Consider the following 144,179-nt stretch of genomic DNA (forward strand, 5'->3'; position numbering starts at 1 on the left):
ACAAAGAAATGGCATGCAAATAGGTGAATAAACCTCACTGTGCAAGATCGTTGTCATTGTTTTGGTGTGAAAATGGAATGGTGTATAAGATAGGACTGCAATAGTTTGTCCTGGAACTGTGTCTGTTCAGTGTTTTGCTGACAGCATTGTTGAAGAAACTAAGAGTATGCTTCTTAGGGGCATAAAAAAATAAAATGCAGAAGTATAGCACTAGCACAAATATATGTAAAGAAAAAAAAAAGGAAAACAGTCTTAAAAAAAAAAGATGAAATTCAGTAGGGACAAGCCCAAGAGGTCATACTGATGAAGAGTAAACAACGTCACAAATCCACAGTGAACAACAGCAAGGTAGACAGTAGATTTTCAGAACACCTAGGGATTATAGTGGAGCAGCACAAACCAATAATGTCACATAGAAGAGACAGAACAAACATGATGCAGAGATGAATAAGCAGGTATGAGACATATGGTAAGATCATGCAGTTATGTTCACCTCTGGTAATGCTTCAGCTGGTATTTTCTCTCCAGTTTTGTGCTTTGCATTTCAAGAAGGCTGTAGGCTGTTGTGGAAAGAGTTTGTTGGAGAGCAACAAGAGATAATACCTCTGAATGGGCTGGAAGATTTAGGATTAACTGATTTGAATTGCAGCAAGTAGTATTCAGGTCACTTATTGTGGAGAAAAAGTACTTCCTGATGGTAAGTGAAGCACAGGAATTTCCTAGAGAGGTCATGGAGACCTCATCATTAGAAATTGTCAAGAAGATAAACAAATATATTTTCAGAAATGAACTCAGCATAGTTAAGAGATGGACTAGATAACCTTTTTGAGATCTCTTTCAATTTCTTTTTTATAGTTCCACGATTAAATGTAATTATAAAGATGTTTCAGAAACCTCTCTGCTCTTACAGTTAGAAAAATTATCTTGGGAATTTCTATGGGTGGAAAAGTTTTTATAATAGCTGCGGAGAACCTCTTATTTATTTGCTGGTGTGCCTTAAGTACACAGTATGTTAGTACAGAGTAAGCCACTTGATATTATTCTGAGAAATTAAAGTTAATGGGGCCTGCTTGGAGAATATAGTACAACATAATGAAAGTGAAAATCTTACAGACTGTTACTCCTGCAAAGGAGATAATTGCCATAAATAAAGCATTTCAAAATGCCACTAACATTCATTTTCATCAGTAATAAACCTCTTCTAAATAACTGAAACCAAAGTTAGCATTCTCTCTAGAGAAGTATTTCTAGAAACCACAGTTGACTTATAAAGATTCTGTATGTCTCCTTCTCTTTTCCCACTCTCAGTTCACAGCTTGATGAGCTGGTTTTTTTTTGGTTTTTTTTTCTTTTTTTTTTTCTTTTTGGACATGGCTCCAACTTGGAAAAATACAGATAATGGCACTTTGCTATTAATAAATAGATTAACACATTAAATAAATTAAAGATTGCAAACTCTGGAATACTGTGCTGTACTGATACGTTACATTGTGTCACTCCTCCATTTGTAGATGACCTCTGCATCGCAGGCTTGCGAAGGACAGAGATAGCCAGCTGTCCACTTCATGCTTTGGCAGCAGCCCTAAGGCAGACCTGTAGCTTTGATTGGTGCTCTTTTCTTGGTGACTGTCACTTCTCTTCCTTTGCCATAGGAGAGGGCCTATGCAGCTCTAAATTTTGGAGTTCTATGCAGTCCCAAAAAGAAGTGATTTACGAGAGAATGCAACCTGATTCATCAACCTCCTTTAAATTCATATAAGCTATTCCACCCTGATGGATGTTATATGATAGACTTACTGTCAAGTGTGTGAGTAAAAAAACACTCTTCTATTCAGTTAGGCTTTTTCAGAGATTTGCAGATACTGTATGTATATGAGGTGAGGAAAAGAGACAAGGGTGAAAAAACTGGGAGAGAACACAGCAAAACAGGCATCCTACGCCAAAATGAGGAAAGTCCTTTTATTCTTTTCTTTGATCAAGCTACTGGCCACAGAAAAATGACCAACATATGTTATACATGCCAAAGTCAACTTCAGCTAATGTTCCTTCTAGCCATTTGATCTTTTATCTGCCAACTTCCTCCCATTTTCCCCAATTCTATCCACATTCCATATTGTTTTAGCCATTAGTGTGGTTTTCTACTTTTCTGTAACATTTTATTCTTCCTCTGCAGTATACTAGAGAAATAAAATGCCACCTTTGCAGCACAAATTGATACTCTCCTAAACGCATACTATCAATAAAAAAACTTCTATAACTAACACTGCCTCTTTTTTGACCATTAATATAGATTTTGATAGGTTTACTTTTCATTTTTGATCTAAAACCACACCACGGAAGGGTTATTTTCAATTCATGAAAACTAAACCATGTACATCATTATTTTTAAAGAGATGTTTGATTTACTATATTGTTTACATGGCTGCTGAAAAAATACTGCTGAGTTTGACCGTAGCTAATTTATGAGAAAGGATTCTGTGGCCAAGCTGCAGGAACTGATAAAATGCAAAGAAAGGGACCTCACACACTGAGAATCCCTGACTGTAAATCTCACTGCTTTATGAGTGGAAAATACCCAAGTAATTGTTCTGCTCAGAGGTGCTAAGCACCTGTAGCAGCTGTGGGTTGTAATTGGCCCTGTCGACACTCATAACTCGGGAACATTTGGATTGTGTAACTCACAGGTCCTGGCACCCAGAAGACAGACAAGTCCAGCTGGCGCCGATCAGGGGGAAGCAGCAGCTTTCTCTGGACTCCCAGTTGGTTTGATACGGACCATCTTCACTTTCCATCTGCAATAAAAATAGGGTTTTGATGACTAAATTTCTGAACCGGGAAGAAAAGCAGCAGTGTGCTTTCAGCCTCCCCTCAGCCCAGCCATTGTGCTACAAGCAGCAAACAGAGATCCACTCTTCTGAAGATCTGTATTCACATTGTGTTCTGTTGCTGTTGGATCCAGCTGCTCTATTTCCCATCACCATGAGAAGTACCAGGGGATGTTGCGAGCAGCATGCTGCCTGCAGGTCCCTGGCTGGGATCCATGGAGGCTGAGAACAGCAGGAGGAGTAACTGCTGTGGCTGAGCACAGGGAGCTTCAGTGAGAGTGCCTCCTGGTGTGCACCTCCTGGTTGGCAGAAGCACAACCACAGAGGTGTGGAAATCACACTCACAGCACAATGTGAGAAATTGTTAATGACGCAGTGAGCCAAAATGTCAACCTCTGTACATGTGACTGCATCTTGCAACAAGATCCATCTACCTGACATCGGCCCAGCTCCTGGTGACTTCTAACACAGCCCGCCAACCCGGTGTTAGCTCTGAGCTGGGTAAGCACCACTGGAGTCAGCTACCGCTGTCCTACTGCTTTCTGGCAGTGAACAGCAGCGCACTTTGGCCACCAGAATCCATACCGTAGAATCACAGAACCATTCAGGTTGGAAAAGAACTCTGAGATCACCCGGTCCTATCTGGCCCCACAGCCAATGCCACACTGTCCGAACACTCTCCCGCTACACCACTGCACGGTTTTGGACGTAGACTGATTGCAAAGCGATACAAACTACACTGTGGTAAAACCCAATGTTTAACTCAGACTGAATTCTGCTGGTAGGCCATCCTAAGACCTCCGTGTGTAAATTAATGTGGTTTTACCTCCAAGCTCAGGGCTCTGTAACACATCCTCATGTGAAGCACTTTGTGTTTCCAAGCTTCAGAACCAGAAAACCACGAGGGTGGAAGTTACTGTGGTGCGGAGATCTGCCGGCCACGCAGGACAGATGCTGCCTCCAATGCGTGCTCACAAACAAACGTTGTTGTGAACAGAACGAAGTTTGTTTCTTTTCGCTGCACATTCGATCAGCGTTGAGGGGAATCGTGGGTTGATTTTTTTTTTTTTTTTTTGGGGCGGGGGGGGGGGTGGGGAGGAGAGGAGAGGGCTGTTATTAAGCGTTTATTTTCCAGAACTAAGACCCTACGAGTCCATCGCTCTCCAGCACATCAGCCGGGGCCACACGGCCGCCGCCGGACCTCCCTCAGAGAGCGGCGGCGGGCGGCTGAGGGGACACGGGGGCCGCTCATCCCCCAGCGGGCCCTGCCCAAGCGGGGGCGGCCTCGGGGGAAAGAGGGCGGGCGGGGCGGCGCGACGCTCCCGGAGCCCCGCAGACAGAGACCGGTGCCGCGGGTCGGGGCCGCACCCCGCCCTGACAGCCGCCCGCCTCCGCGGCCGCTGGGGGCGGCCTCTCCCCTCCCCCTCCGCTCCCGCCTCCCGCCGCCCCCTCCTCCCGGGCCACGGCCGGGGATATCCCCGGCCCCTCCCCGGCGGCCCGACGGCGGCCCAATGGAGGCGGAGATGCTGTGCGGGCTGCGGGCGGGCTGGGGGCGCCGCCGAGCCGCGGACGCCGGCCCGGGGCCGCGCGCACTCGGTGGGGAGCCGGAGGCAGAGGCGGGCGGCGGCGGCGCCGGGGCCGGGACTCTGGCAGGCGGCGGCTGGGATGAGGCGGGGGGGCGGCTGTGGGGGCAAATAGCGTCCCGCGGGGAGGCGGCCGAGTGGGACTCGGAGCGGCGGCGGGGGCCGCCCGGCAGCGCCATGGCGGCTCAGTGCGACCCGCTGAGCGGGTACCTGCAGCAGCCGCTCTCCGACCCGGGCTCCAACAGCGAGCGCAGCACCGACTCTCCTGTGCCCGGCTCCGAGGAGGACTCGGCCGGCCCGCCGCGGCCCCTGCATAGCCCCGAGTGGGGCGAGGAGCGATTCCGGGTGGACAGGAAGAAACTGGAGGCCATGCTCCAAGGTGAGGGCGGGGAGCGGCGCCGGCGGTGCCCAGGGGGGCGCGGGGCGGCGGCGGTCCCGGCCGGGACGGAAGGAGGAGAGGGGGCCGTGTCCGGGCCCGCCCGGCCCTTCTGGTCCCCGCTCCCGGCACTCCTCCTGTCAGTGTCCCGGGGCGGCAGCGCGGCGTTCCCGTCCGGGGTTGTGCGGAGACGGCTGCGGCTCGCGGTCTCATATGGAGCTGAGTCCCCGGGACCGCCCCTGTCCCGGCCGCGCCGTGCTGCGGCTGCCCCGGGGACGCCTCGAGGCGCTCAGGTGCCGCGCCGGCCCCGGCGTTGCGAGCGGAGCCGCTCCCGAGAACCGCACCGGGGCGAGCGTGCGGCGGGGCCGCCGCTACGAAGGGCTCGGGCTCTCGAGAGGCGCTTCCGAGCGAACGTCGACCCTGGAAGCGTGCTCTGAGCTCGTCGCTTTCTAGGAATAGCTCCGAAGGCCGCGCCGTAGCGTAGTGGAACGGCGGCATCCCCCCGGCCGGGTGCTGTCCGGGAGGAGCCGCGCGCCCGGCCCTGCCGCTCCTCCCGGAGCCCGGCGGGACGAGAGCCGAGGGAACAGAGCCCGGAGCGCCGTCTGCGGGTCTTTCGTAACTAGGGAGCAAAGCGGTTCCGATGAGTCGCGAGGGGGCGGCGGGGCTTTGCAGCTGACAGCTGGCTGTGTGTGCCTTGGGCTTTTTTCCCCCGGGACTCCGTGCTTTGTCCCATTGTGCCTAGAATTATCTGACTGTTTCAGTGGGATCTGCGTGGATGGCTTTGGACAAATAGTATCACGAGCCTGGCTCTGTTTCTAAAAGGCATATGGATGGTTTTAAAGCCACTGGGGTTGGCACTCAGTGAGCAGTTGGTGCTGGGTGTTCCTGCTGCTGACCCCAGAACCCTGAGGATGAGGTGAGTTCAGGGCTTGTGCTGCCCTGAGGCAGCAGGATGTGTGGGGAGCAACCCAGGAGGATCAGGGTGCTTTGGAGAAGTGTGCTCTTAGCTTTGAGACTGATGTTTTGTAAACCGTGTTACACTCGCACCTTAATCTGTGTAAGTAAATTTTCCTAAACCCTAATCGATACGTTGCAATTGTTCATGAGGTGCGTGCCATTGAGAGCTGCAGCCAGCAGATAGGTAGCTGGCTCTCCTGTTCCAGCACCTGCCTGTCCCTCAGGTGAGAGCTGGCACAGAAACGTGGGTGAATTGGCTGCTGCAGAGCTGTGGTCTGACTCAGTGACTGCAATGATTGGAATTTTTTAAAATGAGATTCTGTCTCCTGGGGGTGGGTTAATCTTTAATCGGTTAATTCTTTTGTACCAGTAGAAAAATCTCTTTATGTCATGTGGTAAAGAGTAAGGAATTCTGATGAACAACTATCATAAGTAGAAACAACTGTGGCTGAAGATGTACTAATCGGAGTGACTTAGAACTAAAATCCGTGGGTATGGAAAAGAAAGCATTGGTAACTTTTCCCTGCTTCTTCATAGGCACCAAATGCTGTGAAAAGATTGACAGCTGCCTTGAACTTTTCCTGTGCTAATGAAATAAATTTCCATTATCTCATCCCACACAGTCTCTATTTCTGCTGCCTGAGGTAGTGAGTGTGTGAGAGTAAACAAAGCTCCTGAGAAGGATCCAAGTTTAATCTATTCTGTCATCCAGAAGTAGCCAGTGTCAAAGGAGTTGGATTCTAGGATGCTTATGGGTCCCTTTCAACTTGGGAACCTTCTGCAATGTGAAGTGTGGGGCTGCTTGCTTGCTCCTGTTTTCAGTTTCTTCTTATCCTTATAAGAGTTCAGTAGGAGGTCTGATAGGTAGCGCAGGCAGAATGCTGTGTGTTTCTGTGTTGCTTTATGTCCCTTCCAGTAGGTACGTACATACATGCTTCAGGTAGTGGTTTGGGGAGGTTTTTGACTCTGTTATTCTTTTTTATTCTTTTTTTGTGAAGAGCAGTGCATGTAAAACTCAGTATCAGGTGATTTTTGTTTGTTGTGAAAGCCTAAACTTTCTGGCTTGTTGGCTCTACAAGGAGCATACTATTTGGGAAATGTAGCAGAGGGAAGCGGAAAACAACCATGTATTAAATGTCAGCACTCTTGTACAAGTTCTAATCTTGTGTCTTGACTTTCCTACAAGGTAGGTCTAACTTGACCTATTTCATAGGAGGGTACATCAGGATACATTACTTGAGCAAGGTTACCAGGGTGTCACACATAGCATTGTGAAGCCAGAGCCATAGATGGTACCCGGAAGTTTCAAGTCAGTTATGTTGCAGATTGCAAAACAAAGTTGATTTTGGTAGATGGGTGTGGCCATCTTTTGTAAGTGTAAACTTTCCCTCACCCTGAGAGGAAAGAAATGATGGAAAAGTGCTATCTTCAGAAATTCACTACAGCTTCTCTTACAGTGAATTTCTGATTCTGAAAACATGACTCATAAGGTCACGTTTCCTATTGTTTTTAATCCCAGTGTTCTTCACTGGGGAAGTTCTTAAAACATGCAAAAATGACATTGTAGAAGGGAAGCATTTTTGTCATCTTCCCTTGGAGAAGTGATCATCAGATTCTGACTTCCAAGATTTACCCAACTTTTTAAATCTGGGCTGGGGTAAATATAGCTTCTTGCTTATATTAGATGGATTAGGACTCTTTTAGATTTTAGTCTAGCTAAGACTTATGGCTTGTTGAAGTGTTCTCAGTAGTTTTTTTAGGTTACCTAAATGCAAGAATGCAATACCTTGAGTTCAGTTGTCATTAAAGCCAAATTATAAACAGCATCTAGTTAAGAAACCTATCAGGAAATGTTGACATGTTCTCTTTCTTGCTCTGGGAACCTTTTCTATTTTTTTAATAGTCAGCATCTGCTGTTTGCTAATGAAGAAATGTAAGAAGCAATTGGTAGTAGAAAAAAGTTGAAGAAGCTAAGTGTTAGTATTAACTATTAGGCCTGGTGCTTCTGCTGCATGTTCTGTGTTCTAGGACAGTATTACTAAATCCTCTTTTCTGCCACAATTATTTCCCATCTTTTCTGCCACTGCTATGTTGTGCAGAATTTCTCAAGAGGCAGAGACTTCAGTGAGATTTAGCTGGCACTGCAAATGTGTTTTATAGTTCACTTATCTTGGGTGCCTTGATGTCACCTGCAGAATCCATAGAGGGAGGAAGTGGTGTGGTAAGATACACAAGGTTACTCTGTTCCAAGAAGCTGTTGATGTGGCCTGTTGGCTACCAGTCGCTTCTGAAGCAGAAATCAATTCTGAACTGAGATGGCAGAAAGCATTGACAGATGTGGGAGTGTTGCTTATTCTTTTTTTCCTCAGATCTTTTTGTGTTTTTGGTGTTTTGAAGGTGGATTCTTAATAGCCTTAAGAGAAATATTTTAATAAAAGTAGAGGGAGACTCTCAAATAGTTTTCCTTTTACTAGTATCTGCAAACATGAAAACTGGTGAACGTTTTTGAACATAAGTTTTTTTTTCCCCACATCTAACTGTCTTATATTACTGTTTTATTACTTAAAGATGAGTGGAATATTGTTCCATTAATCTGAATGGTTACTGTGGGATATATGTTGTCTTACGGTGCATCTCTTCATCAGTTTGTTGGTTGAGAGCTCTTTTTTCCAAGAAACAAACTTAAATAAAGCAGATCAGCTGTTGCTTTATTTTTTCAGCAGCAACGGACCATAGGATGGTATTTCATATTATTCCTCTTAATCATAGCTGCTGTGTACTGGGGAACAATCAGATGATTTAATGCTGAGGAATAATTCACTTTGATTATTTAAGTGCCTGTTACCATAGCAGCTGAGTATGATTATAAAAGTGAAAGCTATTAAACTTGAAAAAGCTGTCTGAGAAGGTGCATCCTAACAAGAAATGCAGCAACCATTGAAAGACTCAAAAGTTACCCATGCATCCATAACAAAGAGAAAAAGAAACACTCCAACACCTTTCTACTGCATTGCAACTTAACTGTGAAGTATTGTGCCAGTTTTATTTAAAATAATCCTTTCTTCTATGTCGTTCTTTAATGGACATAAGGGAGTTTTGGTGGGATGTATGTAGAGCGCATGCTTAAGTACTTGGATTTTATAATGCACTCTTGTACAGCAGTACTTCAGCCAAGAAAAGGAAAAAAGCAACACCACAAAACCACATTTCTTGTTTTAAGAGAAGCTTAACTGCAGCAGTGATGCAGATGCCACATGACCTATCTTTCCTTACAGAAAGAAGAATGCAATAACAGAAGAAAAAAAACCCTAAAACTGTGACAGTCTGTGCCTGTCAGAATTTGCTTTTTAAAACACATCTTTCAGTTTGGGGATGCCTTTAGGTAACCTTAGTTTTGTTATCTGGAACTGGAGGTAATTTGTTGTTTTCCTCAGTTACTGAAGCACCTTTCTGCTTCTGGGAGTGTGCTCTAGAGGAGGTTGCTATCAAGTGGGAATCTCATCCTGGGCTCATGTGGTACTGGCTGATGAGTTCTTTCATTTTTTAACTAAAGGAAGTCAACATCTGTAGGAATCGTGTCCATCTTCATGTACATAAGGTAGATTCATTTTTCTCTGGTGGATTTGGTGTTCCTTGCCAGTGATTTGGAGTTGGAAGAATGCTCAACTGTTATTTTTGACCCAAACAAGTCCTGCTGCTCTTTGATACATTTTCAGTTCATTTAGGCTAGGTGAACGTTGCCTATTTCCTGTAAGTCTATTGAAAATCAATTGTGAATTCCTTTGCCCAAAGCTCACCCTTGAGGCCATTGCCTGGTGCTAAGGCTGCACTTACGCAATGACCTACCTCTGGTGCCTGGGTGATAACTGATTTATTTTGTGTTTGCTGATCTCTCAGATGGAACTTGCTGCCTTTAAGCAAGTGTGTTTTTTCTACTTTACCTATAACTGTCAAGGCTAGTTGGTATCAGCTACAGAGAATGATAAATTAATGTCTGATTGGCCAGGCTTGTGTGGTGGGGGGAAGAAAACCACTTGAGCATATGGAGGGAACTGGAGATGTTCCAGGAGAGGTGGAGACATTGCTGCAAACAATAGTTTCATTAGAAGCTGGGTTCTGAAGATTTGAGCAAGCTAGTATCTTTAATAGGCTGTCTTTAATCTTTATTTTAATAGGGTTATCCTGACTAGTTTCTGTGTGGGGACAGTGACCTGCGTATTAAGTATGCTGACACTGATGTTTGAATGGCTGGACAGGGATGAATCCTTCCCTTCTGGATTTTCATGTGTGATAGTGGCAGAAATCTAAACAATAACACTAAATGTACAGTATTGATTTGAATAATCAGCATACTTTGCTTGCAGTTGAATTTACAGATGCATAATGCTGTTGATTTGTATTCTTGGTTAAAGGGTCCCTGTTGGAGCTATAAGAAGTGTGAAATACGTCTTCTCTTTGAGATTCTTACTGAAATAACTCCTCAAACTCTTATTTTCCTAGCCTGTAATCTCTTTATTTTCCTAGAGAAAGAAAATGTTTTTTTGTACTTAAGAATAAGATTTTAGTTCGTGGGTTTTTTTTTTTTTGTACCTTGCAATGTAGTAGCATAGCCTGGACAGAGAACATAGTTGTGGGGTAATGGGAGCCTTTTTAATAGCATTTACATTTGGTGTTTAACTTCCATGTAGCAGGAGAAAAACAGTTCAGTTTCTTGGTCACGCTTTCAGATCCCCAAAGTGCTGAGTAGTCTATTTCTACAAAAAATAAATATATGAAATGAATTTGTGTGACTTGTAGTTTAAAAATGTTCTTACATTCCGTTGTTAACAATTGTAATAATACCACTTTCTCAAGTTTCAGTGTTTTTAAGTAGTACAACGGACTATCATGGTTTGGCATGAGCTGCTGAATTAAGTATTGCTGGCTTGCACATTCCTGTTGGTTATATTGTAATCTTTACCTCCATTGGAAAATATGTCCTATTTTGAGTACTCATTGCAGGCTTTTGGCTTAATGCCTGTCAAACAATTAAACGTGTTAGCTTTTATTTAATTTCAGAACACTATGTTGAAAAACTAGCAGTGTTTTTAAATTAATTGTTTTTACACCACTATCCGGTACTGTGAAGGCTCAGTGGTTTTCTTGTGCTTCAAACATAAGAACTCGCTATGTGTGAGTTGGCCTTTGGAGAGCTCATGAATTGCATGTAATTCTTCTAGATCAAGGAGTGAGAAATTGATGGAAGGGTTTCTTGAAGATTCTACCTGTTAATCAGTGGTTGTTTTCCTAATGACTTTGAGCAACCAGAGGGGTTTTGTTCAGTATCTTAATGACTGTGCTTTCAGTTCAGATCAGGGTGACTGCCTTGCGTGGGGTAATGTAACTCTTCATGTCTCAGTGACTTTAACAGCTGATTTATGTCGAGACTTCTGTAATGATATCCTCTTTACTGGAATAGGAACATTATTTTTTTTAAGTTTCCTGTTCAAGTCGTGTTGATATTTTGAGGAAATGTTTTCTCAAAAGACCGAGGTAAGATAAGTGCATATTTGAACTCTAAGGCTGAGGAGATGTGTTTGTAGTATCAGCCACAGATAGGATCTGTCTTGTAACAGACGTGAGCAGAGCAAAATCTGCAAAGTGAAGGCGTTGGTTGGTGAGTGCTAGCAGCCGTCTGCCAGTTCACTCCGGTGCTGCTGGATTAACTGCAGTCTGTAGAAAAGAACCATGCCCTTTCTGCTGTTATTTCTAATAGGAATCAGGAATTGGGGTGCTCATCAAGTTTCCTCCATAATAATACATGACACTATAGTTTTTGGGTGGGAAAAACTCAACTTGTGTGGGAAAATTTGTGGAGTGGCAGCTAGGGGACTTAAAATGAATGTAAAATATAAATGCTAGATCCCCTGAATGGATAAGTCCCTTGTCCAGTTGTGCAACATTTAATTTTGTGCTGAAAACCTGACTTCATGTGGGTGCACACAATGTATGTATCCATAGTGGTTGGTCCCAGCCATTGTCATGGTGCGTAGCTCTGGTGCAGTGGAAAGCAGGGCACACAGCATGGAAGGGCACCCACCAGCACTGTGCCTGCAGAATGGCTGTGGGGAAAGCTCCTGTTCCTCTTCTGGGAAGTGTGTGCTCTGTTTGGAGCTGGGCTCCCAGCAGGTGACTTGGATCACTCGGATCAGCGAAGGGTCATAAACAGATAGAGGGACTGCAGCCTCTGGTATGAGAGGTGGGCTTGAGGTACCTGGGACTGCTCAGCTTTAAAATGTAGAAGGCACAAGGGAGATCTTGTTCATTGTGTATAGCGGGTGTGTAAAGAAAACAGACTTCCTCAGATCAGTGACTACTGATAGGGTACAAGGCTAAATTACTTTCTGTGCCTTTTTCTTTTCTTCAAAAATAAACTTTCATTTACTTTTACATTTTAGAGGTAGTTGAAAACTTGAGTAAATTGCCCAGAGAGGCTGTGGTGTTTCCATCCTTGAAGCTGTTGTTAACCTGACTGGGCATAACCCAAAGTAAATAGTTGTAGCTGATGCTTTTTTATGGAAGATAATTGGAAATGTATTTAATCCCTGCACTTCATTTTTGAGTTCATGAATTTGGTTGAGTTGTTTCACACTACAAAAACAGGAAAAATGGATTTGTATCAATAATATCTGTAGCACTTGGATTTTGTGGGTAGGAATGCATGGGACAGTGTCAATGGACTGGGTGGTGTGTGGAGGTCGTGCTTCATTGGTTCATTGTGGATGAAGGATGTAGATAGGGAATTAAGGCAATTGAAATGCTGCGCAATAGTCCGGAGGGTTTTTTTAATAGTATATAATTGAGCAAATGTCTTTGCACAAAAAGTCAAAGTTGTAAGGCTTGTGATCAAAAGAAAGAAAGTCTACCTGATTTTTTTTTTTTCCCCAAAGAGTTGTTGCGTGTTGGCATACAATTCAACCTGATAAAATGGGATCTATTCTAGAAAACATCCATAGAAATCTTCACTTGTCAATTTTGTAGTGTTCAGTTATGAACTGAGATTAGTTATGCTAATTTCTAGGTGCTCAATCAGTTACAAGTATTCCTAAAAAAAAAAGCCCTTTGGAGCACAAACTGTAGTCAAGGATTGATGGTGTGCCTGAATATTGTAATGGATTTGCCTTCCTCAGGAGTGTGAGAAGCATCTCCTAGGAAAAATATGGTCTGCACCCATCAAAGTCCTGGTACCATTTGGATGTTTATTTTAAGATTTTTTTATTCCCAATTCTTATTGCTTTATAATGTTATTTTAATGGAACTTCAAATAGTGATGGTACAGGCACAAGTTATGTAGGCTGCTTTTGCTCTTTTAAGCTGTCTATCTCCTGAACAAGTAGAAAATTGCTAATACTCTTTAATTTGTGTCCTTGCTCACTTTTTTTTATTTTTCTTTTTCCCCCCTCTTAGCATGGCTACTGCTGTTCTTTAGATACCATTGTATGATTTAAGAACTGACCCCCTCTCAAATGGCCAGTGGCCAGCAGCAGCTGCTTTAGAGTTTGGCATCTTGGTCAGCAGTTCCATAAGTACTGCGAAGTAAAGCTACTACTTGAATTACTTTCTTCAAAGTTGCTCAGTCTGCTATCACCTAGAAATGGGTTAAAATCAGATCTTTGTTGTAGAGGCTAAGCAGCATAGGAGCATCCTGCGGTCACTGAAGGAGGCTGTGTGCCAGGACACAAGCAGTCTGATCAGCTGGAGATCTTCCTGAGCACGTGCTTGGTGGTGTGTGTAGTCCATCTGTAAGCTGTTGCTGCATCTCTAGAGAGGTACAAATGCAACCTGCTGGACTGAGAGCAGTATGAGCATTGATCTGCCTTGAGAGATCCCATTTTATCAGGTTGAATTGTATGCCAACACGCAACAACTCTTTGGGGACTTCTTCAGTTGCTGCCCACATTTGTTTGGGCCTTGTGCCTTGTGCCTTTTCTAGGAGAGGGGGGCTGGTCAGAATGGTGCCAGCTCCAAGCTCCTGCTCCATGCAATTCCGGCACTCACCTGATGTGCAGGGGCTGCTGTAAGCCTTGTGAGAAATGCTGCTTCTGCAGAAAACCTGATAAACTCATATGGAGAATCGTGGGTTTTTTTTGTTTTTTTTTTTTTTTTTCTTCCAAATATTACTTTCAGAAAACAGCAACTCCCATTCTTCTTCTGGCTTTTTGCCTGTTAGGAACTTGTGTAGACGCAAGTGAAGCCTGAGCTTTCCATTTTCCATTTGCTAAACTCATGTCTGGGCCAGGCCCGGCAGGCTTTGCGGAGTCTCCTTTCAATTTTCCACTAAAGTGAGGTGATATGAGTAAGGTCTGTAGGAACAGTTTTCGAGGAAAAAATAAGCAGTTATCCTTCTGCTTATAGTCTTTCTATAAGGCTTGCAGTATATACGTATTCAGGAATTTCTTTTTAACACTGTAGCTTTTACAAGTATGTTTTTCCCTGATGCTACAAAAGACTCTTTAGTTTTGTTCAGTTTTGTCTACTCCCTCCCACTTAACTTTTTATTTAGCAAGCTATGGTGTTGTCATTGACTTAGGCCTTCCAGTTCTTCTCTGATGTTTTCCAGCTTTTGAAGTTAAGTTCTATTTTCAAGGATGTAATGCCACAGGATGCTTTGCTGTAGATACTGGAATGCTATACAGCATCTGGAAGCAAAAACCATAAATGAAAAGGTGTGCTAAGGGAGGAAAAAATAAACGTTCTCATTCAAGATCTTTCAAGTGAATAAGTAGGTAATGTAAAAATGGGTATTAGCATTATCCTGATATTATGGGTATCAGTATTAGCATTTTGCAGTGATTAGGTGTGAAGTAACTATTCACACCCCTTACTGGCAATGAGGCAGCTCCTTGCAGGGGAAAAAAAATCCTAATAGACTCTCTTACTACTTGTGGAGGAGGTCAGATCATGGGCTTTGTCTGGTAAGCTTCATTCCTGGAAAGGAATTATGCTGTACTTTCCTGTGAGAAAAATTTGCAACATTTTAATAATAAAATTCAGTTAAACAGTTTATAGTACAGCACGTCTGGAAATGAGCAGCAAAGACCAAGTACATCTGGCCTGAAAGAGACAATGTTAATAGATAATTGGAGTTAGAAATTGGTGATGCTAATGATTTATTAGAGTTCGAAAGAAGAAAAAAAACGGTGGTGTGTTTACAGTAAAGCAGCTTCATCTCTACCATTTCAGCCCTTCCAAACAGCATTATGGATACGTACTTGACTTGTTTTTAAGTCTAATAAGCACACACTCATGCAAACCCTCTGTTCTACCATCCAGCTGTCTTGTTAGTATCTTGCTGTATAAAGTTTCATCTTTAGAATTTCTGTTGATGTTCTGAAGTTTCATGGTGGGGTTACCAGCTATTCCAAAGTTTAAGTATATTATCACCACTTTATTAAAATTGTATTATTAAAATTGTAGTATTATTCTACATATGAGTGATGGCACTTTGTCCATTATAAGCAAGGTCTGCTTTTAGGAATCTGCACTGCCATTCTGGAGTAGTGGTTTAAGCTGACCTTTAATTCTGCCTTTTCCCTATTGCCAATAACTTGGTCTGAATGGAGGGCTTTGATTTTATCTATTTGTATTGGCTCTGTGCTGTTCAGAGCACGTCTGTGATAAATTTATGGCAGCTGAATATACGAGGCTGGTAACTTAAGACTAAGCATCTTGAGAAATGTAGAAAATGAAATCCGTAATTCCAAAATAAATATTAGGTCAATTAAGAGGTGCATTGAAGCATTTTTATGTTACTGAAAGCTTTAGCAGATTGCTTCTTCTGAAGGTATTCCCCGTGACCTTTACAGTAAGACAATTGAATTGCCTGAGGGAATACAAACCATGATTCTGTGAGCTGTTTGCTGGATAATTAAATCAAAATCTGTGTTGTGAGGTGGTTCCTGTGTGGAATGCTCTCCTGTACTGCAAACACCACGATGAGTGCAAGCTTAGTCACTTAATGATACAATCCAGGGTGTTCTGACCTGAACTGATGCATCTCCTGCTCTGGGGCCTGGCCAAAAGATTGGGTCTCACTTCTTCTGGAAGTGCAGTGCATCTGTGGGTGAGAAGTGCCATGAAATGGTGTATATTATATTACATCAATTGCCCCTTGGTTATATGCAGTTAGGGTGGTTAAAATAGTGCTGTCTCAAAAGATCTGGTCATGGAGTACAGTATTTATACATTCCTTAAATGGTGGAAAGGAGTCTCAGTACTTTTGTTAGTAGAACGAATAGAAGTGCTGTTTTTCCCTTAGTAAACCTGTGGAGTGTGTGTCAAGCAGCAGATAAGAATGTCTGGTTTTGATCTATTCCATGTGCAGAAACAGTGAATAAATGTGATCAAATCTTAGTACTTTAAAAGCAATTCCTTTCTGATATATGAACATATCCTGCAGAATTCTTTTCTCTCGATGCGGAAGACATTACCATCACTGGAGTCCAGAATCCATGGATTCCCCTATGTGTGAGATTGTTTTAATGCACTAAACAATTGAACATGTAGGGATGTTTTCTGGGTTGCTTAGTAACAGTCAGGTTCTTTATTTTAAATGGCCTTCAGTGACATTTTTAGATTTTTTTCTTCCCAGAGATTTGGCAGAAATAAAAGTCATTCTGATGCTTGAAACATGAGGAATTGTTTAAGCCATGAGAAATTGGGATTGGATTGTTGTAGTTTTGTTTGTGTTTATTTACAGGACTTGGTATTGTGTTATAGGTTTGGGAGTGTTGAATCCAAGAGAATCCTACTGAGCGTTTGATATGGTTGTAAGTGGTTCATCACCTGAAAGATGGAGCTTGGATTACAGAATGTTTAAAGCTGAATTAAACTTTTAAATCAATATTATGTTCAGTATGAAGCTGGGTGTGGTGGTGGTGTTCTGAGTTGAAAATATTATTCCAACTAAAACTTAGAATATGCAAGCTACTTCTTTGCGTATGGAGTACCAATTGCATGCAGACAAGGACCCTGTAACCTGGTCACTCCATTACTGCTGCAATGCTGGCACTGGGGTCATCTCCTGCTCTATTGAAGGAGCCAGTAGGAGTTAGAGACCAGCTTCAGTGTGTGCTGCAGGGTTGGCGCTGTCAGCTTCTGCTTGGGATGCTTTTGGTGTGTCTCTTCTGCATATATTATCTAAGCTTTGTTTTACCAATTGCTGCCACAAATTGAAAAATGGTTAAAAATAATCAGGAAGGCTTGCTTAATTTTAAGGTAGGCAGTTCCTGTCTGGTAACAAAGTAAGTGGTAAACTTCTGGATGGAGCTTCTTACTATGGAACGCTCAGTTCTTAGTATGTAGTGTTATCTTGTAACTTATCTTGTCTTACATTCTTTTAATAATCGACAGAATGAGTTCTTAATGATGCCCAATTTTATATCATGCAGGAGATTTCAGCTTCAGCAGAAATCGTAATAGCAATTCCTAATTAAAATAAAAAAGTCCTTCACTGTGGTCTCCTGTAATTCCCAAATGCTGTAGTCTGCTTTTACTTCTATCTCTTCTTCAGAAATACAGAGGCACTTTACCTCAATAATAGATCTTAAGATGAACTTTACTAAATTGACAGGGATAGTAGTACCACTTTTTTGGGGAGATGGAAGAGTTGTACAGAGTTGTTTAAGAGGACAATATCTTTTTAGGCAAATTGTTCTGTAACTTCAGTTAATTTTTGTATTTTTCAATTAAAGACTCTAGTATTTTCTGATATAAATGTGATTTTAGTTCTCCAGCTGGACCACAAGTCCCGACCCTGTTCGCAGCTTATTTTGCTTCAACACAGCATGTTCCTTACTTTGTGGAAGGAGCTATTGACTTGGTGCAAAGTAAAGCTTGGCAGCCAACTGATTATTCACAGGACTACATGAGGGACTGTGCTTTAGCTTGCACCCGCTGCTATTTCTTCAGTATTGCTTTCTTTTCTTCTATGGAGAAACTTTTCTCATTGGGCCTGAAGTAGATGGATGCGGGCACTGGAGGTTGTGAATGTTTCACAACAGATACAAATCTTCTTCTTCTGAAACAAAATGTTTCTTCTGAAGCACCTTAAGTTTGATTACATGTCAGCAAGTTACAGAGAAGATTTATCTCAGTCTCTGCAAATTGGCTTTGCCAAGACTGTGGCTTCATAGTAGCCAATCTGTCTCATGATTTCAGGGTAGGAACTTAAGCAGCTGACAAGTATTTTATGATTAGAGCCAGTTGAATTGAAACAGAAAACCTACATCCAACAAAAATCAAAATAATAAAAAAGCAAACAGGAAATGTTGCTTTTTTTTTTTTTTTTGGCAGTCTTAAGGGCTTGTGAATTCTAGAATGCAGTAGACTATGCAAACTTTACCTCTAATCTTTCTTGATTTTATTTTTGTTATTCACGATTGCGATTTGCAGATATCTGAATCTCCTGAGCCCTCTTGTCTTTCAGTCTGATCATTGCATTGTTATTCTGCGTCAAGACAGTTTTGGAAACTTTGCTGTGTGAATAGAAAAAAGTAATTGATAAACTTCCTTAGCTGTCCTTACAGAACAATCTACTGCTCTCCATACAGCTTAATTATTTCTAATTGTATGCAGTGCCTCATTATTTATTTATTTATTTATTTGGAAGATGCAGGAAAAACATGCCATAACAGCACAGCTACAATAATTGAAGTCACACTGCTATTGAAAAAAAAAAAAAAAAAGAGGTAGAAGGATAAGTGTAACTACCAATAAATTAATCAAATGATGAAATGGCTCTTCATGCATTGGAAAACTCAGCTCAGTCAGGTCTATCTGAAGAACTGATGATAGGAGAAATGACTTTGCTTGTTTACTGGGGCTCGGAAGCACAAAGAACAGGAGTGCCTCTGGTGCACTGAATGCATGCTATTGCATGCAAGTGATTGTAATACTCGTGTAATACCTGGTGTGCTAAAGAGTAACAAGTACTGATAAGCACTGTCTTTTGAATGCAGCCAAATTTAGTGTGTGCATTGTTATATATTATATGTATTGTGTAATTAGAATGTAACTTAATTTATAGACTATCCATCCGTATTAGGAGGTAGTGTGAATTCTAGTTCTCCATTTCTGTATGTGGGTGTGACATATTGGCAACTCTAAAATGAATATAAAATTGCTTGAATTCTCTTTTAACTGAGAAACTAGAGAAATTGCTGTGGATTAATTGCAACTATGGGAAGACTCAGTTAAATGAAGTTAATATTGGAAGATTTGGCTTGTGTGTGTGAGCAGGGCCATGTTTGCTGTTTTTTCCAGAGTTGTCATTAGATGGTTGTACCTGCTAAGCAGGTGTGCCTGTTTTAGAGGGACCTCTCTGAACTTGAACACTTGTTTTCTCTTGTGTCTGCTGCATCTGCACAGTGACAGCAGAGCTGGACACCTGCTCTGCTTTGCCTTGCACTCATCCTTCTGCAATGCCTGATGAAAGATAACAAATAAAGGCTCCTTTAAGGCTTCAGGTGCTACTTGTTATGCCAGTACCTCGTGTAGAAGTGGGAGTTTTCCGTATAATGCACTTGCAAGAAAATTGTACTCATAACTTACAGTTCTATTAATCTTTTTTTCTCCTCAAATGTAGTCTTCCGCAGCCTTGAGTTACTGTTTACTTGGCTTAAAAACGCCTGAAACATGAACTTTACAAAACATTCAACAGAGGAAATGGAACAGCAAGACCTAGCATTCTTTGTTCAATCTTCCCTTTCTGCTTAGTTGTAAGGCTAATTCATTTTAACTGTAAGAGCACACTTTTTCTGGTAGTTGGTTTGCACTGCTGTAAAGCTGCGGCTCATGTTGTGGAACGTCTTGAAGACCAAATTATTGTAATGAGTAAGGAATGTTAGGAATCTTTTGTGGACAGTTTATATTTTGCCACAGAACTTTGTGTATCCTTGCTTTGGATAGCTGAGCAAAGGCTGTAATCACTTGTTTAGCTTTTCTGTGCCTTAGTAGAAGGTATTCTCTGAGAAGGCTCCACATCCTATCTCTCTACTGCTGGGGGAGTAGGGGGTGGAATGTAAGGCTGCCAACTCTAGTGTAGATGAGTATTCTAAAATTTCACTTCTTCAGCTGATGGCCCCTTTGTGCCTTCTAGTTGTTGTTTCTGGATGATTTAGTGGGATTATTTAGCATCATTCTAGGCTTTGCTGAATTCTTACAAACCTGTGAGAATACTGATGGCTTTCTCTGGTCTGAGTCAGTCTGGATAGGGAAGGTGAAAGGGGGGGAGAAGGGCTCAATATGTTGAAAAGAACATCATTATTATTAAGGAAGGCTGTCAATTTTATTTTTTAATTGTAAAATACAAAAGCATTAGAAGGAAGATTTTTTTTTTTTTTTGTGAGGGCTTGTTAAAACTCAGAAGTAATAGAGGGCGTTAAGATTCTGGATGCTTCTGTGATTGTGATACTTAGCTTTATGCATTGCAGTTTGGTGTTGAAAGATCGTATGCGTTGAGTAGTCATCAGAGCGATTGATGGAAATTGTAAGCATTTTCATGGGGTTCTGATGTTACTGTTCTTTCTTGTTTATCACTTTCTTGTCTTTTCTTAATGCAGGGTTTGGTGAATGCAAGTGTGTATCGGTTTCTCATCAATATTCATAGAATCATCATAGAATGGCTTGGGTTGGAAGGGACCTCAAGGATCATCAAGCTCCAACCCCTGCCACAGTCAAGGCCACCAACCTCCATATCTAATGCTAGACCAGGCTGCCCAGGGCCCCATCCAGCATGGCCTTGAACATTTCCAGAGACGGGGCATCCACAGCCTCTCTGGGCAGCCTGTGCCAGCACCTCACCACTCTTGCTGTAAAGAAGTATTTTTTTATTAGATCTAATCAGCAAGGCATTGTTGCATTTTTTAACTTATTTTTGGTCAACTGCTAACTACTATTTAGTGAAGCAAAATAGCAGCAAATGCAGAATATTGTCCAATCAACATTTTTTTTGTTGAGGTATGAAAGAGGTGTACTTGGCTCATGAGTGACAAAGAGTCCGTTGCATTCTTATTCCTCAACAGATCTGACTACTCTAGTTTTTTATTTCAGTTTTCTGCTTTTATTTCAGTTGAATGTAAAATGCTGATGTCTTTTGCTTTGGGGTGAAGGAACTACTGACAGCTGTTGTTAACAGTTACTACTTCATTGATGAGAAACTGATCTCATTCACAGAAGCTTAATCCAGTGTTGAGTTTGAGCTACTTTGCTCTCTCTGCTTTTTTGAGCTTTGCAATTCAACTACTTTTGTCCATTTAAATCAAGTGTTCTGGGGTTCAAAATAGGATTCATATAATACTGTTTTCTAATGTATCAACCACAGATGTAATTAATCATTAAAAATCATATATTTTATTTGTATAATTAATGACTAGCATGAATACACTCATTTGTTTTACACCGTAGCAATTGAACGTGGTTAGGCACTTTTCAGGGGCAAACATGGCTCCCTAAGAGAACAGTACTTTGTCTTATTACTGGTCCTTCTGATTGCTACTTTGCATTATTTTCAAGAGCAGTCTCTTCTGATGTTCAGCTGCAGTTGTTGGCTGTGCTGTTTTTATCAATGCTTTTGGCTGATGTGTTGTCTTTTGTCAGGCTTATGTTGTTTAAGTTGGTGTTTCGGGCTACTTTATTTCTTGGCCTATTTTAAAGTAACTTTATCAATACTTATGCACCTGTTAAAAGCATGATTACTTGCAGTTAAGTCTGTGTTGTCTGTGTCACCGCCATCTAATCTTTACAAGTTCTTGGAGAACAGTTAATTGTTTACCCCACAGCTGTGAAGTTATTTCAGTTAATTATGACTCCTCCAAGGGGTGCAAATTGGCAGGTAACAGAGGGCAAATGACAAGGTTTTAAAACTAGTCTTGATTTTTTTTCTTTTTCTTGTTGGTTCACTGACATTCTTTCCAAATGAGTGCATTTTCCATGTCAGAAAGTGAGTGCTTTTGGCAAATGCTTTATGCAGGCATGAAACAGATGGAGAATATTTATAAAAACTGGTGTCTTTTGCAAGCGGTACATCATGTGAAGAGATGTGGCCTGAAGTGTTACACGATGTTTTGTACATATTGCTTTGTGCAGATAGCTGGTAATATCATTCTTTGTTTTGTGTTAACAAACTAGACTTTTGTTTTTGTCAGTGTCACTTCATCTGCTCCAGTTTGAAAGAGCTGTAAACTTTACCAGTTATTCCTCAAAGTTTTGCAAGCTGAGGCTTTTGTTTTTGGAGAAATAGGCTGGTACATCAGCTGGGTGAAGAGGCTTTTACCATTATACTTGAGACTCACTGAGGTGTTTTTTTTTTTTTAAGCTGTGAATAGGTGTACAAAAAAGAACTTGATAGAGACTTCAGAGATACTGTTAACACTGGTCGGTGCCATGTTAGCGTATGCTAAATGGCTTTGTAGATAGCAAGTTCAATGCTTATTATTTTGTGATTAACTGATATGTGTACCTTGCGGTGATCAGCAGAAACTTCAGAAAGTCAATTCTAAATATTATGTCATGCTCAAGGTCACTTATAGGCCTGCTTTATGATATATGAAAACTTTTTCGTACAGATCAGATTCTGATTAACTTCTTTGCTTTCTTCTATGTGTGTTACTTGACCACTGTGTAAGCACCAAGAGGAGTGCGTACTTAATATAAAACAGAAGAAAAAAAATGTGCATGAAGCTTTACTGATAGGATCTGAGTGTAATAATGCGGTGTACAAATGGGAGAAATTATTCCTGAAAACAACATTACGTTGTCAGCTGCACTAACATCTTGCTGCTTAATAGTGTTTGTGTTTGCAGAAATACGGTATTTCTTCAGCTAAAGCTCCCACACAGGAACTGGAGGCAGAAGAAGGCCAAATATTAGTTCCACGCTCTTTATCGTTTGTTTTTCTAGATTTTGGCAGAAATCGAACATTCTTCGTTTTAATTTTTCACTTAACCACAAATGACATTTTATAGCCTTTAAGTTTGTAAGTTTATTTTTAGTTTACTGTGCACAAAATCAAGTTTCTGGTATTATTTCTTCTTAGAATTGATAGTTCTTGAGTCGTAAGAATGTAGATGAAGAACTTTAAATTTCAGAATTGCTCAAGGTAACCAGATAAATGAGTTATGTAATTCAGAATGGATTGTCTAACCACAGTGCTTTCTTGTTTACCCGGGGTCATTAATTTAACTTCAGCGTTTCCTGCTCCGTATCACAGGTTCATGTAAACAGTTTTGTAGAATTTCTCTGGCTTCTACTTGTTTCCTGTAAACAACAGTGTCAGAAGTAGCTTTTTGTATTCATAAAATAGATATTAGCTAGCGGAGGGCTGAATACACCATCTCCTCCATGGTTTGCACAGATTGGCTTGTAGTAATGGGCTTGTTGCCTGTTGTGTAGGCAATGTCATGTTGGAACTACTCTCTCCTGACTGGTTTCTTCAGCATCTTGCTCAGTTGAATCTACTTGGAATTGAAGATTCACCAGTTCAGAGACTGGTTTTCAAATCCTGTAACTTAAATTCAAAGGTGATGTTTACTTATAGCCCAGCTGACTATTGCTATTCTGCTATATTCCCTTTGACTACTCAAACCTGTACATGTGGAATGAGAGGTTTAAGATTGTTTCCTGAAAACTGAGAAGCACAGATGTAGACTGCTGTGTTCTGCAAGTGTGGCAGTTGCACAGGGGAGGCCAGGACCCTGCAGTCCTCAGGATTGGGTCAGCTGCCCCGTGCCACATCCTAACATGTGTATGGAGGGGAAATTCAGGAAAAGTCTTGTGGTTAATGATCTAACATTGCAAGAACATAGCTGCTGTGAGGGCTGGGCAAGCAGGGGAAATTTTGTGTTTATGTACATCTCCTGTGCAGCCACTATACTTGATTTGGAAATTGAGAAAAACAACAGAAGACTGAAAATAGACAGGAATGAGTTTATGCATTTCAAAGCGTGGCCTAAAAATGGGTGAGGTTTGGCTGAGCCATAGAGTCGGTGGTAATTATTGCTACAGTGCTCACATTATTGTTCTAGTATTGCAAGCATTGTGTCATTGACTCAAGTTTTTGTTGTTTTGATCAGTCTGAATGTGACAGGAGTCACCATGTAAAAATGCAGGGTGAATGGAGCAGGTTAAGCCTCTTAAAAATGGAAAATGTCTATTTACTACCATACGTGCATTGTCTGTGGTGTCTGCTTTAGCACGTCTGTATTCAATGTTCAAACAGAGACTTGGAGTTTTCATGAAATAAGACTCAGTAGTAAATCTCTACCAAGCTCACAGAACAATAAAATGACCAAAGCTGTTTTCTTTGTGTGTGTCAACTGGTTATCAAGCTGTTGTTGATGATATTTTCTTTGATTTGAAAACAGCTCTAAGAAACCTGTCTTGCTCTGCTTCTCTTGCCTTCAGTTAGTGTTTTGTGCAGAAGACAGTTGCTTTGGCTGGAACAGACTGACTGAAGTCTGTACAGGAGGCCTTTATTTTTACTACCTCTTGTGCATTGCATCCCTTCAAGGAGATACCCTGAAACTGTGACAGTGAGTGCAGTGTGAGATAAGTAATGCCTCATCAGAACGCAGGTTTGCTATCTGTCCTTTGCATTGGAATGTAAAGAGTGTTCTACTTGTTCTGGCTTTTATAGATGACTAAGTTGGTCACTGTAGCACATAAAGTGAGCCCAGTTTCATAATACTTGAGCAACCCTGGGAGTTACTTGGTCCCAAGGCAGTCTGAAGATGATTGTGGATGTTACAGCACCAAGGACACAAAAATGTTAAACTAAGCAGCTCCTGATGAAATGGCAATGGCACATCTTGCTTTACTTCTTTTTATCATCACTTGAAATTCTGCTCCTGTTTTATATTCTTACTATCAGTTCTGTAGGTTTCTGAAGCAGCATTTAGTACAGTTGAACCAGTCCACAGCTGGTTAGGATTTTTCCCCCAAGTTGATAAGATTTACAGATTTATCTGCCTGTCTTTCAGTTTGCCATGTGGACAGATCGATATATTGCAACTTTTCAGTAGTTATTGATGTAAAATTAACTATAAAAATAGTTACTGGAAAGGTAGAAGAACTGTTAACCTGACATTCATAAGCATTTGCTTCTACTCTGCAAACGTCTTCTGGGAAATCTGCTTTGAAAACACACTGGTAAGAGAAAGTCAGTTTACCAGTGTAAGGGCAGAATTTGTTCTAGAGCTGCATCTTGTTGTCCCTAAGAAGACTTTATTTGCCTGTTGGTTTAGAGCAGTTTTCTTCCTGGATATATGTCTGTGTTATGTCTTGGTCCAGTGCTGTTTACATGAGTAGCATTATTTCAGTGAACAAGCACATAGGTTTTCTGAAGCAGAATAATTTAATTTGAGAGGTAAAATGAATATAATTCTTTTACTTGATTTTGGTTCAGTTTTGAGAAATCAGAGTGCTTTTGCTTGTCCTCCTGCTGAATAGTTGACCACACTAAAATACAAGTTGATGTATTAGGCCTAGTAGCTAATGCGATTCACATCTTCCACCACAGAACTATTTGAGTCTGTGTGGATGCTAAGCTCCCTGCTGACTTTGACCACTGAGCTTTGAACTTACGTAAACTGCCTCTAGAAATGGTAGTTGTACAATGTGGTGTTCTTTCTTTGCTCTGAGTTTGTGTATTTTTGTGTATTTCTATACAAATACATAAAAGATAACTTTTCTGCAGCTGTATGTAGTGCTTGTGCTTTTTAATATGGGAACTGGTCATAGGGGAAAAAAAATCACGTAGTTGTCAAAAAAAAATGTGGACAACAAAACAGCTGTGAAAATAAAACTTTTTCACCTTTACCAGAAGATCTAGACCTTTGTTGTACTTTGATCATCTTACCTAAACAATTACTTCATTTCCTTAGCTTCTTAAAAGAAGGACCTTGATGCTGTGAGTCAACTTCAGTTTGTGGGCTTAAAGTATGTTGCAGGTTTTTCTGCTGATGCATAATTTGGACTCCTTGCCTGTGTAATATATGAGAAAATGAGTGACAAATCGGTGCAAGCTTTATGATGCTCCATTGCTCCAGGCTTGAGGTATGAGAAATGAAAAGTGGTATTTTTCAACAGAAAAAGAAAGAAACTCTTTGTTTCATTCTCCAAGTACTCCAGTTAATTCCACAACCCTGGAGAGTGTGGCTGGTTGGTTTTGAGAAAGGGAGAAGATCTGTTAATTCCCAACGGTGTTCTTTTTGTCCTTGTCTCTATGCATTTTCAGAATCTTTCTGCCTAATGGTTCCAGATAGGCATGGTGTCTCATTACTGATGGGAAAGGCTTGTTTCTTGTAGCTCACTATGTAACCTGCATTGCAACAGTCTTAAGCTGGTTTCCTGTATAAAGCTTTGTCTTTGACTTAATCTTGGCTTCCATCCTGTAGCTCCACATCTGTGAGTGACTCATAACGAGCAGAGCCATCAGAAAAATATTGTGTACATTTTTATCCAAATCTGTAGGGTTTTTGTTTCTAATTTTTTTACAGCCTCACTGCATTCTTTTCTGGTATGTAATGAATCATACAGTATCTGTGTGCATACCTGACAAGAAAAGTGGTTGTGCATAGAGAGAAAATGGAACACTAAACAAATAGAAAGAGTATCCCTAGTCATCAATCTGTTGAGAGCAGAGCTTTTGTATTTGGCAGTTATCCTCTGTCAGCCCCTGGGGCACTTCTGAAATGATATATATATATTTTTTCCCCTCCTGTAAACAGCAAGTTCTGTTAAGTGGAGACTGTGGCTTGGGGGCAGATTCAGTTCTGTCAGTCACTGGCAGCAGGAGAAGTTTTGCCTCCTGAGGCTTTCAAGAAATTGTCTCCACGGCACCCAGGGATTCAGGAAAGCAGACCTGCCATGGAGCCTTATAGAAAAATGCCAAGCTTTACACCTTCTGCTTCTCTTGTTCTTGCAGGAATGCTTTGACTCACCAGTGTGTCCCACTTCTAGGTGTGTGACAATGTGAAGTTTGCTCTGTCAGCTCTTCTGCTCCTCTGCAAAGTGGTGGCTAGGTTTCAGACAAGATGAAAAATGCTGAAGCCTGAAAGACAATTCCTTTGTTTTCCATCTTTCCTTTCACTATCTACTTAGGTGAAAAAGCTGCTTCCAAATTCAGCATTGGGTACTTGTGTGCTTGCTCATAGACTGACAATGGAGTCAAGGATGGTTCAGGGAAGTCAGCTGAGGCAGGCGATGTGGAAGTGGGGCTGGAATGGTTTAACTGAACTGCATTGTTTTCATCTCTTCCCTTGTGTCAGAAGTAGGCTTATAGTAATGGAAAAATGAGTTGTCTGGGTGTACGGGAACTGCTGAGTCACAGCCTGAGCCTCTGATCACCTGAGGCGAGCCATGAGTCAGCCACGGGAGCACAGGTGCAGGCAATTCACCTGTGCTGCTGGAAGGGATGGAGCCTGGCTGCACCTTTCCTATACCTATTTAAGAGCTGGCTACCAGTGGGGAAGGATCTCTTCTGGAGATCCACTCTGCTGGAGTTTTGTAAGTGAGCCCAGGATACGGGTAAGCTTTCTATCTGTTCTCTTTTTGTTATCATTATCTGCTTTGCCTAACTCTATTGTTCATTTTGTAATTATAACATTTGTTGATTATACACCTGGGTAAATCACTTTTCATTTCTTTGATTAGAAGTATTTTATAGCAACTGTAGGTTCTATGGGACCTTAGATTTTCCAGCAGCTACTAGAGCAGCCCTTCTGCAGTTTATAGAGGATCATAGATTAAGGGAATTTGTATCATCATGGCAGTGTGTAATATGGAACAGTGTTTTAGTTGACTTGACATCTGGCTGTGGGCTGGTCCTGTCAACATTGTGCCTACAAAGCATCTGGACCAAGTTGATACCATATGAAATCTTACTATCCCAGACTATCTTTTTGACCACAGGTTCCCAAATTTCCTGACACACTGAGTTGCAGAAAGGCCTTTTGGAGGAGAGGAGCCAATTAATTTACCCCTTGAGTAAAATGGCAAAAGCTAAACTACCTCATCTTTCCTTGCTGCATCTCAGTGAAGGTAACACTTCCTGGCAGTGGGGTTCCACTTATTTTCCTGGAGTGTAGCTTGGGTAAGGAGTGTAAGAAGACTGAGTTCATGGATTATTTGCTCTTGTTATATATCTGTTCAGTTAGGAAAACATTTTAGAAACATAAGGATCAGTTACAGTCTTTACTTTTTAGTCCCACATACAGTATAATGTAAAATGTTTGTCTCAAAACTGGGGGACAGAGGGTAATATTGGAGTGAGGAAGGGTCCGCAGAGGGACTTAATATAGTGTTTTAATCAGGTTTCACTCATGCTAATAGACTAAGTGAACCTATCTGTCTTATTGCAAACTGTGGTATGTGATAGGTGTTTTTTCTTTAAAAAGCATTTATCAGAGTTGCAGGTGTAATTTTTTTCTATTTTGAGAAATCAGAAATAAAGCTCTGCTACTACAGAATTTAGGTTCTGAAAAGCTGTCTTTGTCCACTTTGATCAAAATAGAGGAAAAAAGTAATTTATAATAAACAAAAATGATAGTAATGTGGGAATCTCTGTATGAAACATTATTAAAAAAAATTAAAAAAAAAAAACTGCTCTTCAAAAGAGACACCTTGACAAAGCAAATAAGACTTGAGTTTGCCTATGCTAAAGATGTTCCTTGACTTCATGGCCAGTACTTTAATATTGCTTTCTAAGTCCCAGTGGTACGACCAGAAATAATTAAAACTGGATCATTTTTTAGTTTCGCTTGTGAGTACTTAGGGTAATGGGACAACTGCTCTTTTTCTTTCATAAAGTATCTAGTTTGTATTATGGCCACCAGTGCTTTAGTTGAGATGTTCTGTTTTTAAATTCATTCTTGCTTTGAACTCTCGTTTCCTTACCTACAGCCTGACAGCAAGCTATGCTTTCTGTGTATGCAGGACTTGAAAAGCAATCTTTATTAGCTTGAGATTTCTTAGGCTTTAAGGAAATTCTTAGGGTTTCTATTTTTATGTAGAATTCTGTTGAACTTGAATTAGCTAAGGAATTTCAGATGAGCCCTCAACTGTTCCCAGAAGCAGGCCAGATGACTTAATCTGTTATTGAAATTGGAGTAAATGAAAGATTCTTAATAGCTCTTTTACATCATTTAGATACAATGCAGCTGTCAGTCTCCCTGGTGTAGTATCTTAACTCTTACAAACACCATGCAGATAAAAGAATTACTCATGATAAATACCATAATTTGACCATCAGAAGTTTTTTTTTTTTAAGTATAGAATAGTAATGACTCTTTGGTTTTCAGCTTATGGTTTAACTCGCTGAGTATAGAGGAAAGAGCCTTTGGTTTTCAATCTAGTTTTTGACAGTGAGAATAAGAAGGTAAGAATGGACTCTGAAAAAGCTAGCATGAGCTAAAAAGCTGATCCAAGTTTGTGTGTTAAGAAGGGGAAGCTGAAAACTTGATCTTGGAACATGAGTTGGCATGTCTGCTATAGGTAGCAACTGGAGTCCTTGAATGCCTCTGAAGGATGATGTAGGAGGCTTTCAGCAATTATCCACCTGATATGTTGAAGCAGAGAGTAGAAGACAGTGCACAGTGCCTTGCACAGTGCTGTTCACTACTAGTCATTTCAGCATTTTTTCTCTCCCTTTGCCTATTCCTTATCTATGTTTTTAATTCTGATGTAGAAATTATAATTAAACTGCTGGGCACAGGTTTTTTTTATGTGAATTTCTGTGTGCAAGGGAAAAGAAGCAACGTAATAGAGGTCCAGGTTTCTTGGGTTTTAATACTGACGAATCCACACTGAGAGAGCTAATAGAGCAGTTTTAATCAGGTAATGCATTGCTGACAGCTACTGGGTTTTCCTGACTGATTTCTTAAGAGTAGCCGGCATGAAGTAAAGCACTCACTTGCTATCTCTTGAAGTCTGAAATGCTGGGCCATAGAGTCTTCTGTGCTCTCATATGAAAGCACCCTGTGCTTGGGTAGGTGAGGTAGACCCATTTGATTTTGAAGGAGAGATCCCCAACAAGGAAAAGAGGTCCTGGGGCAACCCCAGTTTCACAGCTAGCTTTAAGTCTGATTTGACTACAGAAATGTACAGATAGCATACTTTCTCTATGCAGAGACTTGGCAGAAATCATTTCCTTAGAAACAAATTTGTTTTACAATATGAGAAAAATCTGTTGGTAAAATTTGTAAATGTAAAATTTACAGTTATGTCTTAAGTCAGAGGTTCTGGATGAACTTCATAGTATGCAGTTCTAGAAAATCTTGATGCCGGGGAGAGAAAATTGACCAGGCAGTAGTTTGTAGCATTGATTCTATTTTTCTTGATGCTACTAGCTGTCAAATCCATTAAGTCCCTGAAGAAATCTGACATAAATTGCAGGAATATTAGTTCAAAACTGTTTTGCTCATTTGAGTGTATATAACATTCTTTCTTGGCAATGTATGCTGTGGCAGTAAGCTTAATTTCTTTCAAGCTTTTTCCTTTTGGCATTTTTTGTTCCTTATTCATTGCAAGTAACAGATGGAGGGAACTTTGCATTTTGGTTGTGGGATGGTTTAACTTAATTGCCAGAAGTCTTATTATAGCATGAGGAAAAAGATTATTGAAAAATTGTTTCAATAACTGACTGTTAATGTAGTTCACATGATAGATAGTCCTCATAATTTTATGTATGAAAGTAAATGGGGACTTGAGGGATGAATGAAAAATATCAACTTCTGTCTGTGTGCATTCAGGAAAGGCCTCAATTCAAGAAATCTCACGCAGCTAGCTAGTAGTCCAAATAGGGGCTGTAGGTGCTGAGCTTCTGCAGTGCTCAGAAAACGTATTTCAACAACAGTGTAAAAGCAGTTTATGTTCAGAGGCTACTCTTTTTTTTTTTTTTTTTTTTCTTCGCATTAGTTATGTCTGTCAGAACTGGCTTTTTCACTAATAGCTTCGTAGCTTGTGTATTAAACTCCTTCCAAGAGAAGGAGATACAGTGGAACCTACCCGAAAACAGTTATTTAACAGACTGTTTTTTGTCCTTTACTGAGAATATGGAGATTGTTCCAGTTCTCCTTAGGCTGCTCAACTACAAAAAGAAACTTCCTGTGTAAGATTTGTGTTTGTGTCATGGGTATCTTTTTGTTTTAATTGTTTTCAATTGTTTTTCCTCTTAATTTATGTATTAATCAAAGATGATACTCATGTTTTTACCTGCAGTCCTGGAATCCTTTCATCACATGATGTGTAGACATCGGATAATTATGTAATATTATAGATGGTGTGTACCTTCTCACTTGGCAAGTTTGTCAGCATATATGATCAGATATATGGTTTTCTTTTTGCCAGCTTTTTTAGTTGTGACTGTGCCAATAACTTCTTGAGGACTTTGCGTTGTCTTCCATCCGTTACCCTTCTTTCTGATACTTCCAGTTGACTTTGTAATGTACTCTGCCTGGTCTGTGGTGAGCATCCTCTAAGACTACAGGATGCCTTATCAGTGAACCTAAAAATAGAAGCACTTAGTTGGCTTGGTTTTTTTTTTTTCTGCTTACTGACTCCGGAATACTTAAAAACTAATAGAAATCCTAAAATACCAAAATGTATAAGTTACAGAATACTTCATGATACCATAAAATGAGTGATTTTCTTCCCTTTATTGCTTGGGAAGTTGACTACACAGGAAAACTGGTAACTTTTTTTTCGACATTGTGGAAAGCTCTTCACATGAACACGAAGTTAATTGTGTTACAGAGAGAATATCTGTAACTTGCAGCAAACTAAGAAGTAGTCACAGAAAACCTAAGCTATCTCACGTGAGATGAATACGTAGCTGAAATACTACTGAGAGGCCAATACAGTAATAGAGCTGAAGGTTGTTATGCAAATGGGTGGCTTATTTAAGCTTTCCTATGTTCTTTTACCAAACACTTTCATTTTGTCTCATCAGCTCTTATTCTAACTTCTTAGTTTGCTAGCTGAAAACAGCAAATGAGGCTAGCTTTAGAATTAAAAGAAAAATGGTAAATTACTTTGTTTGGATATCAACAAATTCAACTGAAGGTCAGATTCTTTGAACAATGTATGCTCTTCTTTGTTAGTGAGCAATCACTATGAAATTAGTGATTTCACTACTTGAAAACAAGAAGAATCAAGTCAGTATTGGGTCAACACCTTTTTATAACTTTGAGAAAAGATAACTAATTAATATGGGGAAAATGACAAGTTTTACAAATTCTTTGTGATTTATTGGCTATAGAAGGTTTTAAAGTTTGCTATTCAGGTATGTTATTCTACAGTTGGACAAAATCACGTTAAGTTAGCTTGTCTTGTTAAAACTCAATTTTTTTTTTAAGCTCTTTTAAATGTGTTTCCTGATGCAAGGAATAATTTTGTTTCATAACTAAAACCCTGAGATGGGAACATGCAATTAGTTTCTCTGAGAAACGTAGAGGTTTTTTCAAGAGGAGGGAAGAAATTCTGATACTAACCAACCCAAAAGCAAATGTACAAATATTTTTCATAGTTTTCAGTACCGATTTCAAGAGCTTAGGGAATGAGGCATAAAGCTGATTTGTGAGATCAATTTGCAGTAATGGCTTCTTTAAACAAAACTTGACTGAATCCAAGTACCTTTGGTTCAGTTCTTGTAAAACGTGGTCTACTTTGTGAACTATTCTTTTCATGATTAAAAGAACATTTAAAATAACAGTTAAAATTCACTGTTCCATGTGAACTTAAAAGAAATTACAATCTGGCTTTTTTCTGATTTGGTGATTAAGTAGACAAGCAGTATACTTAATGGGTATAATAATAGTTAACACCTGTTTCAACTGTTTCATATTTGTTTTGGATGGGACCCCAGCAATCCAATATATCTTGAAAAGTGAAAACCAGATATAAAATATTTCATGGTATGGAAGAAATTATAATAAACAGAGTATAGCTTAAAATATAAAATGCCTATTATGCACGTTTATTTAGTCTTTCCTTGTATTTCTGAAGCCAATGTTATCATTTTGTGTAAAAAGAATCCTAGTTTTTGTGAAGATCAGTTAAGTAATTATTGAATACAAGGAAATAAATACTGTTTCCAAGAAACCAATACTTGCTGAGTAGGAGAGGTTGGTGAAAATGAAAAACTTCGTCAGTCAGGAGTCAGTGCATGGTGTCAATTAGCGTTCTGCTTGACGTGGCAGAATGGTAAATGTGGTCAAGCCCACTTTGAGGATGGGGCTGCCAACAGAAGGGTGTGGTGGTCTGAGGCTGGTGACCACATGTGGAATTCCAGAGCTCACCTGGATATACTGTCAAAGCACAGATCCTTTTCGGTTTCTCAGTAAAGATGCTGATGTCTGTTGTGGTAGACATTGAGTTCAAGGAATGCTGTCATTGACATGGTAGTACTTCTGCTGTAAGATGTGCTGTTAGAAAATTAAAGAACTGTTCTTTTAATATTTATGCCATTCTTGTGATGCCTGGTTTTTAAGGAAATGTTGGCTTTGTATTAACATTACAGTTAATATTAGTGAAATAACTAAAATAATCTGCCAGGATATGAACGTCAGCTATGAATTGAGAGATTCTCAGTATGATATTTCAAAGACAAGATTTGTTTTGAAAGTCAGGGTTAATTCTCAAGATTTGTTTAGAAAAAAAGTTGAGCTTAGGATGCAGTGACCTATCAGACTTTTTTTCCCTAAACACAAATTAACGCTTGCTTTTATCTCAGTTTGTCTGACTGAGGTCAACCTCAATAGCTTGCTGAGTTGCAGCTCACTGTAGCAAATGCTGCACAGTTTGGAACCCATTTTCAATGACTTGGGTATAAAATTAAAAATTTTGGGGAATAATTTTGGGGCTCATTTCCCTGTTAATGATACCGAGCTGGTGGCGTTAGAACAGAGTCCGTTTTTCTTTTAATTACGAAAGAAATGGGTAACTTTTTCCTTGTTTGGCAACTGTTCCCATTTTCAGAAGCAACAAATCTCGGCCACTTTTGCAGGGAAAGAAAGGCTTTGAGATGGTAGAATCTTCACCATATCAGGAACTATTAATGTTAAATTTTCTTCTGTGTGTGTATATATGTTGTTAGGCCACCTTAATATTCAGCAGCTATTTTATATATGAAAGTGAGCACAGACATAAAGGACACATAGGAAAGAAGAACTGCTTTAGGATACAGCAGTGTGAAAGTTCAATGTATTCCCCCCCTTTCCCCCCCACCAAAACAAACAAACAAAAAAAAACACAAAACCAAACAACCACACAGTACAGACTTCCCTGTCTTTTGTTAGGAGCCACAAGACTTTAACAGTTAGAATGAAAGACCATTCCTTTATTTTACAGTAAAGCAATTGAAAACACTGAATAATGACTAAAATTGTAAATGCCATTTGCACCCCAACTTCATTAGGACACTCTCATTCCCTCTTCTGCCTTCCATGCTTCTTGGGATCCATGTGTTGTGTCATACAGTTGCTGGTCAGGTCAAGCTGTAAATCAGGTCACCAGAATGATTCAGTTTAAAAACAAACTTGCAGTAAGAAACTTGGAATTTACATTGTCAGCATTCTACTTAAATGCCTCGCAGAGCATCACTGCCATTATCTAAGCCATCTCTTGTTTGTATTCAGTTTAGAAGGCATGTATTTACAGCTGAAACAAAATCTGTCTATTCTCAAAGCTACAACTTCAGCTCCCCTGTCATCTTCTCATCTACAGTTTGTCTTCTGGACCCTCTGATTAAAAGCACATTAGGCCCATCTATCATTTGAAAGAGTGTTTTGATACTCGCCTCCCTAAAGTTTTTCAAAGCAATTTCTGAGTTAGTGAAAGATGTGTAAAAACAACATGCATCTATGAAGTGTCTGCTGTCTGAAGTTGGCTCTTGTTTGCAATTTTCTTGCTAGTACCTCTGGCTTGCAATGCACAAGTTGAATTTTGTTTCTAAAAACCCTGCTCTAGTGAAGCTTCCAGCAGTGCACTCTTCTGTCACAGGCGGTGTGGGTTTGGAGGGCGAGGAGAGCACTGTTTTTTCCTCAGTTTATGAAGCTGGGATTTACTCTGCAGCAGGTCGACTGCTTCACTGGGTTCTTCTGCTTTGACACTGGATGAAAGAACAGGGACTTCTGTATGCAGTTGTATAGAAATTCGTGGTCAAGGATTACTCCATGCTATTTGTGTTAGAGACTCTTTCTGAGAAGCTCTCAAATACAGTGGCATTGCTTCCTCTGGGGTAGGAGGTATCTTGTACCTCCTCAGTGGCTTTTGCTCTGTCTGGAATTGCTTGTGTCATCAAAAGAACAGAGAGAACTAAGTAGCTGGAACAGCTCTGAAGGCAGGTGATGGGGCTAATTGCACATCTGTTCTGCGTATGAGAAATACAGAAAATTCCCAAAGACAATGACTGTTTTCAGCAATTCAAATTTCCAATCAGGAAACTTCTTTTTTTTTTTTCCCCTCTTTTGTTTCCTTCACTTGGAATTTCATTTGGAGGCATTCCTTTTTGGGGGAGAAAAGGCAATTATCCTTCTCATAATTATCTTGCTTCTGAAAGACCCCCTGTGTTGTGGTTGCTGTGCCTTGAGTTGCAACACAGATAAGCTACAACATATGTTATGTGCAAACAGTTGTAGTGTTCCCCTTACATCACCCGAGAGCCCAGTGAGAGGTTTAAGGTGGGAGAGAATCCAAGCCCTAATCCCTGTTTTGTTCTTGAAACCACTAAGTTGCATCTTTGTTTCTTGTATGCTTGCAAGTCCTGTTCTGAAATGATGCTACTGTTGGTATTTTTTTTCCTGCAGGCTTACTGAAAAAATACTCTTAAGGCTGTATGCTTTGTTTATTGGCTATGGATTTTCAGGTTTGTGGTTGCCTGCTCTTTCCAGAGTCACTGTTGTCTTTTTTGTTGACCCAAATGTCTCTGTGTGGCTTCAAGACTGCAGAGCACAGCGCGCTTGCACACACCAGCATCGATGCCCCTTCTATCTGCTCTCCCTCACAGAAGCTCAAGACCTGGAATCCTCAGACTTGATCTCTTGCACAGTTTGCACAGTTTGACATAGCTAGAACCATGCTAAGCATGAGGGGGAGCTGATGTTCTCCATTTTGTGCTTTTTACCTACAAAACTGTACTAGTATGAAGTTGATGGTTTTTCTATTGTTCTGTTGTTTGCTGTTTTTTCCTCTGAGCAGTTTGTTTTCATGGACTCAATACTTTCACCTTTCAGCCTCTAAAACCTCCTAGGCTGAGGAGCTCACAACATTTTTCCTTCATGGCAAGTTCACATTTGCCCATGGTTGAGAGCAGCCCCATTCAGTGTACCTTCTAGCTTCAGGTCACCTTTGTTGAATGCTCTTCTTGTAATCAAAAGTGCTAATGCTTCTGGTTTGTACAATGGGGGCTGTTCCTAGTATCTAGGGCTGTTTTCAACTTTTCAGCTGTGTTGACTGTAGTAGCTCAGCAGTGCTGTTGGTCTAAAGGAGTACTGCATAAATTCACTGCCTGACAAGCAAACATAACAGCAGAAAAGTGCGCTTGGATTTCTGTGATGCTTTGTCAACCTCAGTAAACCAAAGAGCAGTCAGTATTCTATGAGGTTGTTTTATTTCCCTTTGGTATTAAGAAAAAGTTAATAGTAGAATAGAGGTATTTACTAATGTGATTCAGATTTAATATTCTGCTTAGTTTTGTTTTGGTCCTGATTCTTAATCTTGATTTAGTGAATGCTGTGCCCTTCCAGCTTTCTGTTTACATCTTAATAGAAGAGCATGGCAAAGCATGCAATGTGAATAAATCATTGGACTTAGGTGATCGTAGATCTAAATTTGAGTTACAAAGTATATATGTATAGTAGCTCTATTATGCAAATAAATATGTGCTTGGAACTGATCCTTAGCAAGTGACTCACAAGATGTTGTTCCGAGTATTAGTCAGTTGTTGATAAATGCCTATTGCATAAGAAATAACTTACCCAGAGTTATAATTTCACAGTAACATGGGCTCATTGATGATTTTTTTAATATGTAGACCTAGAACTTTTCTCCCAGGTATTTTATAACCAGATGTCATTTTTGTTTTACAGCTGCTGCTGAGGGCAAAGGGAAAAGTGGGGAAGACTTTTTTCAGAAGGTAAGGAAGTTACTGTAATTCTATCATAACAACTGACTAGACAAAAAATGATGCTCTTTATTTATTCATGATTTCTACTAGTGAAATTTATGATGCAGTTTCCACTGTGAGCAAATCCATTTCTTCAGTTTTGCTGTTTAACACCTACTTACCATCAGCTGTCCGTAAACTATAATGATAAGTATTGCTCTTTGGTGTATGCTACTGTAATTCACTTAAAAGCTTAATTATTCTTCAATTGGGAGTTTCAAACTAGGGGAAAATATTTTCAAAACCTAGTAGCAGGTTTTTCAAACCCTAGTAGCAGAGGGTTCACCAGAAAGATGGTGTGGTGGTCTTAACATTTTAGTCTGTGGATAAACACTACATCCTGTTATTGAAGAAATGACATGAAACTTATTGTGCTATCGTTGAAAGCATAAATATTTGGTTGAGAAATGCAAAGTCCTTTTAAGAAAGAAATGCACAATCCACACAGTGTTTCAATAATGTCTGTGGTTAGACAGAGGCACGGAAGGACTGGAAAAAATAGTCCCACAGCAACTCGGCTACAAAGAGAAACACGAACAAGAGTAATGGCTTTGAAATTGCTTTTTACAAAGCAACGTGGGTTTTTTAATGAATAATGTGTAAATTAGTATTTGAGTCGATGAAGATAGTGCATATAGTATGCAAATAAAAATGAGCTGCTTTGTCTTTCTGCACTCCAGAGAAAACAGTGTAAACATTCAGGCTGTATCCAGAAATGCCTTGAAACTTCATCTTGATTAGCTGTCTGTTAAACAAGTGGCTGCCCTTATTTTCCATATTTTGTTCATACTTAGAGATCGTACTTTCAAAAGATATGTTTTTAAATGTGAAAGAACACTTTATCCTGTATGAGATCAGATGCCCTGATCAAGGCTGGAGGGGGAGGAGTGTGGATAATGGCAAAATATCTGTTTTATTAAGTATTACATGGGATTCTTAGATTACATTCTTGCACTAGATTACGTTAGACTACACTGGGACTGACAAATGAGTTTTCTGAATGTTCTGCTTAATTTTCATGATTAGTGTGCACAGATGGGGGATGTGTTAAGAATTCATCTTTAGAATGTTATTAAAATGTGTGGATTTGTTTTAATTTGAAGCAACAAAGCCTTAAAGCAGGTACTTTGTTCTACACATCACTTTATGGTACAATATTTTCTCACCCTTATGTAAAATGGCTCATACTTCTTACAGCTGAATGTTTCCTCTGTGGAGTTGAATGACTTGCATGTTTAATGTGTTTGGATACTTGATTATTTACTGTAGGTATAATCTACCTTAGAATTACACAGTTGTTAGTATAGCAAAAAATCCTGTTTTGAATTTAATAGAAAATGGAATGTCCTTTGTGAATAAGAGTGTATTACTTAGCAATATTGATATGTCTATTTTGGCACAAGCCTGTGAAGTTATTATTTAGGCAGAGTGTGGATGTAGCAACAGGTTAAAAGTGGTTCACTTCAACTAAAGCTCTTAGCGTCTGAGCAACGCCATAGTTTAACATACATTAGTGAATCTTCTCTGTACGTACATGTGATACTACAGCTAATAAAAACAGATGGAAGCTATCTTCACAAGTTTTCTTTTTGTTAAAAAAAAAAAGAAATCTTTGGACAGTGTCTCGTGGCTTACTCACAGTCTGTCTGTGCAATTTCCTTTAATCAAGGTTACGTTTTTTCCTTTCTCTCATGTGAAATGAATAAGGCAGTTTCTGGAGGTAAAACGAAGACTTCTGATGTGTTTCAGGTTGTGTAGTGAGGAAGAGTGATTTGAAACATTGGAAATATATTGGAAGCTAAGGGAGAAAATACTTTCAGAAACTTAGTATGAATTTGAAGGTGTTTTTAAAATGGCTTATAAAATGAGCCTCTCCAGAGCTGTATTATCAGACTTCGGAGTTGATTGGTGAGGAGAGGGGAGCCACTTACGAGTGACATCAAGATTTGAGGGTGTAATTTGCATAAATACTGTCATGTATAACATCTTCAGACGGTACAAATGTTTTCTGACAAATGTGTTGCACTTACTGTGGGTTGAAAGAAGTGGGCTGGGTGTGAGAAGTTTTCATGCGAGTGCTTCAGTGACAGTGGGCAAAGGCTCAGAAGGTGATTCAGTTTGAGAGAGGCAGATAAAAAGGGAGGAGAGGAGGCCAGTACTGGAGGGAACAAGGCAATGCTGATTGCTCGCAGATGGCCTGGCTTGGTGGCTGGGCCATGAGAGACAGCTCAGCTAGTGTAAGTTAGACGTCAGGAGGAACAGAAGTTACTCATGCTCCCTGAGCTGGGCTTGAAGCCAGAACTCATCCAGGATTATTAACACAAGTTTTGTGGTGCTAAGTTTTTTTTACTGATCTTTCAACATGAGTAAGCAGTATTGCTGCCATTAATTTTTGTAATAAAGTAGGCTTTAGTGGATATGAACTGTTCCCATCAACTTCTTACATTAAAAGCTTAATAACAGTTCAAGTATCAAGGTGCAATATTTCACTGAGCATGTTAGCAGAACCAAGTATGTATTCTGCTGATGGAGTTACAGAATTAGCCCTTGTTCCTGTCAATTCTTTACTGTGTGGGACAATATGGCCATCATTTCGGCCATATTGTGGGGAAGATGGTGATGATGTACAACTTCCACTTTTCTGGAATTAAATATGAGAAAGAGAAAATAGCGAAGTGTTCTTCTCTAGTGTTACTTAATAATAATCTGAGGACTTCATCATGCTTCCAATGTTTTTAATCTTGACTACTGCTTCAGAGTTGGGGGAAGACCTAACATAGTCTAATAGATTTTTCAAAACCCTTGGCAGTTGCTAATTACTTAAATAAATAAATAATAGTTTTCTCTCCAAATCACTCTGGTTTGTGGTTCAGTGACAGGTAATATTAATTAAGCATGAACTGGTTGGCTGCTATTACATAGAACAGCTAATGCGAAATATAATTGTGGGTCTTGCTCTCTCTATTATTGTTCTTATTTTTTCTATGAGTAATAGTTAATGTAAAATTATTACTTGATCCAAAGCCCACTTGCAGTCGATGGCAGAATTTTTCCATTGAGTTCTGTAACATCTGGTTCACACCTCATGTGCTAGCAAGGCCTTTCCCAGACAAAGCCAGGACATTGTTCCAGGGAACATATAATTTATGTAGCATTATAGATATGCATGGCACTTTCATGTAAAATGTAAGAAGGTGATGGGTCTCTGCCGTAAGGAATTGGTAATCCAAAACAGATGAGAGTTGGCTTCATGGACAGAGGGGAATTTAATACATCATTTCTGCTTGCTTTTTGTTCTGGCCTCCTTGCCTTGTCTCTATCTTTTTCTAATATTTGGAAATCTTAGTGCTAAATGATAACCTCTAACTCTGAAATTCCTCAATGCATCAGTGCACGTAGAACTTGAATCACAACGCTGATGGGAGAATGCTGGCATTCAGCTGACTGGAGTTCTTAGGCTAATATGGGGCTTTGTGTTCAGAAAGAGGGCCTCTGGAAATGTGCACATGGGGTTCAGCTCAAGTGCTTAAATGTAGGTCGGGTGTAACTCCTCACTGCAATGTGGTTCAGTGTCTAAAGGAAAGCTAGGGTTTTCTTTGCTCATTTTCTTCGTAAAATGAGTCAGACATTTGAACGTACTGCAGTTTTAGAAGTGTTAATCAGTGAAACTATCCTTTAAAGCTAGCTACTTCTCCAGGATAAAGGTGAGAAACACTACAATAGAAGATTAAAGAAAAAAACTAAGCACAGATAGACATACCTAATTGCATCTTTCATCACTTGTTGATCAGACTGAAATTGTCATCTGAATTAGTTAATAATGAATGTATGAACTAATGAATTAGTTAATAATGAATGTACACTACGTTCAGTTCAGGATACTCTCATAGCAAGAGGCAGTAAGGAAACAGCCTCAAGTTCAATTCATTTAAGGTAATAGTATTGTGTTCTACAGAATTCTTTATTTTCACTTGTTTATTCTTTGAAGAGCATTTGTTGGGATGATGTTAGGCAGACATGAACTTTTGCAAAGTGCATGTGTGAATATGCTGACAGAGTTATTGTGTACATGAATGGTTTTGTAAGTACGTATTTATACAAATGTAACCCAAGATGTCTCTGTCTGCTGTAGGTCATGCTGGAAATTGGTCAGTATTGCTTCTTAATCTTTGAACGTGAAGTGTGTAGGTAAAGCTCTAAATGTGGATGGTTTTAGTGCACTTTGAGACATGGGTATTAATCATTGACCTGAAACTAAGATGTCCCAGACTGATTATAATCGTTGTTCAGCAGAAACTTTTGATGGGGTTTGCATGTGTCTTCATCCATGACTTCTGTGAAACTTTGTATTTGTAATTAACGTTTCCCTAAGGCTATACTCTCATTTCTGATGGCACTAGTGTTGCTATTGGACTACGGGTTTCTTCCAGTGCTATGTATTTTGCTAATTAGATATATTGAATTCATGTTTGATTATGCACCATCATTATTGTGGGCTTTATATTTCAACTGCAAGAACCAGGAGCAGCTGTGACTTGCAGATACTGGTTCCACACCTTCAATCTTTCTGTGTAGGAATCAATTCATATATCTCCATTAGCGTTAAATTGTATGTAGACTTTCAGCTCAGAACATGTGTTTAAGGGTTTGCAAAGGTGATACAGTCCCAGTACTTGTTTCAGTGTTAGTCGGTAGTGCCACGAGCTTCTAATTTGTTTAGCTTCCTCTCAGTTAGCTTACCAGGAAGGTAGAGAGGCGGCTCCAAGATACTGGTATGGATGAGAGAGTTGAAAGAATATCAGTAGTCAACATTTGCAAGAAATCATGAGATTGAGAATTTGGTCCCCCTTTTAGCGAAACTGCAACAAAAGGAACGAAGAGACTATTCAGGTTAGTTCAGTTTTACTAAAAAGGTAAAGCAAGTATGTTCACTTGAACTTTTCACTTAGTTTGGGGAAGCCTGAGTGATGGGAAGACTGTCTTCTTGCAGAAAAGTTTTTGTCACGTTTCTACTGTAGCATTGTTCCATTAAGGGAATGGAGTACTCATGAGACCTTTAACATGCAAATGAAAAAAATCATGATCTTTAGCTTAATCTTTGCTGCTTCTGATATAGTGGGAGTGATTTTGAGAGTTAGCCTGCAGTATGGAAATGCTGTCTGATGGGTCTAGTTATTAAGGCTTTCACGTGTGATGGTCACTTCAGAGCACTGATTGTCCCTGCTGATGCTGTTGTGCTTAACTTCTTCTGTCAGGAGAGGGCATTTTGATCCTTTCAATGGAGTGAAGATTTGCTTCATGATGTGGAGCTCAGCCTGAGATCCAAATGAATCAGTTTAGTTGATGAGGAAGTCTTAATTTATGTACTCTCACTGCTATACTTCAGATTTTGTGCATGATCTCTTGCAGTTTAAAGCAACAGAAGGGAAAGTTTGTCATCACAGTCCCCACTGAGATGCTTAATTCTTTCCAATTAGAAAGTTCAGAAGAAGGATTTTTGACCATGAAATGCCTTGATTCTTTCTGTGAAACTGTTTAAAGAGGAGGTGAGTGAGAATGATGCACATTCGTAACATAGACTGGGTTCTGGATTTGTGGGAAGGAAACTGCCTGTTCTACTTGGCGGGGGGGGGGAAGAGTTGGCTGCCAGTTGCTCTTCCAGCAGCATGCTGTGGGATGTCACTGCTAAGTAATATTCTCAGGTGAATTTTTGCTTTTTTCTCCTAGTACTGTTTAGAATTTATGTTGTAACAGATAAATTAATAGGGTTTTTTTTTTTTTTGTGCGTTCTTCGTTTAAAAAAAAAAAAAAAAAGTTGAAAGGTTATATATTTTCACTCAGAGTGGTCAGGCACTGGAACAGGTTGCCCAGGGAGGTTGTGGATGCCCCATCCCTGGAGGCATTCAAGGCCAGGCTGGATGTGGCTCTGGGCAGCCTGGTCTGCTGGTTGGCGACCCTGCACATAGCAGGGGGTTGAAACTAGATGAGCATTGTGGTCCTTTTCAGCGCAGCCCATTCTATGATTCTGTGATACATTGTTTTAGCCATTCAGTCAAAAGAAAAGCATGATCTTGGATTAATATCTCAATTGAGGGCTCATAAAACATGAAGTTAAGGTAAGGCATAAATGCTTCTCTGTAGGTAAGGGCAATTGACTGATAACTTTCTTTCCTACTGTATTTATAAAGGAAATAAGTACAGAGTTTAGTGAACGTGACTGGTGCAGGAGGTTTGCTTAGTGCTGTTTTTAGTTTAGTTTAGTTTGGTTTTTTTTTTTAGATTTTAGATTGCAGCAGCAATACTTAGTGGACTCCTGTCTTAAAAATTACTTTCCCAGTTCATTTTAGGTAAACTGTAGGTTAAAAAAAAAAAAAAAGCTATGTGTGCTTGTTCTTTTACCCTCTGGTACCAATCTGATGATATTGTAGTGTAAACTGATCTTGTTTGCAGCTGCTACCTTAATTGCCTTTACTTACTATATATTAAATAGCTTTCTGAAGTATTAAAAGCTGATATCCATTGATCAGTACTATGACTAGATTGCTACACTACCTATGATGTTAATCTTGTTTTCTAATTTTAGCTTCTCTGTTTCATCATTCTGCATGCAATTACCTTCTTGATAATTATGTTAAGAGCAGGTTCTGAAAATGCGCTAAAGATGTTAGTGTGTGTTTTGTTAATCTGGGCTATGGTGTAGTCCTTTAAAACATCCTGCTTGGCTTGTTTGTGAAAGTCTCAACATTTGTACATGCAGACCACAAAATTATGGGTCATGAGAAGTTAAAGGAAAGCATGTTCATATTTTTGCTTTTGGCTGGAAACTACAGAAATTCCATTTGGAAAGAGATGTGTTTTTGTTGCATTTTTATACCTGAATCTAGATTAGCTGGAAAATTCCGAAATACTTTCACTTTTTTGGATGAGGTTGTTTTGGCATTTAATGTAGGTAATTTTAAATTAAAATCAATTGAAAGAAAATGGGCTAATTCATATGTGAAGATCAAATTCCTCTGATCTTGGAATAAATAACTCACAGTGGAATAATAAAATATTTCTCTTTGCCAATATCTAACCTCATCCATGTCGGGTATCCCAGATGACAGTCTGTAGAATCATTTCAATATTAGCCTTTTCAAAGACAGGTAAAATTGCCAAGGTCTAGTCTTCTAGAAGGACTACTACTAGAAGGAGTAGTTGCATACAAGTGGTTTGTAAAAATATTTGGGGTTTTTAGCAGTTGGAAAATAATACAGGAAAACGTTATAGCTCTACCCCCCCTCCAAGGGATGCATGCGTTCATTTCCTTGTACCTGGAAGGCTCTTCTTCAAATTGCTGTTTGCAGAACCTTGCACAAATGGCACTGAATCATTACTCTGCTTTTGCATTATCCAATTGCATAGTTTTGAAGTATCTTCCCTTGCTTCATATCCATCTATTTTACACTGCCTCAGAGATGAGAGTGATTTTGATATTCATGGATGTGGTAGTCTGTAGTTATTCAGTTTAACTTCTTAATATTTTGCCCGATCTGCCTGCTCCAGTGACTTGGCAGGGAGTAACTTTACCTCTAGCCTTGAGAATACTGGAGATAGTTCTTGTTGGAGAAAGGATTTCTATTTATTAGTGGCAAACCAAAATGGGAGTTTGTTGCCTACGTTGTCTCTGCTTAACTGGAATGTTGTATCAGTACTTAAAAGTATCTTCAATTGTATTGGAATGCTGGTTATTCTTGCATTTTTTTAACTAAGATTATTTAGAGCAGAATGTTGAGCTTGAAATGTTTGTCACCAGGCCCTTAGACAGGCTTGTTATCAGAAATGGTGCATGTTGGCCTGTGAAACACTCCAAGTGGGAAAACTAAGTGCTTCATGTTAACTTCCATTGTTTGATAGTTGAAAGCAAGGTATGTTGCAGTAGTTATGTTCACACAAATTCTCAGTGCCATTTCAGGTGACAGAGACAAAGCTGCTCTTGCAGCACTGGCCGCCCTTGGGCCCTGTAACCAGCAGACTTGCCATGGCTGTCACTGAGCAAGAGACTTAGCTTTGAACATCTGACTCCTTTCAAGTTCTTTGCTTGAAAGTGATTTGGGTTGTGTGTTAGAGCTCTCAACAGAGTGATTTTCTTACTGACACAATACTAAGCATGTGGAATTCTGAGGGCCATAGGTTACCATTTCAGCTCCTTGCAGTAAGGCAGTGAAAGCTGAAGTACCATCTAAACTCATCTGGGGTTTTGTTGGTGATTTAAGCCTTAGAGGGATGTGTGTTTTTCATGTCTAAATTAGGCAACCTAGAAGGAAATTACTTTGAAGTCAAGAACTCAGCTGTTCAAAACAGTGCCTGGACAAACAAATAAGAACTACCAGTAGGCATACAATTTAATTGCTTTCTAGGCTTTTTTTAATAGCATGAAAAAAAACCCCTATCTGCAAAACCTATTCCAGTATGTTAAATAAAAAGTTCTTAAATGTAGACTGTGATACATGTACTTCTCTAAAATAGGAATTTAATTTGAACTTATTTTTTGAACCTATAATTTTTCATTGCTTCAGTGCTCTGTGCCTTGAAAAGGCCTGTATGTGACTCTGAAAGTAATGGTTCCTATTTATTTGCATGGAAACTACAAGAGATACTAAGAGCGCAATAACTCTGAGAGAGCAAATTCTCAGCCACAAAACACTCTTTTCTCAACAAAGTCACCTCATTTAGCTATACATATTTGCCAGCAATAAAGAGCACTGCTCGTGATGCACTCATGAAAATCTACGTTGGTGGAGATGACCCACTGTTTCACAACTGTTATGACAGCATTGTTGGTAGGAAAATGTTGCCTGTGCAGTCTACCTTTCATCAACTCAAATGGATGGGAGTCAGAAGGCACCAAATACAAACTATACAGTGGATGGAGTAGGAGTCCAGCCAAGATTGGCAAAGTGCTCCACAGTATTTCAGGTGATATGGGACTTGTGTTGCAAGCGAGAGGTTGCTGCCTTCTCTGGCCTGACTCTGGAATTTTAAACCTTAAGCTTAGTTGGTGATGATAGTTGGTATAAATAGATGATATAGTAATCAGACTTGATGGTTTGTCCCAGTTCCAGAAATCCAGATGGACCACACTTTTCCTTTCCCAAAAGGCAGTACACATTCCTATACCTGTTGAGGGCTGTATCTTGAACCTTCTTCTCTGATGGAGGATTCATGTTGTTGCTCTGTGGACTGCTGCTATGATGCTGACTTGCTATGGTGACAAATGTATTGTCACCAGTAATGATGCAACCCAGGAAACTGTCACCTTCAGCCTTGTATTGGCTCAGTAGGACCTGATAAACTTATGTGCTGTTCTTTCTCTTCCTGTGTGAACATTTTTGGGACTTGCCTGGCACAAGCCTTGTGATATTGCAATATTGCCACCATCATTTCCAGTGCATTGAAGCTGATATTCAGTTCTGTACATGATTCCCTTGATTCCCATGATTGGTGGACCACAGTCCACCAATTTTGCAGATGAGCTGACTGATTGGATGCTCTTCACTTTGTGATGTGACAGCTGTGTGTCATGGCCATCTGCAATGTGGCTCGTTCTCAAGTGGTTGTCGTCATTGCTGAAATGCTCCACCTACCAACTCACTCTGCTCATATCCATTGTTTGTTCTCCTTAAATGTTCAGCAACCATCAGTGAATTTTAGTGGATGCAATTTTTTCCACATGGAGGAATTGAGTGATGCACCTTTGCCCCATTCTCACTTCCATTTCAGGTGCCATTGTGTCAGACTGCCCCTCTACAGGCATCTGTTGCATGGCAATTCTATGTAATGAAATATTGGTAAGAAGGGTCAAACTCTACTGCCACCTGACCAACATCTGCCTCTGGCATCAGGGGATAACATAATAAAATAGGAAGAATTAATTTCAGAACAGCTGTCATATTTTTCTGTTGTAGTTAACAAGGTTGAACTGAGGAGATTGATTTCCTACACTGAAAGAGAGAGGTTGTTTATTCACGAAATGAATTACTTGTTTATTTCCTTGTTTCAACTGATAGCCACATCTGTGACTTTCTTAAGTTCCTTTTTGTTATTTCAGTTCAAGTGGACTAGTTTTTATGTTGAAGTTAAAAAAACAAACATACAAACAATTGCAGAGATGCCCTGGCAGATACAGAAAAGTGACAGATTAATTTTTCTACCCCCTTTTTTTTTAAAAAAAAACTTTTTTTTGCACCGTGAGTAAGGACTGATACAGAAATAGGTGAGATGGATAAACCAAAGCACCAGGAAAATTGTTTTTTTTTTTTCTTAAAGTTTAACACAAATTATAATAAAACTGCTGCCACTGAATGTATTGCTTGTAAGAAAAGCAAAGCCTTTTCTTCATCTATTTTGTCTGAATTCTGAAATGTTTGTGTTTTTAAAGAAAATTTTACTTCATTTTTCCTTTGAGAGCATTCCAGCTTTCATCCAAAGTCAGCTGTTTTAATGTAAAAGCTCTCCAAGTGTTTAAACAATAAATTTCTCAAATAAGTTCTAAGTAGCTGCAGTTCTTGGAGGGTGAAAGCTTTTCCTCCAACTGTCCGAGCTGTAAGTCTCTATTTTATTTTTTTCTTCTTTAAAAACTTAGTGATCTGCAACTAGAGCCAGTTTTTCATTGTCAGGGCACAGCCCTGTTTGTTTTGATTGTGTCTCCCACATCTTGTGTCATCTTCTGTGTCTTTTTCACGGTATGTATTACTTGTATCTTTTGGCTGTATAAATGCTATGATTTCTTCTGGGAAAGGGGAGAAGAAAGAAGAGGCAGATAAATAACTGAAGAGTTTCTCCATTAAGAACCACCTTGATTTGTTTACTGTGTGGTTAAATCTTGCTGACAAATGTGCCTAGTCCTGGTCAGTTGGTTCTTCAAGGTTGAGGCACTATAGATTAGTGCAAATCCTGATACTTAGTTAATGTGAAAAGAAGGGAAACCTGACTAGAAGTGATCTTCAGCAATCTACGTGATCAGGAACTCAAATTTACTCATCCCTTGACTGAATCCTGTTTTACAACTGATATATTTGTACTAACATAATATGTGTATACGTGTATTGCTGGCAGAGCAAGTTCTGTGTTCTGTTTTGTTAATATGAGAGTAGCACTGTTGTTCTCAGAGTATGTTGTGTAACATCGAGTTTTCACTAATAAAGTATCCCATTGCAACATGCAATTGAGGTTTTGATGGAGTGATTCCAAGTTTGTTTCATGGAAAAAGAAAAAAAAAATCCTGGGTCTTACTCTTTTGGGTACTTAAAACTGATTAAGTTGGAATGGTAAAATGTGAAGCTGAGATAACAGTCATCTATACTATGCAGAATTTCAAGTATAGCAGCTGGAAAAGAAGCTGGTTTCTTTGTGGCATTCCTGCCACATACAGTAAGTATTAAAAAATAAAAATAAAAAAATACATCTCTTTGCAGTTTTGATCTGCTTCATAAAAGTTCTTTAGCTATTGTTTGTTGTAATATATAAGCCTTATTTTTGACATGCAGCTCCAATTCTTCTTAAGGGTTCCTATGACAACCCTGATTTCTCAAATGTAACAGGATATTTTTGTGGCAGACCTTTTTTTGATTCTCAAATTGCTTGACAGACGAGGTTATTTTCATGGGTGAAAAAATGTTGCAGCAGAAACTTTTATTTTGTTATATAAATGTAATTTTCAAATACATGGTAAATAATTATGCTCAGATTGGAATTTATTAAGAAGTTTACTGGTTAGAGTTCAAAGCCAGCAATGCTCTGATTGTGGTTAAACTTCAATAAATGCACATAATTTAAATGCATACAGACATTTTTCTGTATAACTGATACAGGAGATAAACTTATCTTTGTAGTGACCAAATTGTGAACCTTCTTTTTCATCTAATGTGAAGGTACTTAGGCTTGCGTTCTGAGAAGAACCTGAAGGTATTGGGCAGCCAACCTCAGAGCTTGGTAGTTAACTCAGTTAACTCCTTTTCCTTTGAAGATCTTGTGCATCTTTGTATGTCCTCAGAATGTGTGCACTTCTGAAGCCACTTTGATTTTCTTTTGGTTTATTGTGACAAGTATGACGGGTTTAATTTCTTTAACAAATTTCCCAGCTTTGAGAAGTTACAGTACTGATGGGACATGAGCATTATTCAAGACAAATGTTATCCTCTCCACTTTTGTTTCTTCTCTTGTAGTCCTCTTTATGTTGGAACTTTTGTTTCAGCATCTCCCTTCTCCTTTCATTTCTTCCTTGCTATTTTCTGTGCATTTCTTTTCCTGCTGTACAATTAGGAATAACATGGCCTAAAGCCCTCTGTTTAAATGTGGATTCTTGGAAATGGTGTTTTTCACATCTGGATTGGAAAATTGTGAGAAGCAGGTATATGTTGCTGATAGAACTTCCTTCTCCTTGAAATGTCTTATTTCATCTATAATTTATTATCTAATAGTTGCTGAAACAAAAAATATAGTATAATGAGATGTGGCTAACACTTCTAGATTTTCCAAGTGGTGTGCTGATCTGGAAGTTGTTCTGGTGTATAGGATTTGAGTGGAGAAGATAAGAGTTAACGATTCTTAGCAAAGTCTGCCTTAATTTTGATCTATACTGCTGTTGAAAATTTATTTGTGATGCAGCTGATTTCCTATTACATTTTCTTCTTGGAAGTGACTTTAATTGTTTTGGACTTATTTTTTTTTTAATTATTGCTTGAGTTTTTTTTTTTTTTTACCAATGACTAGAAGTGGTAAAATAATTCTCTTCGTCTGATTCCCTCACCCTCATCATGAATGAATTGACTTTTTTGGATAATATCCATGTTTATTTTATTTTTTCATTTATTATAATTGTATAGTTGTTGTTGGTATAAGCAATCCAAAGAATGCATTCCTATGTTCTCTCTGCTTGTGTAGAAATTAAACAAATGGTCTTTATGGAGGAGGAGCCCTGAGAGCTGCCATCTGAAAAGCTCTCTTTGTTGTTTCCTATGTTTTTCCTACTTATGTAAATCAGGTGTAGATTAGAAGAACAGCTGAATTAATGTGTTTTTTCCTAGTTTACTGCATAAATTTATGATGAATGCTTGTGTACTTGTTACTGAAAGATGTTAGTGAGAGTGTTAGCTGAGAGAACTGATTACTGAAATTTTTGAAGGGGCAGCAGCCAACAACTCTCTTGGTGCACAGACAGGATTTTGTCCAGCAACAACAGAACTGGACAACTTATTCCAGATAAACTTTATCAGGGTCTTCTATAATTAGCAAATTTATTAAAAACACCTTGTTTGATCCAGCCTGGGATGGTATTTGTTTGTTTTCATTAGATGTGTTTTCTTGACGCTTTATATAACCATCCTGTCATGGACTAATATGGGAAGATCTTCCTTTTTTTTTTTTTTTTTTTTGTTCTCCAAATAAAATACTATCTTGGTACTCATGTTGATCAGACACTGCCATCTCTAGTGCAGTGAGAGGTGCTTCATCACACTGCTTGATGAGATCTCAACACAGAAGAGCTTTTTAGTCTCAGTAGAGACATGACCCATGTATTTTGGAACTGAATTTCAGTGAAGTCTTTGGTGTCGTTTGGCTCTTTCTCCAATGTTAATGCTAAATGTGTTCGTAATGCATTGTAACTGTCATTATTAAATTCCAGCAAAATATTATCTACCTGGTGGATTTTCTCTCTAAAGCAAAAAAGGCAACAGAAGTCTCTACTGAGCTAAATGATCAGATAGCTTTTGAGGTGCATGTGTGCTTGCAAAGTTTTGTTTTTTTTCTGTGAACTAGCTTGAGATTTACAGCTAGGTTGCACAGTGTTTGATTAAATACTGTCAAATTTATTATCTGAGCAGCTAAAGTGGTAAAATTTCTGGTTTCTGAACAGCCTCATATTAAAAAAGATTGCATTTAAGTCAAGATGAGGCAAAAAAAAATCGCACAGCAAAAAACCTTTGAAGGCAAGTGGCTACATCTTTAGACATCTGAAAGGACTTGTTTTGAATTTAATGGTCTTTGCTTAGAAAATATTTAAAGGTAACAAAGTATTTTTACTAATCTGTAAACCTTTTGAAATATGCTTTAAGGTAGATTTGGAGCACGTTGGGCCTGGTATTGCTCTCTTGAACTTCATGCAAACAACAGAGCAGCATTATGCTGTAGGTTGTTATTGACTAGCAACCTGATCTAGAGGGAGGTGTCCCTCCTACAGCAGAGGGTTGGAAGTAGATGATCTTATGCCTCTCAACCCAAAGCATTCTGTGATTATTGATTTGCTTTTAGGATTTGTACAGAACCAAAGAGCCTTCTCAAGGTAATCACCAGTGATACGAGTCAATTACTTGTGCTAGCTATGACTAATAGCAACAGTGAATGATTGTGTATAGTAATAAGTCTTGTCAGAGTGTGCTCTTATCTTCTGTAGGAGAACAGTAGAAAATTAATTTTTCTTTAATACTTTCTTTTTCACAGATCATGGAAGAAACAAATACACAGATTGCTTGGCCATCGAAGTTGAAGATTGGAGCAAAATCAAAAAAAGGTACAGTGTTTCATTATTTTTATTTATACCGTTTGGGACGAATTCTTGAAAGAGTAAAACCGTGGAACAAGAAATTCTGCCTGTAGAATAACCTTACAAATAGCAGACAAATTTTTCACTTCAATCTTTTTCTTATTATGAGAGTTTCTTGTTGAAATCTTCAACTTTATGTGAATATCTGGTGTACGAGTGTATTTTAAGTAGCTTGTGCTTCTGCAGGTTCTTTGTCAGCACTGAACTACTTCTGTCTTCAGCGTGCATACTTGCTTCTGTGTAATTCTACATCTAATCTAAACAATTTTATTGTAGCCAAATCTAATTCATTTTTCTGGTAATGTATATTAATGGGTCTCCTCTTTCTGTTTAGCTTTGTTTGTCTTTATAGATTGAGATGATGTGTTTTGGCTAAACCAGTTGAGATAACATACGTCCTTTGTATTCCTGACAGTGAAAGTATATGATTCTTTGGTTTCTTAAACAAACTGAATTAGGTTCCTTGCTAATGGCTAGTATTATCTCTTTGAGGTTGTGCCTCTTTTAAATATTCAGCCTACTAAAATGTATCAGGAGTACTGTTGGGGAAGTCTTCCTGAAATTTGCCATGTGGTTTTGTTCTTAAAGAAATGCAGTTGAATGGTAATACTACTTCCTTCTCTGCAGAGAAATAATGAAACTAGGAATGTTTTTCAACGTTGTCTGTATTTTTGTTCAGGCTGATACATATTTAAACCTGAGAAAGTGGAGTTCAAATAACTTCTGGCTTGTTTAGAAAGTAATGGTGGAGTTGTAGCCAAACTTTGTAAGTGAAAAAGGTCTTACGAGAAGAAAAATAATCTCTTTAGAAACATACAGGTTTATGAACATCGTGTAAAGTGAGATTCAGTCTCTGAGGTACTATCCCACATACTCTTGAAGTATGAATTTTCCACCTGTCTAGAGGGGAAAAAAGAACTGGAGAAGGGAAAACAGGGAGCAAGAATTCAGGGTGGAAAAAGATGCTGTTATTGTGTGTGTTCATATGTGGGACTAAGTTGCTGCAAATCCAAGCAAAGCAAAAGTTCTTCAGAAAACTATGGCAGAGAAAGATGACGATTGGATGATAGTAGCTTTTTTTTTTTAACGGAAGGAAAGAAATAAAGCAGTGCTTGCATTTGTTTTCTTGCCAAGTTAAATGAGCCTAGTTCTGAAGCTGAAAAGCGTGGGTTAAAGGCCACAAAGAGGGATGAGAGAGTTGGCTGGCTGGAATTCTGGGTCAATAATTAAAAATGCACATTAAGTAAATTAAACTCTTTTTATCTCCAAGACAAAATAATGTTAGATTGTAAGTGAGGCTCTGTAAGTATGTGGAATGAATTTAAATACCAGGGGAAATAAAATAGCTGAAAGTTATGAGCTGGTAACAATCAAAAACCAGTTGAAGGGGAGAAGAAATGCATAATATAGCTGAGCAGACTGAGTGCTTCTTCAGTGAGTGGTTATCTTGGAAGGCCATCATGCCAGAAATTTTAGATAGCAATGGGCTGCAAATAAGGCATTTGAGCAATATGCTGAGCTACTAATAATGTTTCAAATGCCTGTGAACTGCAGGGTGGCTCTTGAGTTAAGGCTCTTATTCTCTAACTAGCTTTATTCTGGGCAGTTGTGTATATATATACCTAAGATAATAAATTACGGTCTGTGTGCAAGGAACCCCTTAACCCAGAGGTTCCCATTTCTTGTGAAATAAAGAGTAGTTTATATATTCTGTTTACATTTGGTGTCAATTGTTTGCAATTCTGTAACTTTCCATCTGTGGCTACAGCAGCTGTTTATATGGGGAAAATACTCTAAGTGTTCAACATACTCCAGCATTGCTTAATGATGCTGTGATTGAGTGGGGAGTCTGAAACAAATAACTGGCCAGCTCTCAGTGGACTTGAACTCTGAGAGCATGGTATCTTTTGCCATCTCCTTGGCTGGAAACTGAGTGCCTGATTAGCAGTCATTCAGTGAGGGAGAAGCAATTACTGGTGCTCAGTGTTGCAGCCCAGCTGTATCTTGTATCCTAGCATAATCAAATCTAACCCCATTTGTCATGTAACTTTTCATGGTAGTTTGCCTGCAATTTCAGTGGCATCATACTGTCTTGGTATATGTGGCTTTTGGTCATTCATTTTAGTTCCAGAAGGTAAAGAAAAATCATTAGGTAGACTTAAGTCTGTGCAGCTTTTGTCATGTCCGGTCTACTATGGAGTATTTTCTCTTCTCGCTGTTGTCAGCTCTTTGTTTGAGGTTGTTGATGCCTTTCCAGGAAGGACAGCATACCAATTTCTTTCCTAATTACGGCACATTAGTTGAAATTTGTATACAATCTAACCATAATAAGGTTCAGAAAGGATCTGAAGGTGAAGTTTTGTACAAGCCCTTGCATCTTATGCTGATCCTTTGAGGAGAAATTTGTGATAACAGATGAAACATTCAGGGTAGAAACCTTTAAGTTGCTACTTTTTACTTCATATTATACTCACTGCAACTTTTACAGTAATTATTGTGAAATGCTATATATTGTGTGTTGTCATAGGAGTTCATTCATTTGGGTTTGATGAATGTTTTCTAAAATTTTTGAATTGCAAAATACCTGTGTCTGGGACTCATTGTATATAAAATTTAAACCGTTTAATAATTAAAAATTCTGTTTCAGTATGAAACTGCTTAAAAAAACAAACAAACAAACAAAAAAAAACCAACAAAACAACAAAAAACTCTTTACAAAGGCTAGAATACACAAATCAATTATCAGCTCTCAATAGTTACATAGAGACTGAAACAGGAATTTCCTGGCTTTAATGAATACCAGATGCTGCAGTCTTGCTTAAGTGATGAGGTAAAGTATTTTGAAATGCATGTTTAGAAAACACACGCACAGGTAGTCTTCTAGTAGCATCTTTTAGAAAGCTATTTGTTCATGTTTTCAAAGAGATTCTGTATCATTAAGGCTTTAGAGAGGGACGCAAAAGATTGTGAAATAGCTCTGTAATGCCCAATTCCTCTCTGCCAGTGACTGAAACAACCAGAATTTATGTTCTGAGCCATGTGCCTTTGGGATGCAAGGGCTGGAGTTCAGGGCTGACCAGCAACTGATCTTCTGGAGGTTTCAGATCTTTCCAAGTTCAGTGAATTACAGATCTAACTGGGACAGAGGAATTTTTATATTTACCCTCTTGCAGTTAATGTGCATCTTCCCCCTAGGATGGTTAATGTGGCTTAGGAGTGATGTTAATTGTCTTGAGAAGATTTATTCAGTAATACTCAAGTCCACAGCAGGGCATGAAACTCTAGGTGATAGATCTAAAATGTTTGCCCTACCCCTTTCCAAATACTTCTGCCCTCTTCTTGGTCCAGTTGTTTTGTTTAGCCTTTCTTTTTACACTGTTGCTGCTGTTTATATTGTCATGGATGGATTAAGACTAATTATAAGTAATTTTTACTGTTGGATATGTCTTTCTGTGCATTTGGTAGCTGCTTGAACCCACACTTCGTCCTCCCTCTTGTTCGTTACAAGGTTGAGGTTGAGTGAACTTGTAATGCCTAATGCACGGAAGCAGTGTAAGCCGATGAAAAGTATGACAGCAGCAGCACATGTTGGCAGTTTAAGGTACTTTCTAGGAACTTTGGGGAATGAGTTGGATTTTAGAGTTTAGATTTCATGCATATTTATCTCTTTGATTCCTCCTCGTAATATTTTTACTCTTTCTTTCTGTGCCTTTGTATTTCAAGAAGTTAGAATGTGTGTCCTGAGAGCATAGGCAGCCCTGCAGACACGTATGGCCAACAACAGGCCCTCAAATAGCTTCATCTGGAAAATCAGTGACACTTGGCAGGAGCGAGTTCAGAGAGTTGGAGCAGGGAACACTTGAGGAGATTACAAAAGGTGATAAAAGGAAACATGAAGTAAACTAAGAGAACAGGGAAAGTCCAGTGTTTCTGAACTTCTGGTAATAAAATACTGTACGTGGATGATTGATTTGTATATAAGCAGTTCAGCATTTTGTTTGCCAGTTTTTAGTGTCACGTGTGCAGACACTTCATGATTTACACGTGTTCCTTGGAGAGATTACCTCATTTCATAACATGCAAATGCATCCCTGACCATTGCAGCTATTGGGACTGAGCTGAATCCCAGATTCACACAAAGGTGGAATTGCTGTTCCCAAATGGAGATTTAAGTAAAACACAGCATAAAAGCTAAGTGTCACCTCAGAATTGTTTATTGTAGTGTATCATAAATGAAGATGAAACATGAATGGTTGTATTTGAACAGAATATTTTCATCTGAGTCACTGAGCTGCTTCCCTTGGAAGTAAATGGGGTACAGGTAAGGCAGGAGTGTTCTGCTTGTGTTCTGAATATGTCTGTCACATCTCTTCCATAGACGACTGCAGTGTTACCTCTTCGTGCTCTTTTGACACATGGCCTGTGGTTACCATGCAGCATAACCTGAGGCACAGGAGGAGAACTGCTCACCAGACTTGGCTGTTTGTTTCCTTCCTTTACAAACTATACTCACTATTTTGTACCAAGATGTAGTAGCAGAGAAATGGTCCTTGTCCTCACGAATACTTAGAACTGAGACTAACGGTGCAGCCAGCGGGGAACGTGGAGTACTGTGAGAAGTGTGTGGCATAAAGAAGTGGTCTGGCACTCTCAAAGCAGGAGTTCCTCACTGCGTTGCTGTTAATTTGTAATAAATGCAAAGTTGGAATAAACGAGTAGTTTTCTCTACTTCCAGTGATCATTGAGGATGCAGGAATACTAAAAGGGTTCCAGAGCATGCTACTAAATTGTAAGTTAAATAACCATTTTTCTAAATACCAGGAGACTTGGTGTACTTCAGAAGCTGGCATGTTTGCAAAGAGCAGTTATATAAACTGCAGTTTTACCCAAGAATTTGGCCAAGTCTGAGTTTAGTCAAACAAGCATAAAAGTAACTGAAGATTACCTAATAGTTTAGACTATTTACTTCTGTCTTATATAACAGCTTATGTTGAAAACTGTAGACTGTTTCCAGCAGTTTGGCAGCTATAAGACTTGATGACCTTGCAATTTAAATATATAATGTAGTGCTATATGTGTGCGTCTATATGAATGAAAAGAAAGAGAAAAACAAGAAATTTAAGTCTAGTGCTTTCCTTTCTCAAGCATTATTTGTATATGTTATTCCTCCTTAGTGTATTTACAGCCATAATTGGGCTTTATTATTCTGTATTTTATTTATGACTGATGGGGTGAAGAGAGATTAGTTGCTCTCTTTTTCACAGTGCATATATGTGCACTGTCAGCTTCACTTTTTAACCTAAATTAGAACAAAATTCAATTTGTAAGTAGTTGTGTTATGGAAAAACTGCTGGTGTTGACAACGTAACATCTGTTAATTAAACCCATTGAGCTCAAAGATATTAAACTTTTGTTTTGTTTGCGGGCATGGTGGTGGTGTTTCTTGTCTATTTGACTGCTCTCTGAAACAAGGATGAAACAATTTGGGGAAGAAACCCACTTCACAACCCAAAATCCCATATGTAGTTACGACAACAGATTTGATGTTAGTAGTAAGAATTACATATTTAAATGTGTCTATGCTTTCATTTCCATCGTTTTTATATTCTGTACAATGTTATAAGAGCATTTCTGAAAGCATTCCTAGAAATGAATGTTGAGGAAACATGAATTGATTTTCCGTTTTTTATTTTTTTAATTTTTTTTTTTAAATCTGGATATGTGAAACTGGTATCACATAAAATGATGAGGGGAAAAAAATCTTTAGTCTATTTTGGTACTTTTCTGAACATAAGTGTAGATATCAGACTAGCCTTGTTCTGCATGAACATCATAGCTGTTAGTGTAATGTGGGGGGTTACTGAATTCTTCATGATGAAAATGATTCTAGCCCAGAATAAAACCATATGTGCCAGTGTATATGTAAGTAGAGGAAAATAAGCAACTTTCTTTTGTGAATACACACAGTAAGTTTGAGTGTTCACAGACTAGATTTAGATATTTATATTTTCAGATTGAGGCCATAAACTTCTTCAAATTCATCTGTTTCGTATATTCTTGGTGAATTGCTGTTTAACTCAGGTCGGGAAGGGGAGTTTTCATGTGTGTGAACCTCAGCTACGACATCGGGGCATACTTTTTTACTAAAAATGATAGGTTATTTACTTCCAAAAATGTATAAACTTTTTCTTACAAAGGCTAAATTTCCTATTGACACTTAATACTTATCTTCAAAGAATTAAGACAGTGAATCCTGCTGTTTTTGTAGGGAATTCGATCACGTGAACTGTGGTGATGCTCTTCAAGCACTTAATCTTGCATATCACAGAAGTCCTATAATATCATTCATTTCTAAAATGAGTCTTTTTAATTGTAACTGTATAGAACCTTTGAAAACATGTATAAAATGACATGGGAAACAAAGCTTAATACACTGCAATTGCTTCTGTGCTTGCCAGTAGCTGGTTTATCACATAGCAAAGTTTTTTCTCAAGTTTGAAGACCATAGTAAACTCTACAACTTTCTGCAGAAGTGGTCCATAGTTTCTGTAAATGCAATCGTGTGTTTTGTGACTGAATTCATGTCAGTCAAAAGTGTTGAGGCAGCCCCACCAAAGAAGGTGTGATACTGTGTCAAAGAACTGCCAAATACTCCAGCTGTGTTAATGCAGCAAACAGCAGTGATCTTTGATAATTCTGGTCAACTTCTGTTCCTGACCTGTCTTCATCTCCCTGTATGCTGCTGCTAGTTAAAGTTATTGTAGTTTCTGCTGTTCTCAGGAAAAGACAAAGCAAAACAAATGGACAGTGTAAGACATAAAACATCATGGGACTTGACCAGGTAACTTTCCCACCTTAAATTCCATGTTATGAAAAGTTGCTTATTTTATTTAGAGCCTTGTTTTACTCCCATGTATTTTGCTCGGGCCCTTGGAGTCCTACAGCATTGCATTGAGCTTTTGATGAACTATTATATTGGCTTTAATTAGGGATGTGAAATAGTGCAAGTTTTGTGTGAAGAGAAAGCTGAAGTTCTGTGAGGTGCATAGATGTGTAAGTGCTTAGAAAACAAGTTAACTTATCCGTGCATGTTCAGACTCCAACAGTTTGTTGTCTCAGCATTGATTTCAATGTAGATAGGTGAAAGCATCAGTTCAAATGGCATAATGCTATACTGCTTGTTGTCTAGAGACTGTAAATGATGTTCCACATCCCAGTGTGAACTCTGCCAGCAGATAGTGCTGCCTATCCAGGCTGACTGTTGGTAGTCACAGGGCAGTGTGGGAATGCCTGGAATGGAAGGGGGATGTTCCTCTGACAGTAAGAGCAGGGAGGTGCTGAGGCCTTTGTGTCAGGACTGTAGTTCTGAGCTGTGAGCACCTGCTGTCTGAGGAGCGGGGTTTTCCATCTGGCTGCATGTGGATCAGTCAGGAGCTATTACAGGAGAGGTTTTGGAAACTCTTCCATATGGTGAATTCTTGTGAAAGGGTAGAGATAGGACAAGGGGAAATGGTTTTAAGTTGAATGAGGAAAGATTTAGGTTGGATGTCAGGGGGGAGTTCTTGACTACGAGACTGGTGAGGTGCTGGCACAGGCTGCTTAGGCTGTGGATGCCCTGTCTCTGGAGGTGTTCAAGGCCAGGTTGGATGGGGCACTGGGCAGCCTGGTCTGGTATTAAATGTGGAGGTTGTTGGCCTTGCCTGACTGCAGCATGGGGGTTGGAGATTCATGATCTTTGAAAACACTCCCAGGCCATTCTGTGTGATTCTGTGTGTGTTATTCCTCCTCTGTAAGTGGCAACAGGATCCTGGTGCATTAATTCAAAGCATCTGACAGTAGTAATAGACATGATGTTTTTTGTCACCATGCCGCCAGAGCACCCCTATTCCCTATACTGTGAGTAATGATAAAGATGTGCTCAATTGTGACTTTTCTGAGTGCTCTAACAGCAAAGACCACTAACCACTTTTGCTAGAAACAAAGTCAAGGCAGACAGAGCTGTTTTCACAGCTGCTGACCAGTGTGCTTGTGGTCTTATCTCTTGCTTTCCTGCATGCCTGCTATGTGTCTCTTTGTCTCCATAGCTGCCTCCTAGGCAGCTCAGCCCTCCAGCCTGGCATGCACTGGTGTCCAAAGCTGCTGCTGTGGAGGGAATTCAGCACCAGTGCTTTGTTAGGACAGTGCTGTTTTCTCAGTGGAATCTTTGTAAAGCTTTGTACTTTTGGTTCCCAAGGTAAAAAGTGTAGGTCTAACTTTATACCAGGTCAGTAAAGGTTTTTCTTAATCTTGCCATCTACATGCTTTGTACTTGCTGGGCCCCATGACAACACAACTTCTGGGTTTGCTGTTCTGCTGTGGGCTGTGCATGCAGTAGAATTCCCGTGTAGCTTTCATGACCTCAGTAAAAAAAAAAAAAAAAAAAAGATTCATTCCGATATGTAATTGTTAACTTTGTATAAAAGTAAAATTAAAAAAAAAAAAAAAGCAGACCTGAATTCTTCCTTTAAATCTACTTATATCTGAGCAGCGTGTGAATTTAGCAATAGAATGCTTTTGCATATTGCAAGCAGTTGTGTCAGGAGGTAAAGGATGCAATAGAATGTTTCTTGATAATTTCTAGTAAGACTTACTGAGGAAGGAATAATCATTTCTTCTGCATTTGTTCATAAAATCAATCAAGCCATTCCAACATGGTATGTAATCTGATAAATCGCAAGCTTTTTCTGTTCATCAAAATGGCATAATTATTTTTGTGCTTGACCTTTCTACAGCAGAATTAATGCTGTTTTATATTTAACATAGGTAAATATTTAAAAACGTGATCAACAGTATGTTTGAGGTGAAATAAAACCAAATAATTTTGTAATCTGAAGTGCAAAATACCTTCATTTTGGAAATTTGCTATAATACTGACAAGTACTCAATGATTTTGTGGCTTTCTATAACTTCACTGGATTGTGGTTCAGATCATCTGAAATGCTTCAAGATTTGATCTATCTGTGATGGAATTGAAATAAGCATTTTGAACTGAAATAGGCTTACAGTAACACTTTGATCTTCATTGGGATATAGGAGTGATGGTCAGATAATTCCTATCAATCAGAAACAGGCTTGTTAGGCTTTAGGTTGTATTTCTTGAAGATACAGAGCTACTAACAATTGTTGACAGCGGCATTTGTATGCCATCTGCTTTTTGACTATTACCACTCACTAGTATGTTATTCCTTTTGTGAAGAGATTATACACAATCTTTAGATGGTGAGGGGCCTGGAGCATCTCTCCTATGAGGAAAGGCTGAGTGAACTGGGTCTGTTCAGCCTTGAGAAAAGAAGACTGAGAGGAAACCTGATCCAGGTCTGTAAGTATCTAAGGTGTGGGGGGGCAGATTGACGAGGCCGGACTCTTTTCAGTGGTGAGTGGAGACAGGACAAGGGGAAACAGCCGGAAACTGCAGCATAGGAAGTTCTGCACAAATGTGTGCAAGAACTTCTTTACAGTGAGGTGACGGAGCACTGGAACAGGCTGCCCAGGGAGGTGGTGGAGTCTCCTTCTCTGGAGATATTCAAGACCTGCCCGGATGCCGACCTGTGCGACCTGCTGTAGGGAACCTGCTTTGGCAGGGGGGTTGCACTCGATGATCTCTGGAGGTCCTTTCCAACCCCTGCGATTCTGTGATTCTGTGATTTATGACTTTTCCATAAGAAACGATCAACTTCGAGGATGTCAAATGTCACTTGAAGCCCACAGTGTTTTTGGTTTTGTTTCGGAGCATGTAACTTGTCTAGAATTTGATTGGTAAAGCATTGAGAAAGGGTATGTGTTTTTTCGTTTTGAACTCACTCCTGCTTCCGTGTGTTTAAATCCTAATGGTTCATAAAGTTTCAAATTCTGAAGTTTCTGGATGTGCACTTTATGAGTAATATTAGTATTAAGCATTCACATGAAACAAAATTTTTTGCAAGCCTATTTAAAGGTACTGATTAAAATACATCACTTATGCATTAGCATTTGGCCAGTGAAGAATAATGACATGAGGTTAACAAACAAGATGCAAATTGCTGTGTTTTGATTTGAAACAAAATTGACTTGAGTGTGGGAAGGTAGGACCCCAAAACAGCTTTCCAGAGCATAAAGAAAATGACATACACAGCAGAAATGAAGTTCGAGAACTTGTCAGACTTCGAAATAATAGCAATAATGAAAAAAAGCCATTTGATAACTTTATTGAGGAGTCAGAACAATGTTTTTACACTCTAAAGAAATAATACCGAATACACTCTATTTTATGTTTGAAGAAATCCCACACTTAAGCTGTCATTCCAGTTCCATACTATTATCTTTCTGTAGCTCTATCCAATGTGCAATCCTCTCCTCAGGAAGGGGATGTTCCAGGCTTATTGCTGACTGCAGGAAAAAAAGGTCTGCCATGTTAATCTCTCTAAAATGGTGCACCACCTTTAGGCTGTCTAAAAGTAAAATGTAAGTATCTTACATTCTTCGTAGATTTTGTTGTATAATAAATAAAATTCTGATACATTTATGTTGAAATTGCATTCATTTCGAACATTCTTCATGCTGTGGATTCTAAATATAGCCCAAGGCTGTGCCAAAGGCTGACTGCAAACACACAAAACCATCATTGATAAAAACGCACTTTAATGACTTCCTCTGGAAAACTCTAATTTGAATCATATGATCTTTCTGGAGTAAGCAGTAGAAGGGAATATCTGAAAAACAGCTATAGTATGGAATGGCTTTCTGAACTCTAAGCTTTTGATCTGAACAAGCTTAACTTTGTACAAACTCTGCAAGTAATTTTATGTCTTGATTATGGGGCAAGACTAATATTTCCTGTAAAGCAATTCAGATCCAAAAAGCAAAAGCCAGGGCATCAATAGTGTTCTTGGGATACATGCGATTTCCCCCTAGATGGTGAGCAGTTAAGAAATAATAATTTTTTTGGAAGATGTTTGTCTTGAGCTCCGGTAGTGTGTAGGTCTAGCTGTGTGGCTGCAACTGTTAAATTGCTTTTGTTTGTCTATTGAGATTGGTACTGTTCAGTGATGTTTATCAGCTAAGGTTAGTCATTGAGAGCTGCTGGCAATGTTTGCCCCCTACCTTCCACTGGCATGGAATGAAAAAGCAAATGGTATCTTAATGGGAGGAAAGATGTGGGAAAGGAGCAAGTTGGGGATGGTGGGAGAAGGGAGAAACACTGAAAGGAAATGAGTGGTTGATGAAGAGACCAAAGTAAGTTGGAAAGATGTAGATGTAGTTCAGCAAATAGTTTGCAGGAAGCATGAAGATAGAGTGGAAATCTCAAAGAAATGAAGCTTTTGAAAATGGAGAATAGAAGAGGTAATAATGGAAGTGGCATAGGAGAACAGGAAAACAGATGAGTGGTGGAAAGAGGAAGGTGCTGGGGAGAAGAAGATGGTGACAAGGAATATTCCAAGTGGGGAGGGGGGTTGTTACCCAGTGTTCATGGCTCTTTGCCATTGGACTTAGTCAGGAACCCTTTTGAAGTTTGTACTGGAAGAGTATTATGGGGAGAAGCTGGTAAATACCATTATGTTGATGCAGATTTTGCTTGCTGTTTTAAACTGGTGACTTAATACTTACCATGCTACCATTCTTATATCTAATATCCTAATGCAACTTCCATAAAGATGACTCCAATCTTGGGTAGGTAAATTTTTTTAACAGGTACCATGTCTTTAATCAAAACATACCTTTGATTTAAAATGTAGGGAATGCAAAACAGTTTCTTGCCTGGGAGTTGAGTATATTGGCACTTCCTGCTAAAAATTAAAAAAAAAAAAAAAAAGAGTATGTGCAAGTAAAATAAGACAACAAAAAGGGTTACATTTGAGTGCAACTACTATCTAGGTTATTATACTTGTGTCCAGTGCATTGTCAGATAATGTAAACTGCTTGGTTTTCTAACGCTGGAGGAGAATAAAACATGATAAAATGAGCTGAGACAGTACTGGGCTTCATGAAATTGCAAGCTATTTTGTGGAACCTGCTTGAAGTATCGTGATGCCAAACTGTTCCCATCAAGAATGCAGAGTATCTCTATGTGTATGTTGCTCTTCCCCTTTTCTGCTATTGCAGTATGGAGTGAAATGTAGGAGTGCTGTTAGTGTTAGCTTTTCTGCCTATGGGTGCTGTCTCTGACTTGCAGAATTATAAATGTGTGAACTGGCATGTGTGTAAATATACATTTGGTCACTTCAAAGAAATCTATGTTTTCAGAATGTGTACACATTCTGAAAAAAGAAGGAAGAAAAGATCAGTTATGAATGTTTAGGTGCAGTGTTCGTTATTCTCTTCTATGATTCCAGGGAACAGGGAGACTGGGTGGTTGCCCACACTTAAAGTGACTGCTATATTGCACTTCTGACTACTTTCCAGTACTGGTCAGTGGTTTTATTGATTGTTAGTGGATGGATAGTATGTATTTTAAAAGTATGCAGATGGCATCAAGGTAGAAATGCAACTTTTAGTCAGAGCGTGCTGAAGAAATGATATCTCAGTAATAATAATTTGGCATAGGTTGATTTGAGAAGAAATGTGGGGAATACGGTGTTGAAGAGAGGGGTTTATCTGTTACTACACACTACAGGCTAAACAGACCGTGCAGTGTGATGCTGTATCTCAGCATAAAGCAAAATAGGACATTTTTAGATTCATTGCTCGTAAATAAAGGGAAGGATTATTTCATATTCACAAGAGAAATCTCAGAAATGCTATCGTGCCCAGTCAGCAGTGCTGCTCGTCAGGATTTGGACTACTTGGAGGAATTCCTGGGAAAAGCAGAGGAGATGCTTAGAAAACAAAGTAGGAAAATTTTTTTTCTTAATGTTTCATATATTAAAATAGTAATAATTTATGTAGTGGTAGTAAAATAGTGATTGTTATCAGTGTCTTAGTACAGGATTATAAGCAAACACTTCTGTTGAGAAGAGATTTCTTAGATATTACAGAGGACAAGGGTAGGTAATACTGCAGCGTTGTTTGTGGTGGTTTGGCTGGTGGTTTGTTGGTGTTTGTTTTTTTTTGCATAGTTTTTGCTGCTTGCTCTCTTGCAATTTTAGTAAAAACTCGTACCACAGTCAGCTGAAAATGAATGCCTTGTAACTTGTGTTTGAGTATCTACATTTAGATTCCTAAATCTGTATCTGAATGTGGTATCCTTTGCTGGTTTCCTCTGGTCTGCTGGCAGGGAAAAGGAGTGAGCGCAGAGCTGGGATGAGTGTAAGTGCTGGAGGGGGTGCTCCTCACAGAGGTGTACTCTTCACGACGCTTTGTCACATTTCAGTTTCCATTGTTTCTCATTTCATACCCTCGTCAACATACAGCTGTGTTGTCTCAGTGTCACAGCTAGTATGCTGCCATCAACACTGCCTAGATGTTTACAACTGAGCAGCAAATGTTCTGCTGTGCCAGCTGTTTTTGCTAGTGGGTGGCAGGGTACCCAGATGCGTTGGGTTTTGAAGAAGAGCACTGCATGCAGCATCTCGTGGGTGCATCCCCTTGCCTGTGCTGCCCTTTTGTAGTGCATAGAAGGCCAGATGCAGATGTTCAGACATCTGTGCCTCACCTAAGGAGGGTGAGGCTGCAGAGGGCTGAGTGAATCAAACAGGACTTCTGGGAGATGCAGGGTTTCTCTGTGTTTGTCATTGAGGATTTTCATTCTGAAAATGTTTTAAAACTCTGTTTCCTGCAGAGGGCTTTTTTCCTTTTTTCCTCCTAGCCTTTTTCAATTGGTACTGGCATACCTGTCATGCTTTGGAATTTCTGTCAAGCAGCCTCTTTGATTTGCAAGTCTCGTGGGCGCACACAGCTTAGGAGTTACTCCTATGCCTGGCCATAGCAGGAAACAGAAACAATTTTGACTGATTTTTGTCTGACTAAAATAAGTTGAAAGGAAGTTTTGTAGTATGGAATTTATTGGTTGAATTATCAATGTTTATTTTTTACATTTCTGGACTCTACTTGAAAGCTAGAATTTTGACTTGTCTGTATTGAACAGAAAACTTGTCTTCTCCCACAAATATTTAGACAGCTGAACTGTGGGGACAGTTCTCAGCTGTCTTAATGTTGTTTGTCCACAGCTGTTGCTTTGCCTTTTTCTACCTTAAAATGATTGAACTGATTGATTGCTAGGAAGGGACTTTATTTTTTTTCTTGCTGTAGACAGTGGGAAATCAACACTGGAAGTTTCTCTGCTTCAAATGGTGAATGTAGAACTCAAAACAGAAAAGTCTGCTTGCCTTTGTTTCTCAGCATCTCAAGTGGAACACAGCAACCACCACAACCCTCTTCCTGAGTCAGTGTGTCCTCTACCTGAAGGCCCAGATTTCCTTTATCACACTGTTTTCTATTAATAATGTGCCAAGAATAACCATCTTTGTATTTTGTCATCTGAAAGACACGTGCTGGCAGGCGTGCTCTTCCATGAGTGGTTGCTTTCATCCAGATGAGAAAAAAAGCTGTAGAGCTGGGGTTGTTCTGATGTCGTTGGTGCTTTGCTCATGAGCGAATTGGAGGAAAGGTCTTTGTAGTCTTTATGTATTCTCTCCCCATGAAGTTTTGTAATTAACCAACAGGCTACCTGTTAGACAGTAATTTAACTAGGGATCATCTTCACAAGGCTTTGAAAATGGGTAAATATTTTCCTGAATGTGTTGCTAAGGCTATCAATACATAATTGACTTCAAGATTTAAAGCAAGTCTCTTTCTGACGCTGTGTTTATTGTTTGGAATGCCAGATTAATTACAACATGTACTGCAGGCTCTGTATTACGAGCTGCATCTGCTTTCTGTTAACTTTCTCCATAAATGAGAAATTGTCAGTGCAAACAGCTTCTCATATTTTGAAGAAAAGTCCCCTAACTCTGTAATTGTGTAGTTTAAAAATTAAAGAGCAGTTGTATTTAGATAGCAAGTTAGTCCATTCCTTTCGTTTCTGGAGGAGCTGACCTAGGCATGGTCTCCTCCCTGTTTTGCAATGAATAAGGGAGGCGACTGTCCCAGGCTGTGCAGAACTTGGCTGCAGGAGTTGATTCTCTTTGATTGGAGTTGTTTGACATGCACAAATTCACAGCATCCCCTGTGCCAGCAGCTGGCAGCACAGGGTTCATTTGCTGGAGTTACTCATATCAGCCTTCAGCTTGTTTCCATTTCAAAAGGCAGACAAACCAACAAATTCTCTCTGCTTTGCATGCAGCACAGGTGAGAACTGAGAAACCTTTGAAAGAAAGTCGTGTTTGCTGAAGTCTTGCTTGTGGAGAAACTGTTGAGTCTTCTGTGCTCAGTGCTTGTGCTGTATCTAGTGCTGCTTCTACACCAAAGCATTAACCTAGAGAAACATGCAGTACTTTGTGGTCATATTCGTGAATGATTCAAGGGAACACTGAAATAGTGAGTGATGTAGCAGGTGGGAATGGTAGAAGGGAAAGACAAACAAAAAAAAACCAAGAAGAAAATGACATCAACTCTTGTCATACCTCAAGAAAAGTAGGAACGCAGTTGTGAGATTTTCTGCTTCTGATCAGGGCTTGTTGTGTGTTGTGTAAAGAACAGCAGTTTGCTTATACTCAAGCAGATAAAGCAGAGCCGAAATACAAGCACATTTATGAAGGGAATTATCAAGGGGTTTGTCCTATGAGAGTGCTTGGCAGGAATGGCAGTGAAACTAAAACTTTTGGACCTGGAATGCAGCAATACAAATTCATATCATTGTAATTAAAGTACTTGAATACACATTTGTTGCTATCTGTTCTGCTAAAACTGGTGCTAACTGATGCATTGTTAGATTTCTAGGCTTTTCTTGCCATTAGCAGTAGCTGGTGGTGTGCATTGAGAGTGACTGCTCTTCTGTATCATCCCCATTTGAACTCAGATTTGAGGCATTCACATCCTGTGGGTGCTCAGTAGGAGATAAATTTTTCAGATGTGAGTTTTGCAATTGATCTTATGCTGGAGATAGACGTACAGGATTGATGCAGAGCAGATTGATCCAAACCATTTCCCTGTAGCTGTTGCTACCTAGTTAAGCTGTCGAGAAGATTGTTCAAATGTTTCTGTATTACACTTGGCACTGTTCTCTTAAGAAAACAAAACAACTGTCTTTGCATTGTTCATTAGAAACACAAATGATATAAGACACTTTAAATAACTTCATTATCCAGACAAGGGTTTTTTTTTTTTTTTTTCACCCTTACTGCTACCATACTAAAGCAGAGAAAGCTGTAGAGTATTGGTAATTGTAACCAAAAATGGCATCCTTAATTATCTTTGTCTTTAGTCATCAAGCACCTAGTGCAGTGTTGAGAACCTGCTGTTCCTGTCTTTCTGATAGATGTTTAATTCGTATCAGTTCTCAGATTGACTGTTGTTTCCTCTGTTCACACAGATATTCTCAGTGCAGTATTCTCTACTGAAAGACTGGTTGCATCGACTTGTTCCAGCCACATAGTTGGTGCTAATAAGTTATTCGTGTAGTTGCACAGGGTACAACTCGCACAGTGAGATGCAGTTAGAGCAATAAGGCGTTAAAAAGAGTGGCAGTAATCAGGAAGCATGAAGATTCAAAGTAAATGCAGTTGGATTTGGAATGCAGGGCAGTTTGCAAAGGCAGCTGTGCCTAAGACATATGGTTAGTGGCTGGGTCAGATGCTGTGATGCTTTTTCCCTTTTATTTAGCAAAGAAAGCTACAATGACTTTTTGAGGAGTACGTGCGTGTAATCTAAAATAATCTCCAGGTTTCTGCATCAAGGCTGTAGTCTTGAATTTGAGCATGTGTGCACTGAAGATACAACGGTGTTCTCACAGGAATTTAAGTCATCTGTTACTATTCTTATAATACTTTTTTTCCTCCCATTATTTCTCATTTTCTTTCCTAAGCACTGTGGTTCTGCATTTGGGCTTTGAGAATCAATGATGATACACTACTAATGAACTATTAATTCATTTGTGTATTTTTCATGCTTAAGATATAACAGACCTTGTGTCATGCTAAGGACTGCCTTGCCTGGGGTGGCTTCTTAAGGTCAAGGCTGAAGAACAGCTATCCAGGGAGTAGCAGTGTTGATAATCTGCCTTCTAATGTCTGAATGCACTTACAAAATGCCTCTAATGATGATATTTAGAAAAAGTAAAAATAAAGAATCTAAGCTAATAATAAGAAAAGTGCTCTGATGATAACTGTGTATCTGAAGTGGAACTCTTCACGTGACTACAATTAATTCATTCTTATTTCTTCTTTTCAGGTTTTCCTCTTCTCCACCTTGGCCTTCATCTTCTCCCTTCAAATCTGATTACTTTTCTGTTCAATTTGCCATGCCTTGTTACCTATGCCTTGTCTTGCCTCCTTTCTTGTACTTTCAGAGAAGTCTTTTCTTCTGTCTCTAGATCAGAAATCCAGTCATGAATAGTTTTACTCCAAAAATGATAAATTGTACAGGTAATCTATTTTTAAGCTTATCTGATATTTCTGGCTGATTGTTATTTAATTCTAGGCCTTCTAAACTTTAATTTCTGGTGTTCTGCAGTGACGTTTTCAAGGCTGTGAGAAGATGTGAATGCAGGATTCAGCTGTGATTTGATGTATATGTGCTCCTAGTTTTATTCATTTATGAGATTACATCAAACAGCTTTTACTTGAGGTAGCCCATTTACATTTTTAAGGTCATCTTTTAAACTACCCTATCTAATACATGAAGTCAGAGAAACAAGATGTCATTTCTCAATTCTATGAAATGTTACACAGTGTTTCTTCAGTTCTTTGCTTTTTGTGGTGGGAGATGGTGTCAGTGTTGCTTTACCTGGTCCCTGCTTCAGAAATACGGAGTTATGTGGACCCATCCATTTACATGTGTTTCTGTGTATGTATGTGTATTTATTTTTTTTAAATGCTGGAGAGAAGTAAGGAGGAAGATGGTAGGCTTCACCACCATACGTTGTTATAGTGTGCAGGACTGAAAGGTGATGCTCTGATATCTAATGCTCCTCAGGTGACCAAATAGCAGTAACCAAAATGCAGAATGAGTCAAGGGTTGCATGTGAACTGCTTTCCCTGAAGCTGTAGCAGCAGCTTTCCACCTTTTCATTCTGAGTAGAACAGAAGTCTTTCTTAAGAAGGTTAAACACCAGTAAGAGGGAAGGATGAGAGTCAAAATAAACATATGATATATGTATACATAAAAATATATGAGAAACAAGAGCCTCTCAAGTATGCACATACATACAGGCAGTGGTTCTAGCTTTTCACAAGAGCATTTCATTATCATCTGTTCATCCACAATAGATCCTCCAGAATGCCCAGAGCCTTAGGATATGTCTACTCTGAAGACGCTGTTAATTGCTTGCAGCCCATGTTGAGTTTTGTGGTGCTTTGGCTGGGCTTTTGATGATCCCTATTTAGCCAGCTGAAATGTTGTTCTGATATGAGAGCTCCGCAGTCTAATTTAAACTATGTGAGGGAAATAAAAAAAATAAACAAAACAAAACCCAATCCCATGGCATTCAGTGATATCTCTGAGGATGCAGGGGAAGGCTGCGCTAGGAAATGACCCACTGCGTTCTGCCTCAATACAAGTAGCTGCTTTCTTCTGCAATTTAAATACCAGGGAGATAAATGCAATGAGGTGTTTTGGAGAGAAGGGTGAGAATTCTCAGCTGATGACCAAACAGCAAAAAGTGCCCAAATGACAAATTTCTTTTCTCGCTTCATTGCATTAATTTGCATATGCCCTTAATTGCTTGCATTTGCTGCATGCTTTTTGCCTTCATGTTTTTTCTCCATGGAACTAGAATGAGCCTGTTTCAAGTTTATGTTAGGCACTGACATCAAACCTCAAACTGTCTTGGTTGGTCAGTGAATATATCCACTCTAGCAACTGTGTACGCAATACTTATTTTATTTGAAAACATTTTTTTTAACTATCTCTTTTCTGCATTAATACTAATTCCTGTTTGACTTTTCCTGATTAAAATTTATGGTTTTATAGACATGTTTCATCTTATTGCTGTAGTGTGAACAGTGTTCTTTTTGTTGAGAACATGCCTGTTTGTTTGACTTTTTGGTATAGCTTGTTGTGTTTTTACTAATACCTTTTCAGCTGATAGTTTCAAAACTTGTCTTTTCATAACTTGTCCTTAAAAGATGCTGCATCTCTTTTGTCTTCTTCTTTGAGTAGCTCAGATTCAATTACATACACATGGGCTATTCACATCCTGTTTAGCTTCTTACTGTGGATGACTGTCATCTGCCCTTGTGCTGCCCAGTTGGCTAGCTAATTTTAGAGTAGTGGTGTTTCTGCAATGTAAGTTGAGCCTGTTCATCATGTAAACAAGCTAGAAGCGTAACTGTGGTCTGAACAGCTCTTACCCATTAAATGTAATGTCTGATTTACAGTGGATGCCTGAAAGTTAAATGTCTAATTATTTTGAATATTTCTTGCCTGGCAGAAGTTAATGTAGGTTCATTTGCAGTGGCACAAATGTGGTTTGCTTGGAGGGGTTTTGTTTATAGAAATGCTGTACACAATAGTAGCAAAAAAGCTTGAAGCTTGCTGGTAGAGCTGTGGACAAAGACAGAGGAGGTGGAAACACTGCCAAAGTGTGGAGTGAGGAATTTGAGGAGAGGAGAAATAAAAGGCCACTTCAAGGCAGGAGTCTGGCAAGATGCAGACTGTAGAGGAAAACATCCAGCGTTTTCTGTTGTGCAACTTCAGCTTTGTATTTTATATCAACATTCCCCTATACTCAAAGGAAACCAAACTGTTAAAGTAAATTGCATATTTTCCATTCTTAGGAAAGAAACTCCACCTCAAAACAGACTACAAGATAAATGCCGGTGCAGCAAAGTTCTTCGCTTTTTGCAAGACATTAAATGTTATCTAAGTCACAAACTTTTCCAGCTTCTGATGGTGTACAGCCATATGTGCTTTTAACATGCAGGTTTTCCTGAAGTCTTTAGTCTTTGTAGCAAGTAGTTTATAAAGATTCAGTGTCTCATTTCTTCTTTCATAATAAGCATCTGTTCTTTGCCGTAATTACACATTTAAAATACACTTCCAGTCAGGGGAACTGCTAAGTATGGAATTAAGTCTTGATTGTGTACAAAAGCCTCTAAAGGAAAAAGGTGTGGGAGGACTGTTTTAGTAAAAATAAGTACAAAACCTATGTTCTTTAGGATAAAATAGTTCATGCTTTCTTAATGATCTGACCCAGCTGTCATCTGGAGGAGAATGCCTTGCTCTGTCCCTGTGTTTCAGAGCCCGTTCTGCTGGAAGCTTACTAAGGAAGTGGGCTCTTTCACATTAAGAACATGTGCAGGTGCTGTGAGGGGTTTGGGTTCGTCTAGATACTGACAGATGGGTGTCCTGACAATGTTATGGATATGTTACACCTGCCAGATCTTTCTGCTTTTCTGCTCTTCTCACTCTAAGCAGTGTTAGTCATCTTATTTGGGGCTTTGTCAGATGAGACTGCATTGCTGTGCTCATAGCATGTGGGTGTTTCAAATAGTAAATATAGAGCTTTACCGAAGACATGTTTCTTTTGTCTCATTAGAGGTGAGATTGTAAAATTTATTTTAAAAAACTACTGTGTAAGTGCTATGGAATAAACAGTTGCACCTGAGAAAATAAGTAGCGTGGAAAAGTTTTGCTCGGCCTTATCTGCTGCATTTATAAATGCAGCAGCCAACAGGCATCACTTGGCACAGTTGATTACTGACCAGATCTTCAGTTTATGCTGCTAAAAAGTAGTCAGTTGGAACAAGGGTTTTTTAGGTGTTTCATTCCTTATAGTTTAGTTGGAACAGATATAGAAAATACTTAAGAAGCCTAAGTCAACAGCTTTAATGACCATCCTGTATTGATGCATGAAGAATCAGTGCTCTTTTAATGCTATTCAGTGATATAAACTTTGAAAACAGTTATTGGTTACCATTTGGTGTCAGACTTATGCAGGAAATAGTTTGGATTAACCAAAAAACTGAAATTGAAGGTGAATGCTTCTTCCTTTAGTGGCAGATTGTTTCTGTTGGCATGTGGTCATTTAAGGATGAATGCAGCCTGGTCTGCAGGAGGCTTGCAAGAAACTTGGGAGAAACTTGCCTTTTGATTACCCTCTGGTAAGCCTGTTGTAGTGTTTTCTAACTGAAATAGGAAGGCCTTTACTTTAATAATGTATGGTTTAGCCAGGCAGAAAAAAGGCAGCTTATCATTTTCCTTTGTTATTTGACAGGCAAGTAGGATTTAGGATTTGGCTCAAAAAAAAACCCCAAAAAACAAACAACCATAATGATAGTGACCTGACTGTATGTATGTACCTCCCCTGGAAGAAATTACTGTTATTTAATATCAGGAAAAAAAGTACAAGAACCACTGAATTTAAGTGAAAAATGTGACAAGGTATAGATTTGGGAGGCTGAATCTGGTGAATCATTAGAGTAGAAAACTTCCCACTTGTCCACATCTTACAGAGGAACTGCAAAGTAACAATTTGATTCTCTAGAGAGGTATATTTAAGAAATGTAAATGTCTACAGTACACAGAAAATCAGACTACCTAATTCAATTGCTGCTCTGACTTTTTAATCAATTCCTGAAGTGGTGACCTGGTTTTGCATGTTACTTTGATATTGTGTGGGAGTCTGCTGGTTCAGCTTTCAGCAATACATCCTTCCAGTGCACTCTCAGCTCCTGCAAAGCCCACTTAAAGTATTTAACTTCTCTTGGTTGAACATAAGCTTTTTGCTTGCTTACTTTTGTTTTTGCTGTGTGCGTGAGTTTTTGTAGTTTTGTCTGTTTTTTTAAATGCAAGATTTCGTCTGTAATGTCACATGTAAACTGCATTTCCTTGAAGGAGTGAGCAAGCCTCAGAGGAGGAATTCTGGTAACATGAAAACAAGTTGCTTCATATCCATTTCCAACCACTGTGCCATTGAGAAGGAGTCAAATGAGGAGAGAGTACTTAAGACCACGTTCGAAAGATCTGTCACTGACAACAGTGACAGTAGATGTAGATTTGTCACTGACAACACTGGGTTCTTTTTGTTTCTTAATGTGAGGAACTGAGCTTTTTTTCCTCTAAAAGCAAAGAAAACTGAAGCAATACAGAATTACTTCTTTCTGAAGCTGTAAGTATCAACAGAAAAGGAACCCGAATGAGGGAGAAAATGCATGACCTGAAATCTATCATGGCCCCTGCATGAACAAACATGACAGAGCCGCAGTACTTGTCATTGGTACTAAGAGCAATGGGATTCTAGCTGTGATACCAGATATTTTTCATACTTGTGACCAAATGGGTATTGAAATGCTATGTTTACAATTATGTGAAAATCAACCCTGAATTGTTCTTGTTTTTGGTTTTGTGTTTTTCCTGGTTGCCTCTAATGAGCACTTGGAGCACACATCATGTGCTAGAATCTGCTTCTGGGAATTTCAGCCTGCGCCATCCACTTCAAATATCACTCACAGCTTAAACACATTAGAACCACATGGCTTATTGTCAACTTAAAACAGAAAAAAAAATAATGCCCTTAAGACTATTTTGGTTTTTCTTACTTTGTTGTGAAAAGGCTGAAGCAGCATATTTTCAGGGCCTTTCTTAGGTTCTATGCACATACCATGTTCTAGCAGCTACAATTTTTGTTTTTTTAAAGAAATGTGTCTGTTTCTTAGAACTCAAAATGCCACATTTTTCTTGACTTTCATTAAACTTGGCAGTGAATCTGCTGTTCCTTCAACATTTGTGTTCCCAGCTGAATGCGTTCAAACTTCCCAGTGCTGAAACACTGGGGGTTTTTTTACTGTTGGAAAAAGAGCATCCAAGCATGACTTAAACATAATCACTTTTCAACTGAGCACAACAGGTTGACAATTTTAAGTTGTATTATTTGGCATTTATGTACTAGTGAAATATTTCTGTTCTGAGATGATGACAAAAGCAGATGTGTTGTACTACACTATTTTCTCCTGCCACTGAAAGCACATTTACTGTTGTGAATGAAGATGTTTATACCAGTTTAGCATAATGAATTAGACAAATTTAGCATTAATTAGCCAGAAGATGATGTAGGGTTTTTTGAGGAGAACAGTTCATTCCACACCAGGACTAAAAGCGCTTTTCCTGCAAATTTATTCCAGTATTAGGGAAAGAGAAACGTGCCTAGCATCACTTGCAGGATCAAGTCTGTTTCTGAGACTGAAAAATTTGGGTGGCGGTGTTTGCTTCATGTTTTGAGAGTAATTTGGGGTTGCGGTATGTTATGGTACTTCATGCTTCTGGGCACCAGGTGGTGCTGCTAACCCATCTAATGTGTGATTTTCACACTTCAGTGTGTATGATGCTTAACTTAGGTGATACTCTGCCTGTTAGCTCAGCAGAACAGAATAGGCTTCTTAAGGACAATGGCTTGAAAACCATAATGCAAATTCCTCATCTCCAAATTGGAGGGAAGTGGATTTGATGGGTGGACGACCCGATGGATAAGCAATTGGTTGAAAGGCCGCAGACAGAGGGTGGTGGTCAATGGCTCTATGTCCAGGTGGAGGCCGGTAACAAGTGGTGTCCCCCAAGGGTCTGTCTTGGGACCGGTGCTCTTTAACATCTTTATTAATGACATCGATGAGGGAATTGAGTGCACCCTCAGCAAGTTTGCTGACGACACCAAGCTGAGTGGTGCGGTTGATACGGTGGAAGGAAGGGATGCCATTCAGAGGGACCTTGACAGGCTGGAGGACTGGGCTCGGGTGAACCTGATGAGGTTCAACACGGCAAAGTGCAAGGTTTTGCATTTGGGCCGGAAGAACCCCAGGTACCCGTACAGGCTGGGAGGAGTGGTCCTTGAGAGCAGCTCGGCAGAGAAGGACCTGGGGGTCCTGATGGACGAGAGACTGAACATGAGCCAGCAGTGCGCTCTGGCAGCTCGAAAGGCAAATGGGATCCTGGGCTCCATCAGGAGAGGGGTGGTCAGCAGGGACAGGGAGGTGATTGTCCCTCTCTACTCGGCTCTTGTGAGGCCCCATCTGGAGTACTGTGTCCAGGTGTGGAGCCCTCAGTACAAGAAAGACATAGAGATTTTGGAAAGGGTCCAGAGGAGGGCGACTAAGATGATCAGGGGGCTGGAGCACCTCCACTATGAGGACAGGCTGAGGGAGTTGGGCTTGTTCAGCCTGGAGAAGAGAAGGCTGCGGGGTGACCTCATTGCAGCCTATCAATACCTGAAGGGAACCTACACCCAGCAGGGGAGTAAACTCTTCAAAAGGGCTGACAACAGCAGGACTAGGGGAAATGGTTTTAAGTTGAAGGAGGGAAGATTTAGGTTGGATGTTAGGGGGAAGTTCTTTACTAGGAGAGTGGTTAGGCCCTGGAACGGGCTGCCCAGGGAGGTTGTGGATGCCCCGTCCTTGGACGTGTTTAAGGCCAGGTTGGACGGGGTCCTGGGCAACCTGATCTGAATGTGTATGTTTGGTGGCCCTGCTAGGCAGGGGGGTTGGAACTACATGATCCTTGAGGTCCCTTCCAACCCGGGTGACTCTGTGTGACTCTGTGTGACTCTGTGTGACTCTGTGTGACTCTGTGTGACTCTGTGTGACTCTGTGTGACTCTGTGTGACTCTGTGATCCACAATTTTACATCTCACGGGGCAGAAGCTTCAATTAGCTGGTGATTGCTTGGACTATCTAGTTTAATGGTGAATGAAAACACTTTGAAGAGTTGTTTTATTTATTATTTAGTGGTACTATTTAAATTTGATTTGGTAAATTCAATTAGAAAGCTGCTTCTACTGGAGGCAGCTTCATTTTTATTGCCAGTTTAAGACAGCAGAAGATATTTCTAGAAACGAAATAATGAAATGATGCTGAGGGTTGGGTGGTGTCAGTTCCTCCTCAGATGTGTTCTGTGTCAAAAGCTCGACTGAGGCAGGCTAAGAGCTTTCTCTTTGCCCTCAATCTTTTTTTTTTTAAATGTGGTTTCTTAGCTAGATAACTGTATCACAGGCATTATTTTTAATACTGAGAAAACACATCTGGCATGTAATTTGTATTTATTATAAGTAGGTTACAGTGTGTAATAAACTCATTGGGTAATCCTGAACTCCTAACTGAATGGATTGAATAATATATTTGATTTTTGACTGAAGGCTGATGGTACAGTTGATCAATAAACGATAGAAAGTGGGTAAGAATAATCTTGAAAGCTTTAAAAATGTTTTTTTCAAGACTGTTATTCTCTAACTGGTGACAAAAGTTTGAGAGATATTGGTTTTCTTTCTTTCTTAAAGGTATTTATTTGTTTTATAGATCCTCATATTAAAGTCTCTGGAAAAAAGGAAAATGTTAAAGAAGCTAAAGAGAAAATCATGTCAGTCCTGGACACAAAAGTAAGAAAAAATTTACTTTCAGATCCTAATCTTCTAATTCTGTTGTGAAATTGCTTTTTTTTTTTTTAAATGTCCTTATTTAAATAGAAAAAAAAAAGCTCTTCTAGATGTAGACTTGTGATGTATACAAAAGAAAGAGTGCATGCAACAGGAACGTGCTTAGATAAGCACTTCCGCATATCTGAACTCTCTAGAAATAATATTCCCAGCCATACTAACATGCCTAGTTTCATTGGTTTGTTTTCTTATCTTGAAGATCTGAAATACTGCCTCATTGCAAACAGTAGATTGTGGCCACTTCAGTAAATGTAAAATTCTGTAAAGATCTTCATTGAAACCCTTTATCTCTGTCTTTGGCTTTTGGGAAATGTCTCTACATATGCAGTTTTACATATTTCATATCCTGGTCCTCCTGTTTCACAGTTCTTTGACTTCTGAAAGCATATGGCTGCTTATCCACAGGTGTCTTGTACCAAAAGGCATAATAATTGCATTATTGTGCTGAAGATTCAAAGTGCTAGTAGATGTACTAGTTCATATTCTCAAACATATCTGTACCAATCTGTCTGAAGTTGAAAATGTGTATCAATTAATTTTAAGAGCACTTACGTGGTTCTGCTTTTAACCATTATGTTCTTGTACTCTGAACAGAATTTTTAACACGTCTAGAATCTGGCCAAGAGTTTTTGTACTTCTATCAGATTTTAATTTCATCTATTAACAAATTTTTCATGTAAATGTGTGGAGCTTCTGCCAACTTTTGTTGTATGCCAACTTTTCATTCTCCTACACAGCCAGCCAGAAGGAGCTCTCCAGTGATAAGCAGCATTTTTCTTTAATAACTGTGAACATTAGTAGCAACTGTTAACTATTAAGAAAGGCTCTAGACAATGTTTGTGCATTTAAAAAATGATCTACCAGAAAAAGGTTTGTATTTTGAAAGTCTAACTTCATCTCCATGTTATTTCTGTATTAGAAAATATTGACTGTGATCCATATTAAAGTGTCTCATCTGAGTAGAAGATGAGCTACTACAAAAATGCTTTGAAAAGCAGTTTTCAGTGTCATTCTTTTAGTTCCAATACTATAAAATACTCAGGTTCTGCTCTTAACATATCTAATCATGGATGCTTCATTTCCAGAGCAACCGGGTAACCTTGAAGATGGATGTTTCTCATACAGAACATTCTCATGTGATAGGTAAAGGTGGCAATAATATTAAAAAGGTGATGGAGGAAACAGGATGCCATATCCATTTTCCAGACTCAAATAGGAATAATCAAGCAGAAAAAAGCAACCAAGTATGTATAATTCTAATTTAACTACTAAATTTTAGCTAATTTGTATTGTAGATTTCTCAAATATATTAGAATCATAGAATGGTTTGGGTTGGAAGAGATCTTAAAGCCCATCCAGTTCCAGTTTCCCTGTTAAGGTGGAGATAACTTTCACTAGGTCTGGTTGCCCAAAGCTCAGTTCAGCATGACCTTGAATGCTTCCAAGGATGGAGCACATGGGATATCCACAGCTTCTCTGGGCAAATATTTATATCAATATGAAACAGTTCTGAACTTTTCTCCAATTATCTTTTTTTTTCTGGAGAGGAGTGGAATTCAAGTTCAGAGAATTAAGTATTTGTTGCTTACATTGTAGAAAGCACAGGAGTTCCTAAAAGAAAGCTTTATGAACAGAACAATTTGTGATGCTTCATGAATTTTTTTTTTTTTTAAAGCTAAAATTACTTAGAGCATACAGAAGTTAGCAAATTAGTGTGAGCGTTCTACCAAAGCAGCACTATGAAAAACAAAGCTTTTTTTTTTTTTTTAAACTCTTCATTGAATCATGGATAACTTATTGTTAGTTCTGACTCATGTTTTTGAAAACCAGAGTTGGTGCATAGCTGACAAATACAAGCATTCTATTATAAGTTTAATTTCAGAAGGATAAACCATTGCATCTGTTTTGGATGTCTCCTGTAATGCTAACCATTAGTGAAATGCTTACCTTTTCATCTTGCATCTTGGTGTTTAGAGTCTCTCTTGGACATCCTAGTGGCTTCTCATCAGAACACAGCAATTTTGAAACATTCAAGAAAACATACTTAGGAGCTTTGAGCACATAAAGTAGTATTTCCATTATTCAATCCAAACAACTGTACTGATCAATTGATAAACTTCTAGTTGCTGAAGTGTGCATAACCTAAGATGCTGCGATATTCATAGGTAGATCTCTTCTTTAAATTGGATTAAATTTTCAGCTATGGTTTAGACAACAGTTGGAATGTTACTGGCTGTCACTTCAGTGTTGATTTTCAAAGAAAGCATAGGTATTTTAATAAATTTTCCAATGCCTCACTTGAAAATGTAATGCAGTGTTGACTATTTTCTTACCCTTTCAGGTGTCTATAGCAGGACAGCCAGCTGGAGTGGAGTCTGCGAGAGTTAGAATTCGGGTAACAGCCTTTTTCAGTGTAATGCTCCCCTGAAAACACCTTGAAGGAAAACATTGCTGTGCAGATCCTTATAGTTGTTTGGCTCTGTCTTCTGACAGCAGAAATACAGAATGAACAAGTGCATCCATGAGTAATATACGAAGGGTATCATATAGATTTTACTAGAATGTGAATCAGTTTCTAACTAGCTTGAGGAAAACACTGAACACAGTCTACAGTATAAGCAAGAAGTAAAGTATCCCATACTGCGCTTAAAATTGCATCTTCATTTATGCCCCATAGTTGATCTGTAGAAGCTCAGGCATCCTGTGTGAATATAATTTAAAAGGCAGCCATTACTGTTATTATGTATATGGAAATAATAAAATTGTAGTGGAATTTGGCTCCGTTCTCCACTCATAGCACTTCCTGTCTTCCCTTCCTGGTTTTGATTTGCATGCATCATTGCATAGGTAACAAATCTAATAAATTAAAAATGTGGGTCTTCCACTTCAAAGACATGAAGCCAATGTTATGTAGCTTTGTACCTGATTTAAGAGCCTCTGTCTGGAACCGAGCAGAAGCTTCTCTATAAATGTTTGCAAATAATGACTTCTGTTAGCAGTGTGGATAAATATGGGTAATGAAACTATGGCTTTACGATTGCCACATAATTGCAAAAGTTCCTATTATTTTTGAACAAACAAAGAGAACTGCTGTCTAAAACAAACAAAAAAATAACAACATAAAACATGCTTCCTTGGAAAAGAAATGCCTTTTTAACTCAAGATCATATCTTCCCAAATGAACAAATTATATATTAGTTCAGTTATAACTGATCAATATGTTCTAATTCATGAATAAAGTTATGGTAATTTTATTGAGCATGACTTAGATTTTCAGTATTTTCTGTTTAATGTTCTAGGAGCTGCTTCCATTGGTACTCATGTTTGAATTGCCTATTGCTGGAATTCTGCAACCAATCCCTGATCCTAATTCTCACACAATTCAGCATATATCTCAGACATACAACATTTCAGTTTCCTTTAAACAACGCTCTCGAATGTATGGTGCTACAGTCATTGTCAGAGGGTCACAAAATAATACTAGTGCTGTGAAGGTAATGTCATCTGAAGGAGGTTTCTGCATATTGTACATATATTTGTAACCTAGATATCTAAGTATTATGTTAACATTATATCCTTCCCCATCCATACATGTGATGGCAAAATCACTTCTGAAATCTTAGTACTAATTCTCAAAAAACTTGAAGTGGTGTAGATAAAGTGTAAAAATGTGGAAGTTTTAAGTTTAAAAGCTCAGCACAACATCAAGTTATATATATTTTTTGTTGCTGTTTTATACCTCTTTAGGTTTGCAACAGTTCTGGAATGTGTCATAAACCTACCCACATCTTAAATAAAAGCATTAGTAGAAAGTCTTTCATGCTTCAATTTTCTCAATGTGCAGTCAAATATTTAACTTTGAAATGTGCCTTAATGGTTCGTCAGAGTTGTCTTGCTAATCTTGTGTTGTGAGATGTGAATTTAACAGAGAAGTTAGGCTCACTACCATGAGCCTATTTATTGTAATAAAGTTGAGAAACTTTTGCTAATGACTGGCAGTGTGGCAGATAAATAGTGTCTCATATGGGTGTATCTCAAGCCCCAGAGAATAACTGAGGCCAAAACTGAAAGATAAATTTTTCAAGTGTACCTACCCAATAAAGTCTCAATTGAGTTTCTTTTTGCTGTGTTTGTGGCCCAGGAGTTTTGCTGAGATCAGACAGTTTGATGTCTTAATATGTGTCTTCAGTGATGACAGTTAAACTTTCCTTTTTGTCTTAAGATGGAAATAGTGAAGTTTCGTACAAATCAATTGAGTTTGTCATCAAACCAAATTTATCTTGAATGCCAAGTGCAGTCTGATGCAACTTTTTGTTTTCCTACAAGCACTGTATCATCAGCTTCTTGTGTTTGTCCCTGCAGGAAGGAACAGCCATGCTTCTAGAACACCTAGCTGGGAGCTTGGCTTCAGCAATCCCTGTGAGCACGCAATTAGACATTGCAGCACAGCATCATCTCTTTATGATGGGTCGAAATGGCAGTAACATCAAACATATCATGCAGAGGACTGGTGCTCAGATCCATTTCCCTGACCCTAGTAACCCACAGAAGAAATCTACTGTCTACCTCCAGGGCACAATTGAGTCTGTCTGTCTTGCCAGACAATATCTCATGGTAAATACTTTCAGTAAAACTTGCTTATAAAAATGCTAAATAATGGAAAATGTACCCTTTCCACATTGGTCCAATGTAAGTTAATTTTAGAGAAGTGTTATGACATTGCAAAATGCTAAATCAGCTGAATGTTCTAATTTTGTGTGTTTTGTGTGTGTTTGTAGTTACTCAAAATTCTTGTGATCTGTGGTAGCATGATGTGAAAAAAGGCTGTGGCAGTATTAATGCAGCATAAGCAATTTGTATTTATGGTAACAGTGTGCTCCTGAGTGGAAGGCAGACTGGAAGGGAGGAGTTATTGCTATGTGCTGTCATCTTCTGCTTGTCTTATTTAGTCAATTGAAAGGCTGAGGGAAGAAGCAGCTAACCAGATAAAATCTTAACTCCAATTCCTAAATTAGTAAATCTGTGTTTTTCAGCCTCAGATATAAACATTTGAATTTGTCAATTGTATTTCTAACTAAACAGGTGTAATCGTTCTGAGCTTCATTTAAAGTACTATTTTCTTGTTTCTTCTCTGACATAGTCCAGTGTTTTCTGTGTTCTGGAGCAATTTTCTGCAAGGTGGAACTGCATGCTGGCCTTCTTCCCATGGTCACGTTTGTTCCTGGCTCTTTCCAGCTGTTCTGGTTCATCCAGAATAATGGTTGATGCTGTTTCACAGTCAGGCTGTAGAAGTGTCCTATAGAAGGGGGAATGTGATATAAAAAAATAAAGGTCAAGTATTTTGTTTTAATTTTTCAGGGATCTTATAACTAGAAGAACCTAGACACTTATATCAAGAAAAGAAACGCTGTAAATGTTTGCAGAGTTGACAGTTTGCCTTTAATGTGTGCCTTTGTTTATGACATACGTAGTGTAGCAGTGCTACTTCAGAAGTTGCTTAATAGTATGTCTGAATGGAAACTAATATTAGCTAGAAACTAATATCATTGATAAGGCTATCTAATGTGGAAAGTGTGAGTATACATGTTGCTAGTCTCAGTTTCTAATCATCTGTGTATTGTTTGCAGAGAAATATTCATCATGTTGATTAAGACAATGGTCATAGTAGTGATGAAGGCCAACTGTAAAAGGAAGAAAGATGCCGTGACTTTTAACTAATAGGCTGAGTGAAAGGGGTCTTGATAAAGTATTCTTGCTCTGTCTTTCTCTCATCTCTAACCCCTTGGTTTTGTATGTTTTTTAATTGCTAAAAAAGTAGACTTTATCCATTATGCATATAATGTTTTGGACTGTATTGTATTTAATTATGATGATATTGATAAATCCTGCGCTCTAAACACAGGAGGAAAACTTCAGTGCAAAAGTCCAGCCATTTACATTCATAAAACTTGACATTCCAATTTCCAAGTTTCCATTTTCCCTTTTTGTCTTACTAACCTTTCAGTTGCATTTTTGTTCAGCGGGCATTTGATTAGACCTTGTGATATTACTTTCTGTAGCTTTTTAATGGGAACTTGGATTATTGGCTTCAGTGTGTTTTCTTTAGATTAACTTCATGATCGTTCTTGTTAGCCAAGTTTACTTAGTGAAGCTATATCAGTCTTTCTAAAGTCAAAATAATCAAGAGAATTTGCTTTAATTTAAAATTATGTTCTGGAAGTATTCTATAGTTAGAAGTGGTACTGTGAGAAGACGTACATAAAAATTAAATACTGAGCTAGAGATGTGAAGGATATACCAATTTGTAACTTTTGTTCTGAAGCAAAAGGAGGAAACTAAGAAAGTGATCATATTTAGTCAAATGTCTGTTTTCTTACTCACCTTTTTCCTGGTAATTGTGGTATTATATTTACTGTGAATCCAAATTCCCACTAAGTGGGACTTGTCTTGTACTGATATGGTTATTTATGAGCAATCTGATAACCCCTAGATACCTTGAGAAGGCTGTGGTGGATTTATCTGTTTTATGTTTTTGGTTGGTTGTTTTTTAGGGTTTGTTGCTTTTGAGTATTTTTTTTTTCAGTTATTTTTAATTTGAAGCTTAATATTTGAAATGTTTCAGTGATGTCATTTCTATTAGTGGAAAGTCCTGATGTAACTATGGAGTATAGGAAAAGGGAAGTAGAAATTGAGCATTAGATCACAGCGACTTGTGGAGACAATTTTTTAGAGTTTTCCCTTATTCCAAGCTGAGCTTAATGTGGAGTTAATGTGGATGCTTCTGACAGCATCTTTTTCTGATTTGATATGCAATAATCATTTCTGAATTTGCATCCTCTAGATACTCTTAATTTAGCTAGGTGGGTGATGTGGGGCATATATGCACTGACTTTGATGTCAAAATATTCAACAAATCATTTCATCTCTACACCACCAAACTGTTTATTTAGAATCCAACAGTAAAAAGCTACAGTTACATTCTCGTTGGCAATAAAGTGCCTTTACTTAAAACTTCGTCCTTACTATTTTTTCTGGGCTTATTACATCCTTATGCATATGCATGCAGTCAATATGTATTTCACTTCACTGCTAACATTTATGTGAGGAAAGCATATGTTTAAATTCTTGCATCTATCTTTTCAGGGTTGCCTTCCTCTTGTGCTCATGTTTGATATGAAGGAAGAAATTGAAGTAGAACCACAATTTATAACGCAGCTAATGGAGCAGTTAGATGTCTTCATAAGCATTAAGCCGAAGCCAAAGCAACCAAGCAAGGTTGGTAAAAAGCTCATGTATTCATTGTAGGCATTCATGCCAGCTTTTCAGAGCTGGTGAGTTGATGTGTGTGCCCTTCCTTCCTGACTTAATGGATCATAAACTTGTAAAATATGTGTGTATTTTCTGTTTGAAATATCAATTTAAATGTTGTAATATTCTCCTTTATGGCGATTTCACTTATTCGTTAAATATTTGGTGATGCAGTAACTAGACTTTATATAGGAATACTGAGGGGAAAAAAATAAGAGGGAAATATTAGATCTGATTAGACCCATTCTTAGTTTTAAAGAAAATCCTCGAATCATGTATCTCCCACATAATTGCAGAGTTCCTTAGCAATCAGATTTAAGTTGAAGGGAAAAAAAGCAACAAAGAATTACAAAATATTTCTGAGAATTGATATTCGTTGTTAAAATACTCAGGTAAATGTGAGTAGGAAGTACTCAGTTATCTATACCATTATACATACTGTTGTAACAAACAGAATCATCAAAGTAGCGTTGGCTACTCTTATTGGTTCAGCATCTCTGTGTAGGGATATGTACAGTTCATACAAAGAAACAGTGTGAGGAAAATGTACAGGGAACAAATAATTACTTCATTAATTTTTCAGGTGTTACCTGTGCCTTTTTTCAGACAGCTAGGAATTTGGTTGCTTTTGTTTATACAAAAGTTTTGTCTACTTTGGCATATAGTACCCTGATAAAAGAGTGTAAGACTTAAATTATTGGAGCACTTTTCTAGATCTTGGGGCTCTTCAGATTTGGTATGTCCAATACCACTAAAGTTCAGTAATAACCTGCTTTTAATAATAAGCCACGATAACCAGTGATAGAAAATATGGTCATCATTTTTGCTTTGTAAAATGCATACAAAATTCCTAACCTAACCATTAAGGCCACTGAATTTAAGTAATTGCTAATGGCTGTTTTCCCACACTATCTTACACTGCTATGTTACTGTTAGGGGAGATTTAAGAGTTGTGTGTGTTGCAGACATGTTATATAGCTGTTCGTTACTGGTTTTCCTCTTCTTTCCTTTTGTTTTGCTCCTGTCTGTCTTTAACTCCAGTCTGTGATTGTAAAAAGTGTTGAACGAAATGCCTTAAATATGTATGAGGCACGGAAATGTCTTCTGGGACTCGAAAGCAGTGGAGTCACCATAGCATCAAATGCCTCTACTGTCTCATGTCCCGTTGGTCTGTCTTGTCCTGGTTTGGATATCTTGTCTTCAGCAGGACTAGGACTCACTGGACTTGGTATGTATTTTACTTTATTAATGTATCTTGCTTTAGTTAAGTGAAGCACAGGCTATTACTTTAGATCTTCCTTACTGGTATGAAGTATAGGACAGAAATATCCAGGTTTCCTATCTGATAGAATTTCATAAAAGGAATGGGTAGTCCAGACTGAAATTACCTTCTCTTTTTCAAGCTCTGCAAAGACCCAATTACCAAACAAGTACAGAACTGAACTACTCAACGAGAATCTAGTGACCAATTTCATGGCACTGGTCCCCAAAATTCAGCATTACCATGCAAATACCCTGCAGTCTGCCATCAGGAGGGCTGTGTAATTCTGTTGATGCCTTTGTCAAGATCACACAGATGCAAATTAATGTTCCTTTTGACTGTGATTTTTAACATGGCTCCTGCTGTAATTTTCTTTTCATGCCTGCACCTTGGGTTTTTATTTCATCTCAATATATTTCTGAGCTGACTTAATAGGATTGAAAGCTAGTTTGAGGAAATGTGTTCGGAGGATGATTACTATCAGTATTGGAATTGCAAAAAGGAACTAAATAGCTCTTACTGGGGAAGTAGTGGTTTAGTTCATGAGGTTTTTCAGAAAAAAAGCTGTTAAGCTGTTTGAAGTGAAAGCAAGGTTATAGAATGCAGTTGCTTATTCTGTAAGTAATGCTTCTGTAAAACAAACTGATAGAAGCAATGGAGGTAATACAAAGGATGGCAAGCCTGAAAAGCAGCTATTTCAACACTTCGTTTCCCAGTTGAAGAATCTCGGTCCTTAAGTGTGCTGTTTGCACCATATTAATATGAAGCTTAATGTTAAGATCTGTCTACAAAATATATGCTGGTGCTACTTAGGTTGTTTATTGTTTTTATTTTTAATGCCGCTTAAAACTTGCAAGAATGTCTTTTATCAAGTCTTAGCTAAATATTCACACGTGTGATTTTTTGCCAGGCCTTTTAGGTCCAACAGCACTCTCTGTCAACACCTCAACTACTCCAAATTCTCTGTTGAATGCTCTCAATAGCTCAGTGAGTCCCCTACAGAGTCCGAGTTCAGGCACACCCAGCCCCGCACTGTGGACAACGTCTCTTGCTAACACAAATGCCACAGGTTGGTGGAACTTAAATGTAGATCAAATTATTTTGTTGATTGTTCAACAGTAAAGTGTGAGAATAACAGCAGAGTCCAGAGTCATTTTTAAAGCCTTAATTCCCAAGTTTTACGTTCACACAGATGAATGTCATAATTTGAAGTTATAATTTCGTAGATTTATAGCACACTGTCATGTACAATGTTTTCATTTGACGAGTATAATAAACTTGGTTAATTCGCAAAGTGATGATTAAAGTATTATATTTTTGGCATGTGGTTCTAAAGGAAACTTTCAAACCTACATAATGATAGGTATTTATTTGAATCATTGAGTTAAGTGAGAAACGTAACTAGGACATTACCGAATTTCTTTCAGGTTTCTCTGCTATTCCACACCTAATGATACCATCAACTGCTCAAGCAACTTTAACTAGTATTTTGCTGTCTGGAGTACCTAATTATAGTCAGAACACTCCATCCCCACCACCGGGCCTAACTCCTGTTGAAGTCCATGTTAATGGCATGCAGTCAGAGAATAAAAAAGGGTCAGCTTCTTTAAATGGTCATGTGAAGGTAAGGGACATGATCTCTGGAGAACTAGATCTGTTTGTAATGAACCTTGTCATTTCTTTATCCCTTCAGACTTCCTTAGACATTAGTAGATTCTGAAGGCTACTAAGTTTCCAAATTGAACAGTAGTGTTTTCAAAATGTTATATGCCCGTTCCTTCTTGAAAAATGGGGCATTCAAACATATTGTTCTCCTATGTCAGAGATGAATCTTTTGGTTTTTTGTACAGACAGGCAAAATTTGCAATATTTTAAGTGTAACAATCACTTCAATTTGACAATTATTTTAGACCACAAATATCAAGTATGCTGCGCTGTCTGCCACTTCACTGGGAGAAAATGTGTTGAACGCAAACCACAGTGATTCAGCAAGACAGACAAGCACTCATGGTGCCTCAGAACAAGTAGCTGCCAAGTCAAATGGTACAGAAGGTAAGATTTTGGCGCTTTATCCTTTTGTAGTGTTTGTGCAGCCCATTTGTGTTCATGAAACAAATGTACAACATCTATAGGTTGTGATACAAATGTACAGTGCTTGTACAATTTTAGAGTTTTGTTTATAGGTGCTTAATTTCATTGCTAAAGATTTATCTGCTGGCTTAAGCAATGTTTTATTTTTCTTTTCAGTGGAAGGAGAGATTTAATGCCTTTGACAGATTTATTCTTGCACAAAATTATGTGTACATCAAACCTAGATGACACTGGCAAGCAGAATTTATTTGCACATTTTCTAATAATGTTTCAGTTGATTACTTCAGCTCCTAAAGTGCAGCATAAAGAGCTGTTCTCTAGTTCTTGGAGGAAGGGAATATCAATTCCATTTCAAACTTGTGTAGATTTCTGTAAAGGCCCTGCTCCTCTTGTGAATACTGTTCAGTAAAGGAGATGCTCTTAATGCTTGTGGTCATCTGAAAGGCTGTCTGAATGAAAGATGCATCGGCCAATCAAACATTAAAAATATTTGCAAAAATTAACTCTAAAGATATTTGAATATTAAGTGGGATGCTTTCAATCCAGTGAAGGTTCTATTAGCACCTGACAGGATTTAATAGAACAGGATAACAAATCAAATTCATTTGAAATAACTAGTCACTTCTAATCATCTTTAAAATTGGTTAATATTACTTGGCTTTTACTTAAATAAAGAAAAATAATTACTAGATATAACAGGTACTCTTGACACTGATACATAGGTTTGTTGGCTTTTTCTAGTGCATCTGAACTTAAATTTCTGACTGACTTCAAGATGTTATTCTAAAAACTGAGCTTAATACTGTAAGAAGGAAAGCAGGTTATGCTTTGTATTCTAGTACGCTTACTAAAGCAATGATCACTACAAGATTTAAGTGTTGTTTTTTTTTTTAAAATCATTTTCTTTATTGATCTTGTAGGTTGCAATGATGCTTTTGTAGAAGTGGGCATGCCAAGAAGTCCGTCCCATTCAGCAAATACCAGTGATCTGAAGCAGATGATAAGCTCTTCCAAACAGGCCTGTGCAAAGAGGCAGACAGTTGAATTACTGCAAGGCACCAAAAACTCTCACTTACAGTAAGCTAAAAGTGCAAATGCAGATAAATGGAGCTTTCACCATGCAAAAACACTTAACATGTGTGTTTGTAGGTAGAATGTATGTTTTAGTTGTCAAAGAGGTGATTTAAATTGAGCTTGGTTTTTGTAACGTACCCTTCAGTTTGCCTTTTGATTGCAAATTTTGAATGATTTTTGTACATCCTAGGAATTTTTTTCTTTAGTTCGTACCCATGACAGAGGAGAGGAAAAAGTCAGGAAAGATAAATGCTTTTTCTATTCCACAAGAAAGGGCACTCTTTACAGAGAAATTTTCTTTAGATATTTCTAAAGGATGCTCTTTTGTACTTTGCCTTCCTATTGATTATTTGGAGATCATTTCCCAACTGCAAGGGTTTTTGCTTTTGTGTGTATCTGAGGCTGTTTCCTTGGTAGAAAAACTACATTTGGGGCATAACTGTGTGTTCTCAAACACTGTTCTCAGTGACTTGTTTGTTTTTTTTAATGACCTAGCAGTGGGAAGGGCCCTTTTGAGTCATGTGTCTTGGCAATACAGGTTTTGTTCTTAATGAGATGTTTTTAAGTAATGTTAAGTAGCTTGTGGGAACTGCTTATCATGGCTCTTTAGAGTTGTTTTTTCCTTACCTCATTTATTTACACTGTTAAAGCTATAATATAATATTTCATGAGTTCTGTTCTCACAGTTAAGAAATCCAAGGATTTTTAACTCAGTTGCTGGTATGTTTTGTACTTTATGTTGTGGCTACAGCATTCAAAATTTCTTCAGAGTTTCTTTCTGGGCTAATTATTTAAAAAATGATTACATCTCTATATTTTGAAGTAAGGAAGGAGCAGGCACTTATATAGGGGAGGCACAGAGTAGAGCTGATTTTTAAGTATTTTTCCTTTTTTTAGAAAGGCAGGATTTCAGTAGGAGGTACATTGGCACATAGGATTGCAATGATTGATGCAGGGCTTATGTTAACTTTATCAGTTTTCATAACTTCTCTCTCTATCTTACTACTATCACTCTGTTAGATGTGCTGAGCTGCTAGCCTGAGCAAGGCTAAATAGCATGAGCCCCTACTATGTAGGGGTTGCATGTGATGACTCCAGAAAGCTCAAATTTAACTTCATAACCTCATACTTGGTAGCATACGAAGCAGCAATTTGTTTTGTTTCACTGATGGAGAAAGCAGGTATGTATGGTAAAGGAGAGCTGAGACTTGGAAGTATTGTAGAGGATGATGAAATGTTTGCACATTGGCTCGTGTTGAAAATGCCATCCTTCTCAAGGTAAAACTCAGTTATGAAATTCACACCGAATACTTACTGTTAAGGTGAGAAGGCTGGATTTAATACTGACTTTGCTTCCTCAGTACCACCGACAGGTTGCTCTCAGATGCAGAGTTAAGTGCTTCTGAAGGTCCTGTGGCTGACAAAAAGGCTCCTGGAAGTGAGCGGGCCGCAGAGCGAGCAGCAGCTGCCCAGCAGAACTCCGAAAGAGCACGTCTAGCTCAGCCATCATATGTAAATATGCAGGTATGCTTCCCTCAGTAGGCCCAAGTCTACTGCACAATTTGATAATTGCGGAGTGTATGCACCACACAATACAAAGGGGGTTTTTGGCTAGCATGCTGACTGCCATTACTTTTTCATTAGAAGTATTTCCCAGACAAACTATTCATTCTTTAGAGGCACATGGATGTGGTTGTATCTGGGTTGATGGTTGGTTTTTAGATAGTGAAATAATGCTGAGGTACCTGGTCTTGTGAGATTACATGAGATACGATCACTTAACACAGGAATACGATTATGGTTTATGGGAGGCTTCTTTGACTCTATTGCTTCCCTTGCAATCTTTTTATTTCCCTTAGTTCAGAATGATTTCCAATGAGGTGGTATATTACAGAAGGGTGAAAATGAGGTCATTTTTGTGCTGAAACTGCTATATGATTACTAGTTATTTTCCACATAGTATAGTAAGACCTCTTTGAATAAGTAATTAAATACCCTCGTATGTCTCAAAAACTTAATTTAGTAATCAATCTTGCTTTCTTTGGAACATGAAGAAATAGGAAGAAGACAGGTTCAGTCTTCAACTCTAAGTCAAGGAAGACAAAGAAGGAGTTAAAACAATGCTTCTATGAATAAATAAAATAATTTCAGCACAAAATAAATTGCATGGGTATATGAATCTACACTTAAACATGTGTGCAAAGTCTTACTACTTCACAACAGTGGAGATGAAAAAAATACAAGATCTCATAAGCAATGTCAACACAGCTCTTTTTCTGTAACTTCAGGCTCGTTTACAGGGACATTTATTGAAGTAACCACCCTAGTTCTGTCTTAAGAATATATGTTAAACACTACTTTCACAGAAAGAAATCTGCCTATCTAAATAGTGCTGCAGCCTCACATAGAGATAATTATTTAAAATTTACCTACATTTGTATGAAAGCATTTACATACAGGGGAAACTTTCAGTTATTGGTAATCTGTGAAATAATATAAAAAAAAAGTTTTTTAGAAAGATCTATTTAAGAATGATAAACTATCTTCTGCACATTTAATTTTTAGGCATTTGACTATGAACAGAAGAAGCTACTAGCAACCAAAGGTATGTGAATAAACAGTGACTTCTGGGACATTTGAGTCCACTGAAATAATTTTCTGAACGTTCAGTTATGTAACTCCATTTGTAATCAGATTTGAAGATACTGAAACATTTATTTTTCGTGTTCCAAATATTTTTTAACACCAACATAGTATGAAGTAATCATGGTGTTAAAGAAGTTGCACATGGGATACAGTGCGAGTACACCCATATACAATTTGACCATGTTTTTTTCAAAAGCCTCTCAGCTTTAATTGCTGTAATTGACTTCATTTAAATGAAATTTAAGCATTAGGATGTTTGTCATATTTGTTAAGTTGATCACTATTTCAGGCGTAGATGAAGCTACAGAATTCATAAGGGACATAAAAATATATGGATCTTTTGACCTTGTTTAAAAATAAACTGAATATGCTGGCACTGGAAGAGAAACAGAAACCCTTTTGATACTTTTTTTTTTTTTTTTTACTTTCTTGCAACCCAATGGGGTTTACTCCTAACAGAGTAAACTGCCCTCAGGAGGGGTACAATTCAATCTGTAGCAAATGGAAGAGTTAAAATGACTGTTTGGTATGTTGAAGTCGTAGCATACATGACTTCAGTATTATCATCTCATCACCTTTATTAAGGTTGAGATTTACTGGTTTGTCCCTTCATTTTTCAGCTATGTTAAAGAAGCCGGTTGTAACAGAAGTGAGAACTCCAACAAATACCTGGAGCGGGTTGGGCTTCTCTAAATCCATGCCTGCAGAAACAATCAAAGAACTAAGAAGAGCTAATCATGTATCATATAAGCCATCTATGACAACTACCTATGAGGTACATAAAGACCACAGTGTAATGGAAATGTATTTCTAGTGAATGATGGTGATAGATGTTAATTTTGGGAAAAAGTCTGTAACTTCAAAAAAAAAAAATTTACACTTTTTAGCTTTTATGTGCACTTGCTTGCTGTGCCCATTTCCCTGCTTCCTTTTTCTTTATTTTTAACCCACCTTTATAAAATGTAAGCAACATGTCCAAAGTTCCATGGAAGAAACAACTTTTCTGTAGGATGTACCTATCTTTTAAGTCAAATAAGATATTTAATGATAGGAGGAAGGGTACTGTGCTGTTCCCCTCTTGATATGAACTTTGTGGCTTTCAACTATACGTAATAGATTTGGAGGTTTGTATTGAGTTTGCAGCAGTAGCTTTGTGAGAGAGAAAAAGCAAATGAATTCTGTAACTTTATTTAAAGTCGTTTTTATACTAATGGAGATGAGCTGGGGATTTTCACCCCAGCTACTAAAGGTCTCTAAGCAAAGATGTTCTAAGAACGTTCTGTGTTTTAGTTACTGAGAGTCTGCCTGTGTACAAACCATAGACTTAGCTCCTTCCAGTGAAACGTAAGGATTCCTGTCGTCCTTGTTTTCTATGAGCTATTGTGGAAGCATGGGGAAAAATATATATCTTGGATTCTTTGCTTCTTGCTTCTACTTAGCAGTCTTCAATGCCATTAGTGTCAGAGGCTCTACTGCCACCCTTCCTCCCTTACACATGTGTTTTTGATGTGAACTGTGTGGGATACACTGAGGGCCCAGTCTTTGAACAGATGTGGTGTTGGTATTACAGTCTACTGTCTGGAAAGTTAATTTGCGAAATAACCTCACTGAACATTTAAACTTCACTGTGATACATTAATGAACATTCAGTTTTCCAGAAAAACTGACTGACATCTTTTTTGCCTTAAAACTTTTAACCATAACTATGATCAAACACATTACAGAAGCCCAGTCTCTTGTTTGTTTGGAAGACTTGGAGTAAATCCATTCTGTTCTTCATTTGTCAAGTTTTACTAGCCTTAGTTCACACCTTCCTGATTTTGCCAATGACAAGGAGCTTTTGCTTTTTTTCACCAGTGGTGTTGATATTTTTCTCTGAGCAGTACAAAAGTTGCTTACCTCTCAAGTTGTGTTTTTCAGTTAGAATTTGATGCAAATATATGGAGTTAAATTGTTCACTTAATTCTGTATTCAGTTCATGCAAGTGTGGCATCACCCTAATTTTGGGGATATGTTCATCCTAATTCCATAATTAACTGTAGCTTTTCAGGGAATGTAGGCAATTGGGAGCACTGTCTAGCAGTGCTGATGAGAGTTGATAATGGTCTTTACAGAAATATGAGAATCTATTTAAAAAAATTCTCAAACTGTTGCAGAATTGTTGCTATACAACATAGTTGTCAAGTAGTGTATAATGGATCCACTTCTCTGCAACTCATGGCCTGTTTGCCATGAAGGGATGCAGTATACAGACTGCTTTGTCTACAGCTTGTGTGGGAATGCGATACCATGCAACCTTTGGAAACAAACTTAGAAACACTGAGGAATTGATTTTGAAGTGTAGTCTCTAAACTTCTGTTTGAAATCCTTATCCACGTTTGTTTTAAACACCTGCTGTTTTTGTGTCCAGTTTACAATTATTTTCCAATTGATCAACTGCCAAGAAGATGCTTAAAAGTATTAAAGCTGTTTTTTTTAACTGAACTGCTGCAAAGAAAACATTTGAATCACAATTAAACTTCTGTTTTCTGCCCAAATTTTCTTTCTGTGACATGCAGGGTTCATCAATGTCTCTCTCACGATCCAACAGTCGGGAGCACCTGGGAACTGGCAGTGAATCTGATAACTGGAGAGATCGTAATGGCCTTGGACCCACAGCTCATGAATTTGTCTCCTCAATTGCCAGCCCCAAGAGGAAACAAAATAAATCAGGTTAATAATGTCCTAAGATCTGATCATTATTATTTTAAAATCCAATCGATACCAGTAAATATTTATTCTAATATTTGTATTTCCTGACTACATCACTGGGGATTCACATTACTGTTGCTTGTAAAATGAAGTAATTAACTTAAGGCTTTTTTCTGTTGTTGTTTTACAAATTGGAAAGTGAAAGCATATGTAAGATTGTGTTACATAATATACAAGTAATGGTCCAAAAGGAAAACCTTTGAGGAAATTTTTTAAATTCAAGACATTCTTGCTAAAAGTTCTTTGCTGTCTTGGAAGGCTTTTTCAAGGCGTACAGCCTTAATAAGAGCTTATTTCTAGACTACCATCGTTCCGCTGTTATCAGTGCAGCAACAGCCAGACTTCTACTAGGCTATCTGCTAGCTGGTGCAGCAACTATAAGCTGTGCTAATGGTGAATTTTAAAGCATTCTCTTTATGGTGATAAAAACAAATAGTTATGTGTTTGGCTAGGCCTAGCCCATGGCTTTAAACTCTTGCGCCTTTGGTTGCAGGCTGTAAGGGTTTTAATTCTTTCTTTTAAAAAGAAGTTTAAAGCTTACAGACCACAATTTTACTTCATCCACGTTGTTTGAAACTTCATTTCCTTTTTCAGTAACTTAATATATGCCTTTCTGAAAGACAGCAAAAAAAGGGAATAGAGAATATGGGACAATACTGTCTGACGGCATTATGGCTGCTTTTATGCTCTGTTCTTACAAAGGTGAATAAAACCTAAATCTCAGACTAATTGCAAGGTACGCAGATAAGAATAATAAAGTTGGACATCATAAGATTGAGTAGTTTCAATTTGAGTAATTACTCATGGTTGGTACACGTGGTTGGTATATGATATATATATTTCTAAGAAGTATATTAGTTCAACAATGAATGGCTACACGCAGTATTTAAAATACTCATAGTGTAGAAGAGATGAAAAGTTTATTTAAAATCATGCCAGTATTTACATGTAAATTGAATAAAATGGAAGTTTGCCTTAACCAAATAAATGCATTTTCAATCCTTACTTATACATTAGAAGAAAATTAGTAACTTGAATGTATTGGCGGTGTGGGAATCCTCAGACTGCTGTCACTGTAGCTTTTTTCTGGGAAGGAAAGGAGATGAAAGAAACAGCTATGAATTGGCTGGACTAACGTTTGTACTTACCTTAATGTGAGAGTGTGCAGGCGTGCTACAGTGCAAGATTTTAGGGTCACATAGTGCTGTTGAACTTCTGCTTTGTTTTTATGGTAACTCATCATGATTCCTCACTAACAGGTATCTCATAATTTTGTTTCTTTTAGTATGCTGTCTTGCATAATCTGCCCCAAGTGTAGGATCACTAATTTCTCTTTGGGCATTTTTAGTAATTTCCTCTGATGCAGAAGAAATGAAGGCACCACCTTTTAAAATGCCGACACTGTAATTGCTTCATTTGTCAAACCTAACGTTCATAATTTCAACACTGAATATTGAGTAGTTCGCTATCTTATAAAATTCTCTTTCAAAACAAAACCAAGGTTGGTGGAGGCACTTGGGATCAAATTAACAGTCTGGAGACTTTCTAAATAGTTTGCTTCCAGAACACAAGCACCCTAACATAATGCATATGAAAAGTGGTGTTTTTACAACCTTCTGTTGGCAGTCAGTGGTGGAGACTATAGCAGAAGGCTTTGGAAAAATCTCAATATTACTCACCTGGAAAAGTATCCTTTTAGTCTATACTGCAGTGTCTGTAACAAGTGGCCCCATTTACAGTGTTTTGATGCAGTCCTGGGCAGTTACCTTTGTTCTTGTTGTTACGCAACAGGAGGAAAAATTGTTATTAACTGTCTGGTCATGTAGTACTGCTGTGTACTATCAGTATGTACGTGCAGAGGAAATGGATTGCTCACCAAAATCTGTTTTCTTTGAAAACTTAACCCATAATTCTTTTTTTTTTTTTAAATATACCTTTTAGGAAATGTAATTTAAGATTATATAGGTAGCGTATTTCCAGATGCAGTATTTATAAAGCTATTCCACTTTTTTTTTTTTTTTTTTTTTTTACTCTGTGACATACTGAAATGATAACCAAATCACGCAGTTACTCTTGCTACCAATAATGCTCTGGCATGATGTCCCTGTTCCAAAAAGAACGGGCTGGTTGTGTGTGCAATGATGCTTTTCAAAATACCTACTGGAGAAAAGAGGAGAAGGGGATAAGGAAGGGGGAAAAGCAACAGAGTGTTGCAATTCTTTCCCCTGTATGACGTCCTGAGTTTGTACCCAGGTGAAAGCTTAATGTGATTTTATTGCTTCAAAGATTCACCTGAACATCTTTTAATAGAAAATAAATATGGAGGTTAACAAGAAAAATCACTTCAATCTGTTTGTTCTTTCAGACCACTTAAAGGTGTGTTTTGTCTTTTCCTTTCCATTCTGTTATTAAATAAAATTAATTTAAGTTGGCTATCGAAGGGGTAATCGAATGCAATTCTTGTGACTGAGAACTGTGCACTTCCGTGGCATGACTGAAAATTGCTCTTCCTTTCCTTTCAGCTGAACACTATCTCAGTAGCAGTAATTACATGGACTGCATTTCCTCGCTGACTGGAAGCAATGGCTGTAACCTGAACAGCCTCTTCAAGGGATCTGATCTGCCTGAGCTGTTCAGCAAACTTGGTTTGGGCAAATATACAGACGTATTCCAACAGCAAGAGGTCAGCATTCTTTTGCAAGGCATCTTTGTGTTGATAGTGTGTTTTATGACAGTAGTTCTGTTTCTTGACCAAAGGTGTGTTGTATCTCTCATGAATTCCCAGTCAGCTTAGCATGGGTACTATTTCATCATGTATCTTTTCATTTATACAAAAAACTGAACTGATATCTTTTTCTTCATTCAAGGAAGTTTTAAACCTTGGCTCTTAATTGTAAAGCAGGATGATACCCAGAATTTAATGGCAGTCCGTCAACTTCCTGCATATGTTATGGAAATTTAGTCTACATTGAGCAGCAACATCTTCTCTCAGCTACAGCTGGGATGTGTGAACATTCATTTGTTGCTTCATCCTGTGTGACAGTTGAATGGACTTCCTCCATTCCCAGCAGGGAGATGGGCCAGTCATGTATGAGACCTTCTGTCTTCCACCTCTGCACCCACTAAGTCAGTATCTCACCTTAGGTCAGGTGCTAGTATTTCATGGTCACAGAATGCGACCATTATAGGTCGCATGTATAGGTATAGGTAGAGTCACTTTGTTTATCTGTTGGTCACTTAAACTGGTGACAGATAATCTGTGTCACAGAAGTGCAGTGAGCCCAACTGCAAGCCTTACTGGCTTACGCACAGAGTACCCAATCTTCTCCTGAAAGCACTGTCATCTTACGTAGAAAGCTACATGTGTCAAACCACACTGCTGGCATTGGGTGTACATGCGTTCAAAAGAACAAACTGAGAGGACCTTCCATTTACTTGAGTTTCTCAACTAGTGTACCAGTGTTCAGGTTTGCTTCTGTGGGAGGAAAAGTGCTTTGCACACACCAATGTGCATTTGAGTGCACATAGGATTCCAAGGGTAGGCATGAGGCAGATTTGTACCTTCTCCTGCACTCTAGGTTACTCGTGTATGCGCTCATAGAATCATCCTGGGTCCAATGAAGTATATTGCCATTTCAGCCCGAGGCAGCTGTATCTGGTGTGTTTCATGCAGTGCTTCTCATCTCTAATCATACTTTTTTGCTGTGGAGGAATTTTATTTGTGCAACCAGTCTGTGTGTCAGTCTGTGACATACTGAAATGATAAATGATATCAGTCAGTATTCAGTCTGAGTGAATACAAATCCAGCTGTGCCTCAGTTAATTCTGTGTGCGGTTTGGCAGGTTTATTTCCTTTTTACTCCTCTGCATGTTTAATAATGCCCATGTTAGCCAGTCATTAATCCTTTCCTATTATTGTGAGGCTACTCTCAGTGCCTGAAAAAGAGAAGTGGCTGTGTTGGTTTCTAACACTAAAAATGGCTTTAGTCTGATGGGATTTTCATTTTTATTTTTTTTTAATCTCAAGAGTTGCTGATTAAGAGTGATGAGCCAAGCGGTTTGGCCAGAGCAATTTCTAACTCAACAGTTTTCACGATATTTCCACGAGTTGTATGAGGAGCAACAAACCACAGATGTCCGTGGTCGCACACACTTTCTATGTTGTGAAACGCTCAATGCTTTAATTAACCCAGTTACGTCACTAGTAGTTGGGCAATCATCCTCTAACGTAGTAAAGTCTAAAACATGTACTATACCTACAGACATATCTATCTGGCTGTTTCCAGTTATGCTGCAGAAATTTTGCTACATACTCAATCTCAGTAGTCAAAGTTAAATGCGATAACTGGATCTGTGCTTTTCTAAGGCTGCCTTCTGTCAAAGATAGCCAAGTGAGAAACTTTGAGGAAGTTACTGGGAACCCACCAATTGCTGTTCACATGCAGAGAGCAGATTGCTGAATGAACTGTCAAGGGCAGTAGTGGAAAAAAAAAGCTAGACTATTCTGTACCACACTTAAAACCTAGTAGCTTTGGAGAAAGACTTGTTTTGCTTAACTTTCCTGTTTCTTTTTACTCTAGATTGATCTGCAAACATTCCTTACTCTTACTGATCAAGATTTGAAAGAATTAGGCATTACCACTTTTGGTGCCAGAAGAAAAATGCTGCTTGCAATCTCAGGTAAAGAAACAGATTCACACAGGTTTTCATTTGTTGATTTTTAGTATTGTTTCCTTCTTATTTGAGTTGTGTGTTTATAGTAGTCGTGTAGTATAGTAGTAGTGTATATAGTAGATCTTTCTAAGATTGAAACTTAAGAATCTAGTCCACAGAGGTCATAGTGACTCAGCTCTAATCAGAAGGCACTTGAAACCAGACTTAATGGAGCTTTCACACTCATCCTAGCTAGAAGTGCACTGGTGTGTTTCTGTTTATTTTTTTTGTTCAAAGTGAAGTGCTTCTGCAAAATGCATAGTTCTGAATGAAACACCTTACTTGGAATTTTTCCAGCTTACTTCCATTATGAGATTGATTTGTACCCTATGTGCAGAAAGAAGACAAAATACTGTTTCTTAGAACGCATTTTAGTTAGCGTGTGATCCCTAGGTATTTTTTCTAACTTCAATAAATAACATACTGCTATGTGAAATTCTATTACGTGGGAAATCTGTTATCACTATCTTGGCAGAATTGAATATATAGTGGGAAATTTTTCAGGTTGTCAGTTCTTTCCTCTCAGTTGCATCTCTTCTAATAATGCTGTTAGTGAATGTGCTTTTCGCATTTAAAACAATGGGGTAAAGGAGGTGAAAATACAGTGGATTTATTCAGCAGCAGTCACAAAAAAATCTGTGTAATCCTTCAGTTTTTTATCTATTAAAAAGTTTGCTCACAAGAAAAGAAAGGTGAGAAAAGGAGAAACGCTTTGAGCATTTACTGATACAAACGTAGGGTGCCTATACTTGAATCAGAGGTGAACACCTGTTATTTTAATATGAATTCTATTGGAAAAATCATTCCAATGTTTTGCATAAAATAAAGACCTGGCTATCATAAAGTTATAGAGAGGCTAATAAGCTTTTGTCGTTATTCTACGTAACATGATCATGCTACAATTATACACTGATGTACGTGCATCTTTAGGGGATTGCGGCCTTTGAGTCTGGTAGCGGGAGCTTTGAAAATTGTTTTGGCTATGGTAATTTGATCAAAATCAGCATTGCTAAGTAGTATTAACTCCACCTGGGCAAATTAAGATTTGAAAGAAATAAAAGCTCATTTCCCAAGCAGCTTCTACATAGTCATAACCTGGCTCTTATACTATCCTGAAGAGCTCCTAAGCTGACATTCTTACTTGATACCATTTGTCCGAAATATTTTCAAGTAAATAGAAGTCTTGGTTTGGTTTTAGGTCAGAATATTTCTGATGAGAGTTGCTTTTCTTAACTTTACAGAACTGAATAAAAACCGAAGAAAGCTCTTTGATCCATCAAACATACGTGCCTCATTTCTGGAAGGTGGAGCAAGTGGAAGACTGCCACGTCAGTATCATTCGGACATTGCTAGTGTCAGCGGTCGCTGGTAGCAGTAAGTTGTGGCTCAAAAAGACAACTGTAAAAGACGGACATGGCAATCCTGTGGACAGCCTTCACTGCACACCACCCTCTGCACTTTGGGAGTCTGGGTATCAAGGACCAAAGCGTTTTGTCTGCACGATACTGTGCCAAAAATGAGAAAACACTTTTTGTCTGTTGTCTTTCAAAACACCAAATGTGGGTTACATTTTACTCAAGTAGATTGGACAGATTTTGCAATAATAATAATATAGGGTTCTTTGTTTAGTATTTTATTACCTATAACTATAATGTATGCACTGAATTTTTACTTTGTTGAATGAAGGAAGAATGAAGGGCTGGGATGCCAGAGAGCATAGATTTTGCTTTTTATCAAGATGGATTTTTCTGGTACTGCTTAAAATAATTATTGAGGTCTTTCTGCACTTTACATGTTCTGATTTCTTGTCCTGTGGAAATTTATTCCTCTCATTTCCATATCAATTTTTATATTGGCACTAATCAAATTTTTTTCAGATGTTCTTGCATTAAGTCACATCTCACTATAATGGTACTAGGAGCTGGTTCTTAGCCGTATTTCCCTTCTCTCTGTCTCCCAGTAGCTACCTGAAGAAATTGTTCTAAAATTAAGCCACGTGCTAGCAGACCAGTCCTATTATGCTATGGTGAAGCAGTGTAGTGCTGCTTGCAATTAAACTCACTGTAACAGATGCAATGAAAGACCAAAATGGACCTTGCAATATTAACCCTTTGCAGTCATCGTATTTAACTGCTGCCTGTTATGCTAAAACTGTTTTTAATGGTTGTCTCAAAGCAAAGGGCTATTTTTAGTATCCTGCCACTAAAGGACATTTATTTATATCAGACTTTTATTTTTAGATCCTATACATCTACAATATGTAACAGATTGTACTGATCTACTGCAGACTTATGGTAGAGAATGAAAGGCATTCATCAAACTAGAGCTCCGGGCTGTCAGTTTGATTAAACAGAACTAATTAATTTGACAAGACAGCAGTGTTGCCATTTAATAAATGACGAATATTACTTACGTGAATATGCATGCAGCAATTAAGTGACCAACTTGAAATGGATGTAATAGCATGTTTTGTTCAATTTAGATTTGTAATGGTCAGCTGCAGAAGTGTTTAAGAATCTGGAGATGAACTATTTCTGAAACAAGTTATGTTCACCAGAGTCCATGTTATAAGTGGCTAGAGCTAACTATTGCATTCTTATACTGTGAAAGTCCAAATAATTTGGCAATATTATTCTTATGTCTTTACAAGTGTCTTGTGCGTTTATGAAGGGTTCTCGTACAATGAAGGACTTCCTCAAGTGCCTCTTTCTGCAATGCAATATGACATTTCCAAGCATTATGAGCATTATGTTTTTGCAAAGCATTCCCATGAGAAATATTGTGAATTACCTCTACTGTAATGAATTATTTATGTTCGGTGTACAAGCCTTTTGAGAATGGACATAAACCACTGTTAAGTGCTCTTAAACAGAAGGCATTAGAGTAACATTTACAGTAGTTGGTTTTTATGCAAAAATGGGTGAGAAATAGTTTTGACACTTTCCAAGGATAATTCTTTCAAGGTGAGAAAACAGCGATGTATAGATAAATTTGCACACACAAAGGGAATTTAAAGAAATTATTACTTGAGGGCATAGATGATCAAGCAATAATACAAAGTCTTGTGGTTAGCAAAAAAATAACTGCTCAGTACTTACTTCAGCCATATCTACTTAATGGTGTATAGCTGGGTGACTTCCACTGTTGATCAAATAGCAGTAGCTTACTCTGGGGTTTGAAAATTGTTTTTCAGATTGGAATGGATAGAACTGCATCTTATATGCACACAGCTGTTCACATCAATTCTTGTGCTCGAACGTTGTAGGTGAATATCCACTTATCTGTGAGGTATTTGTGTGTGTGTTGCACAGGCAAGAGCAACTTCATGCAAACCCTTGTGGAAGCCACAACTCCTAATTCAAGAAGTATTTATGCTTGTGCTTGCTTATAAGCATGTAGGTATCTCCATGGTATATCCACGTGGACTGACTTACATGCTTACCCATGAGCTTTCAGTTAAATATTTTCATTTTTAAGACTAGCGTTGGAGAATCAAGTTGTTTTCAGTTATGTTTGTTTTCTAAAATATTTTAATGACATACTCAGCAGCACTTCGTACAGAATTCTCTGCAACCCCTTGTTGCTTACTTTGTCTAAAATTAAAAACATCAAGAATACCTTTACACTCTGAAATTTTAATCTTTCATAAGTACATGCTATGTATCTAGACAGTACTATATATTTGGAAACTGAACTTACTACAGTATTAAGTTGATGTGGTCTTTTCCTGAGCAGTGCTTATATCATCTACACCAAAGTGAAGAATTTCCCATTAACAACATGATCTTCAATAGGGCTTCACACAAAAAAAGAACACACTGGAAAAAGAAAGTTTCTCACTTATTTTAATTCCACAAAGGGAATATGACAGTACAGCATACCATATTGTTAGTGTTATATTATGCACAAATATTTGACTTATTACATAAAAATGTTAGTTTTAAATCTGTGCCTTAATAGTGACCAGTTATCTGTAAATACAGAGCAGATACAGATTGTATTTTTGTGGGTTGTGTCCTTTTAGTGATTTTTAAAAAATAAAGCAAAGATGGAATTAAAACATTAAAAATGGGAATTTTCAAAACTAATCAATGTTGCATAAAATAAATTTATATAACTGCCTTGTATTCTGATTGGTTGATGAAGTATTTTTTTATTTAGACCCAGTTCCAGGGATGCTTGCTTGTTAATAAAGTATCAAAAGCAGTATTTCATAATTGCAACGTTTCTTTCACACAGTAGTACTACATTTGACTGTTTTTCTGTATTCACATAATACAGTTAGCTTTTAAATGAGAATACCTTTTTGGCTGTACCTTGTTCAAAAAACATGCAGAAGGAGTTTAGTTATTTCGGGTTCAGATCAGAGCAGGTGTTCATGATTCAGCTTACGCAGGTTTCATTCTTTTGATCTTCTCATTTTAAGTACTGTGTAGATTTTACTTTGGTTGTATGTATTCTTCTGTGGAGGTCATCATAGTTTCACATTCAGTGTAAAAGAGCTCAATTTCTGAGAAATAAAAGGAATCCTTTATTTAGGATGCTGTCAATGGAACCAGCCAAAATCTAGCAAGAGACATCGCTTTTGCACCTGGGTAATATTTAGGTTGTTTCGAGTCAATCTTGTCCATGTGCTTGCAATGTAGGAACGCGCATTTAGTTTTACTTAATTGACACAGCAAATCTAGGCATTTCGTTATTCCAGTATGATGTTTGCTTTCTTTGTGAATCTTGTACAGACTTCCTTCCATTTACTCAAATTAGTTTTCTTGGATCACTGACCTTTTAAAAATCTGTTATCTTGTTATGCCTAGTAAATATTTAGGGAAATGATATGGGAACGGGAGATGTCAACTATTTGACGGGCACTGGCATAAACTCAGTGAAAATTGCACAGGCAGGTGGACCTGCAAATAGCGCTGCACCTTTGATGCCTGAGCAATAGTTAACTACAGGGATCTCAAGTGAGTTTCCTTTGCAGTCTGTTTACTTGGAAATATTGCTTATAATGGGACTACTATATGGCTTCATTTAGCAGAGTGGTTAAGATAGTATGGGAAAAAGGAGGAGCAATGATGGCACATGAGAGCTTGACTGCCACTTTCCTTGCAGTGTGAGCAGTGTTTCTGGCAGCTGTCATGGCAGGGAATGAACAGTGTTGCTCCTTGAGCAAAGAGGCTTTTTGCTGTAGAGATGGTCGTTGCCTCTCTCTTCAACTATTCAGATAAGCAAAGCTGGTGGTCTTCTGTCTGAAGATGTCTTACTAAGAAATCTTGCCAATATACAAGAGAAAAGAGGTGGATTCTCCGAGTTGTATGCAGTTTCTTAAAGCAGTCCAAAAAATGCTCTGAAATTTTTGGAATTGCACACATACATATTTACAGTGTATTGTTTCATTATTCTCCTACTTTCTGACGTATATGGCTATAATTATTAGAAGTGTTCTGTACATGTAATTTGACAGTATTGAATTGGAGTAGGCTTGAATTATGCTGGGAAATTAATATACTTGATTATGAAGTTGCAGAACCTAGTACATGAGTCAAAGCATCGCCTGGTGTCAAGTTTCTCTGCTCTTCTGTGGATTAAGATTTGGGCAATGTTTGCTCTACTGAGAGATGCAGAATGATTCCAGATGTTTGACCAAAACACGAGAAGAGATGAATACAATGTGATGGAAATTACTTAGTTTGTGCCAAAACTGTGTTGCAACTTCATGGAAACTTAACAGATGGGAAAAGCAAAACATAATACACACACACAAAAAAAAAGAACCAATTATATAATGAAGTAAAAATTTGTCATTTCTAATAGTGGGTGATGAATGTTTTAAGGATCGTTACCACTATTATAGAAACCCAAGGATCATCAACTGATATGGATTTTGTTATGGTATTTTGCTATGACAAAATCAGTTCTTCATGTAACAAGGACAGCAGATTTGAATAGGCCTGACGTGGACATGATATTAAGTTAAGGATCCTAAAAACAAAAAACATCCAAGGAAAACAGTCTGAAGTGTATACAGACAATACAGGAATGTAGTGGAAAAGACGTACATTATTTTAGACAAATGATAGAAGAAACCTTCAGTGTTAACCAGCATATGAAATACAGTAAAACTTGCTGTACATAGTGCACTCACATTGTGGGAAAAGATAGAACCTGAGAATTAATCCATTTTGAAGTAAATTACATTCAAAGTTCAGATTCAGCAAAACGGCCACAATCTTTTCATCTAGCAGGATTCTTTTTTCCTTCACTATTCACTATTTAAAATGTTGATTTGTATGATTCTGAAAAATGCTTGTCTTGTCCAGCATCATCTAGAAGTCAGTACGAACCAAGATAATACTGTAAGTGATCCTAAATTGTTGACAAATTTGAATCTTGCTTAGAAACTGGATGGGAGACAATTAGATAACTATTCTGTGAGCCAATAAATATTTGTGTGTGAGTATATTAAAAATATCTTAGTCTCAGCAGTGTTTTTCCTTCTACCAAATGATGACAGTAGTCAGGAAGCTGGAATGCTGAAGGCATCTATCACGCACAAAGGCTCCTCCTGAGCATTCCTCTAGCACCAGCTTATCTTCCATCTTCACTGGAAGTGGTTGCAGATGCTCTATTGTTGAACCAGTGCTTTCTTTCCATCATACTTGAGCTCTGCATAGCATTTAGAATACACTTTTAAATTTTACATGAAGTTTCATGAGCTTTTTGCTTGCCCAAGCACAGTGTTGACTTGTTTTCCTGCAAGTGATTAATGTAGAGGCTGTCCAGAACCACTAGCGTGGATGAGGAGGATTTTTTTTGAAGGGATTTAAAAGTCATGACTAGACTGGAAATAACACTCCTGGCATTGCTGTCTTTATTGGCTGCTGGTGTTGTCTGCTCACTTCTCCTAGATCTTGGCTCTCCCACACTTGGCCCTAGTTTCTACTCTCCCTTCTGGTGAGCAGTCAATTTTCAGAGGATTATTCCTGGGATGTTCTGAGGAACTTCAAATTTTCAGGCAGATGCATTTCCTTTGCTTGTTCTATGGACTTGAGCAGTCTATGAACTATAACACTGAAGGTTCAGATGCTGGTAGTCATCACTAGGCAAAGTAAAACAAAAGTTGTAAGCACAATGTAAAGGACAAAATGATACAAGGCCAGTAAAGATGAAGGCATTGCTTCCTCAGATGGGTACTTGTGAATGAAGAATAATTAAAGGAAATATTTGTTTACTTGCCTGGTTCTTTTTTACATACCTTAATAAAGAGGAGCGTCTGTTCTGTTGCGTAGCATTGGTACAATTTTAAAAAGATTGGGCAAAGTGACTCCTGTAACCAATAGTAGATACATATTTTTATCATAGGCTCTTCAATGTCTACGCCTATCATCCTCACACTAATTATTGGAGTACAACAGCACGTTTCTTCCTTCCCTTCTGTCACTAATGTTACTACTCTGACCAATGTGTCCTGGTTTTTCAGTTCCCTATCAGTATATGTGGCTATTCCTTTCTGGAACTGCTGCAGAGACAAGGTAAAGAGTCCCCACATCCAGGATTGCATATGATGTAGTTCCTAGTGCCAGTGCTTCTTCTGGCTGTGTTGGCCTGCTGAAAACTGTGAACCACAACCTCTCCAGCTCTCCTCTCTGCTCTGTATTTTGTGATGAATTTCTAAGCTTCAAGGCATTCTACATCTGCTTCTATTTGTTAAATTGTTTTCAAGATTGTTTATTTTGGTTTTTGGTTTTTTTTGTTGTTGTTGTTGAGGCTGTGCTAGGAATTGAGTACCGGAGAGGCATTGTATCTTTATGTACATTTGCTGTATACATCAAAACTCAGCCTGTGACCATGAGTTACCAGCTGGGTTCCTTTCACCTCCCTTTCCCCACCTCACAACAGTTCAGCTTCATCTTTAAGCACTTTTTATCTAATTGAGATTTTCTAGGCTCACAGAATCTGCTGCAAGGCACGTGAACTGCTTTATGGCTCCTGAAGGAAAATCAATTTCCCATAATTTTTCTGATGTGTCTTTGTGCCCATCAACATGGGAGGTGTGGAAAGATCAAAAAGATGTTGAAAGCTCTCATGCTTGACCTCTAACTCTTCAGCTTTTCCCTTTGCTGGAAGTTAACGAGTGTCATCTTGTGCTTAAGCACAAACAACGCAATAGCACTCCTTCCTTTCCTCCTTGCATACTGCAATTTTGCACGCAACGCCTTTTTGTAGACTTAAAGCCAATTCTACATCATAAGAATTCATCTTTCATGCTTTTTTTTTCCTGCTCTTTGCTGCCCTGTGGGGCCTTTGCCCTCTCTTTAATCAGATTCTGCTGAGGTGTTCAGCTGTGCCTTCTGCGTGGGGCAGCTGGAGCCTTCCGGAACGTTCCAGGGGCTCTGGTGTCTCCGCACAGAACACCCTCAGCCCTGTGGCTGGTTACTGGGCATCCTGTACAGGCACTAAACCCTTCTTTGGTGCTGCTGCTCCCTGCTTCTTGCAGGGTGTGTTTGGGAGCAGCTCTAAAGGCACCCTGAGGGGATCCCCAGCACTGGCCACACCACTGCTTTGCAGTCTTCAACCAAGCAGAGATGGCGCCCGCCGCCACCCCTCCGTCAGGCCCTGCAGCCCGTGGAGATGCAGCCGTGCTTGGTAACACACAAAGGTAAGGATCTGGCAGCCCTGGGGAGCCATGTGGGAATAAAGGCTCTGTGCTGATGACATGCATTTGGGGAGGCTGCTGAGGAACCAGCCCCAGGCGGGGCCCATTGTGACTGATAGCTGCCTCAGGGCCAAGCCTTCCCCACGCATTGTGATGTGGGGCTGCGGGCTGTGTGAGGGAGCAGTGCGGGCCGCCCTGGGGAGTAGAGGCGGCAGCGGTGGCAGCAGCAGCAGCAAAGGTAAGTCCAGTCCTTTCTTACAATTTATAAAGCTGCCTTTTAACTTGTTTTAAAATGCTGTGTTGTAAACAGAGCTAGTTCATGTTGTGCCTCGTTTGAGGCCTGGTGTGGGTGCAAGCAGTTCCCTGAAGTCACATGGCAGCAGCCACTATGTGACACTATGTTTGATGCTGAGCGATGCGTTGAGGCTTTGGGAGGGAAAGGTTTGCACGTGTTAAGAGTCATCCAAATAATAGAGGGTGCTGTAAGAAGTAGATTTGGAGTAGGTGTTTGTATGTATCTGGATACTGGTATCTATACAACTCAATCCATCATTACTGCTTAGTCTGTGCTCATCTGTTACGTCTGCTTGAATACGAGAGCAATTGAAAGCAGTTGCAATTCAAATTCACAATATCTTTAAGAGTCTGATAAGTGTAAAGTGATTGCTTTAGTGTCTGATACTTTTAGAGGAGCATGGGAATAAAGGCAACAGCAGATGGCAGAAATTGCCAGCGCTCAGCAGTGTGACGTGTAAGCAGAGCTCTCCCAGCGCCCTGCTGTGGCAGCAGATGGAGAGCTGGCAGGAGGTGCTGGGCAGGGCCGGGCTGGGAGAGAGCAGCAAATGCTGAGGAGATGCCCGAGGTACTGCAGAAATGTAGCGAGCTCCTAGTGACGTTATGAGGTTTTCCTTGCTTCTGGCCTTTTCTGACTCTTTTTTTTTTTTCTTTTTTTTTTTTTTTCCCCTGAAGTGAAATATCAGAATTGAGGATTTCTATTAGCTCATATGCTCGAATACAAGGGTTTTCCAGTGTTCTATAAGCCTCTGCATAACATCCAGAAGCTGTTGTTTCTGGAACAAGAAACACACTAAAATACGAATGCATCGTTTGGATAATTGCTGTCACCTGTACTTGCTATTGTAAGTTTTAAAATGATGCTGGAAAAAGAACCCTCTTTTCTTCTGCTACAACTTTCAGACAAAAAAAAAAAAAAAAGAAGCTTCTAGGTTAGCCTGTGTTTCACCTCATGCATTATCTCCGTACTTTTGTTTTCTTGCTATTTATTCACTTAAGCAGTCCAAAATAATGAAACATTATTATCTCCTCATAACTTCCCAAGCGGTCTCTGTAGATGCAAGATTTGTGATGGCAGCAGTTGTGTCAATGTGGAAACGTCAGCTTTTTGGCCTTGTGGCAAGAAGCTATTTGTTAGTGATGGCTTTGCCATGATATCCCTAACAACTGAGGAGCACAAATTAACATAATTCCAAATGACTCAGTTTTGAATGTTGAGGGTTTTGATGTTTTTTTGTTTGTTTGTTTTTTTAAGAGCTGTTGGTTGATTGCACTGCTGAATAATGAGTATGTTTAAATTGAAACAATTTTCTTCTTTGTTTCTTCAGTTTTACTGTCTATTGTGGAAATAAGTGTCTTGTTGGGTAGCTGTGAGGCTGAATCTTCTACTGTAGCTGTGTGCTGGGACTTCACAGCTGATGTGTTTGGTGTACTGAGAAACGGTGTGCACTCACTGTGCTGTGAGAGCTGCATGTAGGGATAAGGAGCTTCTGATGCTAAAGAAACACCGGGGACGGCTGCAGCTCAGGTTTAGGTCATGAGCAGTAAAGGAAGCTTCTGTAGAATGCTACTGATCAATCATTTAAATGAACAATTTTTTCTCCTTTGTACGCAAAGCTGTCGTAGAGCAAAGTTGCATTGGAGGAGTTGCTTGCACAACGCTGCTGAAGCTTTGTCTGAAGAAAGTGACCTGTGAATAGTGGTTTAAAACCTGCCCCTGAGCTCTGAGATTGAGGACGCACCATCAGGACTTGCCAGCAGTTGTGTGGACTTGGTTAGATCAGCACAGCTATGCAGAGTGGAGAGTTTAAAACAGGCTTTCGCCAGGTTAAATAAAAACATTACATGCTTAGAGGTCTTACAGCTAGTGAAGTCTGAGAAAGTGACCTATTGCTTATTAAAACTTCTTCCAGTCTGAGAGTTCCATAGTCAACAACACTGACTTTCTTTGTCTATTACTCTTACTTCTTAAGAAAATAAGTGTTTTGGTAGTTTAGACACTTCAGTGCCGAATATCTGCGTATTTTACATGGTCTGTGGAATTGCAGTAACTTCAATGTTTATCTTTGATAGTATGGTTTGCGTGCTTTTAGGAAAGAAGGTGAAAGACTTGAGCTGAGGTTAAGGGAGCCTGTGATTGATTTATTTCTACCATTGCCGTACTGCGTTCTAAATAGCCTTGGGGAAGCTGTTTCTTGAGAAGCCATAGTGAGTTGGCAGCAATGATGTTCTTGTGAGTATAGTTATTGTTTTCAGTGGTTAATATTGAATCGAATGCAAGACTGGAAATAAGAGATTTAGTGGATCTTCTGTTGTTTGCACTAAAGCTTAAGGTAGATTAAGTGTGTTGGTTAAAGCTCATTGCAGGAGTTAAGATAAGCACACGTGTTTTTTATCTTGAACCACTGTAGACTATTTTTTTCATGTACATGACAGTGGGATTTTAATGCACTTTTTTACAACAAACTACTTACTAAAAATTGGAAGATGAGCTGATGGCTCACCTATAGAGGCAGTGAAGTTGTAGAGACAAAGACCTTCCCCTCCCCGTGATGCATGAAAACCATTTATTGCACTCCAAGCAATGGAAAAAGGATTGCAACTCTTACAACTGCAGCATGCCACACAAGCACTTTGTTTGCGTGCCGGGTACCCTAAAACAAAGAAGGCTGTTTTGTGAAGCACTGTTTGGAGGGAGCAGATGGCATACCAGGGAACAGTCGCACTCGGGCTAGGCAAGGTTTGCCTGCCCAGTGCTGCTCAGCTGAGAGCTGTGAGTAGAACTTGATCTCTAGCTGATTACTCACCAACTACCAGGTCACTGGTTCAGCTTTTATTTGATAACTATCATTGAGAACATGGAGAAAAGATCCACAATTTAATTCTGTAACTGTCTTTTTCCGAAGCCTTGTCATTCCTAGTGCTCATCCCTCCCTCCTGCTCTGCGGGTAGGGGCAGATCTCCATGGTGACATGGCTGCTTCAGCCAAAAGCCTGGCTGCTTGCGTGTTGAAGTGTTAAGCTGCACTAATTACTGCATGAGTAACGGGTGAATGTGGTACATGGGAGAGTCCACGTGATCCCTGTTATTGTGCTGTCCATGCTTTAAGAGAGGAGTGAAAAAAACCCTGGTGCTTGTGCCAGGCTCACTGCTTGCGGAGCCATGTTGCGACAGACACCCTGTGAGTGATGCTCTTATGGTACAGTGCTGGGAAATCTTATAAGAAAAATGTTGTTTTTGTTATTCAGCTCTGCAAGTTTCCTCTCGAGTTCTCCATGAAATCTCCAGAGCTTCTCCTTCCCAACCAATCTGCCTTGATCTGCAGCTGACCCCTGTGGGATGAAGTCATCAGGAGAAAGTTCTTGTTTTCCTCTATCTGTTTCACAGTGCGGCCTTGTTGCTTTATTAACTTTACCAGAGCAGGCATGTGTTTTAAGTCTGTCTTGTGTTGCATTAGGAAATCCTCCCACACCACAGACCTTTCTAAACATTGTTTGTTGACTTACGGGAAGGCGATGGCTCTGTGTGCGGCCTTCCTGCAGGCAGACGTTTGTGCGTCCAGCACCGGGGGATGGGGACAGCGCGGTCCCCTTCCTGATTGTGGAGCCAAACACAAAACAACCACAAAATAAAAATGCCGTTGTCTGAAAGGAGCCTTTCTGTGTTAGAAAGCACAGATGTTAAAGGCTTTGAAGAAGGCAAGGGTGCAGACAGGGCTGCTGAGAGCCCTGCACACAGGCAGCGACTTCCCCGCGTCGCAGCCCCGTGCACCAGAACCGGAGTGAAGGACTGGGCCAGTATCTGGCATTTCTCTGAGAACGCACTGATTCCTCTGCACTGAGAGCACTTCACCATCACACGCTGGCGCCCATCACTGTCGCTGCTGCCAGCGGCCCTCCCACGCATGCTGGGTCGGAGCAGCGTGAGCCTGGATGCTGGGCTGCCGATCAACTGCAGGGAAACAAACCTTCTGGAGACGGCTCTCTGTGGCGAGGTGCTTGCTGCTTAATAAACGCAGCACGCTGTCACGTATTGCATACTTACACGGCCCTGCTGGCTGCCCGCTCTGCTGGCTTGTGTTTTTGGATGGCTTGTAGCATTTCTCAATGCTGAATTCCTCTCTTCTGTTGCTATTGTGGTGGGAAGGATGGGTGCGAGCACAGCACTGGGGAAGGCAGCTGAGGCTGGGCCCTGATTGTCCCTGCTGTCCGTGGGCTGCAGCTTGCTGGGTGCTGCCAGGAGAAATGCCTGCAGCGTGGCGGTCATGTTTTCAGCAGGTGATGGGTGGCTGTGGGGAGAGGGGTGCAAAGGGAGGAGAAAGACCTTCTGTTAAGGGGTGCATGAGTTCCTTTGGTGATTACTGTGCAAATGGGAGAAGCTCTGTATGCAAATCCAGGACCTCTGTCTGTCTGCCCTCACAGTGTTCAGGAGTCTGGCACGTGAGAGATCTCTTCACTTTTTAGAAAAAAGTATTCTGAATAATATATTTTTCAAGTTTGCAATATTTAAAAACCTAGCAGTAGTTCTGCTTGCTCATTTGCAGTTTCTTCCATGTTCTTGTTGGGCACTGATATCTCTTGGTAAAACATCCACAAGTTCTGCATTGCAACTATTAAGGGCCGAAGTTGTTCTCCTGAACCTTTATTTCCCAGCATGTGGAATCCTGTTAGGAGCAAAAAAGAACACACAGCACATCACTTCACTGATCTTCGTCTTCTGGACGGCCCTTGTGTTGTGCTGGGGAGGTTGCTGGGAGCTCCTACCAGCCCCCAAACGTGGCTGATGTCTAGCAGCTGGGGCAGTGCGTCATGCCCTGGGGTTGCTCTCATGGCCAGAATAGGAAGCCACAGTATGGAAAGCAGCAGAGTGTGTGGCTGGGAGAGGTATGCAATCTGAGGCTTGTCCAGAAACAACTGAAGTGAGATCAGAGGGGGATGGTTTAGCAAAAGGAAGTTGCTCTCCTCCCACCCACTGCATGCAGGCAGGGAGAGGTGGCTGGATAGAGGCAGAAGAGGGGGATGTTTTGCACTGGCCCCACACCAGCGTTGTCTGGAGGGCAGTAGGGGCTTTGTCACTGTTTCAAAACAGATGTCTGTGGACATGGGAGAAAACAGAGCAGCTCCTCAGGAAGACGTCACCCGCTACCATCAGCAGAACTGAGTGTGTGCTCACTGCAGGACAAGCAGGGCTCTGCCTCACCTTTAGGTCAGGGGTGTGAAGATGTTTTCTGGCACTGGCTTGCCAGCCATGTGGGAGAGCAGCCCCTGGGTCCTGCTCTCCTGCTCTTCTGGCCCCTGGGGCTGCCTGCCTTGCCAGACAGAAACACCACTGAGGAAAGACATCATGTGAGCTCTTGCTCTTACGCACTAGGAATAATCGCTGTGAAGTCTCTGTGGTTATTTCCACTGTTAAGGAACAAATGGAAAACATCAGCACGCAAAGAATTTTAATTGTTAGGGTGTTAACCTCTCACCAATGAAACCAGTACCAGCGTGCCTCAGCTCTTGTTAGGGAGCCAAAATATAGTCCGAATTCAATTTAGGCCAACACTTTATTAGGTATTTTATGTCTTAATATTTGTCTTAGGTGCCTCTTTAAAGTCCTGTTAGTAAAGTAGACATTGTTGCAGCAGCCAACTGAGATGTGCAGGCTGTCAGCTTTGTTCCCACAGCTCAGTAGGGCTGCTCCTGTCTTGGGAAAATGCTCCCTCATGGTGCTGAGCCATGGCAGCTCCCCAGGTGGTGGATGCTGAAATTTGTTGTTCTGGTCCTTCTCAAAGCAAGGCTCCTTGCTGAGCTGGCCTGCTGCTCACTTCACAAATGATAATTTTCCTCTGCAGCTCCCCCATGCTCAAACACTGCCCTGTTCTCCAGCAGACCAGGCCGAGGTCTGTTAAAGCATTGATTTTTTTTATTATTGTTTTTTAGCTATTTTTTTTTTTTCTCCATCACAGGGTTGCATGTGCAGCATTGCTTGGTATTGATTTGTGATGGCTCTGTTGAGGGTACAGGAGGGGTTGTGTTGGTAGGGCCAGCACATCTGGGGGGGGGGGGGGCGGGGGAGCTGAGCCCTGTGTTGCAGAGCTGTGCACATGCACACAGAGTCCCCAAACTAAGCAGAGGGAGAGGGCTGTCATGAGAAGGGAAGGGCAGCCCCCACTGAGTGGCTGAGAGATGTGTGCTTGGGTTTGTCTGTGAGGCAGTGTTAGGCTCTGGTGCAAAAACTTGGAGTTCTCTGCACCTGAGAAAATCTATCCCATTTCTCAATTCACTCCAACAGTATTAATCTGCTGCGTTGATGCTTTGACTGCAGTGCTGGGTGCTCCAGCTGTCCACATCTGCATCAGGGACAACTTGCAAAGAGATTGATCTAGGTCTCGATCTGATTGTTTTAAGTGGGGTTTTTTTTGGTGGTGATTTGGTTTTGTGGGGTATTTTTGCAGCCTATCAGGATGTGTAAGACTCGCTTTGATGCAGGATTTTAACTTAGAATTAAGAAAATCCGTAAGTCCTGTCAGCTCTCTGGAATATTTTAAGCTCTGACTGTGTTCTGGGACTGTAAATGGAAGCTGTGACTCACAGACCTTGCAGTAGTGAGGGCCAGAGCCCCCACATGTCTTTGTCTGTAAGTAACAGAGACAAGTGCATGAGCCTGCTGGTGGCGTTTGTGCCTTAGTAAACAGTTCTTGTGTGGATAACTTTTTACCGTGTGCCCTTCCCATGTGCCATTGTAGCTGGCATTATAGCTGGTACCTGCCTGGATGCCTACTTGTGTGACCTGGTGTAGGGAACCTGCTTTGGCAGAGGCGTTGGACTCAATGATCTCTGGAGGTCCCTTCCAACCCCTACAATTCTGTGATTTTGCAAAAAGTGCAGATCAGTTTTTGCTATGGTACCCTGATGTCACCTTAGGGCTGCAGTTCTCCTGAGATCAGGGCTCATCCCCCAGTGCTCTCTAAATCCCATGGATGTCCCCTTCAAGTATCTGTGGTTTGAAGAGAGGCTAAAAAACAGAATTTATTTAAGCATTAATTCAAGTCTTTCCAACAAACGTCAAATGTGTGCTTTCTTCCTTTTTGCATTCCTATTACAACAACTGGGGTTCCCTATACAGTAAAAGGCAAATCGGGGAACATCTGTAGCAAAGAAGATTAGTTAGTTTTAATATTTCTCATATGCAGCTTACCCCAAGATTGTTCTGCACCTTTTGATTGCCTTCTTATAAGGCCAATTTGCCTGGAAATAACTGAGCCAAATTCTGCGATTACTTGCCTGTGAAGGTGTGGGGTGATTTTTCTCCCCATAAAGCAGGCCCATCTGGCCCAAACAGATGGAATTCAGAAGGTGCCAAATCCAGATACCATGACTGTGACAGGACAGTCCAGCCCAGTCCAGTACACTGCTGACACTCTCTACAGATGAGCTGGGAATTGGCTCACAGTAGGCCAGTTTTTACCTGAGGACTAGTATCATCAAAATATTTGCATTCACCCTTTTATCTGAGGCACTTAGGTATACAGCAGCTTGGTTAACGTGGGCTGCTTGTTCCTTGCACAACCTTTTTTAAAGGCACTAGGGCTGGTGAAGATCTAGTGAGTTGGTTTAGACCTGCAGGATCAGGACATGATTAACAGTGAGGGGCTGGATTTGGAGTAGATGATCTTAGAGGTCTTTTCCAGCCTTAATGGATGGTTCTGCGATATGATGGTGACTGGGAAGGCAGAACAACTTTGAGGCTTGTAACATCATCTTGCTTGAGGTTTGTGTGAATGACATACTGCAGTAGTGCTCCAAGCAAAGTTCTCTACTGTAACAATAAAAATGTTGGTATTGGTGCAAAAACTTGCTGTGCTTTCAGAAATCTTGTCAGGGAACAAATTTCCATGTTATCAGCGAGGACGGTTTTCATTTGTTCTCAGTCTTAGTTTGCCTGGGTTTGTCAGGACGTTCGGATAACTGTTTAGACTGGATTTTCTTTCCTTTTAAACATTCTGCATAATTAAAATTGCATAAGCCCTTGTGTGTAAGCAAATCCAACAGGTTTTTCCATTTAGTTTTTATTTATGCATACTTTTTCATACAAAAAAAACCAAAACCCAACAACACAACATTCCTGGTCCATCTGATTCTCATCCAGTTTTTTCCACGTGTTGGGGAGCTTTCATGGACTTGATGCCACAATCCTGCAAGCCCTAAGGAAGAAGAAATATCCCTGGGATGAGGGATAAGCTGCTTATAGGTGTCTTAGTAATAGTTGTTTCTCTATTCTGATGAAATCCCATTAGAGGCAGGTAAAACTTTACGTTTTAACAAAGAATACTGTATTTACAGCCTTAGAAGGTTGTAAGTTGCCTTGTAATGAAAATCATCCTCACTAAGGTGCCATTCCCCAGGTGGAGGCAGCTGATGGCCATGATCGATGGCTGCACTGCACTGGGTGCAGATGGACTGCAGCTGCCAGGGGCACGACTTCACTTTACCCTCCTTGCTGGGTAGGGTTGGAGGAAAAGACTGCCAAGTGGGTGAACTTGGGTCTCATGATCATCCCTGTAGGCTGCTGCAGAGATCCAGGCAGTTCTGTAGCCCAGATGGTTTCTTCTTCACCTGACAAGTGAAAATCCTCACCCTAATGCTTGCATGGAGAGTGTTGTCCCTTACAGAAAAGGCCTTTTCCCTGAAATATGCAAAGCAGCGTGAAATCCCCTACAGCTCTGGATTTTTTCATATGGGCACAGCACTGCCCTCATTGGAGATGAAGGACTGCAGTTCCAGAGGGACAGCTTTCACCCAAGGAATTGCCTGAGAGAGAGCCTGATGAGTAACCAGGTGAGGTGTAGCGAAGGAGAAGGGAGCACTGATTGCGTGCATTGCGCTGCTGGCGAACTGTGAATCGGGTGTCAAAGGCCCAGGAGCGCAAAACCTGTTGTTGAGAGCTGAGTTGTGCCGCTTCTTTCACTCCTGAAATACCATTATGTGTATCAAATGCACTTAACATCTTAAAGACCAAATGGACGGCGAGCCAGCACAAGCCTTTCTCATAAGTATAGCAAATATACTTTAAGCTTAGAGGAGAAAAAGTGTAACATTCCTCTTCCATTTGCATACATGTCTGCTGAAAACTCTTTTCTGCCTTTCTCCTTCCACCATGCCCCAGAAGGAGGCTCTGTGACTCTGTTAGAGAAACCTGTTGTCATGCACTTGCTGATCAGTATCCAGCTCAGGCACTGGCTTGGTTTCAGCCCAGCACTAAGCCAGTCTCCAGATGTGTGAGGCCTGGTACTATTAGCTGAGTTCACCTGTTTGCTCTCAAATTATGTGCCTCTGGGGCTGCAGAACGCTTAGAGAGCTGAATGCTGGCAACCTGAGTGCTGTGAGGCGGATGGCAGCCACACAGGCTTGTGTTCATAAATGCACTTTTCTGAGATGTGGATGCACTAGAGAGTTAGACCGTGTGAACACAAACTGGTAAAATACAGCACCATTAGCTGCAGACCTTGGATACACAGATCATTAAGATAAAGCAACATTAGCTGCCTGGCTCCTGAGTTACCTTGCTACCACATCACCCTGTGCACCAGGCTGTAACTTGCTCTCTGCTCTTATAGCCAGATCCCTTTTGCTGCTGCTGTTTCCAAAGGCTGACAGCACACAAGTGAGGCTCCCTGCTCCTGATACACTTGTGTTGGCAGTGCCCCAGACACGCCTTGCTTCGTTAGCTCTGCAATCTTAGGGTCAGGCTGGATTCCTGTGGCTCCCTGGGTGTGCAGTACCATCTCCATTCACAAACTGAAGCCTTTCCTATCATGGCTTTTTGATGCTGCACACAGAACTTAACCTCGGTCTGCCAGCTCTGGTAGATACTGCGAGGACTCTGGAATAGTATTACATGTTTTCTGTAGCTCTGTGACCTGCTCTGTATCAATTTAACTGCATTTCAGAGCATGCCAATTTAATTAATGGCTTCCCTCAGGATATCAAGCAGTAATATATCAGATCCCTTACTAGAATCTATAAACATAAAGTTGTCTCTAATTCATTTCCTCAGTCTAACTCTGTTAGTTTCTTTTAAAAATGCAATCCAGCTAATCTGGCAGTATTTTACTTCACTGAACATATGTTGTTTGATCCTTGAAATGCAAATCACCTGGACCTCCATTTCAATTAGCATTTCACAGTGGGTAGTGAAGAAGATGCTTTCTTGCCATGTCATCAGCTGAGAACTTGCTTTTGATGTGCAGTTTCAGAAAGTTTAATCTGAAATTGACATAACCACAGTTTCCTCCCTGCTTCCTCACAGACAGCACTCTTATAAGGAGCCTGCTAAGCAGAGAAGGGTTAATCATAGGCTTCTGAAGAATAATGATTTAGCAGAGCAGAAAAATATTCTGCTTGATGTTTTTCCTCTCTGCTGTTGCTATGCCAGCAGTTTCGTAGCTCAGGGAGGCTTCATGTATTTCTTTTTCCTCCACACGCTTAGGAAACCGACTAGGGGTGTGCCCATGTGCTTTCTGCTGCTCTGAGGGACCTGTGCTGCTCGAGTGTAGGGGAGACGAGCACAGGGGAGGGGCAGAAAAGAGTCAGCTGGGCAGATTGTTTTCGCAGCTGCACTGCTGTGCGAGGGGTGCTCCCACAGAGGTCTGCAGAGCCAGGGCTAAGCAGCAAAGGTGGATGGCAAGTTGAAAAGATAGCACACTCAGGTGCAGGGATAAGGTTTCTTAGGAACCTTTTGCTTTTGGAGCAAATGTATGTAAGAAAGATGGGCTTCACCTCAGCCACACTCTGACAACATTATCATGGAATCATAGAATGGTTTGGGCTGGAAGGGATCTTTGAGATCATTTAGTTCCAGCCCTTTGCTGTAGGCAGGAACACCTCTCACTAGACCAGGCTGTTTGCAGCCCCATCCAGCTTGGCCTTGAACACCTCCAGGGAGGGGACACACACAGCCTCACTGGGCAACCTGTTCCACCCTCACAGTAAAGAACTTGTTCCTAATAACTAATCTTAACCTGCCCACTTTCAGTTTAAAGGCATTTCCCCTCATCCTTTGCTACCTGCCCTTCTAAGAAGTCCCTCCCCAGCTTTCCCATAGGCCTCCTGCAGGTATAGGAAGGCTGCTATCAGTTCCCCCCCAATCCCCAATCTTTCTCTTCTCCAAGCTGAAGAGCCCCAGCTCTCAGCCTGTTCCCATTTATACATCACTGAGGTTTTTATACTGTGCTGTGTTTTGCCACTCAGATCTGATTGATGAATCACAAGGCAGTGGAACAATGAAAATCTTGTAATCCAGAAATAAGAAAATCCTGTAATTCAGAAATGAAAATGATAGACTACAAAGGAATAACAGTACAACAAGCAAATGGCCTCTGATAATCACAATACATTAAAAACAGATGGGACAAGTAGCAAGTGTAGATGCAGTCTATATTCAAATGCTGCAGATCTTAAAAAAATAAATCTAAGGTGCATGAAGTGGAGTCTGATTTAAATAAGAATATAGGGATTAAAAATATGTCAGAATCTTGGTAGAAATGGAATACTGTAATAAGAAACAAATCATATTGTGTGCATGACAGCTCTCACCAAGAGAAATCATGCATCTGTGCTTTTTAAGGTGTCAAGAACAACAAAACAACTTACGTACAGTGGCACTCTAAGTGCTTCAGTGTGTGTTCATACAGGTATTGAACTGCTGTGGAGTAAGAAGGATTACTTTTTCTTTTTTTCTGGTGGGTTAATGGACATAGGTAAGTGAAGGCCAAAAAGAGAGGAACAAATAGCCAGCCTCCACATAGGTGGAAGTTTCTCTACTGAGAGTTATCCATTGTTCAATGAACTTACAACTTTCTGAGGAAATGGGCGACCAGTGAGTGACAGTTTGTTGGAAATGCAAAGTCATTTGGGATAGTTATTCAGGATTGCTCTGGTGTAGAAATACAGCTCTTATGATTTTGAGTAACTGCATGAGAAAATGTCAGGACTTTGTATTGATGGAAGTAAAATTTTACGTTCAGTAACAGCAGGATGTGGCTCCAGCAGTACAAACTCAGAGCTCAGAATGAGTGACCAGCTTTATAGGAAAGAGTTTCCATGGTCATTGGAGGAACTTGTCAGAAAATATCAGCTTAGTGCCACGAAAGAGCATTCTGTGGGGTATTTTCTTCCCTGATGACCAACAGGTAGGATTTTCCCTGTTTCTTGTTTCAAGTAAAGGATTCTCTTCATGATATCACGTTAGGTGAAGTGTGTTATCTGTCTCTCTCAGTCTTAATTTAATCTACTGATATTTGGGTGAGGTGTGTGTACGTTTCCATTTTAAAACACAATAACCTCACTTTCACTCCAGCCTAGTGTCCATTGCAAAGTTTTTGCTCTACATTTTCTCAGTCTTTTGTTGGTATTTCCTCTTATTCAGTTTGCAGAGTTTTTTTAATGTCAGAACCCTTTTCTTCCTCTGTATCAGCAATTTTATTAATGTGGGGATCTAACAGCAGTGAAGATTTTATATGGCTGAGTGTCTGTAATTCTGAGGGAATTTGTAAGAGCTTGTCTTTTTGTTCTGTAGACAGTGCTTCTATCTATAGCAGATACTCCCAGCTTCTTCTCATTGCTCTGTGCTCACCTGACATGGGTAGGCTTGGGTGCGGTTTGAGAATTATGCTGGCAACAATTCTTTACTAAGAACACTAAAATGCATTTCGTAAAAGTTTAATTTCTAAAGGAGCACGCCTTTTATGAGCTTTCATTCAGAGATGGACTGCACAGTGCTTAAAATGAAATTCTGTTAAATAATGAGAAAATAACCTTCTGGTAAAAAGGCCTCTCTCCCTTGTGACTTTCACTGTGTAATTTTGTTAAAGTAAATTTTAATTTTTGCACCATTATTACACAGATGTGAATATTTAAGCTGTTTGAACTGCTGATGGGACTGGAAGCTACTACAAGAATCTCTTGTATTCACTGACTTTGGAGTTGTGCAGCAAAGTTAGCAAAACACAGTAAATCTCAATTTTCCTTTTCTTGCTCATTACACACAGTGAAATTTACTCCCCCTTCCATTTAGGCTCAGTTTTGCTAACCCAAACTGCTGGGCAAATGAAATTTATCTCCTTGAGGAACCACATCTGGGATTTGTGCCCAGGAGCAACCGGCCAGGTGCATGAGAAATGGGGCCCACCGCACTGCAGGCAGCGGGCTGCTGGCTTTATGGAGTTTTAGCAGAAACATGAACTCTAAAAACAGTCCTTCATGTTTGGATGAAAGGTCTATCTGCGAATAGAAGTGTTCATGCTCAAATGCGTTTCATATGGAAACATTGTACAACGTATGAGCTTTTCCTTCTAACTGCTGAGGTACTCGTTCTGCAGTTATTTCCTGCAAATCTGTTCCCTCTGACCACGTAGTTTTGCTATGCTGAACCAAACTGATCCTTATTTGAAAAAAAGCCCTCCGAGGGATTTTCGCTGGAGTCTCTTTTCATTAATGCTTTGCTGATAATATATACTGGAAAATGGAAGGAAATAAGTCATTTATGGTTTCATTTAAAGAAGTCACTCAGGATTAATAAGATTATTCTTCTTTTTTTCCCATGGAAAGTGTAATAGCTGACTTTTAAAAGAATGGTTTTATTGCTCTGACAAGTTATTGAAGTCCATTCTTAATGCAAATAGTTTTTGATGCTTCACATTTTTTATGTAAAAACAGAAATTATTTCATTGCTTATGGTTACTTGTGCTGCACCACTGAAATCATAAACGCGAATTTAAATGGAAGAAAGTTTAGCAGCTTTTCTGCTCCTCTCTCCTCCACTGCCATCGCTGCCAAGTCTGCTAGAGCTGTGAGTGCGAGTTGTACGTAAGATGGCAGATATTTTAGAAGCAAGTGTTTCTGGGTGGGGCTGGAGCTCAACCAGTTTTTCAAATCTATAACGCAAAGACAGAATTATCACTATGTATAATTGCCAGTTACCTAGATCTAAGCTGAAAAATGGCTGCAACTTTCACAAATATTTGCTTCAATATATTTTACAACTAAGTTCCTTCCCAGGATGTATAAATCACATTAGTTGAACCAAATTATAAACAGTTCCTCTGAAGGAGACTCTCAATACCTTAAAATAATTTATTTTCCCTTAAATAAGCGAGTAATAAGTTGCCCTGCTTTATCTCCTAATCCTCCACTGAGTGAGAGAAGTAAGAGCCATTCATGGCTAATATCTACTCCCCCTCTTCTCATGGCTTGGGCATAATGCCTTGCTTTCAAGGAGGAATTAAACTGTTGCATCTTAAATAGGTACAACCAGGAGAACTTAGACTTTCCTGCCTTCCAGGGCACTTTCTTGCATCTGGGATGCGCATTTGTATTGCCTCGGTGGCCTGCTGGCTCCATCAAAAGCAGCAAGGAAAGAAAATGCCTTTCTCCACATGTTTGTTGCATGAGCAGCAGAGGTTGTTACAGGTGGTGGGTCTCTGACCCCATTGTGAAGACATGGTTGGCCAAACCCAGGGAAGTGGCACTTCTCTACATTGTTGTGTTCCTCACATTCTTCTCTCTGTGCTGTGTGCTGCCAGCTCCTGAATTCAGAGAATACTTGATTGGAGTGAGAAGGAGCAGTGATTTCTGCAAGGAGATGCTGATTGACAGTTAAGTTGTTTCTTGAAAAAAGAAGGTGGATGTGAATGATAATGGTTCCAGCAGCAGAGGAAGCATCCTGCCATATCCTCCCAGAGCTTACAAGGACAACAAAATGCCTCAGCAGAAACCCAGAATGACAGGTAGTGCAAAGTCCACCCTCCTTGTGCTGCTCAGGAGGCGGGGGCAGCCGACTGCTGTCCCCACTCATGGCTTCAGGATCCTGCATGAAGCTTGTCAGTCCCACTGCACCAGAGCTCCACAAAGACTGAGTGCTTCTCCTTCTTCTTGGCTGTGCCCTAGTCAAACTTCAGTGATGTAACAGGAGCTACTTCTCATTTACGTTAATAAAAGGCTCGGTTCTTTTGTGCTTCTTGAAGAAAGGTTTGCACTGAATCTGTACTTCTTACTGCAGGACTCCATTGATCAGCAGGAATAGCAAAGAGGAGTCTGAGGACAGGGAACACAGTACAGTATTTCATTTCCTGAGTGCCCCTCCCTCCCCACAGCATATGTAGCAGCGATTCTCTGCCATCCCTGCGGGCTGTGATTCAGTTTCCACGTCCTGTAGCGCACACAGGTCTGGCAGAGCGGCCTGCAAAGCTCCTAATATGTGTGAGGTGGCAGGCTGTTGAGGAAGGAAGGGCTGTACGTGCTGGAGAGCTCCAGGCCCCTCTCCCAGCCTCCCACTTGCCCGCAATCTGCTCATTCCACCTACCCCGAGCAGCCCAACCTGCCATTGCTCTGGCACCGCCCTCACATGTTGGCTGAGCTCTGTGTATTTTTCACTTGTGTGTATATGTATGTATTGGTTTTGGGTAAGCCAATGCAATTGTGAGAACTTTTTTTTATTGCTATTGGCAGAGTTTAAAACCATTTGAAACATTGCCATATTGGCTTGTGCTCTGTAAGAAACAGGGGGAAGGAATCAGCGTCTGCCAAATGGAAAGGGATAAAACTGGTGTAATGATATGTTGCAATCACGCTGCAAAACCTACCACAGTAAATTACTGCTGTAACAACCTCCTTCCTGTTGCTAAAGGCTTCAACCCAGGCTTTTTCATATCTCAATATTCAGCTGTTTAGAGTAGGTTATCTCCATGATCCATAGCACGTGTAAGGGCTCCGCTTCTTGGAGGATGGACTGGGAAGTGAGACAGAAGCCAGAGTGGTAGGTGCCTGACCTCGGGTGGGCAGTGTTGCCAGATCCCTGTGCCATTGATCAGCCTCTGGTGGCAAACCCACACAAGCCCAGCCACGGTATCGCTGGCAGTGCTCCACCACACAGCATGTTGCTCTGTGCTGCGTGGGCTCTTCTCCGTGTTTGCTCACTGATCTGTAGGTCACAGGCTGCACACCCGATGGGAGGGGAGAATGCCCGCACTGTGCCTGCAGCAGTGGCTGAACACAGGCCCAGGGGACAACTGTCCTCTGAGTAGGCCTGTGGGAAATGGGCTGCATCTTCTGTTTCCACCCGTCTTGTGTGCATGTCCTCTCCTCAGACGCTGTGTTGTGCTTGGCATGCGGCCACGTTGTTGTTAGCGCTGAATGAAGGAGTGAAAGGGGGGAGAGGGCCAGAAAGCCAAATTAGTGTCCTGGTTTCAGTGATCCTCCTAAAGGGAGGGGAGAAGGTGACGGCCTCAGTGTGGGAAAGTTTTCAGGGCTGCTCTCCAAGTAGTTTATGCTCTGTGGAGGGAGTGGTTTGGGTCTCCTGAATCCAAAGGCGTGGTTTTGAGAGAATTATTTATCTGCTTAGGGGAAGGAGAGGGAAAAGAGGAAAGCAAGCCTACTCTTTGAAGCAAGAGCCATGAGATCCTTGTGGTTTCAGAACTGTAAGATAATGGCCCTGTGACAACACTTTGACTTTCCAGAAAAGCATCATACATAACTTCATCTGATAGTCAGCACTAAAACTGGGAATTGCTGGGAGAAACTCAGCCGCCTTGTGCTTAAATTGTGCAGGCTGCCTGACGTGACCCAGGTCGTCAGGATGACATCTCTGTGGGCTCACTTCCCTTTGGTATGACGGACAATGAGTGCAGAGTGTGCTGGATGCTGCACAAATGCAGTCTGGAAGTCCATGAGAGCATGAGGCAGTGAAAGCTCCCTTCCCTCCAAGCACCTTCTGATCTGGTGTCCCTGCCTGGCTGGGCGTTGCTCCCAGGCTTCACAGCTCACCCTGCTGGGCTGTTTCCCTTGGATATGAATGGACTTTATTTTTATTTTTTCTTCTTACGTGGTGTTTATACAATTAAATTTCCTTGTTCTTTTTTTTTAAAAAAAAAAAAACAACAACCATCATTAGTTTCCTGTGCGCTCCCTAAGTCCCCAGCCTCTGCTTCTTCCAGTAACAATAATAAAACCCAAAAAGGTTTGTTTTGTCCTTGATACAGCTATGACAATATGGGTGTAGATTTAGCCACGTTTTGCCCTTAGATAGCTGGCAGGCTTGCTTTCTCTCTCTCCAAGTCCTCCCTGTGAGCAATGAGCACAGCTTACTGCAGGGATAAGGCTCAGCTCAGGGTGCATGTGCTGGCCAGGGAGATTTTCCCCTTTGATGCCCATTGCTCCCCACCTCTGGTGTCTCATTCACATTTCACATTCTCCAAGCTCAAGTCATCCACAGTCATAGTCACAGAAGCTGCTTTTCATCCCTACTGCACAGACCAGATCACCCCAAGGGGATTTTCCCTTGTGTGGGTCGCCAGTGAGATATTTTGCATGGCTTAAGTTGAGGTATCAAACTATTTCTCAGCTTCAGCCAGTATGAACTGAAGGCTGTTAGGAAAAATGCTGTCTGTCACATGAATGTGAAGTGGTCAAGAAAAGGCCCAAATAACAGCTTTGAAAAGGCAGTCTGGTCTGCCAAATTCTCTTGTGAGATTAACAAGCCTTTCTCTCTTAAATTGAAATCTGATATTTATGGGAATGCCTCATTCTCTGTAAAGATATTTGTGTGTGTGTGCAAACAGACCAAACTAGATCTAAACTGTATGGAACAGATAAGTTGTAATATGTTTAAAAGAAGTGGATGTTTTTATGTTACAAAAGTGGGCGTGCCTCATTCTTTCATATGCTGGATGCTTCCTATGGAAAATCCATAAAAGAAAATGGGAAACGAGAAACTGTTTCTCTACTGATGTAAAATAGCAGAGGAGAAACTTTATGAATTACAAAGAGTCCAGCAAAAATACCTCCCTGGGTACTCTTTCTAAAAGAAAATTTATCAAGTCGAGATGATTTTGGGCTATTTGGTTTAGTTTTGCATCAAGGCAGATAGATCGTGTTCCTTGTGATATTAAATTCTCTTTGCCCTAAGTCCCTTTAATCATGAATGTCACAGAGTATCCACTTCAAATGGCGTTTGGATGGTTACCCCAAGGGGAAAATGAAGGGAGTGGAGTGTGGTTTGGTGTTGGACTGGAAAGGGACGGCACGGCTGGTGAGCATGGTTTGGTCTCAGTGCTGTGAGGACCAGGCACCAGGTGTTCGTGGAGAGCAACTTAAGGCTGCTCTGTGAGGGCAGGATTTCTACTGCTTTGGTAGTGCCAGAGATTGGTTCCAGGCCTTTGTTGCTGCAAAGGAAGTGCGTGAGGAAGCACGGCTCAGGGATTAATACCACTTTGTGGCAGGTGAGGAAGGAGAGGTGCCTGGCGCCTGGAGTGGGGGCTGCTTTTGTTCTGGCCGCGTTGTTCACACCTTGAAGCCCCCTGGGAAATCCAGCTGGCTGCAAGGAGGGAGGGGCTGGGGGCTGCAGCCCCATCACCTTCACTGCTTTAATCCTGTCACTGGGGGGAAAATCACTGCAATGAAGTCCATGGAAATGTAATTCACTGCAGCCAAAAGCTGCCTTATCGAATTGATTTGGTTTGTTATTTCTGTGAGTGTGTTGCTCCAATAATGCTGGCTGCTGGAGCAGTGAAGGAGGATTCAATCAGAGAGCTTGGGCTCTAGGAAGCCATTTTGTTGCTGTCAGAGCTCATAGCTTGTCAGAGTTTCCAAGGTAATTCTGATTTTTCAGGGGACCAGTTTGATTGCTTCAGAGTGCCCTGGGCTTGCTTCATCCAGAGGAATATGCTTCTTTCTACATGGCTTTCGTTGGAGCAATCGAAGGAACTTTGCTTGCTTTTTTGTTTGTTTTTAAGCTTTTCAAGACATTTTCAGCAGATCTGCAGTGTGCCATGAGGTTTGTCTCTGTCCTTCTCCTGCCCCTTGCCCACTGCCCTGGGTGGTTGGGTGTGCAGCTGGGGGTGTCCCTGCCAGATACGGTCCCCCAGCAGCTGTAGTAGCAAAGTGGAATTTTTACTCTGCTGGACCACTAGATGGGGAAATTGTATTTACATATTTGGGCTGTGAAATGAAGCTGGGCAGCAACGCTGGAACCTTTAATAGTAATGAAGCACATCAAGCGTGTTATCTGCAAGAGGTGTGCGGTGATGACTCAGATGTGCCCTGCTCTTCAGCAGTGATGCTGCAGCTCCCCTGCAAGGAGCCAGGCTCTGCAGAGCTGTGCTGAAGCTTGGGAAGCTTCTGGCAGGGTGCTCTGCCCAACTGGCCTCGCTGCTTCACGCCCTGCCCCATTGCCTTAGAGGTTTCTATGGCATGGAGCAACAGAAGGGCCAGGGCGTGCCTGCACAGCTGCCAGCCCCTGCATGTACCCTACAGCTCCATATGGGAAACAAGGAGAGGAAATAAATGTTCTCACAGATTTCCAAAAGGAGCACCTGAGGTCAGGAGACCAGTGGGTGCGTGAGAGCCCTCCTTAGTTTTGAGGCAGGAATATAAAAGTATGTGTGCTCAGGTACTTCTGTTGCTTTTGTTCTGCTGCTGTAATCCATTGGCTTTTCTGTAATTAAAAGTATTTTTCCATCCTGTGACAGAAGCTGTATGGTGATCTGATGGCCTGCAGATGGGAGACGTGGTGATGGGGCAGAGGGGTTTGTAGAACAAGCTTGGGAGGATTTGGTGGGTGTGAGAATATTTCCAAGATTGGAAGTAAGAATCTTTGCCCCAAATATTGTATCAGTTAGCAACTAATTAGACCATTTTGATTTAAAGCACGCGTTCTCTGGGATACCAGAAGGGTCCAGAGATGTGTAAGCCTGATTATAATGCATTTTGGATTACCCAAAGCTGTAAACCTAGAAGATGTTGGATGACTTGGTGAGATTAAAGATGCAGTTTTAAAATAAAGAGAGAAGAAGAAAAAAGGTGGTGATGCAGGCAGTAAGGACAATTTTACATGCTGCAAGATGTTGAGGTGTTACAGTAATTCAGTAGTAACTTTCTGTATGTTGTGCTACTTACAGACCAGATGTGCCTTCTACTAAGCTGCCACAAGTTTTCCAGACCTCCTATGGATAATGTAACTCTGGAATCAGCTTTATTTCTCTAAAGGTATTGCTGTACTATTTTTGGGAGGACATTTAAAGTGATTCAACCATCCCAGTGTGATAGCAGCTATAAAAATGAGCACCTCTACCAGTGCAGGCAGGGCAATGAGCCGTACAATGAGAAGTTACCTTCACACCTGCGTGACCGAGTCCGTGCAGCACCCCATTCCCACCTCTCTCCGCCCATCTCTGCTGGCACAGGGTCTGCGTGGGGCCCTGGCTCCTTCCTCGCTGTGCAGCAGCAATGGGCCTTGGTGTGTGCCTGCCGCAGCTGAGGAATCCTCTTGTGAAAGTCAGTGTCTGCTCAGGAATGAGCCACAGGAATGTGTGTAAATAAGTGCACCTGCATTTTTTTTGGCAGTAGGAATTACTGTAAGTAGCTTGGCCAGAAATATGGATGAGTGTTTATAGCCATGTGGATATTACCACCAAGCAACTAGAGCACCAAATGTTTTTGCAACAGATGTGTGTTCTGTTGCTGCATGTATTTATTAGAGAAATAATATCTTCAGGGTGGAGCCTGGGAGCCAAAGATAGGAAGGAAAGAAAATGTCTGCAGGCAACAGCCATATTCATCCCTTGTGTGATTTCTGTTTGCTGTTAAGGAAGACATCTTCTGTCTGACCAGATTTCCAGTAGGACTCTGCATTTGGTCAATGGAGTGAATTGTACAGGGTGTGTGATTTCCATGCCTTTGGCTGGAAGAAGGCTCTATCGTGTATACAGCGTGTTTGGAGAGAAACGGCATGTGAAAGTTTTCCCCCTTCTGATTTGTAGAAATGCTTCCATCAGGGAAACCTGAGGCCAGCACTCCTCTCAACCCCAAAAAGTGCTGGTATGGGAAAATCAGCACAGTGTTCTAAGGGGAGCTGCAGTGTCTGGGTACTGAGCAAATTTTCCCTGTTGTGTGGAATTGAGGTAACTTTCTATTCCATGAAATCACCTCCTATTGATTTTTTTTATCAGTAGATTTTGAAATGATCCATACAGGACATAAAAAGGATTATTTATATCCTAAATATGAGGAAACAGAGAGCACAAGTACACACAAAGAGGAGCAGAGCCTCTCTCTCCCTCCCCCAACCTGTGACCCCACTTCAGGGGGGATAAATCATAGAATCATAGAATGGCCTGGGTTGAAAAGGACCACAATGATCATCTGGTTTCAAACCCTCTGCTACGGGCAGGGTACCCAACCACCAGACCAGGCTGCCCAGAGCCACATCCAGCCTGGCCTTGAATGCCTCCACGGATGGGGCATCCACAACTTCCTGGGCAACCTGTTCCAGTGCATCTCTGTGTGAAAAACTTCCTCCTAATATCTAACCTAAATCTCTCCTGGCTCAGTTTAAAACCATTCCCCCTTGTCCTATCACTATCCACATCGTAAACAGCTGCTCCCCCTCCCATTTTTTTTTTTTTTAATGTGTTTGCCTTGAGCACCTCAGTGATGGTAGACAGAGCAGATATCCTAGAGAAGGTTTGCCCTTGATTTTGGTTGGAAGATTCTCCAAACGTATCAAGTCTTCATCTCCTGATGTGCAGTAGTCCAGCATGTGTGAGTGTTGCACTGCTCAGTCTCTTAAAACAGATGGTGCTTTAGCTGAAAACTAGATGAAAATTCCTGAGCCCCTGCTCCAATCTCTTGGAGGAGTTTTTGGGTTTCCATGTGCTGTGCTGGCAGGCTGGCTGTGGTGTGAGCAGAGGTGCTGCTGGCAGTGTGGGTAGGGATGGCTGCGCAGGGCTGGCTCTCGAGGCTGAGAAGTCCCAGGCTGCTCTGGCATCCCGACAAGCCTGGCTGTGCTTGTGGTTGCATTGAGTCGATGGCCCTGCAAAACGCTTCCTTGCCTTCAAATTAGTTTTTGCACACAGTGATGTGCACAAGGCACTTTCTACAATCATCCTTTCAGACAAGTTCAGGTTACTTTGTGTCCTAAAACATAAAATACCCTTTTCTGCAGTTGTATGATGTCTGCCAACTCCCTACCTTATCTGGTGGCTTTGAGGCTCAAAGATACTGCTTCAAAATCAGGTTTTAAAAATTCATCCATGTGCAGCATGGGGAAATCTAGGAGCTGAGACATAATCACATAGTCCAGCCTTCCCTGGGCATTGAAGTGTAATAGAAAAATTGTATTTTATGCTCTTTGTCAAGAACAAATTTGTCTATTATCTTGATTTATTTGTGGCCACTCTTTGGCTGATGCAGAAGCTACTGCTGAGGCTTGCTGCTGCTGCTTCTCACCATCTTTTTGCAATCTTTGGTTAAAGAACAGTGCTGCAGACCGCACTGAGAAGCAGTACCTCGGCAGGGCAGAGATAGAATTGCTTATCCTTCTCGTTTGGGTGGATGGCTCACGTGGGTTGGCTTTATATCCTGAATTCTGGGGAGAGGCATAAATACCAACCTGCCGGTTTCCTCGGCCCTCCAAGGGCTTCCCAGAGCACTCAGAGCGCATTTTTAATAGGGGGCCATCTGCTGCAAACTTGCGCGTTTGTTAGCAAATGCCTACCTAGTGCTGCTCCAAGTAAACTCAAGGTAGATGAAACAAATTAAGAAATGATACCACCTGGTTTTCTATTTGTTTAGTTCATTGCATTGCATTTTACAGCACATTCTGTAGAGTCGATTTTACTGTTCCCCGGCACAGTCTGTCAGATTTTGTTTTTGTGGGCTTTTACGCATGTGCTGTGAAAGATAATGGAGGAAACCGTAAAGATTGTGAAATCAGAAAGTAAATAGCTGGAATGCAGAAGTGCAGTGCCTGGAGCTATCTGAAGATGGCTGGATCTGTAGTAAATAGTAATGCTCTTTCAGAGCTCAAATTATCCTCAGTCTGCAAGTGTTCATTTATAGTTTCATGCCATATCTCAGTTTGTTAGGCTCCAATTCCCAGTGCAGGTGGGAATGCTCCCTCTGCTGCTTTAGAGCCCTCCAACTACAATTAATTAATTAGACAGATCTCATTTGGTTTCTAGAATGACTTACACAACTTGCATCTTTGCTTTCAGACTTCTTGACATCTAGACACTTCATATAATTTGCATATTCAATTAAAAATGATCTGCTTCTTTGACCTTTGTTATACAATATGAGCTTCAATTGGCTGCCTACTATTTCATAGCCAACATTATTAGCAAAAACCTTTTAATTACAGAGATATGGTTGAATTCCTGAGAAATTGAACTTTTACAAAGCTTTGCACCAAACTATGGTGACCATTCTGAAGGTGAGAGTCCTCTACTCATACAACCTTAGTGTGCATTGGGCACATAATGTACATCTTCATCTCACCAGCTATCATGATCTGCTATCGTTAGGAGAATGGCCAATGAAAGGTTGAAAGTGGGGCTGTGGGAGTTGGCTGCGGTCCATCGCTTTGTGTCATCGGGGATCTGACACCAAGCAGTCCTCAAGAAGTGAGGAGGAGAGTGTAAACAGTCAGGTTAGATAACTTTGTGATTCATTTTGGGAAGTCAGGATTTTGGCTTGCGCTCTTGCTGGGAAGGAGGAGAAGGGGACGGGGTGTCCCTGCCTGCTGGGGTAGCCCTCTGCCCTCTTGCTGCCGGCCTTGGCCAGGGGCTGCCACTCCCTCCTATTGCCAGCAGAGAGCTGAGCTGCTTCGGCTTGGACAGTTTAGTGTGGGCAGAGGTAATAGCTGCAGTTTGCTCTCAGCAGTGAGCGGTCCTTAGGGCTCTTTCCTGCTCCCCACTCCCACTTTGAGGAAAATTACATTTCAGCTGTTCAAGAGCAGCTCAAAGTCACGCACTTAATGGCACCTACGCTCTGATGGAGGAATCCTTTTTGCTCTCTATCCCTGATTTGAGTGGGCAGTCTCCACACGAAGCTGGTACAGCAAGTGTCTAAATGAGGATCTAGAAATCCCAACTGGGTGCTTACATAAGCCTCTTGCTTTCTTCAGGCCCAGAGCTTGGATAAATAATAAATACATCTCAGCTGGAGTGTCTCTGCAGAACTACTCCAGACAAACACCCACTTGTTCTGGTATAAAATGCCCTAAGTGTCATAAGCCAAAACTAAAACGTGTTGTTTTGTCTCTTTCACTCCCTTTTTTTTTTTTTTTTTTTTTTTCTCTTTTTTTTTTTTTTATTTTAATCTTTATTCTGGGTTGGCTTTCAATTATATCAGCAATAAACACAGCTGCGGGCTGAACAGGGCTGCTCTATAATCTGGCTGATACAACAGTGGCATTGCATGGCACAGCCTGGAGAAGCAGGCAGATCTTCATGCCTCCTCAAATCTGTCACCTCCCCATGGCTCTCAGCCTGCTAAATGCCAAGGGGTGCATGTTGGTGCTCTTGAAGGGAAAGTGGTCTTCCCACCCCCTTCCAAATATCCTACAGTGTTTCCAGATTTCTTCCCTCATTAGATGCCTCATCCTGGGCATCACAGATAACAACCTGAATCTGACTCCCAGAGTTTTGTGGCAGGTGTTTGTATCCTATACTTTCTGTTCTTTAGTGACATTTTGTCTCCTTTTGTGCCTTACTCTCCTAGTGCACACCCCAATTTGAGGGATGTCAGCATAGAGTGTACTATGCTGTGTCTTAACTCTGCTGTTAAACTCAGAATTCCCCAGGCTTCAGTGTAAGGTGGTATGCAAGCTGAAAGAGGGCTCCAGTTGATTCTTGCAGCAACAATACAAAGTTTAAGTAGTTTCTCTGCACAGAGAAAGATAGTAATGATTTCTACACAGTGTACAGCATCGCCAGTGTGCCTGAGCTGCTCAATTAATTTACACTGCATCCTCTGGGTAGCTTTACTAAGCCGTGAAAGCTGCTCCAGGTGTGCGCTGGCCTGGCTGCAGCGTTTCCCAGACCCACGTGCAGGTTTCCACAATGCTGCAGCCACAGCTGCATCTCCTGCCCCATGTTTGCCCTGCTCACTTTCATTCCAAGCCTGAGCTCAAGCCAGCTGCGCAGCCTCCAAGTGCATGCCCAATGCCTGCCAGGTCTGCTTTGGGTAGCAGCGGGACAGAGATGGCTTGTGCAGTGTGAGGGATATGGGGTAAGAGGATGCAAAGGCTGGGGGTGTTTGGCAGCACAAGAAAATAAGCTGTAAGGGCTCCATGTAGAATTGCTGGTAGCAACTGAACTGCCTTTTTCCCTGGTCTTCTCCCTGTGCTTTGCTTGAAGGCCATTTTGTTAAACCAATTGCCTATGCGATTTACTGCTTGGTTTTCTACCAAAAAACACACAATTCATTAGAAGAATTAAAAAATACCATCTCAGTAAAAGAGTATGGTCTGCAATGCACACTCAACAGCTTACAAAGGGTGGTTAGATGTCAGCACATCACGGAAGCATTTAACAACCACAAAAGCCACATCTTCCAAATGTAAAAGGCAGCACAAAGGAAAACATTTCCCTTTGGCTGCAAGAACTTGAGAGGTCTGAAGCACTGTCACTAACCTCTCAGGCTGTCTCTCACCTTGGGCTGGAGGAGTGGAGAAGTGAGTAATTCATCCCAAACTTCACTGAGGGGAGAAGTCAGACACGCATTAGATGACCAGCTAAGGGAGCAGTGGCCTCAGGCTCCTGGCTGGATTATGAGCACTGATGAGTATGCTGCAGCTGATAATGATCTTTCTTTCAGGTGAACGTAACCTATGGATGGAGAAAATGGGGTTTCGGATCATCTTTTGAGATTATATCATGCATAGAAAAGGAAAAGGACAGGCAGGGAGGGAAGGAAAATGGGATTTTGGAGGGTAGGAAGTCTTAAAATATTTCAGATAATGCTAACGCTCCCCACAAGTTAATTGTACAGCTTTTTAACAAGGCAGTGTCACATAGCACACAGCAGGGCTGTGTGTGCTTGCCTACATCCCTGGTGCTGTGTTTTGGGGGAAGCACAGCCCTAGGCCTGTCTGCTGAGCAGGCAGCAGACCACAGGTTCTTCCTTGGGAAAAAGCTGCATGTTCAGGGAGTGAGGTTTTATGCTTTTTCTAGCTAGCAGTGGCACTCTTCAGTTGCTGCATTTAACTTGGCACTTTCTCTGCCAAGGAGAAGCACACTGCTGCAAAGCAGTCCTTCTGCTCAGGGTCTGCAGAAAGCAGTCCCAGTCTGAAAGGGAAACATGAGGCTCTGGTTTGTCTGGCTTTCCAGCAAGCGTTGTGTGGCTGCAGGATGGCACAGTGCAGAGCAGAAGCAAAGATGTGCAGCTCTGGGCACAGTGGTGGTAATGATGAGAGGGAGCACAGAGTGGGCTCCATGAGAATGGTGACATGCAGGGTGTGTGCATGTGCTTACACATCCTTTAGGCTTTCTTCTCACAGGTAGAAAAGCTCAGCTCTGGCTGAAGGCCAGGCAGGAGCAGGAATGCACTGAAACCTTGGTGCCGCTCCATAGAGGACGTCAAGGCTCAACCTGCCTGTGACTTCACTAGGTGCTGATTCCAAACAGCTTTTGAAGTCCCTGCCAGTATTTCCTGGCAGCAGCTTGGGCAGAAGTACAAAGGAAGAAATAGCCTTGCCATAAAAGGCATCTCTGCCCTGTCAATTGGGGACAGTGAGGCCTGCTCTCCTGCACAGAGCTGAGAGATACCCGATGAGCTTGTGCCACCAGGGAGCAGCCTGATAATCTCCTGCCATCTCCAGGGGGAACCTCCCAGCTTATTCTGCCATGCAGTCGTGAGCACAAAATGACAAGAAATGAAGAATTCTGAAAGCTCCTGAAACTTTCACCATCAGAGACAACAACACGTTCCTCTGGGCAGCATGGTCATTTAGTAGTGGGTTACAGCCGGGTGCTGACAAGCCCATGGTTACTCCTTTAATCTATCGTTCGCATGTGAGACATTTTAAAAACAAAACTGAAACCCTTCAGGACAGAAAAACCTTCACTGCCCTGTCAGGCAGCATACAATGGCTGCTGCATTACCTGCAGGCTTGAAGTTCCTTGTGTCTCAATCAGGGCTTTCTGCCTGAGAATGAAAATGGATGAGAGGAAATACTAAAGAGGAGAGAGCTCTGGGAAGAGATTGAATGGTTTGAGATGAAGAAAGCACAAACTGCAGTACAGAATAAAAAACAACGCCATCTTTGTTTTCTGTAAATGAAGTGTGTTCAGCATTCTCTCCATCTCTCATCTCTTTCTCAGTGAGCCTGGTATTTCTGTTGTTTTGATTAGAGTGCAGACTATGTCAAAATGAAACTGCAACCTTCCCTGGAAGTGGCTTATTTAATCAGGGAGATTTACAAAGAAGTACTGAATCTGAGGACTGAAGACATGCAGATTTGAGATACATGTGCAGATTTGAGATAAATCTGCATGTGATATTAAATAAATTGTTCTAATTTTGATACCAGTGTACTGCTTAGTAGAAATCCTGCCTGCTGCTAGGAAGTATAAACCATGTTCCATTTAAAAACCAACCAACCCCAGCAGCAATTTATCTTGCCATTATTAACCACACATTGGAAGTGAGAGTTAGCTGAGGTAAATGCTCATTTCTCTTTTGTTGTGCTTCTCAGATCTTGCCCAACCACACCCAGCAGCATAATGAATAGAGACCATGGCAAATCTCAGGCAAGGAGAAGCTAAACTCTAAAATGTTCTTTAAAAAATAAATCCCTAGTGACTTAGTGGTGTTGAGGTATGGCAGCCAGCCATGCCTGGGGGCATGCCTGTGGGGATGCATGCCCTTTGTGCCTGTGGGCATGCAGGGCACAAAGGCCACAGCTACCTAAGGCACAAAGGAGCAGTGCCACGGCTGCTCCATGCCTTGCCAGTCACCTGCGAGCAGGAGTGGTGTTTGGTAAGTTCACATGCAAGCTCATATCGCAAGAGATTTAAAGCAGTTTTCTGCTTTCTATAATCTGCAGAAACACTGGGCTCGTGGCTCTGGGGAGTTGGAAAGCCATGTTGGTGGCAGCAGCTGCAGCTCTCGGGCTGGTGAGAAGGTTACTGGGAGGAGGAAGAAGAAAGTTTGTTTGAAGGGATCTGGGTGTGATGGTGTCAGAGTAACAGCACTAATAACACCTTTCCTGTCTGTGTGAGGGGGTTCGTCACCAAAGACATACAAATACAAGGTTTTCCATGCAGAACTAATTTTGCTCTTCACAGTCCGATGGGTGCATCGTTTTGATGGAGTCAGAGGCACACCTACGCTGAGTGTGTTTATCTCCATGCGTGTATATATACATAATTTTAAAACAGTCTGCACTGAACTGGAGTAAATCTAAAAGTGTCTTAAGTCTCCAGGAGAGTCAAATCGTGTTTAGAAATGAAGATTGGGATGCTACACTGTGGTATGGGTTGTTTCTGCTGCCACTGCTGTGTTTAGGCAACATGCTGTGCTGAGGTGCAGCTAAAATTATAAAGATGTCTTGAGTGCATAAACTGAGAGCCTAGTGCATAAAAAGTATACCACTAGAGATGCATCGGGCAGATAGACTAGGATGCAGTTTATGAAAATGAGGAAATTCTGAATTTCCAAACCCTGATCTCAGTGATCAGTCCAACAAACTTCTCCAACTTTGTTCAGTTAATGAAGGGAATATTTTATGTAGTTTCTATTGATCTGGTTATTTTTAGTGCATCTCTTCAACAGGCTTTTAGGATCTTACGTTGCCACCTGGGGTTTTGCTATATTAGGTAATTCTCACATCAATAGCAATGGTGAAATCCTCAGTGGGTTATTTCTCTCTGGTGCACAGGATGAAAAGTCTGTGGGCAGGTATTTTAGGGAGTTGGTTTTCTCTTTGTCTGATCTTGCACATGTATGCACGGGTTTATAGAGCTGAGGAACTGGAAGGACAGTGTCAGCTATGGGTGCTCACCCACTTGGAAACTCACATTAAGAGGGCAGTTGTAATTTCACAAAGCTTTTTGGGTGCTTTTTGGGTCTTTTACCTCCCCTGTGTTTATGTGGCCAGAATGTCCCAATGAATGGGTGGCAGGGGGATTGACAGCTGCTGTGGGACACTGCCAGCACCTGTTGCACTTAAGATGCAGGTAGAGCTGACAGTCCCACAGGGTCTGTCAACATTCTGGTTTGCCCAACCTGTGGTATTCCCTGTGTCCTCAGCTGCTCCCAGAGAGTTCACAAAACGTCCACAGGGACTATGAGTAATCCTTCTTATGGCGGCAGATTGTACAAGAGGTAAATTATTGGAGTTTGAAGCAAGTTGTTTTGTATATGCATGAGGCAATTTCTAGTGTGGGATATTACTTGTTCAAAATTCAGCCTAGCCTAAGGACTCAACTCTCCATGCCAGAAACTGCAGCCTGGAACTGTGAAGTGTGAAGCAGCATGGGGAAGAGCGCTCTATCAAGCAGTGGGTGTATGTCACTGTAGCCCAGGAGCCTGGAAGAGTTCCTAGGGCTTAGCATCACTGCCATTCCCTAAATTCTGCTAAGGTCTAGCTGCATCTGAAACTCTTCTTTTTTCAAGTCCTTCCTCTGTCTATAAAATGTGGAGAGTATCATCCTACCAGCACAGGAAGCTGTCTCAGACAGGAATTTAGCATCAGATCTTAGGGCAACATTTAATCTGTCTAGTAGTTTCTCTGTGCGTAAGTGGCTTGTTAAGCTTGCTGACTAGTAATTTTTGGTTACAAGATGGTGTTTCTATTTTCACGTTGCCTGTAGTGCCTCACATGTAAGGTCCTGCTGAGTCCAGCTCATAGCAGAGCCCTAGCAGGGGAAAACTAGGATGTGAAAGCCCTATCCCGCCTAGGGTCAGCAGTGCAGTCCCATCCAACGCTGAGGCCAATAGGAGCAGAGATCAGCACCAGCCCCTGCTGCAGCAGTCTCGTCCCTTGCAGAATGGCTATGGGGGGGAACATTTCTTCCCATTTCTGGTCCCACGTATGGAACCTTGGACACCTAAAAGAAAATAATGACTGTGAGGAGCACAGCGTGTTTTGCTGTTTGTGTATCACAATTTGACACTCAAAATTTTTTTTTCAGGCTAGACAAAGGTACAAGAATCGAGCAATACATGGAATAATCTGTTTTGTATAAACATTCTCAGTGTCAACAGAAAATAGGTGCTTCAGTCTGTGAAAGAGTCAGTGCACTGAGGCACCGAGCAGCACCTCTGCATGCCCGTGCACGGCTGTGAACGCGCTGTCCTGCAGGGAGCTGCACTGCTTTGTTCTCCAGGAGCGGCGGTGCCGGCACTGCTCTGTGGTGCATCGCGGGCTCTGAGTCAGCAATGCAGCGCTGTGATGGAGGTCCCCCACCCCGCCCTGTGCCACTGCTGTGCGTCCCTCCTGATGCAGTAGCCCTGGTGTTCCTGTGATTCACATCTGTGAAGCGTGACTCTGCCTGATATAATGTATGAAAAGAATATCTCGTTTCTTCCCCCTCCCCACTGTTTTGCTTAGGTTCTTATCCCAGGCTGACGAGCCTGAAATGCAAGTGCCTAATGCAGTAAATCAGTGTCGCATGCTCGTCCATGTCCTGTCCCTCAGAGAGGGAGGTGCACGCAGTTTCTGACAGATGGTGTGTGCTTGGGTATGCAGGAGAAGCAGCCTGTGGGGAGTGGCCAGGTCCCAGGCTGCTCTGCGTCCCGTGTCCCTGTGCCTCTTCTTGCCTGGCTAAGCTTATAAGATGTAATCATCAAAAATATCAGCAGTGCCTAAGTCTGAACCACAAGTGCCCAGTTTGTCCTGACAGCCACAGAGCATCACAGCTTGCTCAGCCTCAGAGGGGAGAATGACCTGACCTGCATGTGCTGCTGAGCTCCGGCTCGCCAGGGGCAAAATGCTGAGTGCCTGGAAAAAAGCATGCTAGCTCTGACTGGGGGGCTCTGAAAGGCTGGGGTCAGGAAACAGCTCTCTGTGCCTGCCCTCTATTTTCACTAAACCAGATGAATTTTAGAGTAGGTGCTGACCTATATAATGTGGGCAGCCTTGCCTGCAAGTGTTCTTTTGAGGTGGGCTAGGGGGCTGGGTGTGGGGTGAGATGGGGCAAGAATTGAGTTTTTCCTTTTTGTTTTTTTGTCAGCTATTTAGAGACCAATCTTATTAAATCCATCCACTACAATTTAGTGGCCTTTGAATGAATGGATTAATTCAGTGTTATTTTATCGCTTTCCTCCTGCACCCTGCAGCTGTGCAGTCTAAAGTTATCTTGTTTTCTCATTTATAAATGTTGTAAAGGAAGCTCCCTGGAGATGATGCAGTGTGCTGAACACGAAAGCCTCTGCTGAGCTCGATTGGTGCAAACAATCATCATAACAACTCCTCAAAGCTGTGGCTTGGGCCACGCTACATGGGGGAGGCATTAGCTGTACGTTTCCCTCTTTTGCTGTTTCTGTTAGGGATCAGTGAAAGAAGAGAACTCTCACCTTCGAGGCAGGTGCAGAGCATCAAGGCAATGATATTGATTTGTGAGGGTTGGACTCATTTTTTTTGTGTGGAATGGCTGTGAATTGCACCTTCTGGCAACAGTGTCAAAGCAGCTGCGAGTCCAGAAAACAGTATGAAGAATTGGAATTTGCGCTTTTCATTGCTTTCATGTAGGAGGTGCTGGATGTTTGGTTCTTTGTAAGCAGAAACCTCTCAAACTGATCACAGCAGGATTCAGAATTCAGAAATCTAGGCTATCTCAGGGCGCTTGCTTTCCACGGGCACTGGGAAAGCTGCAGTAATGTGCTTTATTTTAACTAAAACTTCGTATCTACTTTGGGATAATATTTGAAAAGTCACACTGGATTTTGTCTTTCCTAGAAGACAATGAAAGTTTGAGTTGATTTTTGGAGTGGGCATTTACTCAGACTAGTAGCTGGCTGTGCTACTTATATTCAGCACATCCATGAGACAACATCAATGGCTTCTCTGGAGAAAGGGCTGGGGGGATAGACCTCACAGCTGAACTGCCCCTGCTCAGACTGCTGCATTTGCATGCTGTGTGGGAGCACAGTGCCTTCTAGGAGATGCTTACTTTTTTTTTGTTTTTACAGAAGTTTCTTTTTATTTTAGGTCCAACCTCTCCTCTGATAAATCCAAGATAACAGCCCTCCCACTCAAACTTTTCCTTCCTGTAGAAATTTTATATGAATAATCTCATAGCTGTAGATCTGAGAGCCCTGTGCAATTGCCCTGGTGAGTGAGAAGCCTGCTCTCAAGCCCTGGGAGTGGGGTAGCCCCAGCCTGCATTGCATCATAGCAGTTGTTTGTCTGACCTGTGGCTTTGCTCCCAAGGCACGATCCACTGTCCTGGCTCTTGCTATTGGACAGGCGCAGGCTGTGTTCCAGGAAGGCACCCTCACTTGCCAGGAGCAAGATGCAGTCTCAATCCAGATATGCTTTTCTCTGTTGTGCTCATTTTTTTGCTTGAAGTTTGTGTTGCATCAGGGAAAAGCTGGCAGGTAAAGGCAGTCAGAGAATTAGCAAAGGCAACATGCTTGGGCTGTAAAATTTCGTAGACTAATGCCTCCCTCTGTAAACAATTGGTGAACTACTCATTGAGATTATTTCCTATGAACAGGTTTGAATAGCAGCATAGTCCTTCTGCTGTTTTTGGTTTGGTACCTGCTAGTCAGAAACCCACACATAGGTAAATGTAGAACATAAATTACTTGCCAGCAATCATGGTCTATAATTCCAGGTCTAACTACATGTGGGATAACTTAATGCCACTTTAAATGTTAGCTTATTGAGAAGCTGGATGACAGATCTGCAGGAGGCAGTGAGACTTAGTGTGCCCTATATCTGTTAATTGAATCAGGCTGAGGGAGCACACATTCAGGAAATGTCAGGAGTTGGTCTGTGTCTGCACTGCCCTGGCTGAGTGCGGGAGCTGCTGTACAGCAGCTGCTGTAAAACCCAAAGGCACCCTGTGATTCATCACCACATGTAGTTGCATGTCTAGGTGCTGGTGCCTGTTGGTAGAGGGGCTTTCAGCCTGGCTTCTGCTTGCTGCTGCTCATGGTTGGACAGGGCAAATGAGAGCTGCTGGGGTTCCCCTGGACCCCATGAAAGCTAGCAGCTGTGTGAGGCCAATGGTTCCCTGGGTGCCGCATTGTCAGCCCCCATTTTGGACTGTGCTGGCAGACTTGCTCTGTGCTAGAGTGTTAACTTCTGTGGAAATCTTTATCTCACCAGGTAGGGGCAGCAGCCATTTCTGCCACTTTTCCTTTCAGAGTCCCTTGTTTCCAGGACTGATGTGGCTGTCATCCCACAATTCAGTTCTGGGAAAATATCTACATCGTAAGATAGAGGTAGCGAGGAGACAGTTTTTTTTATCCTGAAATCTAAGAATGTTAAAACACATTTGGGCCACTTACTGCACAATACGTATCTTTAGGAAACGGCATAGTGCAGCAGTCATTAACACCAACTTCAGGTCAATGCACAAAATCCATTAATGCAACAGATGCCTTCTGGTTTAATTTTGGCTGTCTTATTTTTATTTTCATTCTAACCTGGGGCACTAAGGCTGCTATTCACATATGTTAATAGTGTTATATATGGCTGGAAGCAACCTCTGGAGAGGCTTCAGTCTAACTTTGTGCTAAGACCAAGCTCGTCTATTGCATCCCTGAAAAATAGTTGTGTGACTTCTTCTTAAACCCTTTCACAAAGATTCCCCCAACCTCCAAAGACAAAAATTGAGTGTCAGGCACCGGACTGTACTCATTATTCTAACTGAGGCCTCACTGACATTGAATAGAGAGGAATCACTGCCTGCCTTATTAATGCAGCCCATGAAATCTGCCTCCTGTTCATCAGCATTGCTTTGCATACGCCTGTTCCATTGAAGATGACTCCTAATGCTTTCCTGTGTATTGCTGCCTGACTCATTATCACTGACACAGTACTGCATATTTGAATTTGCCTTCCTCACAGTAGGGATTTGCATGTGATAAAACACCTCAAATCATGTCAGATAGGAAAGGTATCTATCAGAAGCAAATGTGTCTTTGAAAATCAATGTCGTTCCTAAGGTACAGTCAGTTGCTCTGTGGAAGCTGCTCGAATAACAGTAGAGGGATTTCATTTCCGTTTGGAAGGTGTTACGTATTTTGTTTCTAACAGAAATATTAATAACTGCTGTAGGCATTCATTTTCAGTTACTTGAGGAAGTTACTGACTTCCCAGTTTCCCCTGTACGCATCTCAAGCTTTATGTACTTTTATTCCAGACCACAGGAAATCTTGTGCATTATTGGTAAAGCAATTTGGGTGTTTGTGGCATGCAGAAAAAAGTGTGTAAGATGGGTTACTTGCTGATTAGCAGTGTCTTCTTATTGACTGTGACTCTTCAAAATTGTTTTCTGTACCTATTCTTACATAATCTTCCAGTAATGTAAAATCTTGAGCCCAACAGTACACTCAGCTTTGTGATACCAGCTGGGGGAGAGAAATTGCTCATTTAGTTTAATACGCAGATAAGAATTTTTCAATACTTAAAGAAGCGATGTGAGATAGCTGAGGACTTGCCTGAATTTCTCAACCTCCGTCCATGGCACTTTTGCTGTGCTTAGGGCTGTAAAATCTGGGTGTGCAGATAGGGATGTAAACTTCAGCTTCAGGACAGCTGCAGTGGTTCTAATTACGAATAGGATGGGTCACAATAGTTTGTCAACAGGCTTGTTTTCAGACTCCTGCTGTGGCCTGAAGAACTCCTTTGTGCAATAGCATAATAACCGTAGGGCAGATGACTTTGACTCTCTCACTCTCAGGGACGTGTGAATAAGACCAAATGAAAACTGCAGGAAGACAAAGAGTGATAGCTGCTGCATGCTGGTAGCTGAGATAGCCCTTTCTGACACAGCACACATCTGTGACAGCCAGCATCTACCACACACTGGACAGGGCAAACTGTAAACAACATAACCAGAGGACAGTGAGCACTGAATGCACGTTTATTCCAGATGAACTGACACAGACTGTTCTTCACCACAGTGCAGAAAATAAAGCAATTCTTTATCGCTCTGCAAAGGCCTGATTTGATATGAGGAGTTTTAACCAAGCATGTTTAGAAATGGGAAGCTAGTAGTGATGAAACGATGATCAGTAACTTTTCTTTCACTGTCATCATTGTTGCCTAGAAGGAGGGACAACAGCTCATGGTGAATGCAGAGGAATGCAGAGAGCTGATGTAGCTTCAGTTCACATTTTTGCTCACTGTATCTTTGTAGCCTCTAAGAGTGTTTTCTTCTATGAAATGGCATTTGCTCTTTTTCTCAATGAAAAGTAAAAAACAGTCTTTTACTGGTGCTTAAACCCACATCCAAGGGAAAGACAAATGGACTGAGCAAATCACTTCATGCCAAAATACATCATCTTTGAAACATCAGGCGTGGTCTCTTAGCAGAACTCCAGCTGTGTGCACCAAAAAGTACGAAATGTTTGCTGTTTAGTTCTCACTAGCTAATAGCAGGAATAGATACAAAATACCCAGCCTAGATTTAAAAATATAAATCACCAAATAGTTCAATTTAAAAAAATACTGTGTGATAAGCATATAACGTAATAAAGCCTATGCAGTGTTGGCCTTGAGGATAGTCTTTACTGTGTTATCACAAAAATAATTTCTCCCCTTCCATAAGTCTTACTTCTCTTATTTCCATAATTTTACCCCTGAACTGTCCAAACAATGATACATAATTAGCGGGCATAGTGAGGAAAGAAGTCCTGAAGAAGCTAGCCTTAAGGTATGATGCTTTACATTCTGTCTGGTCTGGGCCTTGACTGGCAAGGTTGGATTGTTGGAATGAGTGGCAGCTGTGTTTCTCATGGCAGCTGCTGCGTGCTGTGGAAAAAAATGTCCCCTATTGACAATCATCGATGCTTGCTGAATGTTTATGGAGACCAAGCAGTGGATGTGAGCACAGTAAGGCGGTGAGTGCTGTGTTTCAGCAGTGGCAACAGCAACAATGGGTCACCTCTGCTGTTGCAGATTTTCATGAGAATGGCATGCAGGCTCTTGTTCAGGCTGGTGAAAATGCAGAGCTACTGGTGGTGACTGTGTTGAAAAGGAGTGTTTTGTACCTGCGGATTTTCTGTCTCAAATAGTGCTGTTGTGGTCTTTGTGTCTCTTGTAGTGTCCATGGGAAAAAATAGGAGGCACTGCTTTCAGAGTGACCTATGTATAATGATGATTTCTAACCTTCACAAAAAAAAAAAAAAAAAAAAAAAAAAGGGAAAGAAATTAGGAAAATGGTACCTTACCTTGAGGACTTTTGTTGGTGGTTACAACAGTTACTGAGTGTTTGAAAGACTGTTCCTTAGTGAAGAACCTTTCATGATCAAGTGACCAGCCTACTTAATGTTAGTAGACCTGTGGAAGCATAGCCTTGAGTGTTGTGTCGTGGCTCACAGTGATTAACAGCACTGCTGCTCTTTGAAATACGAGAGAGGGCTTCTGCTGGCTGTAACTACATCAGGCCTTT

General features: G+C 40.3%; 1 protein-coding gene across 2 annotated transcripts; it reads left to right on the top strand.

The window, feature by feature from the left end:
- The first annotated feature begins 4,585 nt into the window (after nucleotides 1-4,585).
- BICC1 (BicC family RNA binding protein 1) lies at nucleotides 4,586-102,237 on the top strand. Of its 2 annotated transcripts, XM_042863308.1 has the most exons (21): nucleotides 4,586-4,787; nucleotides 36,863-36,909; nucleotides 51,421-51,490; nucleotides 76,855-76,934; nucleotides 78,077-78,235; nucleotides 79,333-79,386; nucleotides 80,291-80,485; nucleotides 81,354-81,605; nucleotides 84,135-84,266; nucleotides 85,341-85,527; nucleotides 86,471-86,629; nucleotides 86,988-87,184; nucleotides 87,471-87,612; nucleotides 88,572-88,728; nucleotides 90,087-90,249; nucleotides 91,291-91,330; nucleotides 91,992-92,146; nucleotides 93,930-94,083; nucleotides 96,645-96,805; nucleotides 98,703-98,802; nucleotides 100,077-102,237. In XM_042863308.1, the coding sequence occupies exons 1-21, from the start codon at nucleotides 4,586-4,588 to the stop codon at nucleotides 100,205-100,207; spliced, it is 2,937 nt and encodes a 978-aa protein (XP_042719242.1). In that variant the 3' UTR covers nucleotides 100,208-102,237. The 2 variants fall into 2 exon arrangements, with proteins under 2 accessions (XP_042719242.1, XP_042719243.1); XM_042863309.1 differs by lacking the exons at nucleotides 4,586-4,787; nucleotides 36,863-36,909 and adding an exon at nucleotides 68,804-68,997 and having other exon boundaries at nucleotides 51,419-51,490.
- Nucleotides 102,238-144,179: the final 41,942 nt, after the last annotated feature.

The sequence above is a fragment of the Lagopus leucura genome, unplaced genomic scaffold, assembly GCF_019238085.1.
Source record: "Lagopus leucura isolate 7727_CA_CO unplaced genomic scaffold, USGS_WTPT01 Super-Scaffold_739, whole genome shotgun sequence".
Lineage (NCBI taxonomy): Eukaryota > Metazoa > Chordata > Aves > Galliformes > Phasianidae > Lagopus > Lagopus leucura.

What these genes read in the sequence shown, in the direction of transcription:
- BICC1 (XM_042863308.1), top strand. Translation starts at nt 4,586, where the DNA reads ATGGCGGCTCAGTGCGACCCGCTGAGCGGGTACCTGCAGCAGCCGCTC. An exon ending in ACTAGGACTCACTGGACTTG is followed by an intron (nt 85,528 to 86,470) that starts GTATGTATTTTA and finishes ATTTTTTGCCAG; the next exon opens with GCCTTTTAGGTCCAACAGCA. An exon ending in CTATGACAACTACCTATGAG is followed by an intron (nt 92,147 to 93,929) that starts GTACATAAAGAC and finishes TGTGACATGCAG; the next exon opens with GGTTCATCAATGTCTCTCTC.